Source organism: Eurytemora carolleeae, unplaced genomic scaffold, assembly GCF_000591075.1.
Source record: "Eurytemora carolleeae unplaced genomic scaffold, Eaff_2.0 scaffold84, whole genome shotgun sequence".
Taxonomy (NCBI): domain Eukaryota; kingdom Metazoa; phylum Arthropoda; class Copepoda; order Calanoida; family Temoridae; genus Eurytemora; species Eurytemora carolleeae.
The window spans coordinates 124,755-255,699 of NW_019396074.1; the positions used below are offsets into that span (position 1 = coordinate 124,755).

Consider the following 130,945-nt stretch of genomic DNA (forward strand, 5'->3'; position numbering starts at 1 on the left):
TTATTTATTTATCTATGGATATTCTTCCCAGTTCTCATACAGAATAATTTGTACACTTTGCTCACTACATATCTATCCTTACATTATTAAACCCCTTACTTTTCTTAGTGATTTCTCAAATTCTTTAGTTTCGTCACGAAATATTACTTTTTACTTTTTTATTTTATTATAAAACATTATCTATTAAAAGATGACAAGAATGCATCAAGTTTATAATTGCGGCATTTTTCGATCATGTTGAAGAATGCACTCTCAGTGCAGATCTTCAAAACTTTCAATTTTGTAGTTTTACATAATTTTAATTTTATTCTTTTCACTTAGAAGGAAGAGGGGAGGGGGATATGAAGAAAATCATTTCAGCAAGATTTCATAGAAATTTTCAAATAAAATGAATTTTTCAACAAACAATAGTTGTTAGGAATTTTATCATTTTTTAGATTTGCAGAGAAAAAAGTTGTGTTAAATAGTAGTAACTTATTTTCTTGTTTGAACTGGTTCATTGATTACTTTATGTTGTATACTTGACTCAGAAACTGTAACCAGGGGCTTTCAGTTCTTCCAGCAAAAAGAGTTGAGAGGGTTCTATGGGATCTAATCAAAGCAAGGGTTTGCTGGAGCAAAAACAACCCTGAATTCTTAGATTGACATACTTACTACAGATGTACACGATTATATGGTTCATCTAGAAAACATAAAAACTTCTTAATACATCATCCTATTCTTTAATCTTAGACATACATAGATCTATACAGTCCGTCCTATTCTTTAATATTAGACGCATATAGATCTATACAATCCGTCCTATTCTTTAATCTTAGACATATATAGATCTATTTAATCCGTCCTATTCTTTAATCTTAGAAATATAAAGATCTATACAGTCCGTCCTATTCTTTAATATTAGACGCATATAGATCTATACAATCCGTCCTATTCTTTAATCTTAGACATATATAGATCTATACAATCCTTACTATTCTTTAATCTTAGAAATATATAGATCTATACAACCCGTCCTATTCTTTAATCTTAGAGATATAGATCTATACAATCCGTCCTATTCTTTAATCTTAGACATATATAGATCTATACAATCCGTACTATTCCTTAATCTTAGACATATAGATATATACAATCCGTACTATTCTTTAATATTATAAATATATAGATCTATACAACTAAACTACAGTACCCACGACCGGGGTACTAAGTCAAGAAATACAAATAACAAAGAGCTAATATGTCTAATACTAATCCGGTTTTATATCTACTCCACTTAGCGATCGGAGCCCTTTCTGGAAGGGCCCTGACCCTGCTCCCTAAGGAGAGCTGATAAAAGGGGACAACTCCGCATTCTGCATGCAGCGATGCACACTAAATGCGATACTTTCTGAGGAATTCCGCTGGACTGGGAAACAGTATAAAATGTGAACAAATGGAGTGCTTTTTAACGAAACATTCCTGATAGTCACTCGTACAAACCCTTATCCTCATCTCCACTCTCCTCTTCCTACCATATAACCTTCTCACAAGCAGTGAAATGAGACTCTAGGACATTGCTCTGTTGGATCCTACAACAAAGTTACCTCTGAGCGGGTCACTTGATTATCCTTCGTTGAATAGCAACCCTCCTTGTACAGAAAAGTAAAAATATGCGGTTCATAGCAGGGAAGCTATTGCTCCCTGGCTGCAAATAATAACTAACTTGAAGTGCAGGAGACCTGTCACATGAAAGTAGAATGTTCAGCGCTGAGGCTGAAATTACAATTTAGCAAAACAAAAAGGGAGAGAGGGACATCAATACAATTAAGGGTGATCATGCACTGTTATATGATTTAGTCAGGCAAAGGTAAAATAAGGCATTCAGGCAGTATGCCTGAGAACTTAAGCAATAGGTATAAAATTCCCGCTTTGAGCTTAAACGGAGGGGCATGTGTTAGTTAGAAAAGTAAAAAAAATCGAACAGCCTCAAACCAATACTTTTTGAGTTATCCCCCCCTCCCCTGCCGCAATAGGGTTAAAACCCTAATCATCCTTTTTTTTCAATTGATCAGGTTTAGGGCCATTAAAGTTACCTATACTACGAAAATTTAAGACCAGTTTAATTCCACTGTTAAATGGTTCTCCCTGTATTGTATTAGAACGATAAATAATCCATAAAGCACAATTCAAACCAGAGAAATATCTATTGAAGAAAAACTAAAAAATTTCTATATCTTCATTATTTCTCAAATATCTTGTTAAAATATTAAATAAAATATAATAAGGGGGTCACCAGGGATAAAATATAATAAGGAGGTCACCAGGGATAAAATATAATAAGGAGGTCACCAGAGATAAAATATAATAAGGAGGACACCAGGTTACCAACAATAAATTAAACTTTACGACATTTCTTCTTTTTTCTTGCATACAGGGTTACCTACAAAGGATGAGACTTAAGAGACGACTGTACGGAATTTATTCTTTCTTTTTCCTTACATTTTTGAATTCCTGCAACTGCAAACTCGTTTTTTTTGTAAAATCATTAATAAAAAATGAATGACTCTAAGACATAAGATTTAATTCAACCTAGAGTATAAGATAGTTTCCTGCAACTGTGAATTTTTTTCTTTCTTTGCAAAAATTTTTTTTACAACTTTATTGAATGGGTAGAAACCCCAATTCTAACCTATGTATCGACATTTATAAAGAGTTTAACTGTAAGGTCGTCAACAAGTTTTGAAAATGTATCAAAAAAATAATTTTACTGAAATTTTTATATAATTTTAGGAACAAGTGTTTCTATAACAAGAATTTGAAATAAAGTTACTGGTAAAACTAGGTGCATTACAACCATATTGTTAGTAGACATTTTTATATAAGTAAATGCACATATATATTTATATATTTTATTTATACATATATACATATGTATAATTCATTATACAAATGAGATGAATTGATTATAGATTATCCTCTCTATAAACCTAATGAGAAGAAATAAAAAGAAAACAATTATCTCTTATTGTGTAGATACTTTGCCGAGTAGTTGATACACACATTAATAGTTTGTAAACCACCATAGACAATATTATACTCAAGACATATCATAGACCTGAACCCTTAGCCAATAGACATGTCATAACCGTGAACCCTTAGCCAATAGACATGACTTAACCCTTAGACAACAGACATATCATAGCCCTGAACCCTTAGCCAATAGACATATCAAAGCACTAAACCTTTAGACAATAGACATATCAAATTACTAAACCTTTAGACAATAGACATATCAAAACCCACCCTTAGCAAAAAAAAAAAAAATTAAATATTACGATAAAAATGTTGTCACTTAAACTGAATTCCTTTATTTTATTTAACACTTGTGATGCTCCCGTCATCTTTATAGATCTCTCTCTAATTCGTCCTTTCTCCTAGTATACATATTGTAAACAATTTGGCGCAATCAATAAATCAATAAAATTCTTACGGATCTTCAAAAATGATTTAAACTTTTAATTTTGTGTAAATGTTATGTTTGCCTTTAAACTTGAAAGAAAATACTTCTATTGACCAATTTAAAATTCAGATGTTTTAGATTGAAAATGATATTTATAATATTTATAAAAAGTAAAAAATCTTCCTTTTTTGATAAAATTTGTGGAAAATAATTTAGACCTGTATGTTCAGCTTCATATGTCCAGTATTAGAGGAACATGAGACCTGTATTGATTATACTTTTACTCCAGGTCCTCAGTTCCAGGTCTTCATATGCTCAGAGAGATGATAATTCGGAGATACAACGGAACTTATCCGGTAGAGAACCTGCAGGGAAACCAAGATTTACATCATTTGAAACCATTCCGTCCTGGTCTTAGGGTTCTTTTCTCCTTTTTCATTTTCTCTTAATTCTCTTGTCCTGTTTTTCCTTGTCTCTTTCTTTTGTGGGCTTGTGTCTTAGAATTGTTTATGTTTTTGCTTCTATTCTTGTTCCTGTTTTAGTTCTAGGTATTTTTTGTTGTTTTTATTTTCTATCTAGGTTTCTCTTTCTTTCTTTTTTGATCGTAATCAAGTTTATTTTAAAGGTTTACCTTTTTTTCCTAAATCCATGTTTATTTTATTGAATTTGTATTGAGAGTAAACTTGAACCCTGATTTAGACGAGTTCTGTCTTCATGAAACTACTCTTGACTTGAAAAAACTTCATTTTGGGAAGCAAACTTTTCTCTTTCAAACTTTTCTCAAACTTCACTATTTTCAGTGATTAGAATGGAATTTTGTCTCGGAAACAAAACTGCTCTTTTTTAAAAAATTAATAAAAAATTTTACTTTATTTGTACAAATGTGTTTAATCGATTATGACTTTATCTTAAGAGAAAATGCTTTGCTTAGTTTCTTCTAAAGACCTAAAGGAGGTAAAATTATAGTGAAACAGAATGTAATAAAATGTCTAAATCTGTTCTCATTTTTAATTAGTTGGAAATTAAAAAAATATCTAAAATAAGTCATTGTTATATTAAAGCTGAAATGCTGAACATTTTCATGAGATTTCCTGGTGTAAATCTTTAATATTATTTGATAAATTATTTGATCTAACAGAATTCATAGCATTCTCTTGAATTCAAAGTATTCTCTTGAATTCATAGTATTCTCTTGAATTCATAGTATTCTCTTGAATTCATAGTATTCTCTTGAATTCATAGTGTTCTCTTGAATTCATAGAATTCTCTTGAATTCATAGTATTCTCTTGAATTCATAGAATTCTCTTGAATTCATTGTATTCTCTTGAATTCAAGAGAATACTATGAATTCAAGAGAATATTATGAATTCAAGAGAATACTATGAATTCAAGAGAATATTATGAATTCAAGAGAATACTATGAATTCAAGAGAATATTATGAATTTTAGAGAATACTATGAATTCATAGTATTCTCTTGAATTCATAGTATTCTCTTGAATTCATAGAATTCTCTTAAATTCATAGTATTCTCTAAAATTCATAGTATTCTCTTGAATTCATAATATTCTCTTGAATTCATAGTATCTTGAACTCATAGTATTCTCTTGAATTTATAGTATTCTCTTGAATTCATAGAATTCTCCTGAATTCATAGTATTCTCTTGAATTCATAATATTCTCTTGAATTCATAGAATTCTCTTGAATTCATAGAATTCTCTTGAACTCATAGAATTCTCTTGAATTTATATTCTCTTGAATTCATAGTATTCTCTTGAATTCATAGAATTCTCTTGAATTCATAGAATTCTCTTGAATTCATAGTATTCTCTTGAACTCATAGAATTCTCTTGAATTTATAGTATTCTCTTGAATTCATAGTATTCTCTTGAATTCATAGTATTCTCTTGAATTCATAGTATTCTCTTGAATTCATAGTATTCTCTTGAATTCATAATATTCTCTTGAATCCATAATATTCTCTTGAATTCATAGTATTCTCTTGAATTCATTGTATTCTCTTGAATTTATAGTATTCTCTTGAATTCATAATATTCTCTTGAATTCATAGTGTTCTCTTGAATTCATAATGTTCTCTTGAATTCATAGTATTCTCTTGAATTCATAGTATTCTCTTGAATTCATAGTATTCTCTTGAGTCCTGTATCTCCCATTGTCTGCTAGAACAACCTAGAACTGTTTATGTGATGGTCAGTCATTCAGATTCAACTTTTTTCAGGTATTCAAATTAAGGGGGTTGAAGATCTTAAAAAGGGGGTAGGACAGCTAAACAAAACTTTTCTTACTACTTTTTTATGTGGATGCAGTTGTTCCCTAAATTATATTTAAAACGATCTTGGAACGTTGTTAGGGAATTTATCAAAGGCAATTTCCCAAGGGCGAATTCTAAAGTGACAATTTCTCCAGTGGCACCTTCCCAAATGTTCAATTTCCCAAGCGGCATCTTCCCAAAGGTTAGGTTAGGTCTTCCGAGGCACCGTAGGCTGTAGGGGGGAGGGGGCGAGCGCTGCGACTAGATTCCGAATATTCCATTAAAAGCTCACCTTTAAACTAGTTTATTTCAACTATTGCATTATGTTATGATGCATTTTTGTGAAAAAATTTGGTTAAATATGTTTTTTTTTTGCATGCAGAGCCAGTTTCAACTGTATTTGTGGTGCTTCAGATTCAGGTTTGAATACACAAACATTTTTTAAATGAGTTCAATCAAACATCAAAATCCCATTTAAAACTCGAATAATTAATCAGACCCCTTTTTAACACTCTGAGTAATCAAAGAGAGTTCGTTGGATGTACAGTGGTCAGCATATATATCAATATAGTGTCGGTCACTAATATGGTGATATGATACAATTCTAGGACCTGATAATTCATTGGTATATACAGTAACACCTCTGTATTCAGTAGTGTTTCAGAACCGGATACTGTATTGCAATACATGTCAGCCTCTGTATTTATACCACCATTTTAGTTAGCGATTTTGTATTGATATATATGGGGACATCGTTATTAAAAAAACAATGTTACGATTTTACACAGACCTTGATTAAACTTTCTCAATGGTTTAATACTAACAATAATTATTTATTTTATTTTTTAGAATTGGAGGGAAATATTCCCACAACCTCTATTTTTGAAGGGTTTTTCAATAATTTTCTCCTAAAACACTTAATTTTGTATGTTTTTGTTTTATTCAAGAATAAAAAATTACTTACTTACTTACTTAATTAATTACTTACTTACTTACTTACTTACTTACTTACTTACTTACTTACTTAGTTGAAGGAAGGTCCAAGGTTGATTTATCGGAGTGCGAGGTTCCGTGTCCTGGAGGACAATTCAAGGAACCTAAACCATATACTTTTTTTTAAATCCCACGTAAATATTTTTTTAATTTCAAAATTAGAATTTTAGATTAAATATTTAAGGAGATATTTGCTCCGGAGAAAGTAATTAAAACTCAAATAAATATTCCCTACATTGTAACTCAATGAATAATGAGAAGAATTTAACCTTCTCCTGGTAAAGGTTTAGTCCTTTCAATACAATCCTTAATCTTTCTCCGGGCTCTTTTTCTATCTTTAAACGTCCTTTTTCTGGTTTATTTCTACCATTGATTATCTTTCTCTAGGTTCTAGTTCTACCATTAATCATTCTTCTCCGGGTTTAGTTCTACCATTAATCATCCTTTACCAGGTTTAGTTCTACTATTAATAATCCTTCACCAGGTTCTAGTTCTACCATTAATCATCCTTCCCAAGGTTCTATTCTTACCATTAATAATCCTTCACCAGGTTCTAGTTCTACCTTTAATCATCCTTCGCCAGGTTCTAGTTCTACCAATAATAATCCTTCACAAGGTTCCTGTTCTACCATTAATCATCTTTCTCCAGGTTCTAGTTCTACCATTAATCATCCTTCTCCAGGTTCTAGTTCTACCATTAATCATCCTTCTCCTGGGTCTAGTTTTTTCCATTAATCATCCTTCTCCTGGTTCTAGTTCTACCATTAATAATTCTTTTCCAGGTTTTAGTTCTACCATTAATAATCTTTCTCCAGGTTCTAGTTTTACCATTTATCATCCTTTTCCAGGTTCAAGATCTACCATTAATCATCCTTCTCCTGTGTCTAGTTCTACCATTAATCATCCTTCTCCTGGTTCTAGTTCTACCATTAATCAACCTTCTCCTGGGTCTAGTTCTACCATTTATCATCCATCTTCTGGGTCTAGTTTACCATTAATCATCGTTCTCCTGGGTCTAGTTCTACCATTTATCATCCATCTTCTGGGTCTAGTTCTACCATTAATCATCCTTCTCCTGGTTCTAGTTCTACCATTTATCATCCTTCCCCAGGTTCTAGTTCTACCATTCTCCTGATTCTAGTTCTACCATGAATCTTCCTTCTCCTGGTTCTATTTCATATTAATGACCCATCTCCAGGTTCTAATCCTCCCTGTAATTCTAAACCTATCAGTCAAGTTAAAACTCTGGTTTGGGCGAAGTGTGGAGATGCAAGCAAGGATCTTCTCAGGTAGAGGTTTCATCCTGTATCCTCTATCCATGTGTTAAATCCATAATATCCCTTTATTTGCCTAAATATGCTGATAACTGACACACTCTACTGGTTCACCTTATCGAAACATTATATAAAAGTATGAATTCAAATAGTTTTAAACAAATTTTTCATTGTTCAAAATTGAAACAATTAAAAAATAATAGACTTTCATTTGTTAAAATGAAATCTATTCCCTGGTAATACTTCTACACTTCAACGGAAATCCAACCAACCTTGAAATTAGTTCGAAATTGGTTCATTGCACTATAGCTTTACAAAAATCCTACAATACCTCCCCCCCCCCTTCTAACCTCTCGTCCTCACGCTCCCGTTCCTAAATACCCCCTCCCCTTCTAACCTCTCGTCCTCACGCTCCCGTTCCTAAATACCCCCTCCCCTTCTAACCTCTCGTCCTCACGCTCCCGTTCCTATATACATATTACTTTCTAAAAATTTAAAAACGATAAGTCTTTAAAAACAAAACATTTAATCATTGTGTTGACCTGTTCATTAAAAGTTTCTCTAATGCATATTTTCTTTTCTTCTTTAAAGATCTAGTAGGTTGGGGAACTTCAAATAAAACGTAAAGACAGAAATAAAGTTAAATTATAAATTAATTCTTACTCTTTATTCGATCCTATGGTCATGTAAAAGTATAAAAAAAGCCATGAACCCTCAGCCTAATTAGGATTTTTAATCTAAGTTTTCTAAGTTTTTGGTCAAATTGTATTTACTTTGGCGACTGAAAAACATGGTTTTATTGTCATCGATTAAAAGTTAAAAACACTTGTTTTATTTTTTTCTCAGGGTGTATTGTATAAGAGAGGAGTGTGAGTATCCTAAAACAGATCTATGTGGATACAGGAAACCCTACAGCTATCATGGTTGTATCCAACCTGAGGATCTGAATTGGACCCTGGATATAAACCTTAAATCATTCAATAGGAGAGCAGCAAATTCACAGTTTTTTCCTTTTCAGAAATATTAAAATAATACATATTTTACAAATAACAATGAAAATTAAAACGTGACAAAACTTCAATTTTTATATTTTTAATGAATGACAAAATAACTTATTTCGACAAATAAGTAGATACAGGGTTAACCACAAAGGATGAGACTGTAAAGACGATCTGACACTCTGGTATAATAGGACGATCTGGATGTTAAATAGTCTTTTTCTTTTGATATATGTAGTCTTTTAATGTTTTCCTTTGATATATGTAGTCTTTTAATGTTTTCCTTTGATATATGTAGTCTTTTAATGTTTTTTTTTGATTTTCTAAAGAAAAGAAACAAGTTTACAGTGGCAGGACATCATAAATATCAGGAAACAGACAGTATAAACTCAGTAAAGTCGTCTCTGAAGTCTCATCCTTTTTTAGATAATTTCCTTAATTCATGATCCTAAACCTACGTTCTATCAATGATTTGTCGTTTATCAATGCCTGCTAAAGATCTGAGAGGTTTGAGTGTATCTGGGATTGTCAAAAATATGATAAAACAACAACTCTAGCTGTTACAAGGTAGGCATGGATTATATCCTTCCTTCCTTAATATACCTTGGAACAAATGAGTTCAGCCTTTGTCACAAACTCTGATTTTAAAATCCCTATATCCCTATAACCAAATGACGTAAACCTTTGATATTTCGAGGTATGAATTATGTTGGATCAAATAAACTAAGTTTGAAATATAAAAATTTTAAACCATCAAAGGCCGAATTTAAAGAATTTGAGTGAGCCGCGGCTTAAATTTAAGTCGCGGCTACGGTATAGTTGGTTCCACTTAAGATTGTATTCAATGTTTCAAGATTTTAGCTGGCGCTCAATTGAAACCGGTTTTTGGCGGATTTGAGACGCGACTCAAATTCATTCAATTCGGACTCAGATTTCAATTAGAAAATTTGAGATTGTGGCATTTCTTTTACTAAATTACAAAAAGTACTTTTTGGACCAATTTGAACCACTTTAATTTCAAGTTCAAGAGAAGTGGTTCAACGTAGTCTATGTAATCTAACTACTTTTTGCTACTCATTTCATTTGGTCCCTGGATTATTTTTTAAATCCTACTAAAATAATTCTTTTAAAATGAATCTCAACCTTCTAATCTCTTTTTCTGAATAATATCATTCTTATCATCCTAATCACATAACTTTCTAATTTCATTCTTTAAGTCACGTTAGTTTAATTTCATTCAAATTCAATTCTTTTAAAGTTTTTTTGATGCCAAATTTCAATCTTCAACTTCATCTTATCAATTTATAAATATACTAGGCTTTTAGGGCGCTTCGCGCGCATATTCTATTTTAAATTGTGAACATTGTGAACGTTTTTGTTTACATTTTAAAATAAAGAAGAAAAAATGTTGCGATTTAAAAAAAATCGCGGATTTTGAAGCATTTAAACTTTTATACAAAATAAAAACCTTTAAAACACGTTTTTTTTAAAATTTTTATCATTCATAAACCTTCCCTGTGGTCACGTGATGTCCAACAAAAAAATTGTGCCCGATCGGTTTAGCCGTTTATTGGATACAAACAAACAAACAGACAGACAGACAAGCTAAATTTATAAATAGATATATAAATATCAAATATGTTTAAATATAATAATAATGTTATAAAGCTGTCCACGAAATGATACTACTTCTCCAAACCTTCCCAGACCTGATATATTTGCTATATGTCGTTTGTTTACGCTAGTTTAAACTAGTCCTAGAGCTATCCTAGTACGTCATACATAGTAGAATGTAAATATACCCATATCCACTTATTCATTAGTTTTATATTCCTTGATATCGACCAGGAGAACCATTGTTTCTATTTAGATTGATCGGGAGCACTGTAACCTGTAGCTGTCTACAGAACACAACAATACAGGCAGCTTAGCATTCTCCTTGTCTTTTAGTTTCTTTTAGTTTATAGAACATTCTAGAAATTAATCTAATAAAGTCTTAGATTTGTTTATAGAGCAAATGACCTGTTTAGTAATAGAGCAAATAATGTGAAACAGCAAACATCTATAAGGATGTAGAGCAAAAGGTCAATATAGAGGAAATGTCAATAGAGCAAATGGCATTAGAGCAGGTGTTGTAGCGTCGTCTGAAATCTTTAATCCGTTCTACTGACAAATCTTCAATCCGTCCTACTGACAAATCTTAAATCCATCCTACAATTAAAAATCTTGGATCTGTCCTACTGACAAATCTTGAATCCGTCCAATAACGACAAATCTGGAATCCGTCCTACTGACAAATCTTGAATCCGTCCAATAATGACAAATCTTAAATCCATCCAACTGACAAATCTTGCATCCGTCTAGCTGACAAATTTTGAATCCGTCCTACTGCCAAATCTTGAATCCATCTTACTGACAAATCTTGAATCCGTCCAATAATGACAAATCTTGAGTCCGTCCAACTGACAAATCTTTAATCCGTCCAACTGACAAATCTTGAATCCGTCCTACTGCCAAATCTTGAATCCATCTTACTGACAAATCTTGAATCCGTCCAATAATGACAAATCTTGAGTCCGTCCAACTGACAAATCTTTAATCCGTCCAACTGACAAATCTTGAACCCTGAATGTTGAATCCTGAAGAGAGAAGATGTTATCTCCACCAAGTTCTGTTCTAACCTAGAACTAGATACAAGGAAAGTGTGATTCAAAACTTTTCTCAATTTCAGAAACTTTTTAGAATTTAGAATTTAAGTTTTGAAAGATTTTGCCAAACTTTTATTTTATCTGAGAGGAATGCTTGACAAAGTTAAATCTAAAATTAAAAATATTTTCTTTCTTCAAGTTATTACGTTCATTGTTCTGCTGATCTCAACCCTGGAGAAGGTTCGGTGTCGTGTGAAGGAGAGATGATTGGATGCATCTTTTCACATTTATTCAAATCTAATTTCAGGTAAAGAGCTCACTCAAATATTCCAAATCAAATCAAAAATCCACAAACCATATTCACAAAGTATAATTTAATTTATTCAAAGCAAAACGATAGACAATTAATAAATGTTTGTTCTATTTTATCACAAAAATCCATTAACAACAAAACGAAAACACGAAACTAAGTTTCCTTAATTTAATTTTTAAAACCGCAAATTATATGGGTGAAGGCTGCTTTTCATGCTGTCATTTTTTCTGCGTAATTGTAAAACTTAAAAATTTTGGGTCAAATCGGTTCAGCCGTTTTGACGTTTATTGGATACAACAAACAAACAGACAGACAAGCAAAAGGAATTAACTCTTCGACTCTTTTCTTGTATTCAGGGTGCCTAGTAGACCACAACTGGCTTATTTCTGTGATTATTAATTTACTCAACCATATGAGAACTTTATTGCATGCAGAAATAAAAAATCAAGCTTCAAATCGTCAAATTTGTGAAGTTTTGGTACGTCTTTGCAGTCTCATCGTTTGTGGGTGTAACTCTGTATATGTTTTTTAATGGGTTTGATAATTGTGTTCACTAATTTTTATTTAATACCCACATACATGAAAAATAACATTATGGTATTACGCATGATACACACATCACTCCAATCTAAGAGTGCATGATCCGTACCGGTACAATATGTACTGTAAATGCTTTCAACCGTACTGTTCAGTCTGTACTAACCAAAGTAAAGTCTTTGTGTATCGCAACGCTTTAGTCTTTTAATTTACCCCTTTTAACTCATGATACTTTTTTGTAGCTTTAGAACCATAAAGCACTTCAAGGTTTAAGAATTAATTGACAAAATTCTCATCCATTTTTGTGAAAGAGGTTGCAAACCTTTGGATCGCTATTCCTGTGTATAAATAACCCTCACTGCTAGCAAAGTTAAGATGTTACACCAATATAAGCCGAATTTCGGGATCTCACCTTCAACTCTCTTAGTTATACAACAATATAATAACATGATCAAAGGAAACCTAGAAATTGGTCTACAAGTCAGGTCGTAAAGGGACTGTTGAAGTAATTTAAACTGAACCCTACCCCCCATTTAAAAAGAGGCCAGCACCATTTAAACCTGCTGTGTTTGATCATCGACGGAACAGAAATCCGTGTGATTAAATAAATATTAGTCCGACATCCTTGATCAGTAAAGATTTTAAGAGAACGGTTGTGAATTTGGACACGCAACTCTACAAATGGAGGGTTACATGAAATTGCGTCTACAGTCCCTTTGAGCCTTGTGTGCAGGTGCAGCATATCCAGGATAATTCTAAATAAAAATCTTTAGGCATTAAATAGAATATTAAAATAGTGCCCACCGATGTATTATTCAATTATCGGTTATCATTATTTTAAAAAGAAATCTCTATAAAATTAGTTAAAGTAATTTTTATTACACTTTTTAGTGCTTCACTGACGGGGTTGAGTAGGATGAACCCTGAGACCTGTCAGAACTTGTGTGAGAATACCCTACCTGGAGCAAAGACTGTTGGAGTTCGTCTTAACCCAACCTCAAGATCCTTAGAGTGCAGGTTTATTAAGTTTAATTGTGATATGATTTATTGTGTCAGTCGTCAACTTCTGATCTAGACCCATACAAATCTGGAATAGAAAGACGACATTGAAGCAATCTTATGTGTCTTTGTTGTTGTTATAAAGCAAAATGTTTTACCGGTATCTAGAAAATTCATTTTTAACAGTCGTCTTCCTATTTCATAGTTTTATGGGTGTACATGTCTTAATTCGTTTTTGAGGGGAGCAGAAGGTTTTGGTGATATTCTTTAGGTTTTCTTGAATAGGAGGATTTTTATTACATATTAATGATATTTTTAGTTGTTCTACTGAATATCCATCCTCCTCGTCGCTAGGACCAAAACAATCTTGTAATCTATCATGCGGAGACAAACCTTGTGGAGGAAACTCATCCCATTCATCTTACAGGTATTCATCCTATTCATATTACAGGTATACATCCCATTCATATTACAGGTATTCATTCCATTCATTTTACAAGTATTCATTCCATTCCTCTTACAGATATTCATCAATTAACTTACATCAAACAGGTATTCATTCCATTCATCTTACAGGTATTCATCCCAATTCATCTTACAGGTATTCATCCCATTCATCTTACAGGTTGTCATTCTATTCATCTTACAGATTTTCATCCCATTCATCTTACAGGTTGTCATTCTATTCATCTTACAGGTTTTCATCCCATTCATCTTACAGGTTGTCATTTTATTCATCTTACAGGTTTTCATCCCATTCATCTTACAGGCATTCATCCCGATTCATCTTACAGGTATTCATCCCATTCCCCTTACAGTTATTTCATCCAGCTTACCTTATTCTGAAATTAAAACGTTCAATTTGTAATAAACCATATATATATTCTAGTTTATACTGTATACCTGACAGACGCAAGGAGAGTGGAATTTCTTTTCAATCCTTAACCAACCTGGAGATAGTCGTTTTAATCACCCGGAGAAACGTGAACAGTTCTTTAGTATTCCTTACTTTTATTTTTATCTTCGGTTTTGTTTTAGTCTCCGTTCATCTTTATATAAATAGGCACAATTTCTTTTATTAAGTGGAACAATTATGTTGTAAAAGATTAGTCTGTGTTTAAATGAATAATTCAAGAATAAAAGATGAGAAAAACGTTGTTTTAAATATCCCCGGCTTAGGAGGATACAAGGATCGTGTTAATTTATCACCCGGGGTTCATCCAATGTTGTGGGAAGCTTACATTTTGTAAACTGTGGGAGAAAACTGCATCATCAACATCTTGAAGATTCCGTCCGGGAATATAATTTTTAGTCACGGAGAAATAGGATCTAGGGCAACCTACTTTTCCGGTTTAAAGAGACTGTATAAACCAGTTCAAGTGATCCCACATTTAAGAGTTACATTAAAGAAGATATAGTCGTTTTTTTAAGTGAAAAAGTTTTCCGGCAACTTCATTATTTTTTCAACTTGATAAATTCTGTTTTTAAGGCCAAAATTTAGAGCGGAACACAAGTTAATGTCTTCTTAATTCTAACCCTGACTAAGTGTTAACTTGGTATCCTTCTGAATCGGACATACACTTCTTTTTTGAAAGGGAGGGTCTCATGAATCTTTGTTGACAATCTCAAGTTTATTCTTAGTTAGATTCATGAAAATGTGCTAACAAGGCTGACGGTAAACCCGGGAAAGGTTAATTTCATGTACGTGTTATACCTTTTCTCCAGTAAAATAGGATTTGACTGTAGTTTTCTAGTAAAAAAATGGAAACCTCTTAATAATTAGATACTTAGACATAATACCGGTGTACTGCATGGAGCGGGCTCAATCCCTAAAGTATCATTTTAACACACTGGTAGACATAAAAAGCCATGTTTAAACATTAAAAATTATTAGTCTACTTTTATTAAATATGCATTTAGTCCTTTAAGTATTTTGAAGGGGGTAAAGGCAAAAAAGGTTATTTCCTCATAAATGTCGTCTTCAATGTCGTCTTCCTTTCAAATCGTCAAATAATTGATATTTACTATAGACACGATAAATTTTAACGCGTTTTTCAAATAAAAAAAAATGTTTTAATTTCGGATAAAGTCATAAAGTTTTTTCTAACATAGTCTCGAATGGTTAAAACTTAAGGCGAGTCCGCCCAATGCAAGTTTCTATGCACGATACCGGATTAACATGATCTGAATTATCTTAAATTTAAATGACAAAAATCTCGTGAAACAGATTTAAAAGCTAGGAATTTTAAAATTTCTCTATACTTCCTAATCACACTAAAATAAAAGAAGTAATTAAGAATTTAGTGTATTTATAATCAAATACGGTCAAAATATGTACAATTAACATGAAAGGTACGATTAAACATAATATTCATAATAAATAATAGTCATAGAAAGCTATGCAGCGGTTAGGAGGAAATGGTTCAAATTAAACCCCAATCGGAACGTTTTTCAATATGCATTCCTTGCAGAGATCTTGAGATCCAATCCCAGATGATCGAATGATTCTCAGCCAAAACCTCTTCAGTATTCCGGCTACACTTCATTCCCAATCCGCTTTTCAGTAGATCGTTCTCAAAGAGAAGCGGGGCATCCGTGTGAACCAGGTGAACTGCTCCGTCCAGGACTCTAGCGTTGAGATCAGTACACACCTCACGAACCTTCTCCACATTACTCTTATGCAGGAAATGTTCAGTGTTCAACATGAGAACAGGAATCCGAACAATGAACTCCTGTTCTCCAACAGGAAACATCCAAGGATCGATAGCTACTGCTCCTTTGAACCTAGAATCCTGCCCGGCAGCTAGAATAGTTGTTGCTCCGCCGAAGGAATGTCCCATGACATACGGCTCCTCCACCGCTAGTTGTCCTTTGAAATGTTCGAAGCTGTATCCAGCTTCTTGTTCAATTATATTGTCGGGAGATAATCCCTCGTTGAGTTTAACCAGAATATCTAGTGCTCTTGAAACCTCAGTAGCTCTCTGTTTCACCTGTTTATTTCTAATAGTATACTCGTCTTCGCTTGGTTTCAAGAGAAGATGTGGAATCTCTTTAGTTTCTCCATCAAGCCTGTATCTTGAATGACAGGCTGACCCGTCTCTGTGCTCTACCGAGGCAACTATAACACCCTCGCTACACAGATCATAACATATCTTGGAGTACGCGTACCTATTGCAACCCATACCGTGAGAGAACACAACAACCGGCCACTTCCCCGACTGAGGGGAGGAGGCTTGGGCCTGATGAATAACTGGGATCCGGGGGTTCTTGGCCAGGACTCCCCAGCCTAGACTAAAAGCAGGGCTAAACGCCCAGGAGACTAGAGAATCAATGCTTCTTACAACTCCAAGCATATTGAACTCGGAGTCGTTAACCCAGGACGGCCAGCGCTTTATCATTGCCTAAAACAGTTAAATTTAAAAATTAACAAGACTGGGAGTGGGAGGGTGGGACTAATTGTTCTCTACAAAGGGTGTTTTAAATGAAATATGTAAAGTGTAAATTAATTCATGGTTAAGGTTGGAAAATCCTCGAACCTATTTTTAAATTAATCGCCACACGCACTCGCGCTAAGAGGTTATACAAAGATTGCCCAAATTAGCATTTTGAATTCGACTATCAAAATAGATATTTAGCCCTTCTCTCTACAGTGTACAAAAAAAGATATATAACTGTTGAGAAGAAACCGTAGACTATTTTGTCGAGGATACAATAATAGGATGTCTTTATACAGTAATACAATTATTTTAACGGTTTTTTAAACAGATCAATACTTAAGGATAATTCAGAGCGTCCAATGTAAGCAACCCCGCTGTTCAAGATTTGTTGTAAAAAACAACCAACGAAGAAAAGACAAATTAAATCGAATGCCGAGAGTGTAAATTAAACAAATCTTGATAAAAAAATAAATATTGAATAAAAAATACCTGAAGGAAATTGATGAAACCATGCTTTGTGTCGTGTTCAGTCCAGATAGGACATCTCTCCGGTAGGAACTTATGGTTCTGCTGGGTTGGATAGTAGAGCCGGAGAAAGGAAGAGTTCTCAGGTTTACCTTCAGTCATGATATCCACATACCCAACCTCGTAGGGTCCCGAGGCGGGGGGGAGGAAGGAGTTAGGGGTCAACATGTTTACAAGGCTTTGAGGAGTCTTCATTTTGTCAACAATGTGAAATATAATTCGAAAGTCAAATAAAAGTTTATCCGAAGTAGTCGGCGAGAGAGAGAGAGAGCTTCAAGGTTAATATTAGTTCTGCTCAAAGTGTAGAGCGTTGGTCAACTGGTAATTTAAGGGTAAGGTGTACAATATTGTTAGGGTTAAGGGGGGGGGCGGGGAGGAGTTGATGTTTCTATGCGAGTTCTGACAGGGGTGGGCCCATAGGTTGAGAGGGGCCAGGGAGGGCAGGGGGTTGGAGTTACGTTTTTTAAATTAAAAACTAAATCAACTATTCATTTTATCAAGTTCTCCTATAGTTGAATTTTTTTCTAAACTTTTAAAATAAGATTAAAGTACTATGTGAAGCCCCCAGAAAATAGTCCGGCAAGAGCAGGGAGGAGGGAAAGGGGGGGAGTTGGGGTTAATAGCCCGGGTCATAGAACAAGCTGTACCTTGCTGTTACTACGACTCTGAGCACTGATTTCAAAATTGAATCGCAACCTTGTTCATTAGTCTCAGGCCATAGCATTTGATATAACATCTTTTCTAGGAACAAGATTTATGTAGACCTTAGAGTACAGATAATAACTAGAATAATACAATATAGTCCCAAAAAACCTAAAAAACTAAATTGATGTTTTCCTGTGCTTCTATGTTATCAGGTAAAATATTTCCTTGAACCATGGTTAGGATTTAATGAGGGGGAGGGGGGGAGTAGCATTAAGATAAAAGTGAAATTACCTTCTGAAAACCAAATATTTTATAACTTTAAACTTATGAATGTTTTTTATGTAACATTAGCTGAAGGGCCTGGCGTTGCCCGTGATAAAAAATTTTAAAAAAAGTTTAAAAAATTATTTAGAATGTTTTTTAGCCCATTGCATTCCCCGGCCACCCCTGAGTGTCCACAAAAAATTTCCGCCCAATCGGTCCAGCCGTTTGGTCGGCTATAATCAACCTACAATATATACATGTCTTGTTTTATGAGAAAGATAATTCTTATCTATATGGAGCTCTGTCAATTGTCTCCAGTTAACTTAAACCGTCATTTTTTTAAATAAAAGTTTATTAATTTTTTGACAAAAGAATAAATCAAACAGATAAAAAGATCTTTATTTGGTTTAGGATAAGAAACAAGATTCAGCGGAGCATAAAGATAAATAAACAGATTGAATTACGACAAAAATGAGAAAAGTTAGAAGCAGAGACAATAAAATGTTACAGAAAAGATGTTCAGTGTTTACGAAATAAGTTTAACCCTATCCCTGCTGGGGTACTTGAAAACCAGGATATGCTGATTGACCCCCCCCCCTCTAAATCCCATGTTTTATGTCCAAATATGACAAATGATACATCATTAGAAAGCTCTTGTGCTCTACTTTTAGAACCTGCAAAAAAATGTGCAAATTTGCAAAAATTAAATTTTTTATCGCAAAATCCAGTTATATAGTAAAAATGTTTGCAAAAAACATTTGTCCAAAAAATGAAAAATTATACATTTTTGAAAAGCCCTTGACCATGCCATTTCAAATATGGAAAAAATTTTGCAAAATTTTAAATAACCTGATTTTTAATCAAAAAAAACTAAAAATGTGCAAATTTCCTTTGACAGGTTGTTTGCAAAAAATCTGCCATTTTTTTTTCGCATAACTTGTGCAATCAGTTTCCTTAGAGGGATAGGAGGAGGAGAAGATCGAGGGAGAGGAAGAGGAGGAGGAGAAGAGAGGGATAGGAGAAGATCGAGAGAGGGGAAGGAGGGAAGAGAGGGATAGGAGAAGGAGAAGATCGAGGGATAGGAGGAGGAGAAGAGAGGGATAGGAGGAGGAGAAGAGAGGGATAGGAGGAGGAGAAGAGAGGGATACGAGGAGAAGAGATGGATAGGAGGAGGAGAAGAGAGGGATAGGAGGAGAAGAGATGGATAGGAGGAGGAGAAGAGAGGGATAGGAGGAGGAGAAGAGAGGGATTATCGAAACTATAAAAGAAACCCATCAGTACAATGCTTAGGAAATTATATTTTTGAAAGATTTTTACCCTGGGTAAGTAAGTAATATGCAGACGGATTCTTTCAATTTCTCTTCGATATTCCATGAGGGTTATGCCCTGCACGGATAATTAAACCATAGGGATCGCCCAATTATCCTCAAATTAAAAAATTTAAATAAAAAAAACGTAGTTTTCTGCCAAAAATAGACTTGACCCCTTTTTTACATTATTTTTGATGTGGAATGATAAAATAATTAAATATTTAAGAAACAACTATCTTTAACATCATTTCTATGTAACGTTCTATCACTAAGAACATACAATTTTTCGAATATTTAATCTTAACTGCAGAGTAAAATTTTTTGCATCTTTAAAAGGGTACCTTAATATTTTTGATTTATACGATTATGAATGGTGTTCATTGAGTCTAATTTAATAATCTAATTTCTCACTTTTCCATTACAACATACAGGGTGTCCCACGAAACATGACAGTATTCAAGACGACTTGAATATCGTCTTGATTTTTGATATAATTTGCTGCATTTGTTTGTCAACCTAATTTTAGAAGTAAATTTCTAGAGATAATAATCACAAAATTCCCCTAGTCCTGCCATTTCCAAAATGTGGTCCGCATTTTTTGTGCTTTCAATATTGCCCGAGATGTGAACAATTTCGTTCAGATTTCGACAATTTTGCTTTTATTTAACAAAATTGAAATCTGAACCAAACTCTTTATATCTCCGATAATATTGAAAGCACAAAAAACGCAGACCACTTTTTGGAAATGCCAGGGCTAGCAGAATTATGTGATAATTGTTTCAAGAATCATACATGTTAAAGTCATAGATTGAAGACTAAATGTCACAAATAAATTCAAATATCAAAGACGACTTTCAAGTCGTCTTGCTATTGTCATGTTTCGTGGGACACCCTGTATGTACCAATCTAGCGACATAATCAGTGATTGCTCAGGAGAAGATTCTAATATATATATTATAATATACTGGATGTTATTGTTTAATCTTGATGCATAAATAATCTTTGGTTTGAACCCGCCAACCTTAAAGTAATTTGTAACAATGTATCTTTACATGAACCTTGTCAATATATTCATTACTGCGCCATTATTTATGAACTAATTCTCACAGGGGGATTCAGAAATACAAGCAACTAATTCTCACAGGAGGATTCAGAAATACAAGCAACTAATTCTAACAGAGGGATTCAGAAATAGAAGCAACTAATCCTTACAGATTGAGAAATACGAGCAACTAATTCTGAAATACAAGCAACTAATTCTCACAGGGGGATTCAGAAATACAAGCAACTAAATCTCACAGGGGGATTCAGAAATACAAGCAACTAATTCTAACAGGGGGATTCAGAAATACAAGTAACTAATTCTAACAGGGGGATTCAGAAATACAATCACCAGTACTATAATTGTTTTGAAGATGGTAGATGTAGGGTTTTAAATCAAATCCTTATTTTTTCTGGAACCTCTCAATATCTGTGTAAGCATATATTTATAGGTAATTTTAAATTATCGTGTAATAACTAATTTAGGGGAAACATTAACAAAACATTTTCAGGAGAATTATAAATCCTTCCATTTTCCCCAAACCACTTGGACCTACTTTCCCCCCACCCCTCTCAAACCCATGGATTCCCGTGGGTTAAGAAGCGTAGGTTTATAGACATTGATATACATATCTGAGCCCAGGGATATCCACTAAACAAGAACTCAATAAATACAAATCTGAGGTTAACTGCTCCGGTGAGCGGAAAATTGAATATCTTTACACAGCAGACGAATAATATATTTGTGCAAATATTAATATGGACCAGTTCTCGAACCAGGTTTTATTTTTCTCTTTTTTCTCAAAAATGCGATTCATTCTGTGGATTGATTCTGTTGAGGGAGAGGGAGGAAAAGTTTAGATTGGATTAGAAAGATGATAGGACGAGACGACAGAATTCAAAATCTAAGGATTGAAAACGAAAAACGGTAGAAATAGGTTGCAATTTCTTAAATCACCAAGATGTGAACACAGAAAAACATCTTTCACTAAAAAAGCGTATTCAAGAAGTCAAGGATGCAAAAATTTGGAACTAGAATGGAAGAAAGTATGTAATGTATATGTATAAAAATCATGATAAGATTCAGCAATGAGTATTGTACAAATATAACTCCTATATACATACTGAACATCTGTCTGTATGCATATATGTAGGTTATTGAACAATCAATATTATCAAGCAATATTACTTCAGACCGTAATCAAACAGAGTTCATATTCAACTAACTATATTTTTGACATAATGTACAGATTAAGATTAAACTGACCGATACTACGGTCAGGTGATTAATACGTAATATATAAATATATACAGATAGGTTAAGGTTTACATAGATATTTATTACATATACATATTTACAATTGTAACTTATCTGTAGATATAGAATATTGTACATTACTAAACATGTAAATCTTTGAATTGGGATCAATTGGTTCATCTCATTCATCAAGTATTTTCATGGTTGTCGGAAGGGAGGGCAAGAGGATGAAGAGAGGGATGGGGTGGTGAGGAGGGAAGGGGGGAGGTCTTGTTTCCAACAGTTTATCTCAGACATGCATACATTACCATACATCATATACCCATACACTCATATTCAGGGTTAAATCATTTAACAGTTTAATATATAAACCTCTTAGCATTCATGTTTTTAGACTTGTCACCAATCATATTTCATGGTGAAGCAGGCCCAGTTCAGATCTGGTCCTGGGCTGAGTATAAGAAAGAATGGTTGAGGGTAAACGCTACTAATTTCACAATATTCTCTTGTATTGTTCTCATACAGTGTTCCAGTCAATCTGGGTGAAGGATAGTTCTATACAGAGGATTCATTACTACATAACAAACAAACAAAAAACATTACAAACATTTATATAAAGGGACTGTAAGCGTAAGTTCAAGTGACCCACCATACAAAGAAAAAATGCCTGATTTCTGCACGTTTGACAGATCATCTGTGTTTTTATCTCTAAATTGGTGTTCAAATTTACCAAAAAAAACTGGAGTGTACGCTAGAGTACAGTGTGAACGCAACTCAGCTAACTTTACATGTATGTCCAACGCAGGTTTTCAAAAATGATAGAATTTTTTTTTCTGCGACTTCTGCAAAGTACATATTAATATCAATAAAGCACCTGGGAAACAAATTTATCAACATTAAAAGCGTTTCTTTAAAGAAGTCCGTCATTCTTCAAATGTTTAAATAGTACTATTGTGAATTGCACACGCCACCGACATCGTTTTCAGGGTAGTTTTTAGACATGAAGGTTAGATTAAAAGTGTTTTTATTTAAGAAAAATGTGAGTTATTAATTAAATTTTAAAATTTAAATTTTTTTATTTTACTACGCAGTTTTTCTCTGATGAAAAATGTCAACTAAAACGATTTTTCAAACGTTAAACGATTTTCTAATTGTTTTGATTAATATATCTTTGGTCAGAACAAAATTATTGCAAAATTTAATAAAAGCATACTTATCTTTATATATTTATTGATAAGACTTATTTTAACTAACTGTGACGAAGTACACCAAAAGTAAAAAATATATTTAAAAAATAAAGTTTATATTATCCAAAGAATAAATATCCACCAAGAAATATATTTAAAAAATAAAGTTTATATATCGTTATAAACTATGCAAACAAAAACAAACAAAACAAACAAATAAGGGACAAATAAAAGAAACAACAAACAACTGATTAAATAAATGTGTTCACGAAGGAAAGTGGAAAACTAAGGATAGTATCAATTTTATACGGAGAAGATTGTGGGGAACATTTTAGATTGTTTAAGCGTAAAGAATATTTATAGATGAACGACCGGGGGTAAACTTTTAGATTAAACATATGTTTAGAAGAACATGAAGAAAAACTAAAAGAAATAGAAAAAGATGAAAAGAATCAAAGACACGTAAGGAAAGTGAGAGAAAGAAAATTATCTAAAAAGAAGAAAAAGAGAAACAACCACTACAAAATTTGTATCTGGAAGAAAAAGAAAGATTAAATATGGGAAAAGGAAGAATCGATGAAAGAAAAAGAAAAAGATTAAAATAAAAAAAAATACATATGGAAAGGAAGAAAAAAATGATGTAAAGAGAAGAAAAAGAAGAAAGAGAAATAACATCTACAAAATTTAGAATTGGACATAAAAGAAAGATTGAATATGGGAAAAGGAAGAACCGATAAAAGAAAAAGAAAAAGATGAAAATAAACAAAGATACGTATGGAAAAGATGAAAAAAATGATCTAAAGAGAAGAAATAGAAACAACAAGAATTATAAAATTTAGATTTGGACGAAAAAGAAATATTTAATATGGGAGAAAGAAGAACCGATAAAAGAAAAAGATAAGAAGAACAAGAACAAGAACAAATATCTCTTAAAGGAAAAACAAGATCAGAATTTGGTAAATATATAAAAGAAAAACAAGATCAGAATTTGGTAAATATATAAAAGAAAAACAAGAATAAATATTGAAAATTGAAAAAAATTAAAACCTGTAGGCTGTAGGAAGGGAAAGAATGAATAGATATTGAAAGACCAAATAAAAAAATAAATTAGAATAAGAACCAATATATAAAAGGAGGTGATGGTAGCTGTTTAGCCTGTACACTTTTTGTCTTTTTGCCCAAAGACCAGCCACCTCTTTTAAATCTTGAGAGAAAAGGAAGGAACCAGGACAACTAGAGAAAACAAGAAAAGGAATGGGTATCAAAAGAAAAGAAACAAAAATAAAATCATTAAAGAAGATGATAGAAAAAGATGAGAAGGAATAACAAGATCAGAATTTGGTAAATATACAAAAGAAAAACAAGATCAGAATTTGGTAAATATATAAAAGAATAACAAGATCAGAATTTGTTAAATATATAAAAGAAAAACAAGATCAGAATTTGGTAAATATACAAAAGAAAAACAAGATCAGAATTTGGTAAATATATAAAAGATTAAAAAAGGGAAAGAATGAATAGATATTGAAAGACCAAATAAAAAAAAAAAAAAATTAGAATAAGAACCAATATATAAAAGGAGGTGATGGTAGCTGTTTGGCCTGTACACTTTTTGCCTTTTTGCCCAAAGACCTACCACCTCTTTTAAACCTGGAGAGAAAAGGAAGGAACCAGGACAACTAGAGAAAACAAGAAAAGGAATGGGTATCAAAAGAAAAGAAACAAAAATAAAATCATTAAAGAAGATGCCAGTCAGGGACGATATCAAATATGAAAGAACAAAAATAAACTCTGTAACAAAACGAATTTTTGAGAAATAAAAAAAATAGACAAATAAGTAATGTCTGCAAGGAGCAAAAATAAGAATTTCTAGAATGAAAAGAGAGAGAGAGAGAGAGAGAGAGAGAAAGAAGAGAAAGATTTTTTAATCAGAAAGAAATAAGTATTATATTGTAAAATACATAACATCTTAAAGAAGATAAACATACGAGAAGAAACGGATAAAATATTAGTATGTTTTGTATTTGTTTGCCGTGGGATTATACTATAACAGCTCTAGGGTGAATTAGGTTTATCTATTGATTTACAGGTTTTACGACGAGAATTAGGGATTTCTTTCCTCTGAACTTAGGTACTCGCTCACGCATCCCGGGAAATGCTCAGCAAGAGTTCAGTTCCTCTCAATACCCGGATATATTTTATATAAAAGCTAAATTATTCTTCTGAAAACGAAGATATTATAATAACGTGTGCTGTGTTATATTCAGATGTTAAAGTTGCAGGGAGGGGAGTTTTCCCTTTATCCTCGCACAAAACAAATATAATTTTCTAGATTATTCCCGGTATTTGGTTTTTATTCCGCCATTTTCATTTTATTCCTGGCGAGCTGGGGGAGAAAGTGCTAGGATTTGTCCACGAGTAGAGCACAGTGCATTTATCAATTTTTTTTTAAAGGGAGTGTAGACAGTATTTAACAATGGTACCCTTTAAAGCGTTGTTAATTCCTGATGCTCAATTATAATCCAAACTAGAAAAATGACGATATCTTCCAAATTATTAATCAGATTTCAGGTTTAAGTATTAAAGGGTAAAGTAATTATGGTGCAAACCTTGACAAAACCTAAAAATAGTTATTTTGAAGTTTTTTTTAAAAATATCTAAAAACAGTCTGTACAAAAAAGTCCCATAAACTAATTGAGCTTTGCATGAATACTATGACTATACATTTGTTTTACTGTACATATTGTATATTTTCATTTCTGGACTTGGCAAAAGCGATTTTGCATGATACAGTGCTGCAGTATTATCGCATTATAATATTAAGAGTATGGTTGAAAAAAACTGTGCAATCCCTTTAAGGACAGTGATCCATCAATTTCAAAGTTAGTTCTTTAAACAACACAGACAGAGAATCATGTGCCTGCTAAATTTGCAACAAAATGCATCATATAATTATTCTTTATTCTTTAATTAACTTTTGCATTTTTATTCCAATCCATCTTTTCTACACAGTTAAACGACATCCTTCTTTATTTTGTGAACTAGCATGGTTTGATCGGATTGTACTTTAGATATGGAATGGACCCATGAGAGATTTGTAAGAAGTTTATACGAAAATGCATAAATTAAACTTAATTATGTAAGAATGAAAATATTTCTTCAGCCTTAACCAACTCCCACTGAGAAGGCGCCTGGTGTAATGCTTAGATAATAAGCAAAATTAATTGCGGCATTTGTGCTCGCGTCCGGTTTAAGTAGACAATAAAATCCAGTAAAACAAGCGGAAAATACGTTGTACGAGTCGGACATCGCATATTTATGGTGTCACGCTAGATAAATGTATACAAAGAAAAGTATAAAAGAAAATTACACATATTATATCAAACATAAAAGCCCAGTTTCTCTGTCATATTTTCTCTTGGAATAGAAATTATAAATATAAAGAACCATTTCAGCTGTATCTTGATTTGTTAAACTTTATCTCACGAAATAAACAATTTTCCATGGAGCCTTTGATTATATTTTATTAAAAGTATTTCATTTTTTGTAATGATAGTTTACAAAGAAGAAAAGTGAAAGATTTCTACCAATCTAAGTTCTCAAGTTTCCAATACCAATTACGAAAAATAAATTGATGTGAAGAAAAGTGTTCTCAACAAGGTGGGAGAAGGGTAACAAAGTTTACCCTGATTAAACCTCAAAGTGAACCTCGGCCCGCCTCCAGAATTTTCCAATTTTGAGCAAACGAACTCTATAAAACTCTGGATATCTCAGATCAAACGAATTGGAGTCAACCTGAGTTTAAACTATCCTTAAAGTTTGTATATATATTTCTCCATGAAAGGATAAAGTTCAGAGTGGCAAACTTCCTAAACATGGATTTTCTTGCCGAAAACTTATTCCTTCTCAATAACAACCTTTTCTTTCCAGATAAAACTTAGAACCGAGAAAGTTTGAAAATTACTTTTCTGAAAATATTTCTAAATAAAATATATCAATCCAAGGATGTAATGCAAGGAAAGTTATTTCAGAAGTGTACACATCTTTTGTACTGCGGTGTACTGTCTCTGGGTGGTAATGTAAACACAAGACGGATGTCAAAGCCTGACATGGGATCCATCTTTCACATAAAAAAATCAATGAAATATTCTGGTCATAGGAAACTATTATGTGAATTATCAAAATTATCAACATTTAATGCTTTTAACCTCCTCGGATACTAAACTAACACTGATGCATCAATTCTTGTTTACAAATTCCGCCCAAAAAGAACTGGTTTCAATGTGTACGCAGAGTATACGCAACTGCAATTAACTTTCCTTGCATCATAACCTTGTATCAATCTACCGAGCTCTAACCTCAAATTACAAGGAGAGAGAATTGACAAAACTTGGATTAGTAAAAAAGGCTGTAAATGGTTAAAATGTGAATAAAATACTAGTTTAATGTTCTGGCATAAAATGACCCGACATTATTGTTTATATATATACTTGTTTACACAAATGTTATTTTTATGTAATTCAACCGAAGGCTGTGGTTTGATGGGGAAGGGGGGGGATACTCAGTAAACAAATCTTCATTTAAACTGAGTAGCCACACTTGATTTCAGTCCAAACGGGGAAAAGTGATAATTTTAATTTTCACTAAGGTATATTAGCACAGGCAATTTGGCATTGGCGAATTGAAATAAGATATGAGGCCACAAAAATAGTTACAAATAAAAAAAGAAATAAAAATAGAAATTAAAATAAGAATTTTGGGATAATTTTTTAATAATCAGAAAGATAACAATTATTTTCCCCTAGCGGCAACTTCCCAAATGTACATTATTCAAATCGGGGAAAATTTCGCTTTCCCATTTTTTGGAAAAGATAAAAGATAGTTTGTTAAAATTTTACTTGTAGTAATTTGGTTTATACTTAGTCCCGCTGATCTCACTTTCGAACCTATTTTTACCCATTAGATAAATAAAGGAACAAAAAAGACTTTTGAATTAAAAGAAATTATGGTACTTCGTTCGATTTTATATAATAACTAGCTTGGAAACCCAGCGGCTGCTAAGGGTACTCATGGTTACTCTCGCTGTTTACCCGCACTTTGTCTTAGATTACAATTTTAGCTATTTTTTCCCTATAAATGTCGTCACACTCAACTTAAAATCTCAAAACCAAGCTAAGATCATTCCCGAGGTTCTCCTGAATTCCCCATATGAGGCAAACCGGTCCAGCCGAGTTCATGAGTTATGATCGGACATTCAAGCAAACAGAGTTTACTACTTTATATAAATAGATATTAATTATTCATAAGTATATATAATTATTACAATCTTTTTGAATTCTTAGTAAAGAAGTTTTCGATTAAAAAAAATAGTATATTTTATTCATAAATATTTCATTTCGTTCGTGATAAAATTATACAAATACAATCTTTCTTCAAGAAAACTTTTTAGTTTTACTTTTTGTTTTCGATCTTGTCAATGCAAATATATCTTTATTTTATTCCCCTCTTGTTTTCTTTCATCAAAGTTTCAATTAGAAATTAATACTTTTCTGTCCAACTGGACCTCGTGTTCAGTTTTCTATTAACCTTATTTCCGGTTGTTTACCCAGAAAAAGAATATTTTTGTGATGAGAAGTAAAATAGAAATGTCTGCAAGGTCAACAAGGAAAATAAATGCCTTGTAATAAAACAGGATTAAACATTTTAGGAGAAAGTCTATTGTTTTGAGCAATAATCGAAATAATATACTAACCAAGGAACTACAAGTTAGGAACCCCCAAATCAAATGTACGCAAATTGAGTATTACTCTCTGAGCCTAAAATTTAGACAGAGTATCGTTATGAAAACCAGTTTTAGAACCCGGTGTCATGCATAGAGCGGACTCTGACATGGGGCGGACTCTTGCTAAACTTTTTATCATTTCAACACAATGTTAGACATCAAAAGCAATGTTATGACATTTCCCGATATTTATTAATATATTTCGATTTGAAAAACATGTTAAAAATTATCTATGTCTCGAGTAAATATTAATTGTTTGATGATTGGAAAGGAAGACGACCTTCAAGAGGAAATAACTTTTTTGGCTTTGCCCCCTTTAAAATACATTTAAGAACTAAATGCGTATTTAATAAATGTTAACTAATAATTTTCAATGTTTTAAGATTGCTTTTTTATGTCAAATCAAAGATTTAAACTCGTAAAGTTATAATTTTCATAATAACAGACTGGGAATTAATGAAAAAATATAGAGAAGCTTCTGTGTCTGATAAAAGAAGAAATGTCTGGGGATAAGATGAGTCTCATTGAACCTCTGATTGTATCAACCAGGCCAGGGAGTATGTATACAAACAGATCTATCAGTCTTGTTTGGCCAAGGAGTATAAATACAAAAGGATCTCTCAGTCTTCTCCGGCCAGGGAGTATAAATACAAACAGATCTCACAGTATTCACCGGCCAAGGAGAATAACCACAAACAGATCTCTTTCTATCCCAGCCAGAGAGTATATAAACAATCAGATCTTGCCAAGGAGTACAATGAAAAACAAATCTCTTAGTGTTTGGTAGCCAAGGGCTGAAAAAAAACCTACAGAGTTCTCCTTACTAGTCATAGAGTATAAAAAAATTATTAATACAATACAAAGATTTTGATTTTCCAAATATTTAAAATCAGTTAAAATACAATGTAAAAATGCGTTATGCCAGTTAAAATATTGATATCAATCGTTTTTCTTTTAAACATGTATATTCTCGGAGCGAACATTTTCTATATAGCAAAGAAGATAAAGAAACTGGTCGAGATTTGCTTTCAAGGTTCGGATAGGAGCAAGGCCAACTATCTTTACCACTTGAATTTCAAGAGCACTGTATGAATCGTTCACATTCTTTTAATAAACATTTCTTCACTTTAAATGAGGATTTCCTTTCAGAAATCATGGTTTAATTCTTCCATTTACTGAAAACACTGTTGTCTTTATACTCTCTGCTCCATGTTTTATTGGTGTTTTGTAAACTACTGGAAAAATAGATTGGAATAAACTGTATACAATACAAAATTGATGTCTACATATTGTTATATACAAACAGCTAGATATTTACAGTTTACTGAAAATGTTGGAGCATCTCATAAGACATAAAAATAGTAAGTTTTATTCATAGTTTTACACTTCACAATAGTTTTATTATCTTACTAAACACTAGATTTTATATCTTTTTATATCTTTCTATGTACATATACACTATAGTGATATCTTGCCAACCACTGGTTAAATATCTTACTAAACACTAGCATAATATCTTGCTAAACGCCAGTTTTAATATCTTACTAAACATTAGTTTAATATCTTGCTAAACGCTAGTTTTAATATCTTGCTAAACACTAGCATAATATCTTGCTAAAAACTAGTTTTAATATCTTGCTAAATACTAGTTTAATATCTTACTAAACACTAGTTTAATATCTTACTTAACACTAGTTTAATATCTTGCTAAATACTGGTTTAATATCTTACTATACACTAGTTTATTATCTTGCTAAACACTAGTTTTAATATCTTACTAAACACTAGTTTCAATATCTTACTAAACACTAGTTTAATATCTTGCTAAACACTAGTTTAATATCTTACTAAACACTATAGTTTTAATATCTTACTAAACATAGATTATATCTCGTGCTGAAGACTGAATAATATGTTACAAAACCCAGGTTTAATATTTTATTTTCCTCTTTTATTTGTTTTGTTAATAAACCAGCAACTCCTTGGTTTATATTACATGATATTTATTAATAAAGTAAATACAGTTAAAGAATCCAGAAGAAGAGAATAAAGATAAGAATATTAGAAAATATGATAGAAAAAGAATAGAAGGAAGGAGAGGATACATGACGAATAGAAAGAAGGAGAGGATACATGAAGAATAGAAAGAGGAGAGGATACATGAAGAATAGAAAGAGGATACATGAAGAATAGAAAGAAGGAGAGGATACATGAAAGATAGAAGAAATGAGAGGATACATATGAATAGAAGGAGGGAAAGGAAAGATGAAGAATAGAAGAAAGGAGAGGATAAATGAAGAATAGTAGGAAGGAGAGGCTACATGAAAGATAGAAGAGAGGATAGGATAAACGAAGAATAGAAGGAAGGAGAGGATACATGAAGAATAGAAGGATAGGAGAGGATAAATGAAGAATAGGAGGAAGGAGAGGATACATGAAGAATAGAAGGATAGGAGAGGATAAATGAAGAATAGGAGGAAGGAGAGGATACATGAAGAATAGAAGGATAGGATACATGAAGAATAGAAGGATAGGAGAGGATAAATGAAGAATAGGAGGAAGGAGAGGATACATTAAGAAAAGGAGGAAGGAACTGGGATATAGGAACAATAGGAGGAATTGGAGGTTGTATAGGATAAATGAAGGATAGAGGATAGAAGAAAAATTATTTAAAAATAATGTCAAAAATAAAATCTGTTTTCTGCACAATGACTACTGAGTAATAAACATAATAATTACAAGTAATTTTAACCTCACGACAATGCTAAAGCTGGAACAGGGAAAATATAAATCTAATTTTCTAAGAACCATCAAAATAGTTTGAAAAGTGACAGCTTCCATTTTTTCTCCAATCATTAACTAATAACTACACTGATCTAAATGAATTGTCTAGTGTTTACTTAATTCAACTGACCCTATATTTTAAGAGTGACATAAAAATTCAAACAGTTCCTTCCTTTTTTCACGGAAAATTGACAAATTGCGACCTGAGGGCAAAATTTTTATTTTGTAATAGTTTTCTCGATTTTAGGAGTTTATGTATGTGCTCAATTTATAAAGTTTGATCAGTGGAATCAGAGTTCAGTCTCTTCAACCAAGCGCTATCCTCCCATTTCTGAAGAGTTAGTCGTAAAGGAATTGAGTTTTTGCCACAAATCCCAATTTTATAATACCTAAATCTCAACAACCAGATGATGCAAACCTTTCATATTTTAAACTTATATTATTTGATCTACCAGAATTCATAGTTTGAAATATCTACGGTCTACGACATTTGGTTTTAAAGAAATTGGGATTTAAAAATCCGAGTTTGTGGCAAAGACTCAATTCCTATTGTACAGGTGAGCAAAAAAAAATGACAAGATTGATCCTATTCTAAATTTTATTTTGTGAATAATGTTTTCCATACTTTGCCATCCAGTAAGACCTGTTATTCCCTAAGAGAGTTTCTCGCCAAGCCGACTCAGAGACCGTTTCTCTTCATCTTGAGGGAAGACGGAGTCAATCAGTCCGTCCCAAGGGAGCTGAGTCCCACAATAATATACTCAGGGAATATACTGGATACAGGGGTGATCAAAATCATCTGTTACACACTTAAACAAAATAAAAAGCTTTTCTGAATTTTGGATTCAAAGTTTTCCGAGGCTGTCGTATTTTGAAGTCTTAAAGAGGTTGAATAAATGTCTTGTAATAGAGAGTGTGTTTAAACCACGTATTTTTATCTAATACATACAGGGTGAAGTAAAACTACATCTGTTTGAATGTTAGTTAAGACTGATATGTGAACCTACCAAATTCTTCCACATTATGTTTGTTTAAACACTCTTCTACATATAACTGAGAAACCCTGTATCATTTCGTATTCGAGGACAAAACATTGTTTTACCACAGCTTGCACTCCATACAGTGTTTTACCCAGGACACTATGGAACGCAATTCTTTTTTAGGTAACCCTGTACAGGAGTAATCGTTATTTACTCACCAGTTTAAAAAGGTTTTTGCTCATCATAAATTACAAATATTAAATACAGAAAATGTAAGAGCTGATGTAGAAACATGGGGAATGCAGGAGAGTTAGGAAAAATATAACAAGTTAGAGAGACGTGTTAAGGAGGGAAAGACAGGGTAAAAAGGGTTAAAATAAAATAAAGCGAGGAAAGGTGAAAGAATGAATAATGGAGGGAGGTAAGGAGAGAAGAGAGAGGAGAAATGGTCGAGGATTAGAGGGAGGAGAGAAACGGTTCGAAGGATTGGAGGGAGGAGAGAATGGTCGATTTAAGGAGAAAGGAGAGAAAATTTCGAGGCAAGGAGAAAGGAGAGAAGAACGAGAGGAAAGAATGGTCAAGATAAGCAGGAAGGAGAGAAAAGAGCGAGTTAAGGAGAAAAGAGGATGAACAAGGTTTTGAGAGAAGAGGGCAGAGAAAAGAATTATTGAAGGAGGGGAGAATGGTGAGAAAAAGAGGGAGGAGAGAAGGACGAGATGAGGAGGGAGAAGAGAAGGACAAGATAACAAAGGAAAAGTGAAAACAAGATAACGAGGAAAGAGAGAAGGACAAGATAACGAGAAAAGAGAGAAGGACAATATAACGAAGAAGGAAAGAAGGACGAGATAAGAGCGAGAGGGGAGACGGACGAGGTAAGAACCTGGAAGGAGAGAAGGACGAGATAGGGAGAGAAGCACAAAGTAAGAAGGGAGGAGAAAAGAACGAGGAAAGAAAGGAAGAGATAAGGAGGAAGGGGAGATAAAGAAGGTAAGGAGTAAAAAGAGAAGGACGAGGTAAAATCGGGAAGAGAAAGGTACGAGATAAGGAGGGGGGGGAGAAAAGAACAGGATAGGGAAGGAGGCTCTGTAAAGGGGGAGAGGGGGGGGGAGAAGTGGAGGTTGATTATGTCGTGTTCTGAAGCGGACCATTGAGCGCAATTGCAGACCAGGACATTTAAAACATTTTACAAAGCAGGAATGGCCGTTTCCACTTTTACGGTGAGATGGTCAAGCAAAGGACCGGAGAACTGGGGACAGTTTTATGTTATCTTTTACATTTAAAAGAGTATTAAAGCACGCTTTCACTAAAAACTTTCTAAATGGGGTTCTATAACAAGTTGTGGGTTTATTTACTATAAAATCAAAATTTAGTTTAAATCTGATCCGGAAGATTTACTTTAGGTTGAATTAATGATGAAAAGAGTCGGTAGAGAGTGGGTTCTGTTGCTCTTTCAGTTTTATATCCGTCCTAGTTCTTATATACGTCAGGTTTATTGTTTTCTTTCTTTTAATTGTCTAGTTTCCTTTTAGAAAACCCGGATAGTTTACACTCAATAGACTTTTTCATTTCCTGCCTGAAAGTGACGAGAGTAAAAAGTTGAAATTGGAACTATCCTCCTGGTTAATGGAACCTTCCCATTATCTTTAGGAGAAAACGGACAAAAACAACTCTCTGTCAACTAATAGGGTTTAAAGGGCCAGGATATAAAGGAAATCAGGATGAATGGGGGAAGAAGAAATGGTAACTAAGATATCTTACAGTTGTGCTCAATACAGAGGGTTACAAATAGATATTTATCTTTAAAACGTAAAATTCCAAAATAAAAAAAACAGTTAATAATGTTTGGCATCGGATTTAACTTTTAATTGTTATTTTATCGATTTTTTTTCGTGGATTTATGTAAATGTAAATGTAAATGTAAATGTTTAAGTTCTGATCATTCCTGGGCCCATGGAAGTTGCCATCCAAAATTTGGTTCCAATTGGCTCTGACGTTTATTGGATAACAAACTAGATTGACGGACAAGCGAAGTATAAATATATAGATAAAAAATAGTAGCTTCTCTAAACAGGCATGGTGTTAACAAAATTTTATTGTAACAATATTAAAACCCCAAAAAAAGGAGGGGGGGTACTCTTCTGAAGTGAGTTCATACCGTCCTGTCTTCAGTTTTTGAGACCATTTGACATTCGTCACCTGAAAGAGTTAAGTTAATTAAAGAAGTTGAGTTCTGCAGAAATTAAACTCTATCACATTCAAAAGTTAACATTTCATGTGTTTAAACAACCCTCCCTTTCTATAAATATTTTTTTTTTATAAAATCCCGGCTCGGATAGATTTGATTTAAGCGGATAGAAGCTGGAACCCGGATTTACATATTCTACATTGAATACAGAGTGTTAAGGTCTGCTAGAAGCTAAGGACGGAGAGAACACGAAGAATTATTATGTAAATGGACTTCTCTCCGCACTTGATGCAAATTCTTAAAGATTTCAGGATTGAATTCACGCGCGCACTCAGTTTAATTAAATGTAGGCTGGCATGGTTGGGTTCAGGGAGATACAGTGCGGGAGAGACATGTCAATAATATTAAATATCTACAGGGTGTTGAACATGTCAATAATATTAAATATCTACAGGGTGTAGAACATGCCAATAATATTAAATATCTACAGGGTATTGAACATGTTAATAATATTAAATATCTACAGGGTGTTGAACATGTCAATAATATTAAATATCTACAGGGTGTTGAACATGTTAGACATAATATCAAATATATAAACTATACAGGGTGTTGAACATGTCAATTATATTAAATATCTACAGGGTGTTCAACATGTCAATAATATTAAATATCACCAGGGTGTTGAACATGTCAATAATATTAAATATCTACAGGGTGTTGAACAAGTTAGACATAATACCAAATATCTACAGGGCGTTGAACATGTTAGACATAATATCAAATATCTACAGGGTGTTGAACATGTTAGACATAATATCAAATATCTACAGGGTGTTGAACAAGTTATTCATAATATCAAATATCTACAGGGTGTTGAACATGTTATTCATAATATCAAATATCTACAGGGTGTTGAACATGTTATTCATAATATCAAATATCTACAGGGTGTTGAACATGTCAATAATATCAAAAATCTACAGGGTCCTTAAGAGAGTACTCACCTATTTAAAAATACACATGATAACCATTCGTCCTCGGATGTTCCTGAGGATCAAATGATTGAGACTTTCTCTCAAAATAGAGCTGTAGCCCATTAAAAACTATTTCAAATTTAGTTTATTTTCTAAAAAAATCTTAAGTACTTTTTGAACGAAAAGATTGGGTAAGTTGGAATACGTTTTTGTGTGTTTTTTTTCGTCAGGTAACAAGCCAAAAAATCATAAAAATATAAACATACCAAGGCCTTGTAATGTTCTAAAAAACGTCTAAACTTGATCTCCTTGTGTCACCAACTCACCAATCTATTGTCAGTAAATTGTATTTATGCATATATATGTATATACATATATATAAATATATATATATATTTGGACTTTCAATTAAGCATTATCCCTGTATCAGCAATTAAGCGTATCGACTGTCAGTAATTGAGAGAGGAATATATAATTAGATTATCTCTCTCTTTTCATGGTCTTTTTCATCCTTGTGTTTTACTCTCAATGCAAATATAGCTTTGACACAAATCTTAGATAGTTTTAATACAATTAATGATTGAAATGTTCGTTCGTTGCCCATATGTTGATTATTCAATCATAGTAAATCTGAAATTATGAAAATTGGAAACATTTATATTTATACAATATATAGATATATATTTTTACCATACTGGGTGAGTCTTTTATGATTAGCGATACGTCTGGTGCAAAATTGAACTTTTTTGTGGAATTCTCCTGTATGTTATTTTTTCAATATTTGTTGGATACTCCAATTGCCCCCAAAAAAATTCACGAAACTTTTTTCTCTCTCAAAATGTAAAGTTCAGAAAAGCAAAAATGTGTATATATACAATATCAATCAAATTCTAAAATTTTGTAAATATTGAATAACAGAATCACAGAAAATTCGCAAAATTGTTTTATGAAAATTCGCAATTTTCAGTTCTGGTCTAATTTTTAAGGAAAAGTTGTTTGTTCAATGGCACCTCAGTTTTCAACTGAACAGCGTATATTTATAGCTTTACAATATACTAAGAAGAAAGGAAATAGAGGATTTAAAGAACGTTTCCTTAAAAATTAGACCAGAACTGAAAATTGTGAATTTTCTCATTACAATTTTGCTAATTTTCTGTGATTCTCCTAGTCATGAAAATGAAAGCGGGGTAAAAGAATACATATGGGTGATTTGTTTAGACAGCAATTTAATTTTACAAAAAGAAAGATGTTTACGGTTACAGGTCACAAGACACAGGACCAAACCGATTAAAACTGTAAAAATAAACATTGCAAGATTTAACCAAATCTTGTAAATATTCTCTCTAATCCCTGGTTTACTCCGGGATTGATGGAATGACTCGACAATGTCTCTAAATAAATCTCAAGATGTCATTCCTAATGCCATTAGTTTTCCTTTTTACTCTCCTAATGAATCTCTTCTGATTGACTTGGCAAAAACCTTTGCAACCCCGGGTTCCTGCTTTGTTTGCCTAGTTTTTATTCCCCCCCTTCTCTGTAATAGATAGTTGAGATACATCTCTCTCTACTCTCATATTTCATATTAACATTCTAAAGAAATATCCTTTACCTAAGGCAGAAAACTCTCATTTATTAACCAACCGTATAACCACAAGGACCAGTAGAACTGGGAAACCCAAGATTTCTTCAAGGACCTAAATAGCATTTAGAGGTATTTAAAAAAAGAAGAGCAGAGTACTATTGAGGGTACTAAATTAATTTTTTTATCAATAGCCAGGAGAACTCTGAGACGTTTGTAAATCATGATTTTACGAGCACTAGAAGAAACCTTTAGACCCAGATGGGGTTTTTAGACACAGGATGAGATGAGAACCAGGAGAAAGTTATATAAACGAAGATTTTAGGGGAAACAGAAAAAAAACATTTCTTTAACTAGGATTCTACAGGATCCAGAAGAAACCTACAGAACTAGGTTTCTAGGAGAACCATAAGAAACATACAGAACCAGGATTCTAGGAGAACCAGAAGAAACCTAAGAACCAGAAGAAACCTACAGACAGAACCAGGATTCCACAAGAACCAGAAGAAACCTTCAGAACCAGGGTTCTATACTATAACCAGAAGAAACCTTTAGAACCCTAGGATTCTAGGAGAACCAGAAGTAATCTACAGAACCAGAAGAAAACTACAGAACTAGGCTTAAAGGAGAACCAAAAGAAACCAACAGAACAGAATTCTAAGAGAACCAGAAGAAACCTACAGAACTAGAACTCTAGCGAGATCCAGAAGAAACCTACAGATCCAGGACTAGAACCAAAAAAAAGGAACCTACAGAACTAGGATTCTAGGAGAACCNAAAGATAAGTATTCTAAGAGAACCAGAGGTTACAAACACAGGATAATGGGAGAACCAGAGGTTTATTAGAAAAGGATTCTAGGAGAACCAGAGGTTTAATAGAACTATAGATTTTAAGAGAATCAGAGGTTTAAAAACACAGAATTCTAGGAGAACCAGAGGTTTATAAATAAGTATTCTTAGAGAACCAGATATTTACAAACACAGGATAATGGAAGAAATTTCATCAAAGTTCACGTAGATATACCCATAGAATACACTGATGGGACAAGAGAAGTAATCTTAGATGCTTGTAACTTCTTTGAACCCTCATTAACCTTTAAAAATTGTGCATGTAAAATGGAGATATAGCAGTACCCAGTGAGGGTGTGGGAAAAGTTGTGAGGAAAGGGTTTATCTTACACATATCTATGTCATTTCTAATCAACCAAATAGGTTTAATAATTGCAAAACATCTATGTCTATCTTTGCATTATCTGAATACCAAAGCTTAACTTGCAAATCTGTATTAGAACAAGTTCTATTGTAATACTATAGAAAGAGAAGTAGTGTAGAGGCAAGACAGCTGTTATACTATTGAAACTAAATAAATTATATTCCTTGTATTTGCTAAGCTCCTGTAACTGTATAGGGTAGGGGGGGGGGGNGGTGGGAAGAAATGTGTGTTCAAGGGTTTGGATATTTCGAATCCGTCTGATTATCTGAGAACTGATGAGAAGCCTATTTCTTCAGGTTTGTCATTATAGATAAATCTATAAATACAAACATAAAATATGCTACAAATCTTACCAACCCCTAACTAGGGTATCGGGAAGAAAGGAAAAAGGAATTGGAAAATGTTTAATTTTCTCCTCTAACCAGCGCCGCAGTCTTATCAGCGACTAATATCTAAAGGCAGGGTAAAAACTGAAGACCATGGAGACCAGATAACGCCAATTATTTCAGAAACGTCACCTTTTCACATTATTAGGTGGTCATGGAAATCATTTATTTCCATTCATCTGACGAAAGAAAATAATCTAAAAAAATATATATTTTCTTTTCATTTATACTCAGCTAATTACTGACACATTATAAACGTTTATTCTGTTGAGAACATAAAAATATAAAAAAGTTCTACAATCATTAAAAATATACAAAAAATAAAAATATGGAAATAAATTAATTTGTTCGTTACAAATTTAATTGTATAAATCACTGATAATTGAGTTCAGAATATCTAATAAAATTATGCAATTTTTTAATATAAAAATTATAATACTGTTAATATATGTTAGTATCTGAAACCTTTTTACGTAAAATCTTATTCCTTGATAGATTCATTGTAAATATAATTTCAGAAAAAAAGCATTGAAAGCAGAGATTTAAAATTTTTTAATTGCTTTAGGCGACAAATTTAGATTTTTCAAATGTAGGTCTTACTAAATTAATAAAGCCCTGATAGTGTTTTTAATGTAAATTTTCTTTCTAAATTTTAGAGAATTATTTCCTCTAACATGGACAAGTTCGCGCCGTGAATATGGAAGAATGAATAAATTAGGAGCAGTTAATTACTTTCATATTATCACTTTATATCCTTATATCTTTGGAACCTGATGACGGAGAGCTTTAATATTTCAAGCTATCTTTTATTCTGCTGGATCAAGTAGTCAAGATTTGAAATATCAACGTTTTCCACCACGAGGTTGCTAGGGATTAGAAGATAGTTGGAGGCCAATGTTCAGTTCTTTCTTCATGATTTGGTCGTAAAACTAGGCGAGAAAGGAAGAATTGTTGATTGGAAGAGCGCAGATGAGATTATGAATATAGATGGAGACGAACCCTGCCAATCCTATAGCAGTAGAGTCTGCTAGAGATGCTATACCTAGAGAGAACTCCTTTCTCCGGGTCTCAACCTCCATAGAAATCCTAGAAACACAGATTTTTCTTGGAAAATAATTTCGAAATGGGACTTCACCTTGCATGCCTTTTTACACATTTTGATGCTTCAAGAAATAAGAAATAATCTAATTCGTCAAAACATTCAAATTATTGAATTATTTCTCAAAAAATAAAATTATTTTTGGATGAATTGATATCGAATTGCGAAATGATTAAACTAACCTGTAGAACGTATTAACGTAAGCAGCTCCACCCAGTAATCCTTCCAAAAATATCAGGAGAAAAACAATCCATAGACTAGAACTCACCCAGTATATACTCTAGAATAGGAATAGTACAATCCATAGACTAGAACTCACCCAGTATATACTCTAGAATAGGACTAGTACAATCCATAGACTAGAACTCACCCAGTATATACTCTAGACTACAGAGGACTAATAGGATATATACAGTTTTGGGGTCTTAGGAGAACGGGTTCTATCAATTTCTCTGTAGAAATATATTGGATAAAAATGTGAAATAGAACGAATCAAATACTCTCTTAATGATAGAAATAATATATAGATGTGTGTTACATTATGAATTAAAGTTGATCACAGCTGTAGCTGATGTACAATGAATTATCCCTCCTACCACCATATTCTATCATATATTTATATTTATCTAATCAAAGGAAAATATTTCTCCATCAAGGATAAATAATTTATCACACGGTCAATTATTCATGTCTTAGGATTCATATTTATGCTTTCCATCCTTTCAGAACAAACCTTGATACCTAGGTTCCATTTATCAGAGTAGAGTTTACATATATTCTCTTCTCTATACTCATATATTCATATTTACTCTTTCTTCTATAGAAACTTGAAACTAGAACATATCGTTTTAATACATTTCTTTATTTGAGTTCTGTTTTTTAATTTTCCAAAAAATACGAACATTTATTTCACTCATTTCCGAAATAGAACAGCAGAAAGGAAACCTTGAATCAGAACAAAGTGAATAAATACTAAAGTGGAACAGACTACAGCAACGACGACAGGTTGGCCATAAGGTTTTATTTGGTTTGGAAATAATTGCAAAAAGATTTCTTTTGGAAAGTAAAGACTAGAAAAAATAGACTAAAGAACCATGTAAATGTCGTCTTCAGTTAAAACTTCGAAATTTTCATTATTAAAAATCATTTTTTTTTTATGTTTGTATGTACTTATAGTATGTAAATACTATATAGTCGCTTAATTAATCAATTCATTGATTTTGCCCGGCACTTCTAATTTTATAGGAATATTTCTTTAAAACTGCTTAGTTTTGTTCTTTCAAATCTCACTCCATTCCGAAACATGTTTGTAAATTTCTTAAAAACATCTATGTTATATCCTGAGGCGTATTCAGGGGGGCATTGGGGGCTCACCCCCTCTTGGATAAGTGAAAGATATATAGAGCCCCCCCCCCCCCCCAACCCAAAAGATGAAAATAAATGTAACCCATTCCTGGAAAAAAAAACCTGAATACGCCTCTCTTAATTATGTCAAGTTCTCAACCACTCATTAATCTGTCAAAATACAAAAGTGAAGACCAAGAGATATAATTGGAATTTATTTTTCGGTATCACAAATTGTGCATTCCTTGTTTTAAAGATTATGCAATGCATGCAGGCATTATTGTGCTGTCTGAAATTATTTATTGTGCAGTAAAATGGCTAAAATTCACTTCTGAAATCTTAATTTACGTTAATATACATTTAAGTTAAATACAAATTATAAGTCTGTGTTTGTAAACAAAGGGAATCCAGTTTCTGTTGTATTGTGCACTCCGTACAGACCAATTTTAAATATATATATATATATATATATATATATACACATACATTATTTTTAAATACTTGGGACATAAAATGTCGTCATCCAACTATGAGTTTGGCCCACTTTAGCATTTAATCACTTTGGAATAAGACCTGGTGAAAGGAAACCTAGATTAAGACTTAAAGAAAGGAAACTTGGAATAAAATAAGGAGAAAGGAAGCATGGAATAAAACTATAAAAATGTAACCGAGAAACGAAAGCTGGAATAGGACCAGGATCAAGAAGACATGGAACAGGAGAATAAAAACCTGAAATAGGACCAGAAGAATAGAAACCTGGAATAGGACCAGGAGAAAAGAAACATGAAATAAGACCAGGAAAATAGAAACCAGGAATAGGACCAGGAGAAAAGAAACCTGAAATAACACCAAAAGAAAAGAAACCTGGAATAAGGCCAGAAGAATAGAAACCTGGAATAGGACCAGGAGAATGGTAACCTGAAATAGGACCTGGAGAATAGTAACCTGGAATAGGACCAGGAGACTAGAAACCTGTAATAAAACCTGAAGAATGAAAACCTGGAATAGAACCAGGAGAATAGAAACCTGGAATAGGACCAGGAGAAAAGAAACCTGGAATAGGATTTGGAGAATAGAAACCTGGAATAGGACCAGGAGAATAGAAACCTGGAATAAGGCCAGAAGAATTGAAAACTGGAATAGGACTAGGAGAATAAAAACCTGAAATAAAACCTGGAGAAAAGAAACCTGCAATAGGACTAGGAGAAAAGAAATCTGAAATAAGGCCAGAAGAATAGAAACCTAGAATAGGACCAAGAGAAAGGAAACCCGGAACAGGATCAAGAGAATAGAAATCTGGAATAGGACCTGGATTATAGAAACCTGGAATAGGACCACGAGAATATAAACATGGAATAAAACCTGGAGAATAGAAACCTGGAATAGGACAAGGAGAATAGAAACCTGGAATAAGGCCAGAAGAATAGAAAACTGGAATAGGACCAGGTGAATGGTAACCTGGAATAGGACCAGGAGACTAGAAACCTGTAATAGAACCTGAAGAATAAAAACCTGGAATAGGACCAGGAGAACAGAAACCTGGAATAGGACCAGGAGAAAAGAAACCTGGAATAGGATATGGAGAATAGAAACCTGGAATAGGACCAGGAGAATAGAAACCTGGAATAAGGCCAGAAGAATAGAAAACTGGAATAGGACTAAGAGAATAAAAACCTGAAATAAAACCTGGAGAATAGAAACCTGCAATAGGACCAGGAGAAAGGAAACCCGGAACAGGATCAAGAGAATATAAATTTGGAATAGGAGCTGGATTATAGAAACCTGGAATAGGACCACGAGAATATAAACATGGAATAAAACCTGGAGAATAGAAACCTGGAATAGGACAAGGAGAATAGAAACCTGAAACAGGACCAGGAAAATAGAAACCTGGACTAAGACCTGGAGACTAGAAACCTGGAATAAAACAAGGAGAATAGAAAACTGGAATAAAACCTGGAATAGGACCAGGAGAATAGAAACCTGGAATAAAACCTGGAGAATAGAAACCTGGAACAGGACCAAGTGAATAGAAGCCTGGAATAGGATAACGCGGATAAAACCTGGAATAAAACCAGGAGAATAGAAGACTGGAATAGAATCTTGAGTATAGAAACCTGGAATAGGACCAGGAGAGAAACCTGGAATAGGACCAGGAGAACAGAAACCTGGAATAAGACCGGAGAATAGAAACCTACCTGTAAAAGGAAAATGATGAAATTAGTGAACTGCAGAAGAGCGAGCAACCCAATTTTCTCAATCTTGATCCAATGAAGAGAAGACCTGGAGACAAGAACTCCCATCTGATAATCTAACTGATACCATCTTTAAAAATTAACATTATCATATTAATTGTAGTTTATAAAAGGTGCATCCCATACCTGTACTGTTGGCTGTGAGTTAGGCCAGACTTAGGGAAGTAAAGTAACTCGAACAATCCTGTACAATATATTCATAGTAAGAGATGATAAAGGGGTGTATATTTTCTTGAAAAAGCATTCCCCCTCCCCCAAGAATTTAGGTATTTTTTAGGGTTTCATTTGATGAATTGGCAACAACAAATGATTTTTTTAGAGAAAATGTATAAATTTGTGGGTAAAAAGTGTGAAAAAACATGCCCAAAATTTCCAATTAATCAATTTCAGTAGATCTTGAAAAAACATTTCTAATTTCTTAATTTTCAAAAATATGCTCCCTTAGATATTTGATGTTATTGCAACCCTATTAATTATGAGTCAATATTTTTTTGCGACTAAAAAGAATAACTTTAATGTGCAATCAACTACTATTTTTTGAAAAAAAAACTAGTTTTTGGTTTTGTCGATTTTTTTCGCGTAAAATGTTGCAAATGGCGATTATTGTAATAATTATGATAATAATAACAAGATCTGAAAGGAAACCCGATATGGAACCCCCAGACCGCCCTCAAGGTGCAACGCATCAACATGCGATAAAACTATCCTCTTAGACCTACAAAAGATGAGAATGTAAAGACGACTTGCAAGTCTTTAAACATAATGATTAAAAATTCGCTTTCTTCACTCAATATAGTTAATTAATGTTACATTAAATAATTTGGCAAAGAAAGAAAGAACTATACAAGCTTCGGGCAACTTACAATCTAAGAAAGGCTGAATAATATCCGTTCAGTCGTCTCTGAAGTCTCATCCTTTGTGCGTAACCCTTTTAGATCCCTTTAAAAATTATATTTGATATTTACCTTGATTTATCAAATATTCAAAGAAATAAACCAATCCAAGGGGAATCATGTACCGGAGTAAACCTCGCATTGAACCTAGTTTCTCCTGAAAAGTCATCCTCGACCCGAGTTCTGTTTCCTCTTGGAGAACTAGAGGAACAGAATCCTCTGCGTGTCCCTGGGAGCTGGGCTTGATCAGGAAGAAGAAGGTGAGAAACATCCCGACAGGAACAACCAGCATCAGGAGCAAAGTAGTCCGGGGAGATAATCCTGATATTAATCATAATTATAATAATGATAATAATAATAATAATTAAAATGATGTATAATGATAATATGAGAATCTTATGAGGTGCGGCCTTCATTAAAGAATACATCAATAATGTAAAAGAAAAAGTGAGTGTGACCTGTGCATGTTGTCAGTGCAAAATAATTAAATTAATATAAATATTGATCTATATTAATAATAATAATAATAATTATTATTATTATAATAATATTAACAAACAAACTATTTGCACTGTACACGTAAATGTACATGTGCTAGTACACTGTACAAATGTAAGGATTGAAATACACATGTAAAAACTGTATTATGTAAAAATCTACCTAAATGAGTGAGAAGAGCAAAGGATCCTGCTCCAAGAACTCCAGCTCCTCCGGTTCCACTGCTCCAGGCTGAGATTACCATAGGATGGAACTGATGGCTGTAGGATAGGAATGTTACCTTTATGATATTAAGAAACTTAAATTATTAAAAACAAATATAAATACTAAAATGTTTAAAAATTTAAAGTTGCGGTTTACAACACGATAAAATGATTTCAAAGATTCTAAAGAACGAATGAAAAATGGTAAATTAATTGGAATGATTTTTAAATTTTTGACATTTCGCCAAATAAAATCCCCCCCCCCCCAAATCTAGTGACATAAAAACATTTAATTCAAAAGGTTCGTTAAGAATGAGATACATTTTATGACCATCAATGATTACGTTACAGAAGAGATGTTCACTGTACAGGAGAGAAGAAGATGATATTTAACTACCTCTCCTAACCCGGAGCTAAGGGATGCACAGATAACTCCGGTATACGTGACTAGGTTGGAGTGGGAGAAAGAAACTATGAGAAAGCTTGCTCCAGCAAGGATTGTCACAACAGAAACCTAAACAAGCACAGCGTTAATTAACTATCTATAACCCCGTTATTTTGGTTCACAGTGTTATGAACTTTTTGGACAGAAATTTTCTCTTTATCGAGAAGGTTCAAGGCGTTTTAGATTTAATTTTGTCCCGAGCTTTAGTCCAAAAACTTTTTAGTAAGTCGTGCCAAATAATAATGTTTTAGGTAATTTTATGAAACGTTTGTGTACTTGTCTTATTTCAATGACCATTCCTAGATCAAATAAGCATTGAAACAAAGCAGAAGTCAAAATATAAAATTGATTTCAATTTTAATTTCATTACAAATAAAAAAAAATATTTTGGAAATATCCTAAATTATTTGGAAAAAATCCGGGAACCAATCAAAACTATGAAGCACGCATGCTATAATGAACAGCTAATTTAACTTTATAGCACGATGATTACTTTATAGTACGTTCATTATGAAATTCACGATGAAGTGAGGAAGAATGATAAAGTACATTATAGTTTCATAAAATCAAAAGATTTATTGATACTTGTCTAATATCTTTGGCTCTCCGAAATGTAACATTAAGGTTTCAAGTTCCATTAACTTTGTTAACTTTCCTTTGCCCCTAATTTCCTTTCCTTTTCCATTTTTACTCCATTATCAAAACCCGAAATCTCCTTCAGTTCTTTCCTAAAGGTAAATTTGAGTCTTATTATAATACTATTTATCAGTTCTTCACCTTTATTCTTTTTAAAATTTGTTATGGACGTACATTTTTTGTAGTGGTGTTTTATAAAAATTATTTTTGAAGATCTGGAAAAAAATAAAAAATTGGCATGAAATGGCAAGTTTTTTCATAATTTTCATACTTTTTCCCCAAAAATTTATTTATCATTTATTTCCCCCAATTCAGGGATAAAAAAATCTGAAAAAAAAACCTAACTTCTGGGGAATAATGTATTTCAAATGAGAGCAGGGGGGATAATTTTTCAGAAAAATACACACCCCTGAAGCTTGCAAATATATACCTTCAAGCTTGCAGGTAAATATAGGAACGGAGCTACGGATTTGATGAGTATTGCAGGAAGAATATCTAACCTTGTTTTATACCTTCAAGCTTGCAGGTAAATGTAGGAATGGAGCTAAGGATTTGATGAGCATTGCTGGAAGAATATCTATCCTTGATTTTATACCTTCAACATGCAGGTAAATGTAGGAAGGGAGCTAAGGATTTGATGAGTATAGTAGGAAGAATATCTATCCTTGATTTTATACCTTAAAGCTTGCAGGTAAATGTAGAAAGGGAGCTAAGGATTTAATGAGTATTGCAGGAAGAATATCTATCCTTGAGTTTATACCTTCAAGCTTGCAGGTAAATGTAGGAACGGAGCTAAGGATTTGATGAGTATGACAGGAAGAATATCTATCCTTGGTTTTATACCTTCAAGCTTGCAGGTAAATGTAGGAACGGAGCTAAGGATTTGATGAGTATGGCAGGAAGAATATCTGCCAAAAGAATTGCTCCAGTTGAAACAGGATTACAATCTCGTCCTTAATTATATTAAATTTTAAACAATACGCATGTGATAATAATAAAGCAGAGCATCGTAAGAATATGTAATGAATTTATGTTGAATAGAGCCGGGCAATCCTTTATCTGTATCTTTATATATAAAGTACTAATCTCTGTTTGTTTGTGGTCGATTTGGCTCAAATATTGATTGGGAAACTCAGTAAAACCACGGGATTGTTTTTAATTCATGACAATGAGAATGCCCGATTCAAAATGGTATCCTTGAAACCTTGATCTGATCAATATGGAAAATAATGTCGTTATTCTAGGTTAAAAAGTGTTTAATTCTGATAACTCAATGTTTTCCAGCATACAGTAGAAATGCGCAAGTCAATTTTATAGAGAAAGCACAAATGAAAGAAGGTATCGTTGTAAATCGAAAATTGCAATTTTTGCATGGAGGTTCATTTGAAATTACGCTCACAGTCCTATTAATATACCTGTATTATTTGAATAAAGAATGGGGCTAGTTTCATTGTCTGCGCTCCCTATCTCTGGTTGAGGTTCTATTTCATCCTGGTTCGCATTCTCTCGGAGCAGATCATGAGCGGCAGAGAGCATGATGACATATGCAAAGTTGTTGAAGAGTCCGAGGAGCCAGAATCCAACAAGGTTACGTTTAATCTCCGGCACAACCTCATTTAATCCTGCACTCAGGGGAGTTGACATTGTGAATCTTATTTAAAAAACATCTTCGAGTCGTATGATATACAGGGTTAACGACAAAGGATGAGACTGAAAAGACGACTAAAAACTCTAAAAATATGACGATTGAATTTAGTCTTTCAATGATTTATGATTTGGAAAAGAAAGAAACAAGTTTAGTTTTAGGAAATCATGAATGTGATGAAAAGACAGCGTTAACTGCGTAAACTCGTCTCTGAAGTCTCATTCTTTGTGGGTAACCCTGTAGTTGGTAAATGGTTGAACCAAACCAGATTGAGAATATAACAATGACACAACATTTCAGTAATTATTTTTGTATCTCGAACGTAATGGATAATACATATGTCATCACTCTGTAGGTGGAATAGGTGTAATGGATAATACATATGTCATCACTCTGTAGGTGGAATAGGTGTAATGGATAATACATATGTCATCACTCTGTAGGTGGAATAGGTGTAATGGATAATACATGTCATCACTCTGTAGGTGGAATAGGTGTAATGGATAATACATATGTCATCACTCTGTAGGTGGAATAGGTGTAATTGATAATACATATGTCATCACTCTGTAGGTGGAATAGGTGTAATGGATAATACATATGTCATCACTCTGTAGGTGGAATAGGTGAAATGGATAATACATATGTCTTCACTCTGTAGGTGGAATAGGTGAAATGGATAATAAATGCATTTTAAATTCTTCCTAAGAAATATTGATCTAGAATTGCCAATATTTTTCCTCTTAATTTTTTTAAAAGCTAGAGCGCAAGTTTCCTGAACCATTAATTGGTAAAAATTTGGAATTTGTCGTTGGGGTAACTCCGATTTTCTAATTCCTTTACATATATTTTTTTAACCCGATGTAATCATTTGATATTTCAGCCATTAACTGTTAGGTCTAGCTAATTTCATTTATCAAATATACAGAAGACAGGATTCAAAGATATATGGATGTTACATTAGAGTTTATGACGAGTTATCAGTTCCTTTATACAATCACTTAAACTTACAAATTTCTTTTATCAGTCTCGTGTTCAACTTTACTCCCACCTCCCTCCCTTCCTCCGAATATTATTCAACTCCATATTCCTGAATCCAGATTAAACTCAATATTCTCATCTTCGGAGTCCTCAGAGTCCATTTTTAGGAGAAAAATAATCTGAAAAAATACCGTTTTTGAGTTCCTTAACAAATACTTTATTTATTTTCTGATCAATGTTTAAAAGAAATGATGATGAACTGAATAAATGTTGTTAAACGCCTTTCCTGAAGATCTGAAGTGTCCTCGACTTTCTTCAATATTTCACGTCTTTTGAAAAATGTAATTTTTTTTACAAACAATGATTATTTTTCATCAAAACTTATATTTATGAAGAGATACAACATTTTTAACTTTTTCAAAATTACGAATTCTTCAAATTCTAAAAAATTTGAAAAAAAATAAAATAATTTATAAAAACAAAGATTGGATAAAAAACAAAAAAGAACAGCAGAAATCGCTATCAAAGTATCAAAAAGTGAATTGGCTGAGAAAACGGTAAAAAAATCCCTTTTTTAGATCATGCAATATAAATAAAGTATGAATAAAAATACTGTAATATAAAATATTTAATCAGTCCAATAATACCAGTAATCAAGTTTAGTCTCAATCTAATCATGCACCAGCCTAAAAAAAAAACAATATCTTTACGGAGCAAGATAAATCAACTATTCAACATTTTTTTTAAATGTCAATTTTGGTTGTTCACCAAGATCAAGTACGTAATAACCGTATGGTGATTATGAATAAATCGATTAATTATTTTTATTTTTTTTTACTGATTTTAGTTTACAATAAATGAATATAAAACGACTAGAATTCAACAGATTTTACAGTTTCTTCACAACTTCGAATAAACATAATATTTACGGGTTAATATTGTTAATTAAATTTTGTCCCCTCCTGCGAAATAATTTTCTGAGAAATATTTTTTTAAAATTATTACGCCCAAAAAAGTATGTAAAGCAATCGACTCCAGACTTTTTTTTAGTGGGGGAGAGGAGGTCATCAATTTATACCCCTGATTGACTTACAAAGTATCTTAGAAATAATATTGATACATTTCTTGCGTTTATCATAGGTTCACGTAACAAACTATAAGAATTACTAAAAACTGGCAGAACAAATTTTAGAAACTTTATTAATTAAAAAAATAGTTAATTTTAGTCAAGTTTATATGGAAACAAGGGGTTGTCCTGACAATGCATGAGAAGGTAGAAATTAGTATTCAAAACACAACACCCGGCTACTGCCTTCCATTATTACAGTGGGAAGTGGAGGCTGATTCGATACAAAAATATAGAATAATACCAACGGTAGCATTATTTAAATAATTGTTCAACAATGAGTATGCATGAATGTAAAATTAGAGATTTTAATTAGAGAACTGGATAATTTGTAAACCTCAGTCAAATATTTAAAGAGTTTGGAAAAATAAGGAATAATAAAGGAGTTAATGATTGTTCCATGAAAAAATAACTCGAAAGCGTAAGCGGATTTACTCAACATTAACCCTTATTAACAAACTAATTTGGAGAATAAAAAATTCTTTGAGGATCTACTGAACAACAATGTTGTGTTCTGTATATTCTGAAGCATCATTCTGATGGGGCCGGTATGAAAACACACTTGAAGTCTCATGTATTTGCATTGTTTTAATGCAACCATTAGAGTACAGATGTTCACAAAAATTGTAATAACATTTTATCAATAATGCACATAAAAAAATTGAACAAGGAAATCAGACGTTTTCTTAACAATGATTGATTTTGAAGTTTGTCTAAGTAAATAAAACTTGAAAAATTATCCTGTGTCCAAGTTGAAGATGTATTTAATTGGACATTCAGGAATTCTAAGTGGCAGGTTTCAGAGCTTAGTAGGATCAGGTTCAAGGTTCAGGTCATCTCCGGAGTACGAGAAATACTGAGGCGGAGGTAAGACAGAGCGCAAGAATACCTAAAGATTTCCAAACTCGAGTTTCTAACTCATCTTCAGGTGGATATTCATCACACAAAGTCTCCTACAAAACAAAACACTATGTTCAAATTTAATTTAAATGAAATGAGAAACTAAACAATTGCAGAAAGGGAAGCGGGGTTGAATCAAAAAGAATCGTGTGATTGAACTAAATATATTTAACGATGGCATATTTTAAGATTTCCAGGTTGTCTCTGGCAAAATGTATTCTCTACATTAAGAGTGTAGTAAAATAATCCCCCTGTTAATCAATAGTGAATAATAATCTTACCCAGCCACCCTGTGCTAGTATATAAGCTGCTAAATGCTCATCAGAAAACCTCGCTAGACTCTCCGATATATCCCGGAGTAAATCCTCCATATCGTTCTCTGCACAAAACTGAGCCAACCTTGCTCCGAATGCATAGAGAGCAACAATCTTGGACCAGCTGATCTCCTCCCGGAAGAGTTCCTCCGATACCTCGATGAACCCCTGGTAGAAATCAATGTTTCTGTTGATATTTAATCTCGTCATCATCCCACCAAACACCATGGAGTGCTTCTCATGCATCCTACTGATGCATCGTCGAAGGCAGGATTCTGTTCTCGTCGAACTTCCGGAGAAGTTAGTCCTTAAATTAAAATAAGTTTCTATTTGAACTTTTTTCGCCAGTTTCTTTAATGATCTTAAGATAAAAAAAAACACCAGCATTACTGACAACATACCCAGCATACAAAAATTGAAATGTCGTCCCGACTAGGAAAATAATGAAAAAATATACCCGTCTTGCAACCAAACTATAGATAAAAATATAATTCATACCGTAAACTGAAATAAACTGCAAAGTCCACCAACTCTCTGGTTTCCTGCTTTATCCTGATCTCACTTGGAGTAGGGTGGAAGAATTCTCGAACCCGACACAGAAATGTCTCCGAGTTTTCTCCGTCCCGCGGAGTTCTCATATTATCCATTCTTCTGGAATAGGCATTGTATAAATAATACTTTAATGTTTCAACGTGTTCGTCACACTGTAACTAAATACAACAGGTTCAATTTAATATATTTACGAAAATCTAAGATCTATCTTTATCGGTCTCTGCGCTAGCACTAAGATCGATAAACAATACAAGGTTGATTATAAAAATATTCTCTTTTCATATATAACATTAATGCAGGGGTGTTTGGTGGAGGGGGGGGGGTTGTTACAAGAACATTTCTTTGACAATTTTTAGACCAATATATGTTAATGGCACAATACAATGGTAATATTCTTTTTTAGTTCAATTTCTAATGCAAGTTTTGGCAATTCTGGAATTGTAAAGAAATAGGCATTTATTTAGAATTGAAATTTAAAGAGATTCAAATCAACGTTTACTCAACGTAAAAGGAAGATACTTTCAACAAATTTACTTTTTTATAACTATAAAATGCGGGATTTGACAACATGTTCATTTTAAATACAAAAATAACTTAATACATATTTTGAATGTTTAGCTGGGAAGTCTTGAGGGCTTAAGGGTAGTTTCGAATATCTTAGTTTAAACTTTAGAAAACCTGCGATTGTACGGGAGAGAAACCTTGGCAAACTATATCTTGGAAACCAGGAGTACCTTTTTATTACCCGGAAGGACACCTTGGCGTACCAAACAACCAAAAAGCATGCCAGAATACAAAGAACCTCGGTAGAAAGGGAAAATATATCCGTAAAAGCGTGAAATCTTTAAAGAATTTAAAATACTTCTAGAACCTTCAAATTGTTTAACTTCAAGGTCACAACCACCCCCTGAGTGTAATTTTCCGATTAACACTAATCCCTTCTTCGTTTATTTGGTTTAAAGTAGAGAATGAAAACATATTTTGACTAAGATTTTGCATTTCTAGTTGGGTTGAAATATACAGGACAAGGATATCTCTGTTCAGATAAACATTCTATAAATTTATTGATAGAGCCGGCTTTAAACTTTAAATAATCATGTCTTACATATAGGAAGCTTCATGGACTGTAGTTCAAGTTTTTTTTAACAAGGTCAACGGAATAAATATGGAGGACAAAATTATTACAAGTTTAGTAAACCGATAAAAGAAAACGTAATTATGATATTTAGAGATTCTATTTTACCACATTGAACAAGACTGGTCTGGATTTACATCTTATACGAGAAACTAGAATAGCAAATCTCACTTTTGAAGCTTATGTTTATATTAAAACTTTTGACGTTAACCGTTTTTAAATCTAAGTAGTTCGGTTACTGTAATAGCAACTCGAACCGTGTGGCTTTTATTAGGTTCCATTATATCTGAGATTCCACAAATCAGATCTTCTCTTACTCCGATCCTACGACAGGCTGAGAGGAAGTTGTCAACGTTCCTCTGACATTTAGCGGCGGAGAGCTTAGGAACCGCCGGAGACGGAACGTGGATAGAATTGACAGATCTCGGAGCGACGTGGTTCGCCATGTGACATAACACAACCCCATCTGTCAGACAGGCGGGTAGATCGTCTCCTAGAGATATCTTCAACCTTTGCTCAATATTCTGTCTAAGATGATGAATATGCATATCTTGTACAGCTGATCTATCAGAGTCCCGTTTCACAGTAAACAGGGATTTCTCCTTAACTCGAGCCGGAGCAGGGGCTCTGGAGTAGGATCCAGTGCTTACACTGCTCGGACTCCGGTTTGCGGTTGGAATTGCAGTTCTTGATACTGGAGATTTACTCAACGAAGGCGGAGGCGGCGGAGAAGTTTCAGGCGGAGCCCCGGCTCTTGGCGTAGTAGTTGTTTGCATTCGCTCGTAATAGGAGCGTATCTCTACCCCGGTTTTCTGAACGTTGGAATGGCTGGTATAACTCTTCTGTTCGGTTTTGTAAACAGAGTCGGTTTGTCGGCTAAGTTTCTGCTGCTCCTTATATTGACGATAGGTTTGGAAGTTTGATGTTTTGTTTTGTTGACTGGAGAAGGCGGTGGGATTTGGGAGACCGGAGCTGTTTGGATTGGAATGATAGCTCCCAAAACTTTTGATTGAATTGGGACTAGGAAGGCCAGAAGATACAGGACTAGTAGGACTAGTCGGACTATGTCTTGGACTCAGGGTTTGGTTAGGCACAGGCAACTTTCCTGGTAGAGAAGAGTTACTGTTGGTTCGGCTAGATTTAAGAATTGATTTTTTTGCCTGATCTGCATCCGTTCCATTCCCGTTTACTGGTTTTCGATCAAGATTAGTCAGAGAAAGATCACGATTTCTATGAATTGCAGGACCTTTTGCGATAATGTTCTTAGTCCCGTTAGGTTGGAAAGGGTTTGCACCATTGAAAACCCGCTTCTCAATTTTACCGTTCGTTCTGCCGTTGGAAACTTGCACCATAGGTTCCGAGGCTACAAAACTGTTACGAGCTGGTATAACAGGTTCAGAGGGTTTCAACTGCGACGGTTGATTCCACTTAGGGTTATCACAGACATCTTTACTGTTGTCAACGGAGCTATCCAAAGTAGCTCCCATGGAGGATAGAGAAGATACTCCACTGCTCCCGGAACCGTTACTAGCCAAGGATGGATGGGAGATCTGTACAGAGAGAGAAGGTTTCGGAGATAAACTGGTCGGAGACGTTGGACCATTGGAGGAACCAAACCCTTGGGAGTTGACAGCAGGGCGGTAACTAATTGCTCTGTGTGCCAGTCTCCTGGCATCCTCTGCATGATGATCAGGTCCATCCTGGAGCTCAGTACTCCACCGTCTAGCATTGGGCTGTTCACTACCGTACCCACTATCCGCAGTGTGTCGTTTCAATCTTGCATCTGCACTGACAGCTCCGAACCTCATATCTCCGATCTGACTGGTCTTCCGATAACTTCTCCGATGTTCAGTATCCGCCAGTATTCCACGCTTCTTATCCTCCTTGATGGCAATAGTTTCAAGATATTTAAATATATGAACCCGTCCTCTACAGCACATGTTAGCAGGAGGGCAACTCAGGGGGTTCTCCTCGAGGTTCAACTCCACTAGGGTGATCATGAACCTCAGCTCCACGGGCAGGTTGCTCAGCCTGTTGGACGAGAGGTCCAAAGTGCTCAGCTGGAGGTAAGTTAGCTCAACAGGAACCTCCTGGAGATGGTTTCGTCTCAAACTCAGAGTTCTTAGGTTGGATAGATCTCCGATCTGAACTGGTAAATGGGCAATCTCGTTGCAGGAGACATCTAATTGCATTAGGTTGGTTAGTTCTCCAATCTCCTCCGGCAGAGAAACAAGTTTATTATTGTTTAAAACTAAACTCTGTAACTGTGAGAGCTGGCAAACTGCATGAGGGATGAATGAAAGCTGGTTCCTGCTCAGGTCAAGATACTGGAGGGTCTGCAAACTAGATATAGAGTCAGGGATGGATTTAATAATATTATGATAAAGGATAAGTTTCTCCAGACTAGGGAAGTAAGTGCAGTCTACCGGTAATTCCACAAGTTTGTTTCTTGATAGATCTGCTATCCGTGTATCCGTTAGGACGAAATGTTTTCCCAAACTTCGAGGGAAATCTGATAAATTGTTGCATTGTAACTTTAACTCTCCGCTTTTAACCGCTATGTCCAGTTCCGTCTCAAGGGAACGTCTTGAACTTTGATTCGGATGCATAATTATTCACTAGGGTTGCTGATCTAAATTCATGGTTTTTATTTCACAATTAAACCCTTGACTCGATAATAAATATTCTGGATTTAGTCTGAAATCTCACTGGTGTTCAGAACTGTTCTTAGTGTGCCGGACTGTTCTGTTTTACTCCATTTTCAAGCAGGATATCTGAAATGAAAACGTTGTAAATGTCGAAAATGATTACTTGCAAGTTTAAGATGGTATACTATACAAATTAGAAAACAATTGTTTTCATAATGCCAGGATAACAATTCTGTAGAATATCATCACAAAACTGTTTGAAAGAAAAAATGCAAAAATTAAAAAGGGTTCTTTATTTTGATTAAACATGAAGGTGGTTTGCTTATGTGCTTGCTTGGGTGAGTCAGTGTTGGGGTGTGGAACCTGTTTTTCACAGGTAGACTCAACCTTTCGTGAAAGTTTCTGTCAATGCCGCAACCTTCCAATCTCAGGGAGTTTAATCCTCCAGAGTAGACCCTCATAACTATGAACAGGGAGATTAATTCTCGGTACCAAAATTTGGAAGCTATTGATAATAATCCTCAATTTAAAAAAGGATATAAACAAATACCCAAAATGTTTATCTAAAAAAAATCAAACCTATTCTTGGAAAGCTGAAGCGGGTTTATAGCCCTGCCTGTTTTAAACGACGACATTTCTGATGTTCAAGTGTCGCCAGAGAGACGCCCAACCGACCCAACCTCCCCAACCCCTTACTTTGCGGTTTCACTCAGCATGAACCACCCCATCTCAGGGGTCAATATAATTCCTTTTTCAATCCCATTTGGGATTGACAAATTTGAAAGAAATGGGGGCAAATTCTTTAATTGGGGGCAAATTTTTTTTTTTGATAATTAAAAATAAAATTGGGGGCATTTTTTTTAGAAATTTTTTTAAAAATTGGGGGCAAAAAATTATTTTGGGATCGAGAAAATCAGCTTTTTTGGGAATTATATTGACCCCTGCCCCATCTTCATACCGCACACACCTGTAAAACAAGAAATATAATAAATAATTAAAGTTCTACACTTCAAGGACTTCACTCAGCATATCATATTTAATTTTCAAGGAGAGATAAATTAGCAAGAAAGGATTAAAATTAAGAGATTAAAAAAACCGGACAATTATTATAAAAAACGACATAAATAGATAATTACTCGACTAAAATTGCAGATACTCACGAATCGGAGTGAAGATAATACGTGCAGGACTATAAGGAATAGAGATATTACAGAGTAGGGACAACTATGAGCTTAGAGATATTACAGAAACAGGGGTTTAGATGGATGGACTATAGAGTAGAGTTATAGAGATATTCCAGATTAAGTCGAGTATAGATAATACAGCACTAGAAGTAAAGTTATATAGAGATATTCCAGATTAAGGAGTATAGATAATTCAGGACTAGGGTGGAGATATTACAGAGTAAGGGTAGATAATACAGGACAAGAAGTAGCAGGGGCGTACGAGGGGAGGGGGGCAAGCCCCCCTCCCCTCGCTGGGATCATGTAAGATCCCACACAAAGTTTGGGCCCGATAGGTTTAGCCGTTTTGACGCTTATTTAATACAAACAAGCAAAGTATATACAGGGTGAGTCAAAAAAGTGTGATTTGCGGCGCCTGGTGCAAAAGTGTAACTTTTTGTGCAACTCTTCTGTTTGGTGTTTTTTTAATATTTTTTGAAAATTTGTATTTTTTTGGTACTTCAATGGCCCAAAAAAAAATCCGCGAACCTTTTTTTCTTTTAAAATCAAAAGTTCAGAAAAACAAAAATGTGTAAATAAATTGTTTCTATCGAAATCTAAAATTTCCAAAATTGTAATTAGAAAATTCGCAATTTTCAGTTCTGGTGTAATTTTTGTGGAAAAATTGTTTTTCAATGGTTCTCAAGGTTTCAACTGAACAGCGTATATTTAATACTTTAGAATATACTAAGAAGAAAGGAACTAGAGAATTTAAATAACTTTTCCTTAAAATTAGCCCTGAACTGAGACTTGCGAATTTTCTTTTAACAATTTCGCCAATTTTCTGTAATTCTGTGATTCAATCTTAATAAAATTTTGGATTTGGAGAGAAATAATATGAATGCACATTTTTGCTTTTCTGAACTTTTGATTTTGATAGAAAAAAAGATTTGCGGATTTTCTTTTGGGCCATTGGAGTACCAAAAAAAATTACATATTTTCAAAAAATATTGAAAAGACACCATACAGGAAAGTTGCTTAAAAAAGGTACAATTTTGCACCAGGCGCCGCAAATCCCACTTTTTTCACGCCCATCTACCATTTCCATTAATGTGAACATGTTCTCTTTGTGTTCACTGTAGAACAATAACAAAATTTAGCGGTTTTTATAAAAAATTTCGTGGATTTTCTAAATTAGAATTTTGATGGAGGCAAATTATGGTAAATTCGATCATCCAAAACCATCCCTGGGGTCATACGAGGTCCCACAAAAAATTTGGGCCCGATCGGTTCAGCCGATTTGAAGTTTATTGGATACAAACGGACAGACAGACAGACAAGTAAAATATATAGATATAGATCATAAACATATAGATAGAAACAGGACTAAGAGTAGAGATGTTACAGAATAAGGGTCGAAAATACATAACTAGGAGTAGAGATATTAATTCATAGATGTTACAGGGCTTTAGAGTAGAGATATTACGGAATAAGGGGTAGAGATATTACAGAATAAGATAAGGGGTATAGATATTTCAGGACTAAGAGTAGAGATATTACAGAATAAGAGGTATAGATTAAACAGGACTAGGAGTAGAGATATTGTAGAATAAGTGGTATTGATAATTCAAGACAGGGACCAGGAGTAAAGGTACAGATGGTAAGAATAGAGTACAGGGGATAGGAGTAGAGAGTACAGATGATAGGAACGGAGAATACAGTTGATAGTAGTAGAGAGTACAGAGGATAGGAGAAGAGAGTGCAAATAATAGGAGTTAGGAATACAGATGATAGAAGAAAAGAAAAAAGATTCTACGAGTAGAGAGTACAGAGAATAGGAGTAGAGAGTACAGATGATAGAAGAAGAGAAAACAGATAACAGGAGTAGAGAGTACAGATGATAGAAGAGAAAACAGATAACAGGAGTAGAGAGTACAGATGATAGAAGAAGAGAAAACAGATAACAGGAGTAGAGAGACAGATGATAGAAGAGACAAATAACAGGAGTAGAGAGACAGATGATAGAAGAAGAGAAAACAGATAACAGAAGTAGAGAGACAGATGATAGAAGAAGAGAAAACAGATAACAGGAGTAGAGAGACAGATGATAGAAGAAGAGAAAACAGATAACAGGAGTGTTTCAAAAATTAAGGAAATATTCCACTACGGATATTTTAACAAAGACAGGAAATTAATTGTTTCATAATATTTCTCTTTTAGCGAATAATTTAAATGTATTTACGTTAAAATAGGTTTAGAAATCATTTAGAGCTATTTTTAAAATTTATATGCGGTAAAAACCCAAAAAATGTAATCTTTCAATTACTAATAAAGTTTGAAACAATGCGGTAGTTAAAAATATTTATGAAATGAATAAAATATATATTCTGTTTTAGATGCTGTACAATGTACATTTTAATCATGTTTCATATTCATCAATTAATTAATATTTAAAATTGTTTTCTCCATTTTCACAAATATATCGAGGGTTAAGGTCAAAATTAGAAAATCCTTAGGTTGAGTACGTATCACAATGTACATAGATGTAAATACTTGGTTAGAGGAAAAAGAGGCGCAACCAAAACTTGTCTTCGGAGGGGAGGGGGGAGATTTATTTCTGAGTGTTTGGACCTTAAAGAATCCTTGAGGGCAAAGATTATCGGCTCCCCCCCAGTTGCACCTTAGACAAGGACCAAGCTAGAGTATCCTAAAATTTTTTGTCCATTAGGTCAGGTTGGGTTCTTTGGTTAGATAAAAATGAAAAATAAGGTTGAACCTGGATGGTATTATGATTCAAATAATCATATCTGCAGTAACTAAACATTATTACTTTATAGTACAAATTTCAAAACAACATAAATACATGTTATTGTGTCCACGCCTGAGTTTGAGAAGAAGGCCAACGAGTGTGTGCATAGTGTTCAGTATATAATTTGATTAATTTATGGGCACATTTTTGCACTTTAAGGATAACAGTTAATAAAAAATCAAATTATATTACAATTTTGTGCACTAGAGTAAAAGTCAAGAATTTAACATGGATTAAATTACGGGCGTGTAAAAAGGTTGTCTTTAATGCTATTGGAAAAAATCTACTTGATACAAACTCAATGTGTTAAAATTGAGGCAGGTTGGGGATTTCCCCGCAGAATAAAAACAAAAGCAGAAGTTTGTGCATCGTAAAAAGTAAATTTTTCTGTTAATGTTTATTACATAACCCCCCCCCCCCCCGTCAGATTAGACATTTATTTCAAAAACTAGGAAGAAGAATATCATTACTGTTTAACATTTATGTGATAAATAGTGATTTCTAGGGATGGGGATACACAGTTTCCAAGTGATATATTGTTCTTCTGAGATCAGTTGACCTGATGTTTACTGTCTATATTCTCACGCAGGGTCTAGACTAGCTGTATGCGATGGCACACAATGAACTGTTCGCTAGATTAGGCTCTTCGATCACACTCTTGGCAAAAAATCTTGCTTCGGTTTGTTTTATTTTCCAATTGTTCTCTGAACCTGGATCACGAACCAGACAGAAGGCCTTTCAAATGAAAAAAATATTAAAAATGAAGAATAAAATGAGAATTTTATTTCACGGTTCAAACTAGGTGAAAAATAATCCTGATGATTTAACAACAGAAAGACGGTAAAAGAATTAGTAACTAAAATTAAAAGAATAATAATGCAGAGATTTATAATTTCCTGAATAATTTCCTTTTAAATTTAAATATGAAGGAATAAAAAAATGAAATGTTTAACCTGTTCAAAAACTCCGCAGACTGTATGTTGATTATGTAATGTTCCACAGGAGAGAACAACAACTAGACCATGAGGATCCAACCTTCCTCGTACTCCTTCATCACACAGGTTCGGATTAAACTTTAGTCCGTGTCGTCTCACCACGTCCTTGAACTTATCACATACATCACCAGCACTCTCCTCCACCAAGAAGGATTCAATTGCTTCACCGTTAACTCCGAGAAGGTTCACCTTGGCGTTAGCGTCCGGCCAGAACATGGAGGGATTGAACTCCGTGGTTATGTTGTTACAAGTGTTGAGTATCTCGTAGAACCAACTCACGAAGTTATTTGCCATCTCCTGGCATTGTGACTGAGTGAATGTATTTGAATTAATTGATTGTGTTCCAGGGAGAACTTGCTGGGAGGACTGGAACATAGGCTGGGAGCAGTTTAAAGTAGGAAGAGAGCTGTGCAGTGAGGCAGGACTTGTCTCCGTCTGATGGAGTAAACTTGATCCAAAAGTGAAAGAAGAATTGCTTGATTCATCAAAGTTCATGATAGACATACTTGATTCTGTTCTACGGAGATTAGAATCTACTTTAAATGAATTCACATTATACGAGGCTGGGAAAAGGTCAAGACTACAAAGGGAGGTGTGGGAGGCGTTCCTTGACGGAACAGGGGCAGGAGGCGGAGCGTCGTAGGAGTTATCATCGTCAATATACATTTCAACCTCGTCATTCGAACCCCAAATCTCTAAAACCTTGCGGAGAATTGTGATTTTATCCGCTGAAGCTTCGATTGAAACCTTCTTGTCATGAAGATATTTAAACAAAAAGTCCTTTTTCACTTTTCTTCGTTTTAAAAGATCCAGAGATTTGTCGGTATGAAGGATGATCGCCTAATCAGACAAACAAAAAAACTTTTTTTATGCGATTTTAATTTAAAATAAAAATCGTTTGCTTTTTTATTTGACAATAAATTATAAATGTGATCTCATTTAAAAAATTTAAATAAATTGCGCAAAATTCAAATAAAAATTTATGTTTTCTGCCTGTATTGCTTCTCCAGTAGATTCTGGTAGGATGAGACGGTTTGTGACCGTTTGTGCGAGGGAGAAAAGATCCCTGTTCTCCATCCTGGACAACAGTTCACTCATACCTCGCTTCTCTTGCTCCGTCAACATCTCAGATGTTCATATTATTGGATCACATGCCAGAGTAGAATATCTGAAATTATTACGAAAATATAGCGGTTAGCGTTTTTCTTAAACTTATTTGTGTGGAGGGGCAAATTAACTGCGAAATCTTTTATCCTCTTTATTAAAAAGTTGTAAACTTTATCTTTCATCCTGCACTAACAGCAAATTTAATTTTAACAGTGCTGCAAATATTCATTTAAATTAGCAGCAGATTATAAAAAGTTTGTCATCAAGAATTACCATTACTGCCCCCTAGCCTGTGCTAGCCACAGCACTCGTCCCCCTAGCCTGTTCTAGCCACAGCGCTCGTCACCCCTAGCCTGTCCTAGCCGCAGCGCTCGGCCCAGGACCTAACCTAAAATAATAAATAATATTTTTACTGAAAAATTAGTGGTCATGTACAAAATTAATAGGAGGGGGAGGGCCCGGGGGGGGGTCCAAAATTCGTTCATTTATCGATTCATTTATCGGTTGTGTTTCAAGAGAGAATCGACTTACTGTTAGATTTAGGCCCTCAAAAAAAACTGTTCTTAATGAATTTTCATTATGTAAAATAGTCCTATCAGCATGATATTTAATGAGAACAACTGCCGAATCGTTGACACTTCACCAAGCTTCTAATGTGTCATCGCGAAATATGTTGAGAAAATATTGGCTTAGAAACTGAAGCAACGAATAAATTGGGTTGATTTATTTAGAAGCGCATGCCACATTCTCTTCTCCGTCTCAGATATTCTACAATCTGATTGGTTGGAAGAAGATGTAAACCGGTTTATTAACCAAATACAGGATTCGTATTGGTTCTGCATTTCTGACTCTCTGAATCGTTTCGCGGCTTAGATCTTTAAACCTTTTTTGATCTTAACTTTCTCCAAATTTCAATCTGAACGATCATTGTTTAAATTTTGTTCAAGGAGCAAAGTTATATTCAAAATGAAATTTTTGTAACTTGCTAACATATAAGCTACTCGTAGCATTTGATGCCAGAGCAATGAGCTAATATTCTGAAAAAAATCGTATACTAGGACAGACCCGGGGGCTCAGTCCCCCCTGGATCAGCGAAATCTAAGATTTCAGGGGGTTTTCAGTCCCCAGGGTGCTGAGCCACCCCTTTTAAAAAGTTTTAGCTCCCCCCTCCCTCGAATACGCTGCGGTAATTTCCTAGAGAACGATTTTGGACCCGCCCCCCCGTGCCTTTACCTCCTATCAATTGTGTACATGGATCTTAAATGTAGGACATGTGGCCGCAGCGCTCGGCCGCCTAGCCTGTCCTTGCCGCAGCGCTCGGCCGCCTAGCCTGTCCTTGCCGCAGCGCTCGGCCCAGAAAGTGTCTTAACCTAACCTAACCCTAAATAAATACTAATAAAATTGAAAATTGTTAAAAAAGTGTTCATGTACATAATTGATAGGAGGAGGGGGGGGGGTCCAAAAATCGTTCTCTAAGAAATTACCGGGGCATATTCGGGGGGGGGGGCTTAAACTTTTTTCATTAAAAGTGGTGCCTCAGCACCCTTTGGGGTCTGAAAACCCCCTGAAATCTATAGATTTCACTGGTTCCGTGTTGATACGTTAACCATGTCACTGGTGCCAATAAAAACTTTTCATGTTCATGGTTGAATTTTATGTTATGTTTAAATTTGCTATTCGTTGTTTAGTGTGTATAAAATATCGTTGAAACATTTATTTCCATAGATATGATTGAAGATTTTTCAATTTGCTAAATTTGATCGGACTCGGACATTTTTTATTTACTGAAAACGATTTTTGACCCCCCCCCCCTTCAATTTTGTACATGGATCTCAAATGTATCACATGGAATTAATTGTTCATGTGGCCGGCGGCGCTCGGCCCCTTGCCTGTCCTAGCCCCAGCAATTGGCCCCCTAGCCGCAGCACTCGGCCTAGAAATTTTCCTAACCTAATCTAACCCTAAATAATACAAATAAATAATAATAATTTTGCTGAAATTTAGTGATCATGTACGAATTAGCTATGAGGGGTGTCCAAAAAACGTATACTAGGACGAACCCCGAAAGTATGTTAAAAATTAAGTTCTTCTTAATTCTCAATTTTCCCCATTTTAGAATAAAGCTGTAAAAATCATGCCCAAAAGGAAAGGACGCGTCGAATCTACTAACTGGATGAGGAAAGGACGGAGACTAGTTCGAATGGAGGATTTTGGTGTTCAAATATCAGCTGAAGTATTCATGTTCCATACAGGCAAGGTTGGGTTGCCTAATGAGATTTTGGATATTATACCACAGTCCAGCGAGACTGCATTTCATCGTGGGGTTGCTGCGTCCCAACACTCGCCCCTGCTCAACCTACCCCTAGAGGTGCTAGAAATTATTCTCCAGATGGTAACAGTTAGCGATATAGACAACCTTACCCATACCTGTATGGAGTTGGAGAGGATAATAAAATCCCGATATATTGTCCATGTAATGGTCCCATACCCACCTTCTGTTCTTGAGCACAAGAAATCTGTTCTCAAGCTGACCAGCACATATAATCTGAGAAATCTGCAAGTATCCATACCCTGCTGCTCAAGAATCTCTTATTTTTCAGCTCTTAACTTGAATAACCTCAAAGAACTGAAGATGTCTGGTCCCAACTTTAACGATTCTAACTATACCCTAGGAGAGGTGTTGTTAACCCCTGAATACAAGGAAATTGTAATCTACATTTTATCTTCTATTCCCTCCTGTGTTCTACAAAAGTTAGAAATATTGGTTGACAATACATCTTTCTGTGATGTTGTTACTCAAAACCTAACTAGGTTTGTGAATCTCAATGAACTCACTCTACGGGGCACAGGGGACGTCAATCGAGGGTTAAACATTTCTAAATTAGACTTTTTGAGAACCTTGTTATCTTATACTCAAGTTCAGATCCTCCACCTTCTAAACTTTTTCACAACAGAAGACTTTGTATTGGAGATGTCAAGCAACTCCATCAAGGAACTAACTTTTTCAGTAGACAAGAACTGTTCAAAATTTCAGTTCGATCTGCCGAATCTAGAGAAACTTTTCGTTGAAGGATGCTATTGTTGTGAGTGTCTTTTCCACACTCAGAACGGTGGATTGATAAAGAGTGTTTATGAAGGATGTAAAAATATTAAATTTTTTAACAATATTGATCTTCAAAACCTTCCTGGCTCCGACAAGTTTTCTTCATGGTTTGAAAACATTACAAGTGATAGTGATAACTTTTGCCAGTACTCGAGAAAAATCCATTACAACACCAATAGTTACAATTATATATAATTATATATCAATTCTAACATTCAACATTCGTGTTTTTCTTTATATATCTTATCTAATCTTTAATCTAATATTTATGACCCCTGTATGTTTTATATTTTAAATTTTTATTTTCAGAGTTTTGAATACAGTTTTATCATGTCCAGGAAGAAAAGAGCCTCAACGACCAAATGGATGAAAAAAGGAGGAAGACTTGATCAAATGGAGGATGAAGGTGTTCAAATATCGTCTGAAATATTCATGTTCCATGGCAGTAAGGCTGTTTTGCCGAAAGATGAGTTGGATATTATTGAACAGTCCTGTGAGACTTCAGTTCTTCCCAGAGTTGATGTATCTCAGAACTCTCCACTTCTCAACCTACCTCTAGAGATACTGGTACTTATTCTCCAGATTGTTACAGTCAGTGATATAGACAACCTCACCCATACCTGTAGGGAGTTGGAGAGGATAATAAAATCCCGATATATTGTCCATGTAATGGTCCCATACCCACCATCTGTTCTTGAGCACAAGAAACCTGTTCTCAAGCTGACCAGCACATATGATCTGAGAAATCTGAAACTATCCATACCCTGCTCAAGAATCTCGTATTTTTCAGCTCTTAACTTGAATAACCTGAAAGAACTGAAGATGTCTGGTCCCAACTTTAACGGTTTTAAGATTTCTCCTGAATACAAGGAAATTGTAACCTATATTTTATCTTCTCTTCCCTCCCGTGTTCTACAAAAGCTAGAAATACTTGTAGACAATACTACGTTTTGTGATGTTGTAACCGAGCGCCTGACTAGGTTTGTGAATCTGAATGAACTGATTCTACGGGGCACATCTTACTACCACCGAGATCAGGACAACATTTCTAAATTAGACTTTCTGAGTAGCATGGTATCTTCCATCCGAGTTAAGATCCTCCACCTTCTGAACTTTATGACAACAGAAGACTTTGTATTTGATATTTCAAGCAACACGATTCAAGAATTGGCTTTTTCAGTAGACAAGCGGTGTTCAAATTTCAAGCTTTATCTACCGAACCTTGAGAAACTGTTCGTTGAAGGGATCTATGGGTGTGATTGCCTTTTTCACGTTCAGGAAGGTGAATTGGTGAAGAGTGTTTACAAAGGATGTAAAAAAATTAGATTTTATAACGATCTTGATCTTCTCAACCTTCCTGGCTCTGACAAGTTTTCTTCTTGGTTTGAATACGTAACAAGACAGAATCGTGAATTTTGTCAATATTCGCGTACCAGAATAGCAGAAGTTTCTCCTGAATGGGCCTTGCCACTGAATATGCCTCCTTCAGAGATAGTTTTAATGTAAAACAGCGGTTTATATATTCAAGATTATCTCCTCTCCCCTTCTTTACAGCTTTGGTGAAAAACGGAAAAAATATCTTCAACTTGATAGTGTACATTGAGCTTTCGGAAAAGCAATAACTGGGCCTTAATGTGCACTTCTGAAAGTATTCAGAGGTACAGGGTGAAAAAGAGATAAAGCCAGGAGAATATGGTGTATTCGCTTCTGGAAACAAATAGAAAAGAAAATATGGAAACTACAACCAAAATTGAAGGCCTGTATTTACCTTTTAACGCTATATTATCTTGGAGAATGGAGGTTTTTTTTTACCTAAAAAACTTAATTTTTCAAAGTAAAATACCCCAATAAAAACTTCTTAATACTTGTTTTTAATGAAGTATGAAATTTTTTTTAATCTATAAAGTAATGTCTTAGTTACGACATTTTTTTTGTAAAAAGTTGTTGAGGTTTGATCAATTCGTCTTCCCAGTGTCACTTAATTGTATATATTGAAATAATGCATTTATTTAGATTTTAGACTTCTTCCAAACTTTTAGATTTAACAACTTTATTCTTTTTTATCATTATACAGTTTAACTTCATGTAAATAATAATAAACTAAAATTACACAAAATATATGATATATAGAAATATTATAGAATAGATACATATATTTTTCAGACTAACGTTTAAAACCTCAAAATGATCGGGAAAAGTAACAAGATGCAGAACTACATCAACTGCAGGATGAGGGTCATTCTTCAGGTTAGTTTAGATTTTTAAACTATCTTCAACATCATCTCTAAAAAGAGAATTTATATACGAGAGAAGTAAGATAATTCGCTACGGATAGTATAACTACTTTAGACATGACTAAGAGATCATTTTGATGAGAGTTTGGTTATTCTGGTCTCGTGTCATAAAAGTAATAATTGAAGTAGACCATTGTTGGAGTTAGTTATATTATATTATTCTATCTTATTTGGCAATATTATTACCGTTTTTTGATATTTTATTATTGATTTTCACTTTTTGTTTTTGTTCTCAAAATATTTTATTTCTAGGACTCTAGAACCTTCATCGGACAGTTCAAAGCTTTTGACAAGCACATGAACGTTATCCTAGGAGACTGTGAGGAGTTTAGAAAACTCAAACCTAAGTCTGCCAAGTCTGCAGAGAGAGAGGAGAAGCGGGTTTTGGGTCTAGTTCTGCTCCGCGGAGAGAACATTGGTCAGTCGACACAACTGAAAAAAAAGTTTTCAACATTTTAATTTTAATTATTTTACAACATTTATTTTTAAGAGGGGTCGGAGATTTTCAATAAAATTCATAATTCAATTTTAGGAAATACATGTAACTTAGAAAGCAGTATTTAAACCTGAGAATTAAAAACATAAATATTTTTCAGTGTCCATGACTGTTGAGGGACCTCCTCCTCAGGATGAAGGTATGCCCCGTGTTCCTGTTCCTGGAGGTGGAGGACCAGGCATGGGCCGAGCAGCAGGACGTGGTATCGGTGGTCCAGGAGGATCCCAGCCAGGACTCTCAGGTCCAGTCAGAGGAGTTGGTGGACCTTCACCTCAAATGATGGCACCAGGAGCTCATGCCTCCGCGCCTCCGATGCGCGGAGCTCCCCCCGGAGGTTTCGGAGGACGAGGAGGATTTTAAATCAAATAAATATCTACACTTGCTGAAACATCTTTTAATTAATCTTAAGATCTCCGTATTGTAATTCCTTTTTTTCAGATGAAATTTAATCCATGGACTTACTGTATAATTATCTGGAGCTGTGATGGAATAAGGAAGCCCTCTATCTCTAACGGTGGTTGGGAAACCTATCCTTCAGATATATCCGTCCCTCCCGGACCTTGTAATATACCCATACGAGACAATACACTCAGCCAAGAGGAGTTCTTGGAAAAGTTTGCGTTCACTGAACCCTTGATAGTGCGGGACGGAGCTAACAATGATTTGTTTAGAGCTCTTACTGGAAAGTAAGTTTTGTTTTTCTTGTATTTTAACCAGAAACATAAATAAAACCAAGTTTTTTATTGGATTAATTAAGTTTTAATTTGTATCTTCTTTTTTAAACAACATACAAATTCTTTAGAAACACTTGGAAATGATTTTTGAAGATGGGGGGGGGGGTCTTAAAAAGAAATATTTAAAGCTTTAAGTTTAGGTCTGAACTGTTGAGTGAGTACGGTGACTCCGTGGTTAGATTGAGCTCTGCTAACACACACAGCTACGAGAAGAAGGATATTACTTTCTCAGACTACTGTCAGCACCATCTGTCTCCGCAGAACTTAAACACATACGGAAATGGTAAGAAAAATGTGGATATTACGGCGTTTCTAAATGAATGAATGAAAGAATGATTGATAGATTGGTCGGTCGGTTGATTGATTGATTTGCTTTCTTTTTATCGTAATGTTTAGAAACCTTCTATATGTTCGGGGACAATGATTTTATTGAATGGAAAGAACTATTAGACGAGTATTCACAACCTCCATATACTTTACCGAGGTAACATTTTTATCATTTTAAACAAAAATAAATTTAATTAATTTAAGTTGATTTTTTTCGCAAGATAAAAGTTTCGGAAGGGCTATATTTTCTTGACAAAATATTTCCTAGAAGCGTAAAATGGCCCCCCCCCAAGAAAAAAAAAAGGCAACTTTTTAAATTAAAGGTCGCTAGAAATTATAACGACAGTCAGGTTAAACCTATCCTTTCCTCGTGAACACATTTTTTCTATTCAGCCGGATGAGAGACCTGAGTTCCATCCTAACAAGACAACTTTACAATGGTTTCATCAAGACTATCCTAGGGTTCGGAGAGAGGTTTGTACATTTACGGATTTTATTAAAATAAGAAAGGTTTTATGTTTAGGAGGAGATTTCGGATTTTTTTCATTTTTGCCATTATGCCTTATCTCGAGTTAGATGTTGGATCATTTCATGCTGATCTTTAGCCGACCGTAATATAATCCTGACCTCACAGCTCTAGTCTTAGCTCAGCTCGGAGAATACTTTTGTAAACAGTTCCCTTGTCTAATATACTCAGTGCTCCCTCCTACAATATTCCCTTGTTAAAGGGAGCTTTTATGAAAAAGGAGAGGGGACAGGAGATGAACTAGAATTCTGCATTGATTTATAATCTAGAAAATATAAATATTGCTGATTGATTCTAAATTCATCCCATCCCATTTAGTTTTTCACAAACCATCTCTTTTAGAAGTTAATTAAATCCACCTTTGTTCAGGTAAAAATGTATGAATGTACAATACGACCTGGAGAAGTGATTTATTTCCCGGATAAGTGGTGGCATGCAACTTTAAACTTGGATACAGCCGTGTTCATCTCAACCTTCCTCAGTCCGTAGAAACCTTTTAGTATTCTTAACAAATTTACATTCTGCATTTAGTTCAATTATTTTTATTTATTTTATGGTTTTCAAGAATTATTATTCAACCTACAGTTAAAGTATGATGTCCTGCAGCCTATGTTACTGCTATTTTTAGGAAAGTTATATGTACATTGTACGTGATGTCACGTAAAGAAAATTGAAAATATTATTTTGTATTTTTTACAAAAGATCTCAATCTCACTTTTTACTTTTTATGTGCAATATTTAATATCGTTATCAACTGAAAATATTAAGTTTGTGATAAAGTAGTTTTCATGTATCTGTTTTTTGTGTTTTAAGTTTTATTTTTTATTTTTAGAGAAAATGTCCGGAGGGTGGAGGGAGGATATTTTGTTCAAGGTTTGTTCATACTTCAGATTATTAACATTAAGAACAATATCCCACATTAGCATACAATTTTGTGGTTTAATCGTCCTGTATTATATGAACGTATTCCTGATTCAATTGATTGGATTATGCAAGAAATGCCAAATACGTTTTATAAATAAAAATGATAAATGAGATAAATGCGATTTTGCCATCTTCCCAAAAATAAAATCGCCATTTTACCCATGACGTCTGTTCAATGAGTAGAAATTAAAAACATTTTTATCTCTGCTTTATTTGTCTAGTTGAAGCGGAGAACGAATGAGCAGGTTTCTCCGTTTCAGAACTTAATCCTTATCCAAACTAAACTAATAGAACGAAATTCCATCCTGGAGGAGGAGAACACCTCACTCAGTACTCTAGCAGAGAATCTCAAGCTGGAGAACCGACAACTAGAAGCTTCTATTCATAGTAGAGCTGCAGTATCTCAAGCAGCTGATAGTGTCACAGTTAACGAGCTTCATCAGAAACTGTTTCGTCTACAAGAAGAGCTTACAGAGATGCACAGGTTAAAAATAATTGGCTCTGTTTTTTTAAATCCAAGGTTTTGAGTGTCCTCTCTTAATCTGATAAGCTCAAACTATGTCAAACAAATCATGCGATTTTGAAATTCGTTTCAAAAGTCTTCTACCAAAGTGAATAAAAACAAATATTTCTTGTGAGGCCTCTTCAAAATCAAAATCAACCTTAAATGATTAAATTATATAAAAAAGTTATTTCAAAGTATTTTTCAATGATATCCCATCCTTAAAAAAAATAATAATTTAGTTAGGAAACTTTATTTAGACGGAAAGGAGAAAATGCGCAGCAGGTAATTGACCTCTCCGCGGCCTTAAAACTCTCAGATAAGGAGATTTCAACGAAAAATTTAGCAATAGAATCCTTAGAAGCCGAGATGATGATACTAAAACAAGATTTAACCAACTTCCAATCTAGTCTGCAGGAATTAGAAAGTACAAACCAGTTGTTAAAGGTAAAGCCAACTTAAATAGGTATAAACCAAAACAGTTATAAACAACTTAATTAGATATAAAAGATTTTACTGTATGTATACAATTGAAACGTTTCAGTTTTGTCATTACTAACTAGCTTTAAATGATCATCTGTCTCTTTAACAACTTCTTTACTTTGTACTTTATTAACATAATTTACATACGGGACCCTCTGATCTCACCCTGCTGTTGATTATCCGACATTTCGCTGCAGTCGCCCTTAATATGTCATTTTGTGTATTCATCCATACATCTCATTTGTGTCCTGCCTTTAAATAGAGCGAGGTTCTCCGCTCCCGTAAAGATATACTGATCTATTCCCGTTAGGATGTATAATTCAAAATAAGTAGTTCTCAGGGATGGTGGGAGGAGTGAATTACTTTGTACATGATAGATATATATAAATAGTTGAAGAAAGATATGTCATATGAAAATGTTTTACACCTCTTAAACTTTACAGGACGAGTATCAAGCGTTGCAGTTGGCGTTAACAACAGCAGAGACTAGTCTCAGCTCGGTTAAGAGAGAAAACGATACCTTGGTCGTTCAACTTATGGCTCTTAAGGTTTTTTTTTATAGCATGAGTTTGGGGTATATTTCGCGGGGAGGGGCCGGGGGTCCTCTGTGGGAAAAAGGACAAATTGAACAAAAAAGGCAAGTCTTTCAACTTTTTTTGATACTTAAAAGGGAAAATTCTGATAAATATTCACACACGTTTTATACTAATTACACAAAAGTTCTAATATTTTGCCCTAAAACTATTTGTTTTCCCCAGTTCAGCAAACAAAACCATAAAAATACAAAAAAAAATTTAAAAGGGCTGGGCGGGGGGAATTATCTACAGTCTACATCGTCTACACTCTACACCCCTGTTTTATAATCTATTTTCAAAATGACTTTTGGATTTCGATATTTAAACTGATTTTTTAGGCAAAGGACGCGGATCGGATGAATCTAGAGAACGATTTATTTATGTTGAAAAAGCAGCAATTAATGCAGTTGGAACTAGCAGAGGCAGCTAGTGAGTTCAGACATATACCGGAGACGGCGAATCAGGGAATTACAACATTTCGAACAGGTATTACAGCTGGGTTTGCTTTTGTTCGCGGATAAGTAAAGTTTTTTTTTGGTTAAGGGGCATATTCGATCCACAACGGTACCCAACCTTTGTCTGATCAACGATGAATGAGATAATCTTCCCGGTTTTCCTGAAAAATTATTATTTTTAATTTTGGTTTCTCTTAAATGAGTCTTTTGGGTGTATGCTGCAGAGTGCAGACACAATGATGGAAATTGTTAGAATTCAACACGTTTTAAGAAAAACGGCGGCACCTTTTTATTGTTACTAAAAAGAGGTTAAAAGGGTACTATTGTAAATCGGATATATGACACTCTTTAAACGGAAAGTCACTTAAACGTTTTTGTTTGTTTAATCCTTATTTTTATAGTTACTGGAGTGACTGTTCCAACTAAAGCAGCGTTTAAGTTTGAAGCCCATGAGGGTGAAGTGATGTGTGTTCAGTGGGACTTCGGGGGCAGATACTTCGCTACTGCAGGAACAGATCGGAAAATCAAGGTTTGGGAGATAGAGAGGTTACAACAAGCGGAGTGTAAAGCCATCCTTACTGGTAGTAATGCAGCTGTTATGGGAGTAGATTTTGATCTCAACGGAACTATGGTACTTGGAGCTAGTAATGATTATGCCACTAGAGTTTGGACGATCGACGATTGCCGTCTTAGACACACGTTGACTGGACACTCGAACAAAGTTTTATCCGCCAAATTTTTCGGCGACGCTACACGTGTTGTGAGTGGAAGCCATGATAGAACATTAAAGATCTGGGATTTGCGAAGTAAAGCTTGCATCTCAACTAAATTTGCAGGATCGTCGTGCAACGACGTCGTGACGACAGAAATGTCTGTGATCAGCGGTCATTTTGACAAGAAAGTCAGATTTTGGGACATACGGTCTTCCTCCGAACCCTTGCATGAAGTTATTGTCGGTGGGAAAGTGACAAGTCTAGATCTCACTAAGGATAAAAACTATCTGGGGATCTGCTCCCGAGATGATAAGCTGAGTATAGTAGATCTCCGAACCAACGGTGTGGTCGGAACGTATAGTGGAGAGGAGTTCCATGTTGGTTGCGACTGGAGCAGAATTAGTTTTAGTCCTGACGGACAATATATCTCTGCTGGAACAGGTAGAAACTAGACTAAGTTAGGGTTTTTATTTTCAATTATCACCAGAGTGTGGGGGGGGGGCTAGCAATCATTTTCTAAACTTTGGGGTAAAAATTAAACGTAGGTAGTTTGATCAACTTAAGATACCAGGTTAAATTTATTTTCTTACAGTAAAGAAAATTTTAAAATCCAATTTTAAGTGTCCTCATTTTACTGTCAACTTGTTTATGTTCTTATTCCGAGGGTTGAACAGATTCGGGATTTGATAATTAATATTCCCATGTGTAGATTTACACACACTTCTCCAGATTTGATAAGGTTAAAATATAAAGATAGATAGATAGTCACTGAGGTTGCTTTTTTATTTCAGGTGAAGGAAACCTTTATGTTTGGAACGTGTGTACGGGCGTTGTGGAGAAGGTTCTACGCGGACATTCTTCAGGAATCTACGCAGTTTCTTGGCACCCGACTGGACTAAATATTCTTTCCGTAGATAAATCTAAAACATGCTATGTTTGGTCAGATATGTAAACTTTTCAAATTAATCAATGCTTCCTTGGATGTACTTAGAATTTCAATCTACGTGTTAACAAAATAATATTGATATTCTTTTACAGTAAAGCTTAGTGTTAAATATTTTTAGAAGAAGAAAAACGGCAGGAAATAAAAAAAATGTATTTACATCATTCATTTATATCACGTTTGTATCACACGCTCTAATTTTCAGCCATGATTTATAATGCTTATTAATCAAAAGAATACAGCTCTTTAAATGAAATATCAAAATAATCTATAAAAGGAGTTCTAGTCCCGCTTATTCTGTGATATTCCTTAGTTTCAGCGCGCAAACCCTTATTTACTTAGGTTTTCGGACCTAAACATAATTTCATAGTTTTTTTCATATGTATGGTAAACATCTTGGATTGAGATTTGCTCAATTTTTTCGAATATTCCATCACATTTATTCTAAATTCATTAAAAATGGATTTTATGTGAATTTTGAGAAGCTATGGCGAGAAATTGTGATATTTTAATTATATTTTGTTGGTTGCTAAAGTAAAATAATCTATGTTTTAATTTGTTATTGTTTTCACAACTAATAATAGACTATAATATCAGGTCTAATAAAATTATTATTGATCATTGCGTTCTTTAAGTGACCTCCATGCAAAGATTACAATGCCGGATTCACACAACCTTACCGTTTGATAATTTTATGGTTTAAAATTGTTTTATTTCAGATAATTTCTACAAGCTTCTTGCAGTAGAAATGCGTAAGTCACTTTATGGTGTAAAATTGTTTTATTTCAGATAATTTCTACAAGTTTCTTGCAGTAGAAATGCGTAAGTCACTTTTGTAAAGAAATCGCATTTGTAAATTATTCGTTGTAAAGTTATAAACATTGACATCTGATTCATACTTCATCATACAAAGCTTTTAAGTAAGTTTGTAAATCGGATATTGCCATCTTTTTTATGGAGGGTCCCTTGAAATTACGCTTACAGTCCCTTGATTTCGCATGCCTATTTATTCTTTACAAATCACGGTGATATCGAAATAAAAACTACGTGATTAAAGTTAAATGTTTTCAGTTTACAAAAGGGACGAGAAATTTTATTCGAAAAATAATCTAGTAAATCTAAATTGTATTCTTTAAAAAACGAATAAGCGATTTTTCCTTTCCCTTCAAATTAGGAAATCAAAGTTTTTGTTAAAATGAAATAATCATGTAACTTTCTGAAGTCTTCGATTGCTTTGTGGTCCTGTGGAGCATATATTTATCTTTGAAAAATATGACTTTTATTTTTTCCTGTTCAAGTTTTATTAGTTGATAATTTTTGTTTTAATATGATATAAAAATAAATGTTTTCCTTATTGCAATGTTCAACCTGTAGCAAAAGACTGACTGTTAAGAAAATATTTTCTCATCTATGTTTGTAGTAAATACATAATATATACATTTGGCTTGTTTGTTTGTATACAATAAACGTTAAAACGGTTGGACCCAACCTAACCTGACCTGAGGGAATTGGTCAAGTTTAGATCAGTTAAGTAATACGACGAAACAAGACCTAAGGGGACTGGTCATGTTCAGACCAGTTAGGTAATCCGACGTAACAAGACCTAAGTGGACTGGTCATGTTCAGACCAGTTAGGTAATCCGACGTAACAAGACCTAAGTGGACTGGTCATGTTCAGACCAGTTAAGTAATCTAACGTAACGAGACCTAAGGGGACTGATCATGTTCTGACCAGTTAGGTAATCCGACGTAACCCGACCTAATTTGACCTAGAGGACTGGTCATATTCCGACCAGTTAGGTAAACCGACGTAACCACAACCACGGCCTGATGGGACTGGTCGCGCGACGTCGCTGGTTGCTAGGGCATTCTTTCTTTATTATATTCTTGATTCCCATCCTCCTATCATTATTTCTTTATTATATTCCTTGATTCCCATACTCCAAACAATTCATATTCTATTATATTCCTTGATTCCCATCCTTTCTAACCATTCATCCTTTTTTATAATCCTTGATTTCCATCCTCCTAACCATTCATCCTATATTATATTCATTGATTCCCATCCTCCTAACCATTCATTCTTTAGTGTAATCCTTGATTCTCATCCTCCAAACCATTCATACTCTATTATATTCCCTGATTCCCATCCTTATAACCATTCATCCTATATTCCTTGATTTCCTCCTCCTAACCATTCATTCTTTTGACTAATCCTTGATTCCCATCCTTCTAACCATTCATCCTTTATTATATTCCTTGATTCTCATCCTTCTAATTATTCATCCTTTATTATATTCCTTGATTCTCATCCTCCTAATTATTCATCCTTTATTATATTTCTTAATTCCCATCCTCCTAACCATTCATTCTTTAGTATAATCCTTGATTCCCATCCTTCTAAACATTCATTCTTTATTATATTCCTTGATTCCCATCCTCCTAACCATTCATTTTCTATTATATTCCTTGATTCCCATCCTTCTAACCATTCATCCTTTATTATAATCCTTGATTCCCATCCTCCCAACCATTCATTCTTTAATATATTCCTTGATTCCCATCATCTTAACCATTCATATTCAATTATATTCCTTGATTCCCATCCTTCTCACCACTAATCCTTTATTACATTCATTAATTCCCATCCTCCTAACCATTCATCATCTATTCTATTCCTTCATTCCCATCCTCCTAAGCATTCATGGGGCGTGGTAGGGTCGCTCCGAGTGGGAGGTGGGGGTGCATAAGAGGAGTAGTAACGGAGCTCCAAAAGAGGAGTAGTAACGGAGCTCCGAGAGATATAGTAACGGAGCTCCAAAAGAGAAGTAGAAATGGTGCACCGCAAATCACTCCGTTCGGTGCACCTTAATCGCATCCGTACAGGATACCTCCGTTTTCGAACTCCGCGACATGATTAACGGTGCACCTTTTCTCCTCCGTTCTTTGTATTTTTTCTTTCTGGGTTATCATTGAAGTGAATTAATGAAGGAATGAAATAACTATGTATAAAGTTTTAGATCTAGACTCTCTAGACATGCGAAAACGGAACAAAGTGTGCTTATGGAATGGATTCAAAATTACTTTATTTCTATTTCTCAAATTACTCCGAAACTTGAAACCGAACCCTGTTGATAGATTGATTGGTCAGAGTTAAGAACTGCACCCGGCATTTCCCTTAAGTGCACCGCAAATCACTCTGTTCGGTGCACCTTAATCGCATCCGTACAGGATACCTCCGAACCTCCGTTTTTTGAGAATCGGAGTTCCGTTTTCGAACTCCGCGACATGATTAACGGTGCACCTTTTCTCCTCCGTTCTTTGTATTTTTTCTTGCTGGGTTATCATTGAAGTGAATTAATGAAGGAATGAAATAACTATGTATAAGGTTGAAGATCAAGACTCTCTAGACATGCTAAAACGGAACAAAGTGTGCTTATGAAATGGATTCAAAACTTATTCTATTTCTATTTCTCAAATTACTCCGAAACTTGAAACCGAACCCTGTTGATAGATTGATTGGTCAGAGTTAAGAACTGCACCCGGCATTTCCCTTACAGTAGTTGGGTTAAGCGTCGGTTCTCCTGTCACAACATACAAATTTAAATCGCTAAATTTTTCTCGTTTTCCGGTTTTTATCGAATATATTAGTAGTTAAAGTGAATCAGCAACAAATTTATTTAATTTTATGCTAAATACTTGGAACATTTTTCTGATTTTTAAGAGATCTGAAATTGACTTAGTCTGTCACGTCCCCCTATAGTTAACAGAGCATCCCGTATCATATTAAATTATCTCCAAACTTTAACGCCAAAATACCCACATAACCTAGTATTTTCTACATGCAAATCTTTATAATAGCTATAAAATTTTTTTAAATTTTCTGTTTAGTCCTGGCAATCCCATTTATAAGCTTTAACACGATCTAATATTATGTGGGACATCTTGTACTTACGGACGTATACAGTGCAATAGTTTCTAGAGGAAAGGTGTTACTTTCCCTGCTGTTATTATACGAAGTCGCAGTAGTAAGTTTGAAAAAACAATGTGGTTTATTGGAGGAATTGGCGGCGGACGTTGGAAAGGGGGGGGGCTAAACTCAACCTTTGTACAGTCGGAAATTGTTTGTTCCGGTCGTAAGAGCCTCTGATCATGGGTAGGATTAGGATTAACGGAGGGGAACTTGGATCTTTCCGGTCATTGATAGTGGGAGTGCTTCTCGTTTTATCAAATCCACAGTAATTCTAGATCCTCCGGCCTGGTAAATCTAGCCCAAAAGCTGTATAGACTAGAAACCGCTAAATCTGTGTATTGCAATGGAAGTAGATCAAATCTAAGTAGTCATTGATAAAGAGGGATGAGTGTAATTTCAGATCCTCCAGTCTGATTATTGAGTCTAATTTCAGATCCTCCAGTCTGATTATTAAGTCTTATTTCAGATTCTCCAGTCCGATTTTTGAGTCTAATTTCAGATCCTCCAGTCTGATTATTTAGTCTAATTTCAGATTCTCCAGTCCGATTTTTGAGACTAATTTCAGATCCTCCAGTCTGATTATTGAGTTCAATTTCAGATCAACTAGTCTGATTATTAAGTCTATTTTCAGATCCTCCAGTCTGATTATTGAGACTAATTTCAGATCCTCCAGTCATATTATTGAGACTAATTTCAGATCCTCCAGTCTTAATATTGAGTCTTTTTCAGATCCTCCAGTCTGATTATTGAGACTAATTTCAAATCCTCCAGTCTGATTATTTAGTCTAATTTCAGATCCTCCAGTCTTATTATTGAGACTAATTTCAGATCCTCCAGTCTGATTATTGAGTTTAATTTCAGATCATCTAGTCTGATTATTAAGTCTAATTTCAGATTCTCCTGTCTGATTATTGAGTCTAATTTCAGATCCTCCAGTCTGATAATTAAGTCTAATTTCAGATCCTCCAGTCTGATTATTGAATCTTACTTCAAATCCTCCAGTCTGATTATTGAGTCTAATTTCAGATTCTCTAGTCTGATTATTGAGACCAATTTCAGATCCTCTAGTCTGATAATTAAGTCTAATTTCAGATCCTCCAGTCTGATTATTGAATCTAACTTCAAATTCTCCAGTCTGATTATTGAATCTAACTTCAAATCCTCCAGTCTGATTATTAAGTCTAATTTCAGATTCTCCAGTCTGATTATTGAATCTAATTTCAAATCCTCCAGTCTGATTATTGAGTCTAATTTCAGATTCTCCAGTCTGATTATTAAGTTTAATTTCAGATTCTCCAGTCTGATTATTGAGACTAATTTCAGATCCTCCAGTCTGATTATTAAGTCTAATTTCAGATCCTCCAGTCTGATTATTGAATCTAATTTCAAGTCCTCCAGTCTGATTATTGAGTCTGCCAAGATGATGTCATCGAGGTCCGGGAGGGCTGAGACCAGGCAGAGCAGGAAGGAGGACATTAAACGTGTCATGCACAACGTGGAGAAGGTATTCTTTCGGAAATATTAAAGAAATTTCTCCACAGTATTAAGCATTTTATTTTTTCGTTGTACTATAGAAGAGAAAGTTATAAAATTTAATATCTTAATTTGTCTAATTTTCGACGTTTGTTGTAAACAAAGAAAGAGCTAAAAATATAAATTAATAAATGTTAAAAAAATGGGCTTTCAAAAAATGTTTTTGTTTGTTTTTAGGTTCGTCATTGGGATAAGCAATGGGTAACCATCAGTGACACAACAATGAAGATGTACAAGTGGGTTCCTGTCTGCCACCTTGTCAAGAACACCAGGGATCTCAACAGACGGAGGCTGTTCGACGAGGATAGCCGGGCCAGCCTTGGTATGGACGAGGACAGCAATATGTCTGTAAATAGCGGTGCCAGCGATAGTAACGATGGTTCACAGACTCCTCAAGCGGAGAAAGACAAGACTGAGAAGGATGGTGAGTAAAAAGAAATTTTAATTGTTTTGTAATTTTATTCAATGCTGATTGTGATCTTTATTATTATCATTGCGAATTTTATTGTCAAGTGAACGTTATTGTTTTTTTCTATTGCATTGTTATTGTTTTGTTCAGTTTCATTTGTTTTTTAATTTTGTTGAGGATTTTACAAACCAAAAAAACGGTTTTTAGTTTTTCTGATATTTTAATTTTTAGGGGCTAAACGTATGACCCTCGTATCTGACGATGGAGCAAAGTATACTGGAGAAACTGGAGAATCAGGGAAGCGTGAAGGGCGAGGGGAGTATATTTGGTTAAACGGAGACAGATATCTCGGAGATTTCACCGCCGGACTTAAGAACGGAAATGGTATTCTCTATTTCTCCAACGGAGATAAAAGGGTCGGAGTTTGGAAGGACGATAAACTCCACGGTCCAGCAACCTACTACTACTCGCATGGACGAATTGACGAAGAGACCTGGTCGGACGACAACAAAATCTCCGAGAAGAGGAGAAAATGAAGCTTTGGGTCAGCGCAATCTTCGTGTACAAATAATTAATGTATCGTATTGTATTTTATATTACAGAGACTGAAAATGGTGTTGGCCAAACCAAGCAGAACTTCCGTAACAAGTGTTAAGAAAAACATCAGGAAGGTAAGTTTTTCTTATTGATCTAAATCCCGACTTTTTTTTGAAAGTCACATCAAATTGAATTCAAAATTCCGAAGTTGCATTTTTTCCTTTCTGAACAAAAATAATCTCGAAAATGATCATCTTATAAACTTGAATTGCAGGATACAACAATTATTATTAAAATTTAAACTATTAAACTGCAGAATTTATTTTTAAGATTATAACTACGATAATTTTCTAACTTTTTGTCCACGAAGCAGCATTTTTAAATAATATTTTTTAGCAATCCGAGGATGAGGAGGAAATCCTGCTTCTGGCTGGAGTAGATGAGGTTGTAGCAATGGAATTCCTACAGAGCCTGTTTCTCAAGAAGGTGGCAACCAAGAGTAATCAACTTGCCTTTCAGGTTTCTTATTAATTTTATCAAAATTTAATAAACTAGACAAATATCCCTGCTTTAAGATATAAATCCTAAAATTAAAGAAGAAATATGATCAACTTTTTTTAAGCTTTGGTTCGTTTAAGGTCTCAAAAAAATATTGGACCGAAATTGGTTCAAATCTGTTTTAGTTTCTATTTTTGGTACACAAAGAGTCAAAAAAAAGATTACAGAAAAAGAAAATAGTTTCAAAAATGTGCTTGCCAGCCGGATCGCTTCACTTACGAGGGTGCTAGAGCGTCGGTAAGCCAGCAGGTCGCGGGGTGCAATTTGAATTACCCTTAAAGCCAAATTTTAAAAAATGTCGAAAGAAAAAAAAATGATGGGAAAAAATCGACCAAAGACCAAAATTGTCCTGTTTTTCAAAGGGGATGGTGGAGTTGACACATTTGATGTAGGGGACTAGGAACCCAGGAAATATAGTAGCAGCAATGAATCCAGTGTTTGATCATCTAATGTCCTAAAATGACCTCCAAAATGAAAATGTTTGTACATGTATGTATGTAAATCAAAAGCTAGGAACCCAGGGAATACAGAAGCATCAAAAAAAGAAGAATCTGGGTGTTGTCAAATGAATAGGGTCAAAAATAATGGCTCACCCCCCCCCAATTTTCTATTCTGTTTTATATGTTTCTACTTCAAGGAGATTTTATTCACAACAAGGTTGATATGCATAGAAACATATAAAACAGAAAAAGAAAGAAAATTGGGCTGTCAAATGAACATAAGGGAAAAGAACTCAGATTATGAGATGGATAAAAGATAATTTGCAAATATTCACTTTAAAAAAAATGTTTTAAGGCATTATTATTCCTTGAGATTGTTTCTGTCACAAAGATTAAAAACAAACTGTTTAGATATATGTGTACAAAGTGGGGGTAGGGGTCGATCTAATTAACGAACTTTTACGTAAATCGGGGGGAGGGGGAGGGGGGAGCGCGGCTTGTTTAAGGAGGGGTATTTAAACCTTTTACTCTTTTTTTTCAAACATACTGAATTACAGTTTACAATTAAATAAAAACTATTTTTTCTGTTCATTCCTCTGAGTTTAGTCATACATGAACATGAAAATGAACAAAATATTTTGTCTTAATCTATTATTTATTTAGGGAAGGAAGAATACAGTTGACAGAAACATAATGATTTCCTCTGCATCTTATTCTCTCATGAAATACTCGATTAAAGAAGATTCTGAAGAATAGACTTAACAAAACCAATGGACACCGAGATACCTGAAACCAAGTCAAAAAATTTTCTGTTAACAATGTTTAATGTATTTTAAAGAATTTTTGTAACAAATTAAGATTTTCAGAACTATGATTAAAAATGAAAAGTTGCCAACCTTAAACCCGTAATGGGGAAGAAGGATAATGAGGATGATGAGAGGAAAGCCGGGTTTGGCTGCGATCTTGCGCCTAAAATTGAAGAAGGGAATCTTCAAACCTATAAAAAAAATTTTTTTTGCAAAATTCTTTTTTTTATTAATTTTTCTTAAAATTTAATTAAAATCCAATAGGTTTGAATGATTTAGGTGTCGTAATCACCGATGTTCGGAATAAAAAATGGATCCTCGGGAAACCGATTGGATCTGGAGCTTTCGGTGATGTATATCTGGCGTGTGACGGAGATGTATTTAAGAAGGAGAAAGCAAATTTTGTTGTTAAACTTGAACCCCACGCCAATGGACCACTTTTCACAGAGATGCATTTTTTCGCTAGGGTTGGAATGCCTTCTCAGAGGTAATTTTTTTAAAACTTTGTAATTTTAAAAAAATCCTAATATTCCAGTAAAAAATATTGCATTTTTAATTCATTTCAAAACCCTATATTTTAACAATTTTAATAAAATCTTTTTAATTTTCCAAAGGATCGGATGGAAAACCTTGAAGGAGGATACGGAAGGATATGTCGGGATGCCGTGCTGTCACGGATTCGGTTCTTTTATGTACGAAGACAAGAAACTTCGGTTCATCGTGATTGATAAACTTGGTTCCGACCTGGAGAAACATTTCAAGAGCGGAGAGAAACCGTTCCCCCTGGTTACAGTTCTCCGGGTAGGGCTGGAGGTCCTCGATTCACTGGAGTTTCTACACTCCAAGAGTTATGTACACAATGATATCAAGGCGCAGAATCTTCTAGTTGGAGCACTGCCTGAGAATGCTGATAATATATTTCTCGTGGATTTTGGTCTTGCTTGTAAATACAGGTATTAATTTCGGTTAACTAAAAAAAGATTTTATCGCTAGGATATTCAAATTTAGAAATTAAGTTAATTATTTGTTAATATTTTATTATGTTGATGTCTGTTTTTTAATTTTCATATCTTTATAATTCAATATTTTGGTTTATCAATTGATTACTTTTTCTCTTTTATTTCTAATTTGTCATTATACAATTTTTAGTTTCTTTAAAACATGATTTTTTTTCTGTAAACGGTAATAATTGTGAAATCATAAATTGAAATTTCAATCATAATATTTTGAGACTTAACATTATGATCATAACCAAAATTAAAACATTATGTTAAAATTGTTGTTGATGAGATAGTTTTGTTGTTTAAAGGAATGGATACGGGTTTCATAAACCCTGTGAGGCAGATGAGAGGAGGGCACACGACGGAACCCTGGAGTACACCAGTAGGGACGCTCACATCGGGGCGCACTCCCGTAGAGGAGATTTTGAAACCCTTGGATACAACCTGGTTCACTGGTGCTCCGGAACCCTACCCTGGATCCAGGATATGGATCCTGATACTCCGGAGAATGTTGAGAACCAGAAAAAGTTCTACATGTCCAACAGGGTTGGATTCTTGGCCAAGTGTTTCCAACCGGAGGAGTATCCTAAAGTTCTCGAAGAGTTCTTGGATTACGTCTCCGATATGGATTTCGACACTGATCCAGACTATGCTAAAATTAGGGAGATGTTTAATGCTGCTATTAAAACCCAGAGCCGGGGTGCGGAAGGAAAGCTCATTTTCTCTAAACCTGCTCCGCCTAAGCGTAAAATAGGAAAGAGAGCGAAGAAACTGCTCCAGGATGATAATGCAATGAGTGGGTTTGATGAGGAGCTGAGTAGAGGAATTGAAGATTTTAACATTGATGAATCTAGTAGAGGTAAATATTCATTTAAATCATTATTTTAAATGAAAAAGGCACAAAACACTGGGGCGGGGTGTTTACTTTTGAGAATTAGGAAGGTTGTGGGGGGGGGGAGAAAAATTAAACACAAATGCAAGTTTTTCAAAAAAAAAATCCCACTTTTCACTTTAAAATTATTTATTTTCTTCAAATCAGTGAATTAAACCCTAAAAAATGTTATAGATATAACTTCTGGGAGAAAAAATTATTTTTAAAAGAGGAGGGGGGGTGAATGATTTTTCAGGAAAATATACACCCCTGACAAACACAACAAGCAATGTGTGCCAGTTTTTCAGTGATAAAATGAATTGTATAGTATGATGGATAGAGATGTGGACGAAAATTATCACATTAAGCAATTTTATTGAACCAGACATCTAAAATGAGATTGAATCTGAACTTAAACTTGACTAAGCCTTCGCAATTAAAGCTTAGTTTATCAATATTGCAGTTTAACTCAATACTTGATATATATAATATAGGTGGAGATGATTCTACTTCTACTCGAAGAACCCGGAGTAAGATTGAAGAAGGAACTCACGGTTCCTGGAACTGGGAGGAAGTTCTCAAACAGAACCCGGAGACGGTTGCTCGGAACAACAGAGATGAGAAGGACGAGGAGGAACAGAAGGTGAGGGAGGAAGAGATCCGTCGGAGACAATTAGAAATCCTGAAGAACCCAACTCCGGAGATGTGTAGGATTATGGCAGCGCTGAAGGATTTACAGGATAAGAAGAGAGAAATGTCCTTGAAGGATCAGTTGGTTGAGTTTAACAAGCAAAGGAAAGCTGAACTGCAGGCAAGGTTTCTCTCACAGGAACTCACCACTGCAGAGAATACTCCAGCTATGGAAGAGGTAAGAATTCTTAAAAAAAGCAACAACTTTTTTTAGAACCCATGAATTTTTTTATTTTTAATAAAATAATCTTAAATTTTATTCTATTACAGGTGATTTTAAAACGAGCAGAAAGATTGTCGAAAAATGTTCAGTCTCCTGAAAATTCTGAATCTTCCGAAACCGCCGTCGACTTTACTCAAGTAAGTCCCTGTTTCATTTAAAGGGACTGTAAGCGTAGTTTTAAGGGACCATCAATACTAATTTGACACTGTCTGATCCTTCAACCCTTTATTAGTTAAAAAATGTGGCATATTCTGTCGTTTTAGGTTTATAAGTGTTTAATTATTATATGTTTCCTGCAGTAGAACCCACAGTGGAAAATAATCAGTTTTTAAGATTAAAAACATTGATATCTAATTTATACCTGAAGGGTTCAAGGGTGCCATTGTGAATCGAGCACGGTCATCTTTGCATGTAGGGCCATTTGAAATTACGCTTACAGTCCCTTTATGTCATGTTTAAGGCTATTTTAAAAAACGAAGTAAAATTTTTTACGATAAGTCAAATGTGACATACATCATACTACAGGGTGTCCCACGAAACATGACAATAGGAAGACGACTTGAAAGTCGTCTTTGGTATTTGAATTTATTTGTGACATTTAGTCTTCTGTCTACTTTAACATGTATGATTCTTGAAATAATTATCACATAATTCTCCTAGCCCTGGCATTTCCAAAAAGTGGTCTGCGTTTTTTGTGCTTTCAATATTACCTGAGATATAAAGAGTTTGGTTCAGATTTCAATTTTGTTAAATAAAAGCAAAATTGTCGAAATCTGAACGAAATTCTTCATATCTCGGGCAATATTGAAAGCACAAAAAAGGCAGACCACATTTTGGAAATGGCAGGACAAGGGAAATTTTGTGATTATTATCTCTAGAAATTTACTTCTAAAATTAGGTTGACAAATAAACGCAGCAAATTATATCAAAAATCAAGACGACATTCAAGTCGTCCTGCATACTGTCATGTTTCGTGGGACACCCTGTATATACATGTTTGTTTTAACTAATTTGTCAATATTTAGGAGGAGAAAGAACTGCGTAAAAAAGCTATGCTTTATCTCCAGAGATTGAAACGCAACCTTGAGAAAACGAAAACCGGAACGGAAAAACCTGTAACAAAACCCAAAGTGAAAACAAAAAAGAAAATATTTGTTAAAACCAACGTTAAGAAGAAAGTTACAGAAGAAGCAAAGATTGAGAAAGCTGAAGAGAAGGGCAAGGACGAAGAGAAGGCTGAAGATACCGGTATAGAGAAGGGCGAGGACGAAGAGAAGGCTGAAGATACCGGTGTAGAGAAGATTGCTAGTTCAATATCAAAAGTTTCCATATCTACTAGAGCTAGTGCTAGATTACACAGACCTTCTCCTACCATGGAGAAATCTAAGAAATTAATAAAGAAAGCTGTCGCTAAATCTAAACAACTTAAAACTAAAATTACACCGAAAGTTCTACGACGACTGCGTCCTAGAAAAACAGCAGTTGAAGAGAAATTAGAAAGCAAGGAAGAACCGAAACCTGAAGAAGAAACTAAGTCTGAAGAAATGGAAACGGATGAGAAAGAAACAAAAAATATGGACCCAGATAAACCTGTAATGACCACGCCTATTGTGGCAATTAAATCCAAACCTAGATTTCAAGATTCAGAAAATGGAGTTGGTGTTCAACCTCAACCTTCCGAGGATAAAACAGGTGTTGAAACCAAGGGTTCTGAAGATATCTGTGGTGAGTCCAATATTCCTGCAGAATCAGAACCAAGTGGTTCGTCTGATGCCCCGATCCCTTCGAATACAGAGCCTGTGAACCCATTAAATGATCCCATAATCGCATCTTCCCAACTAAATACTTCAACAAATGAAGATGAGATTCTGTTAAATAAGCCAACCATCCAACTGCTAGAGTCTACTAAACCCTCTCTGCCAATACTAGAACTCTCTGTGCATGAACCAACTCCGGAGAGAATCAGTCCTGTAATTGAGAAGGCCGCTGTAACTCCTCAAATCTGTCCTAAAACTCCTGAACCTACAGTTTCTGAAAAACCCATCAGCCCTTTTCCGGCTCTCACAAATCTTGAACCTAACCTTGAAGATATCGCTGAGAAGGATGGAGAACAGGATACAAGCTCTGATAATCTTAAACTACCCAGTGATCAAGAGAGTAGTCCTATTAAGCCCAAGGTTAAAAATCTTGAGCTTGAAGAAACCATAAATTCGTATGCTGCAACTAAGAATTTACTTTTTGACTCACTTCTCTCAGAACCTGCAAAACAGAAACTTTCTCCTTCGATTTCCTCATCTCAGCAACAAAAAGAAAATGTATTTAAAAGTTCAAAGAAACCTGAGGTTCGGGATGAACCTGCTCCAAGTGTGGTGACACCTTCAACTTCAATAGTCTCTTCCATAGAACCTTTGACCGTTAATACCAGCGTAGTTGTAGCTGAACAACCGATGTTCTCTCCTGATGAAGACGATTTTTCAGTCCAAGGAATTTTTATTTAAATGTCATGATATATTTTTAAACTTTCTTTTCATATTAACTTCCTTTGTTATAGACTGTAAGAACTAAAAACATAGGATTTTTGAACTTTTATTTTATAAAAAAATGTTTCTTTTTTGCTAAATGTTTTTGACAAACACTGTGTGAAACTCGTTGGTCATGACAATTAAATTAATTAATCTAGGTGGTCTAAACTTCGATTCGGAGCCTAACTCGCCAGATTTCGATCATACCGCGCTGGATAGAATTTTATCGGTTCTCTCTCCGGAAACTACAGAACCGGAAACTGGTCTGGCATTAAACCCTTCGTCCTTTGGTATTGGAATCAATCCTTTAGGATTATCCGGTTCATTTAATTCTACCCCTCCAGCACTAGGAGTTTATCCTTCTACTCCTTCGCATTTTCTTCCCACCGGACCAAGTTTTCCATCCAACCCAGCGTTTAATTCTCCTTTCTCCAACCTTTCCTTAATTTCGACTCCGTTTAAAAGCGTGAACCCTGCAATCAATCCTTCCCATGGTTTGCCCGATCCAAACCTTAGAGTTCCTGTCCCAGACTTTAATTTAACTACACCCGTCTCTCCTGCAGTGATACCTGCAACAGCAAGCACTCCTGAACCTACTCCTCCTGTTCAAAATTTGAATCCGCCTGTACCGGACGTTAATCCGACAGACCCGGAGAAATTAGGATCTAGTGGGAACCTTGAGCCACTAACGTCTGTGAACCCTGACTCCAAGCCCAGTCAATTGTATATAAACCAAGTACCTGATCAGTTAGTTAAAAGTTTGCCGACGCATCCCAGTTTACAACTTTCATCTGTATCACCATCATTAACATCATCTCCAGCTCTTAGTTCTGCTTCAACACCACTACTGCCCGCTTTAAAGATAGCATCGCTAGCACCAAATATCAAGGATTTGATGCCTCAAGATCAATCCTTGTCTAAATCCAAGAATGAATCTTTGAATATGATCCCCTTGAAACTTGCTAAAGGAGGTGGGAAGCGCGGAAGAAAAAAGAAAACTCCAGCCCCCCGGGAAGTAGTAAAAGAACCCTCACAATGTGACCATTTCTCTGAAGAGGAGAACCAGGAGAAGTTTGACGATTATAAATCTTTGTCACGAAGCTTCTCCAGTATAAAACAGAGACTTAAAACCCTGGCCAAAGATATGTGTACTCCAGTTAGTAAAGTCAAGGCTAAGGAAGAGAATAAGTTTGCATCCCCACTGACAATGAAAATAATGAGAAGTTCGGATGGAGGTTGGGTCGCAGATCCAAGTCCAGTCGGAAAGTTAGTCCTTAAAATCTCCAACAGCGGACGAAACAGAACTCCGAAACTGAAGATTAAAACCCTGGCACGAAACTGCAAGACGGAGAAGCCATGCCGGATAAAGATTTCCTTAAAGAGAAACCAGGAAAAGTCAAGTAAATTCGAAGGAGTTGAATATACTCCTAAAACAAGATATGTTCCGGAAGGTTGGGTTAGTTTTGAGGAGGTTCAGAGTAAGCTTGATAAACCCGAACCTTGTAAAGATGAAATTAAGATTATTCAAGAAAGCAATGTTAAATCTCCTGCTACAATAAAGAAAACACCAACTAGAGAGAATAAAGATGTAAATATAAAAGATGAGAAAATAGAAGTTAAACCTCAAAGTCCATTAATTTCTCTTGTATCTTGTCCTAGTTCTGGTACTAAGCCCAAAATATCTCTAAGAACCGATCTATTTGCTGTCAAGGAAGAGAAACCAACTCCGAACCCTGAGAGCTCAATTCTTTTAAATAAGTTGAGTCTAGGGCGCAGAAACCTAATGGATACAATTGACTCTTTGTCTGATAAGAAAGGGTCGGAAAACAAGTTAGTAGTTCTCAACCCCGTTACAGAGGACCTTGACGACATTATTGAGGTCGGCAGGCAATCTAATCATATCAACGATGACATAATCGATGTTTCTGATCTTCCTGACGATGACACGGACGATATTGTAGAAATCTGTAGTAAACTTGCAGGGGAAGATGATGATATTATAATAGAGACAAGGACGGAATCAAGACCAAACAATCCGGTTCAAGAGAAAATTCCATTTTCATGTTTCTGTTGTCCAACCATTGAATGCAGGAATAAACCTGCCATTCCTGTTCCGCGTCCTGAGCTCCCTGCACCAGTAGCTCCATTAGAACCTGTTGTTGATGAACCTGAAAATCCAGTTTCTCAGCTGGATCAGGCCATTGCATCCATCTCAAACCGGAACCTTTCGATGGTTAACCACAGCACCAACCTGCAGGAGAAGGTTGCGAGTATCCAGGGAGGAGTTGGATTCGTGGAGTTAGATCAAGCAATTGCATCTATTGCTGAACTTCAGACTTCTCTACTTGGATCCAGGGAATCAGATTTTGACCAGCAGGGGTCTCCATTCTTCCAGTATGACCTGGAGGAACAGGGGAACTCATTTGAGGAAATCTTCTGTCCAAATCAAGATAAAGGTAATACAATTTTGAAAAATTAGTTAAAGGGACTGTGGACGTTATTTCAGGTGGCCCTTGATTTACAGAGTGGCATTTCCGATTGACAACGTTACCTTTAGAGCTTTGTTTGATCTAGATTTAGGGGTTTTATTTTGTTTTAATGGTGGTTTATTCATGATAGTGAACTAAACTTCAAATTAGAAAAAATTTGCTATACAGCACAATATTGATAAGACCCTTAAGACCGCAGGGTTCAAATAATATGTTGTACTAATTGGGTGGAATGTACATTGGACATGTTATATTTTGACTCTTAATAAGACTTTTACTGTTTGGCCTTTAATGTATGAAAAACAAATTCAAGCGATTAATTGTTGCAAATAAATTTTCAAGTTATGTAAATATTTAAAAGCAGAAATTAAATTACTTGTGCTTTTTTATAAATGGATTGGAAATTTAAAGGTCCAAAATATTCTTCATTAAATGTTTTTATTTTTAGGACATGTTTCACAATCATTGGATTCTCCCTTATCTAACACCGACCCACAGCCTTCTGCTCATGTACCATCCGTATTCCTGGAAAGGTTAGATCCTGATCCATCAGTAAACCTAGATGGTCCAGTAATTCAGCCAACCTCAAATCACCAACCTGCTCCACTAATACCAATCCTAGAAGAACTGTCCCAGTCCATATCCTCAGATCTGACTGCTCCAGTAATCCCAAATCAGTCCATTTCTGCAGATCTGCCTGTTTCTACAGTCCCCTCTCAACCCTCCTCTGCTGAAGTCCCTGTTTCAGCAGTCCCCTCCCAACCCTCCTCTGCTGAGGTCCCGGTTTCAACAGTACCCTCCCAACCCTCCTTTGCTGAAGTCCCTGTTTCATCAGTATTCTCCTCTGCTGAAGTCCCTGTTTCAGCAGTCCCCTCCCAACCCTCCTCTGCTGAGGTCCCGGTTTCAACAGTACCCTCCCAACCCTCCTTTGCTGAAGTCCCTGTTTCATCAGTATTCTCGTCTGCTGAAGTCCCTGTTTCAGAAGTCCCCTCCCAAGTCCCTGTTTCAGCAGTCCCCTCCCAAGTCTCTGTTTCAGCAGTCGCCTCCCAACCCTCCTCTGCTGAAGTCCCTGTTTCAGCAGTCCCATACCACCCCTGCTCTGCTGAAGTCCATGTTTCAGCAGTCTCCTACCAATCCTCCTCTGCTGAAGTCCCTGTTTCAGCAGTCCCCTCCCAACATTCCTCTGCTGAAGTCCCTGTTTCAGCAGTCCCCTCCCAATCCTCCTCTGCGGATATCCCTATTTCAGTAGTACCCTCCCAACCCTCCTCTACTGAAGTCTCTGTTTCAGCAGTCCCCTTCCAACCCTCCTCTGCTGAAGTCCCTGTTTCAGCAGTCCCCTTCCAACCCTCCTCTGCTGAAGTACATGTTTCAGCAGTCCCCTTCCAACCCTCCTCTGGTGATATCACTGTTTCAGCAGTTCCCTCCCAATCCTTCTCTGCTGACATCCCTGTTTCAGCAGTCCCCTCTCAACCCTCCTCTGCTAACGTCCCTGCTTCAGCAGTCCCCACAGAGCAACGTCTTCCTGTTTCAGCAGTTCCGTTAGAGCAAATCTCTGATGTTACATCTGTTTCAGCAGTCCCAACAGAGCACATCTCTGCTGATTTTCCTCTATCAGCAGTTCCAAAAGAGCAAATCCCTCCTATTTTATCTGGTTCGGCAGAGAAAATCTCTGCTAAATTACGAGTTTCAGCAGTCCTGAATGATCAAATTTCTACTTTTCTACCTGGTTCAGCAGATCCTCCAAGACCATCCGAGATTATTACTAAAGTTTGTGAATCTGCATCAACCCCGTCTCAACACTTGCTACCAGTTGCTGTAACTTCAGACCTTCCAGCGGTTTCAACAGCAGATGATTCTCTTCTTCCATCAGTTAATGACGAACCTTCTTTGTCTGCATTTTCTTCAGTAGAGTTAACCACACCTGCTCTGTTAACTTCTTCTTTAGAACTCGTTCCTGGTTCTTCTTCTCAAGCTCTTGAACCAGTCGTTTCTAAACCTTCTTTGCTATCAGCTAGTGCAGAACCCATTTCATCTCCACCAGTCACTACTGAAGATTTACACAAACAAACCCCGCCAGTAACTAAAGAATCTTCTCCACTATTTACAACGTCTGAAATCCATGCCGCAACTGAGTTTCTTGAATCTTCTACAAGTGACCCTTCTTATACAACTTCTCCATCATCAACTTTAGCAATACTTCCTCCAGCTCATGAAGCCGACATTATGAAACCTTCCTTAATACATTCTACAAACAGTACTCACCCTTCCCTTTCAACAGCATTTAAAGAAGTGTCTGAAACACAAAAAAGGAAAAATTCGATAGAAAATCTTTTGAGTGAATTATCCCCACCTGATCCTGTTACTGAATCTGATACACCCTCTCTTCCAGTAGATTCCATCTCAGGAGTATCTCAGAGTAGTTCTTTAGAAAGGACCGTGTTGAAGAATAAAGCGTCTGTACCTGCTTTATTAGTTTCTAGTCCAGTAAATGCTTCTAATCTTGTACCTGAACAATTTGTATCTAAATATGCACAGCATGAACCAACCTGCAGCCAACAAAGATCTATTTTTGAGATTGATTTCGAGGAGGAGGGAAACGAAGTAAATGTTTCTAGTCAGATTTCTGCAGCTAGTTTAGATGAAATAAAAACAATTAGTGATAACCCGTCCTTGACCCCAGCTCCAAGTTTGGTGAGTGAAGAATTGGTTTCTGGGTCAACCCTACTAAATGTAGGGGACAAGAAAGAAACCGACGATTCCAACATACACGAGAGCGAAAAGGAAACAAAAAGTAGAAACCTAAAAAATCCTATGGTTAAAGTTTGTTCTAAAACTGAGTTAAGTGAATCCTTAGATTCTTTTTCTTCTTCATTGATTCTTGAAGAAGAAAAAGAAAAGGAGCGGAGCAAATCAGTTTTGCTTCTTGAAGAAGAAAAAGAGCAGGAAAAATCTGTTTTGCTTCTTGAAGTAGAAAAAGAGCAAGACAAATCTGTTTTACTTCTTGAAGAAGAAAAAGAGCAGGAAAAATCTGTTCTGCTTCTTGAAGAAGAAAAAGAGCAGGACAAATCTGTTTTGCTTCTTGAAGAAAAAGAAAAAGAGCAGGACAAATCTGTTTTGATTCTTGAAGAAGAAGAAAAAGAGCAAGACCAATCTGTTTTGATTCTTAAAGGAGAAAAAGAACAGGAAAAATCTGTTTTGATTCTAGAAGAAGAAAATGAGCAGGACAAATCTGATTTTATTCTTGAAGAAGAAAATGAGCAGGACAAATCTGTTTTGCATAATGCACAAGATGAACAAGACATTAGTCCTGAGAAGCAAGGTATACTTCAATCTTTAGAAGAAGAGAAAGATAGAGGCCAAAACTTGGAGAATATTGAAGATTTGACAGAGAATTTGAGCAAAGAATTATTCACTAATGTCGATCAGAACTTAGAAAGAACAACAGAAAAGAAAACTGTAGAAAATGATTCTGTGAAAAAGCAAAGTAAAACATTTCTATACCAAACTGCAATCAAGGTCAAAGATCGTGATTTGAATAAAATCTGTGCGCAAACATATGTTGACAATCATAATCCAGAACTTGAAAAGGAAGAGAATGTGGATGAGAAGGTGGGTGAAAACGAACCTAAGAGGGTTGTAGACCAAGAACAGACAAAGGTTTTGGAAAAAGAACAGGTTAATGTTCATCATCAAGAAGAATATAACACTTCTTACAGTGAACAGGAAAATGTTCTTAAACATGAAAAAGAAAATCTTCCTAGTAAAGATGAAGTGAAGGTTGTTGAACCTGAACCAGAACAAATAAAGGTTGTTGAACAAGAACAAGAGAAAGTTGCTGAGCAAGAACAAGAGAAGGTTGCTGAACAAAATCAAGAGAAGGTTGCTGAGCAAGAACAAAGGAAGGTTGTTAAACAAGAACAAGAGAAGGTTGCTGAGCAAGAACAAGAGGAGGTTGTTGAACAAGATGAGCAAGAACAAAGGAAGGTTGTTAAACAAGAACAAGAGAAGGTTGCTGAGCAAGAACAAGAGGAGGTTGTTGAACAAGAACAAGAGAAGGTTGCTAAGCAAGAACAAGAGAAGGTTGCTGAGCAAGAACAAGATAAAATTGTTGAACAAGAACAAGATAAGATTGTTGAACAACAACAAGAGAAGATTGTTGAGCAAGAACAAGAGAAGATTGTTGAGCAAGAACAAAAGAAGGTTTTCGAACAAGAACAAGAGAAATTTGTTGATCGAGAAAATCAGAAGGTTCCTGAACAAGAACAAGAAAAGGTTGCTGAACAAGAGCATGAAAAGGTTGCTGAACAAGAGCATGAAAAGGTTGCTGAACAAAAGAAGGTTTATAAACATAAACAAGAAAAGGTTGTTGAACAAGAACAAAAGAAGGTTTTTGAAGAAAAACAAGAGAAGGTTGTTGAACAAGAACAAGACAAGGTTCCTGAACAAGAACAGGTTGAGGTTACTGAAGTTGACCAAGATAGGGTTCGTGAACAAGAAGAGGAAAAGGTTGTTGAACAACAACATGAAAAGCTTGTTGAAACACAACATAAGAAGGTTCCTAAACAAGAACAAGATACTGTTATTGAACAAGAACAAGGAAAGGTTCCAGATCAAAAACAAGTTACGGTTGTTGAACAAGATAAGGTTCCTGAACAAGAAACAAAGGTTGACGAACTGACACCAGAAGAGAATAGAGCAGAAAAACGGGAAGAAAAAGAAGATGACACAGTGAAAGAAGATGTAACAGTTAATGTAATAGAAGTCGAACAAACTTTAGGGAAAATTAAAAACCAAGGAGAAGATAAGGAATTGGATAATATTGAGATTGAAAGAAAAGTTTCAATAGAAGATCTTAAAATGGTTTCTGTGAAGGAGTCAACAAAGCTCTGGGTCGAAGAATCTAAAGTTAGATTAGTTCAAGAGCAGTCTCTGAAACAAACAGGGAATTTGGAGAAGAACAATCGGAGTAAGCTAGATACGAACCAAGAGAAGTCTCCTGAACCTCGGGATTATAATCCAGTTTCACCTTCGAGAACCCAGAATGAATCTTCGTCTAAACAATCCACGGATAGTAAATCGGAAACTTCTCCTGATAAAAGGATTAAAAGAAAGTCTACGGATCCGTCCGAGGACGAATCTCCCAAGAAGAAGAGGAAGATGGAGAACTCTCCGAGCAAGGTTCCTGGTGTGAGAGCTAGGAAACCGAGTAGTGTGGATTTCGTAGCTGATGATGATGTAACTACTCATATTCAGGGACAAACTAACATTGTTTTTTCTTTTTTTCTTTTAACAAATCTCAAGTAACTGAAGTTTTGTCTATTCTTTAAATGTTAAAAATTTGATGTGGGGGGGGGTAGAGTATTGATCATGAAATTGTTACATTTAATTCGATATTGGTGAGATTGTTAACTCGATGCCGATCAAGATGAGGTGGGGGGTCATTTTTTGGAGAAAAATATCATGATTTTAGTCTAAACTTCGTTTTTTTTTAAATGTTTTCAAAATGATAAGAACTGGGGGGGAGGGGCTAACTTATAATCGTAAATTATTTTTCCTTGGGTTTCTTAATGTCAATGTTTTGTCCATAGGATAAGGTGGGATTAGATTCTGATACATTGAATCCTGACCAAACCAATCCAGAACAGGTTGAGGATGTTCCGGCACCGGGTAGGAGACGGAAAGGTGTGACTAAGCAAATTTCTCCAGAAAAGAGTAAGAGAGTCAAGGTCGACGCTGAACCTGGAGAGAAAGGAAACCCTGAACCGTGTTTAGACCAAATTCTCAGGGATGAGATAGATATTGTCGATGATCTCTCAATCTCTAGTCCAGTAAAGAAGTCTGTGAGAATCAAGAAACCATCTCCGAAGAAAGCTGAAACAATGGAACTAGAAGAAACAGTAAAATCTAAGCGAAGTGTCGAGGACAATATTACAATTAAGAAAAGAAAATCTGATGACATGAAACCTGTGATGCCAGTTGAAGATAATAAAACAACATCTAGTGAACCTTCAAGTAAAAGAAAATTAAAAACGAAAGTTTCTAAACCATGTTCCCTAAACCAAAACCCCCCAGGCAAGACAGAAGTGCTGAAAAAGAAAAAAGGAAACCTTAAACCTAAAGTTACTACTGAAGATCCCTCTTCTAAGAGAAAACCTGTCTCGGAAGAGGTTTCAATCCCAGAGTCAGATCGTTCTCCGTTCAAGAAACCATTATTATCAGGTGCTGCTGTAGAGAGGAGGGAAAGCTCTGAGTCTCGGATATCAGTTGATACTTTGAAAATATCTGGCCGACCTCGGAAAAGAAGAGATAGTAATTCAAGCAGTGTTTCAAACTCATCAGATACATCTACACGATCTGTCAGGTCTAGACACGGGAGCTCCTCTAGCAACACATCAGATACCAGCAAGAAGGAGAAGTCTAAACCAACAAAAATGCCGGACAATCTCCCTGTTGTTCCGCTTCTAAGTAGACGAAAAGGCAGAAAGGTAAGTCGGTTATCAGCTGCTGACGGCTCGGGTCCAGTTAAAACCTTGAAAAAGAAAGTTTTGAAGAAGTCTTTAAGTTCTACGGCTTCCAAGAAACCTGAAGAAACGGAGTCTACTAAGACTACAGTTGTTGCAAAAAAGAAAAAGACTGTGACTGCTAAGGATGATTGTAAAAGTAATGAAGCATCCTCATCAGCTTCTAAACCTTCCCAAGCTCAATCTGTTAAATCAGATTCATCTCCGACTAAGGAAGAACCTAAACCAGTCAAGGTGAAAAGCAAAAATTCTGCAGGCCAAGAAAAGCAGGAGAATCCAAAAGCCAAAAACTCCGTTGTAAAATCTCCTATTAAGGGATCCAAAGCAAACAAAGAAGGTCCATCAATGGGATTAAAGAAAAAGAAGAAAGTTGTAAAGAAGGCTGCTCCTGTTAAACCTGTTCCTGATAATGATGATGACGATACAGATGTTGAAGATGGAATGACATTAGTTCATGTAGATGATGAAATCACACTTAACATCTCAGATGAAAGTCTTATTCAACTTCAAAAGATGAAAACCTTCTCTAATCCTAAATCCTCGCAAACCAATGAAGAGGCTGGTAGTTCCAAAAGTTTAGAAATTAAAAAACCCGTTGGACGGAAGAAAAAACTTGCTAAAACTGAAACTGTTACGGATAAAGAAAGTTCTCAAGCAGACACTAAAAATAAAAACAAAGCAGATGGTTTGAGTAAATCTGCAGCTAAGGCAGACGTTAAAGCAATAGAAGGAGTTTTGAAGAAAAAAAAATTAGAAACCAGCGAAGGCGTAAACATTAAAAAGAAAAAGATGGAAGATGGCGGCGTAAAGAAAGCGGCGATTGTAAATGAAGCTGGAGTAATTAAAAAAAATAAGAAGAAGCGAATCCTTGAAGAAGACGGAGTCCTAAAAAAGAAGATGGTTGGAGGAGTAGTGAAGAAGAAAACTGGGATTGCCGGAGGAAAGAGAAAAGGAAGAAGTGGAGCTAACACTAGAAGCGTGAACCTGCACTTATAGCGTCCTGCCCGAAGCCTAGTAAATAATGTATTATTCTCGTGCTACACGTTTCTTTCACAATCCTTTCCCAGCATTTTCTCCCAACATGATTTTTAACCTTATTTATAGATTTGTGTATTCATTGGCGTAATTTAACGCGGGCAGTTTTATTACAGTTTTATGTTAAAAAATGTGATGCTGGGTTCATATTATTTAGTTAGTTATCGTAACAAATTGCCTTTTTTAGGATAAGTGTGAGATATGTGTTTCTAGTTTATCAAGTATATAAATGAATTTGTTGATTTGTTAAATTATTATAAAAGACTGAGAGTTGAATTAAACTTAATATGTTTCAGACCTGAAATGCCGCAACCTCGAAATAAATCACTAGGTAAGATTTTCCTCGTTAACTTGTAATTATGATATAATGTGAAAGTCATTTTGGAAAGTTTAAGATACTAGGCTTTTAGGGCGCTTCCCGCCCATCTTCTATTTAAATTGTGAACATGTTCTTTTTGTTTACACTTTAAAACACAGAAGAAAAAAATTTTGCGGAGTTATAAAAAAAATCGCGGATTTTCAAGAATTTTTATTTTTTTACAAAATTAAAAACCTTGAACCCTTTTTTATATCATTCATAAACCTTCCCTGTGGTCACGTGATGTCCCACAAAAAATTTGGACCCGATCGGTTCAGCCGTTTTGACGTTTATTGGATACAAACAAACAGACAGACACCCAAACAGACAGACAAGCCAAATTTATATATAGATATAGATTATATCGTATTTTTACATGAACCAAGAAAAAAATATTAGAGTAGCTAAAATATTTATTAATGGAAAAATCAAAAATGATCGGTATGAAGTAAAGAAAATTATGTATAATGAGTTAATGAGAAAATAAAAGATCACAGATACACATATATATTCCTTGAAAAATCATTCCGCTCTTTGTTAGACTTTTAGGGTTTAGGCGTTGAATTGGGAAAATTAATTCATTTTATTGTTGAAAGGTATTTAAAAGGGTGAAATTTCCATTTTTTCCCCAGAACATTCATCGTGAAATATTTCAAATCATGTAAGTACAGAATATATTTAATAATGCCGTAGTGAATTTATTCGATCATTTGGATAAATTTAATGACCGTGTTTAAAATATCAGGTTTTTATGGCGCTTCGCGCCCATTTTCTATTTCAACTTTTAATTGTGGCTTTATCTGTGAGCATGTTTTCTTAGTACAGTATAAATAAAAAGATTGCGGATTTCATAATATTTTTTCGCGCATTTTCAAAATTTTACAAAAATAAAAAACTTTAAAACACAAATTTTTGATATTTTTATCATTCATAAACCTTTCCTGGGGTAACGTGTGGTCCCACACAAAATTTGGGCCAGAACGGATTTAGCCGTGGTGTTTTTTGGATACAAACAGACAGACAAGCAAGGTATATATATAGATATTTGGATGACCGTTCAAGGGGCCCATTCTGTCCTTTTAAAGACCTACGAATCTAAATCAAGTCGTAACTTTCGAGTGTCGTTAATCACGAACGGTAGATCTTGCAGTTCAATGTGAGCTTTTTTATTTTGAGGATCAATGCTAAACTCCTCAATTAACGTTTATCCACCACGAGATCTGGTAGATCTGCATAAGCTGGAGATCAATGTTTGATCCCGAGATTGACAACACAAAAATTCCTACATTAGGTCGCTTGTTGGGACGGTGGTTTATGGCGTCCTAAATGCAGTTTGGGGGTCCTACTGCAGGCTCCATATTTGTATTTAATTTGATAAATGTATTTTCTAAACTGGAGTATTTTGTAGAAAGTAGAAATCTGCACGAATACCTGAAAACACTGCCACAAGAAGTTCTTGACAATCTTTACAATCATCCAGCAACATGCCTTGCAGTCTTCAGGTTCACGTCATTCAGATTAAATATAATTTTCTATTTTAAATTTAATATCATACTCGTTCAGATATTTCTTTTTTTGTTAAGATAAATTCACAAATAGACGCCAGCAACAAATAAATTCTTCTAAATATATTATTATAGGTATTAGTTTTAAGAAGTCGGTTAAAAATTATTTAAATGAACCATTTTTGTAATATCTACAAAAAGGGCTGGTTTTAGTGGTTGAAACGCATCGTTTGATATCTTTTCTACATGTTTTGACGAAATTGAAATTGAATTGTTGTTTTATAAACTTTTGTATTTGTTAATTACCGACTGATTTTTATCTCTTTGATTTCCTTAATTTAAGTTTTAGATTGGTGAATAATTCTAAGTTTTAAGATCTTTGCTTGTTTTGCTCGTTATAATTTTATATTAATTTATTTAGAGAGCTCCCAGCCTTGGCCAAACAGTTGATTACACGGTTGATATATATAGAGCAGGAAACCAATATGTTAATTAGACTTAATTTATTTTTTTCTTCACTTTTTTTAATAAAAACTGATTTATCTCAGAGAAAAGTAAATCACTTTCTTAAGAGAATCCTAACAAGTAACTCCCTATTAATATTTTTTATTAATATGATTATATCTTGATATGGGTTCCTTGTTATGATTATACACAACTTATTAAAGTCTTAATTTTTCATATTTTTGGCCTTATGAAAAATAACTAGACTATTATTAGTTTATCTACGATATTATTTTTGGGTAAACATAGTTCAGATTTAATATTGGTTTGTGTATCCAGGCAATACCTCAAGCAGTAGTTTCATCTTGGGTTACTCATCACTACCAGGAGCAGAATAAACTAGCTCAGGATACACTCACTAGTTTACGGGTTAGTATATATATAATATACAGGCGGGTGAGTCAAAAAAAAGGGTGAATAACAAGATCTCCCATACAATAAGCACTTTTTTTAGTAATCTCATTTTTGAACTTTTTTGAGAGGCAATCTTATCCTAAAAAAATCCGCGAAACTTTTTTACCCAAAATTAGATGAGTAGAAAAACAAAAGTGCTGGAATATATTATTTCTATCACATCTTAAAATCTTTAACAGGTCACGTAGAAAATGCGCGAAATTAAGTTAAGAAAATCCGCAATCAACATATTTTCATAATGTACCTTTTATGCGTATCTTCCCAATTAGTCTGATTTAGACATTTTAACCTATCTCAAAAATTCATGCTATAAAAATAATTTAGAAAGTATAAAAAACATCAAAATGATTTTTTTCTAAATTTAATTTCGCGCATTTTCTCCAGAACTACTCTGCTGATTTTGTTAAACATTTAAGGTGTGATAGAAATAATTTATTTCCGCACTTTTGTTTTACTATTCAGCTAATTTTGAGTAAAAAATAGTTTCGTAGATACTTTTAAAGGGTCTATCATATTGCCAATCAAAAACTAAAATTCAAAAATTTCATACATATTTGTTAACAATATGATTATCAAAAAAAATGCTTTATTACATGCAAGATCTCGCTATTCAACCTTTTGTTTTGACTCAGTCTGTATATAATTTTTAAAAAATAATTAAATGGAGTAAACACAGGGATGAATTTGATATTATAAGGTTCGTTTAATTTTTTACCAGAATTGATGTTTTCAAACATTATTGGATGATTATTTTTACCGCAATTTTTCTTGTATTTTTAAATTGTGTTTTAAACTTTTTTTACTAAAAGAGACTATGGCGTAACAGTACCCGTTAAAACCTTGACTGATCAAGGGTGACAGACATACCTTGTTTATCTACCTAAAACGCTAGGTTTGCAAGCAATTTTTTAAAGAAATATCAATATTTACTATCTGGAAGTCGCAGAAAAAAAAATATTGAAATGCGGATCTTTTGAATATAGTGTTGAACATGAAATATTCGGGATGTTATGTCAGGTATGTTGATTTTCCATCGTACGCTAGCTTACACTCCAGTTTTGCGGCAATTTAAACACCATTTTAGAGATAAATTCACGGAGTTCTCTACCCTCGTTGACCAGCCAAGGGTTTAAAAGGTACCGTTGTAAATCGGCCATTCTTCTTTGTATGGAGGGTCACTTGAGATAACGCTTACGGTTCTTTTAATAATTAATTGGTTTAATTGGTCTGTTAATTTTTATATATTCCGGGTGTGATAATTTAAAACATATCTTTTCTATCTATATCTATATCATTCCACTTATTGACAACTCTTGCACAAGTTTCTTCGTATTTCGGTGTGCACAACAGTGAAATACAGTTTTTAAATGATTTAATTTCTTATAATTAAAGTTACAATCTAGGTTGATTGATAATATGCGGAAACATTTTGGGTTAGAAACCATAAATTATGATTTTACACGTGAGGAAGGATTTACACTTCACAGTTTGGGAGAATGAACAATATAAATCTAGGTTTGGAAAGAAACCTCGATGTCTGGTGGGTTAAGATCCTGGTTGCTCAACCCTACCTTCAGATCTAATCTTAAAATGGCATTAACAGGTTGGTTATAACTTACAATACTAATGCAGAGGTCAAATAATTCCATTCTTTGGCAACAGTAATAGTTTTACATTAATTACGAAGTGAGTTTATTTTAGCTTTTCTTATTTTTTAAATCAATTTTATTTCTAAAAAATATAAATTTAACAAAAGAAAAATTTAATTTTCTAAAATCAAAATAACAATAATAACAAGAAAAACAAGAAAAACAAGAAAAACAGATTAGAATCATTACCATTATAGCTATGAAAACAATTTTAAACATTGAAAAAATTGAAAGACAATGAAAACCAATGAAAACCAATGAAAACTAATGAAAACCAAAGATACCCAATGAAAACCAATGAAACCCAATGATAACCATGATAATAATTATACCATTCTTAACCAATGATAACCATTTAAAACCAATGAAAATCAATAAAAACCAATGAAAACCAATGAAAATCAATGAAAACCAATGAAAACCAAAGATACCCAATGAAAACCAATGAAACCCAATTATAACCATGATAATAATGATAATTATTAAGGTGGAGGGCAGCCCTGGACGATGTCAGCCTATCTTGAAGCTGACCCTCACAGTAGAGATATTGTATTCCTGGATAGTTATGCATCTGAACGATGGGAGACTGTTCTCCACTATATGGTAGCTAGCAGTCAACAGGCCGGGATATCACAGGACGCAGTACATACACTCCTACAGGTAAAACATAATAAAAATTAGATATAGAAAATTCATCTCACCCCCTTCTCTCTATTTCCTGGAACCCCCACCCCTTTGTGTCTAATCATACTGCTCCGTATTCATTTTAATTAATATTCCGTCACTGAGTTTGTACAAAACTGAGAGAAAACAGGTTTCTACGTGCTTTCTTTCAGACTTCATGCTAGCGCCAACTTGTGTGAGAAATATTTTTAAAATCTATATCTACTTGAATCCGAGTGTACTTCAGTACACCTATACTCTATCTTTATTAACTCTATGGGTAGAACTTGCAGAATAGTTGGCAATTCAAAAGAATTTTTCATCTATTTAAATGAGGGACATATTCCATATTCTGTTGGAGGATGTTTCACTAGATCAGAATGATTGATACTTTCTGTCATTGTAAGTCTAGCGATTTTACACGTTAAATGATGATTTACAAGTTCTCTCGGCGTTTTACACGAGTTAAGCTTTATCCGATCAACCATAAATTAGATATTAATGTTTATGATTTTGAAAACTGATTTTTTTATTATCGTTTCTTTACAAAAGTGACTTACGCATTCTTACTACAGGAAAAAATGCGGGAACTTTCCGAAAAAAACACTCATATTCAAAAAACGGAAATATCCAACAAATTGATCAGATAAAGGTTTCAAGGTTATTACCGTTTTGAATCAGGGATTGCCAGCTTTGCATAGAGGTTCTCTTAAACTAACGCTTACAGAACTTGCAGACTTGATATTATCGTATGTTGCTCTGCAGGCAGGACTCATGTCTCGGGATGAAACTCAGAACAATGCTCCGGTAATCACAAGATCCGGGTTCCAGTTCCTACTCATGGAGAGAAGCAGTCAGGTCGGGGATAGCATAATTTCAAGAAATTTTCACATTGTTGGTTTCATATATCCTAAACTATATAATTGTTGGTTTCATATATCCTAAGCTATGTAATTGTTGGTTTCATATATCCTAAGCTATGTAATTGTTGGTTTCATATATCCTAAACTATATAATTGTTGGTTTCATATATCCTAAACTATATAATTGTTGGTTTCATATATCCTAAACTATGTAATTGTTGGTTTCATATATCCTAAACTATATAATTGTTGGTTTCATATATCCTAAACTATATAATTGTTGGTTTCATATATCCTAAACTATATAATTGTTGGTTTCATGTATCCTAAACTATATAATTGTTGGTTTCATATATCCTAAACTATATAATTGTTGGTTTCATATATCCTAAACTATATAATTGTTTTCACATTGTTGGTTTCATATATCCTAAACTATATAATTGTTTTCACATTGTTGGTTTCATATATCCTAAACTATATAATTGATGGGGTATCATATTATTGAAATTTATACAAATCCTAGATAAGAAGATTTTTTTTAATTTAGTTTTGTTTTACATTTTTTAATTTTTTATCTTTCTCTGAAAACCAAGATTTAAATTTTCCAGATGAGTCTTATTATTTTTAAATATTTAATTAAACGTGTTTAGGTTTGGTACTTTATCCTGCAGTATTTAAACTCTGTGAGTGCGCGAGGGATGAGTTTAGTTGAATGTTTATCCTTTCTCTTCCAACTATCATTCTCGCAACTTGGCAAGGTTGGTTTGGTTGGGTTTATTTTCATGGGACGGAGTTAACCTAGTTATTTTTGTCTTCGGACGGACTTTAGAAGAGAAAAAAACGGGTACTGATGGTTATTATGGTAATGATGATAATCATGATAATCATGATAATCATGATAATCATGATAATCATGATAATAATGATAATTATGATAATTATGATAATAATGATTTAGATAATGATATCAAAACTTAGATGGGAAAACAATTATATCTTCATCCACGAGCAGGATTTATCCCTAAACCTAAATAGATTGGATTATCTAAATTGTTAAATGATATTCAACGGTCTCCTGTAATAAATAGTTCTTTAACCCCGGTTCCCTGAACTCCATCTTAGCTTAACGCTTCTTTGTTAAAAGAGTACAATAGATCTTTTTAGTCTTTATAAATTACGGTTTTCAAGAATTTAATTAATATATTTTATAAGCTTAACAGGGCTGAGCTTGGAACTTTTGAATGGTGGATATCGAGATCAATGCTTGATCCTCTCTTTTTCTAAAACTCCAGATTAAATAATGCTTGTTCTCCTCTTGTTCTTAATCTCCAGATTAATTAATGCTTGTTCTCCTCTTTTTCTTAATCTCCAGATTAAATAATGCTTGTTCTCCTCTTGTTCTTAATCTCCAGATTAATTAACCTATTGGGATTAAGGATATCCTATTCTAAAGTCTTCAGCGCTGGGAACTTTAGAATTGGATACTATAAATCCCGACTGTTTAATCCAAATATCCAATGTGAACACTTTTAATGTCGTGCTTAATCAACTCTTTTTAGGATATAGTACAGAAAATCAAAAACCGGTTTTTTAAAAATTATAGAGTCCCTCCCGTTTCTGTATATTGATCTCAAATGGCGCGCAAAATTTCAAATCTCTCGGCATCTGATTCTCTAACCTATTTCCCATTATTTTTACGAAAATGTACTTACAAGCCCTATTTCTTCCCATAGCCCAAACATATTGGTTGAATTTTATACGCTTTTTAGAATACAAGTACAAGATTAGGTTAGTCTCGATATTAAGAAAAAGAGAGGATCAAGCATTGATCTCGAAATCCACCATTCTAAAGTTCCCAGCTCAGTTTTCTTCTCATTTTTTTTTCCTGGAAGTCAATTTATAAATCTAAAACAAAGTTTAGAGATGCGTGATTTTTTTCCACTAGTTTTGGAAACCAGTTTAAAAAATTAAATATAAAAAAGTTTGTATTTATCAAAACCTACATTTAGTGGTCCTTAAGATAAGCATTTAGCCATCCTAAATTGATCAAAAAATATATTCAGAGTTGAAAACTTTAGAATGGGATATCCTTAATACCAATCGGTTAATTAATCTGGACATTAATAACAAGAGGAAAACAAGCATTATTTAGCCTGGAGAGAGGATCAAGCATTGATCTCGATATCCACCATTCTAAAGTTTCAAAAGTTTTCGGCTCTGTATTGTCTTGAATTAAGTTTACAAAAACAAAAGATGCTCTGGCCTGGCTAAAATAACTACATTTTGGTTAATAATTCTAAAGACATCTATGTTTTATCGAAACTTTATAATGCACCATTGTGCCATTGTATTGGATCATTGTACCTTTGTATCATTGTATGTACCTTTGTACCATTGTGCTGTATATATATATATATATATATATATATAGACCAATGCAAGTGGTAAAGTTCAATCCTGTTTTCATCTTATCATAACATATCTATAGGTTGATTGTAAATAAAAAAAATATTATATTGCAGGGGGAATAAAATACTTTTTTCAGAAAATTATTAATTAAAATTTCTCTAGTTGAAATCAGATTCGGTTTTGGTTTCCTCAAGTAAAGGAACAAAAATCATATTTTCTACTTACTATATCTTTGCAACCTGATGGTGGAAACCTAATTCATCTGACACATTTCATAGTTTGAAATATCAAAGGTTACGACAATAGGTTGCAAAGATAAAAGGATTAGATAACTAGAGTTTGATAAAAGTTCTCAGTTTTCCAAGTTCATTTGCTAAAGAGATTGGAGAAACAAATGATTCGTTTGTTAGTAAACTGTGTAAAGTTCATTTATATATTTCTATTGATGTTAGGTTCTTTCCCAAACGGCTACTTCCCAAAGTGGCAAGTTCCCAAATGTTAAATTTCCCAAGCTGCAACTTCCCAAGTCTGAACTAACCGCAACACTCGGCTCGGAAATTGTAACTTGGGAAGTCTTTCTTGGGAAAATACCCAACATCTCTCTATTTTCCTGTATTTCAGGATTATAGTACGGACGGAATGAGTCAAGGTTTATTAACGTTTCTTCAGCATCTCAGAGAATTTGGTCTGGTTTACCAAAGAAGGGTAAGTCTAATGTTTATTATTTATGAATTACCCCATACATTCTAGGGTTATGAAGTTTTTTTGAGAGAAGATTATGATATAAGTAACCAGCTGTGGCACCCGGCGTTGTCAAGGTTTTTATTATCATTATTATTAACTTTTTTATTATAATTTCCACATTTTTTAGCCTATGTTACCACCGGGATTCCCTTATAAAAATTCAACCAATTTAGTCCAGCCGTTTGGCCACCTAAAGCTAACATATATATATATATATCATGAGCGAAGAGCTTCATAATATAGATAAGATAAGAAATCATTATTTTTAGACATGGTTTTTTTTACAAGGTGTACTTAATTTATTTTTTCTTTAGAAACTGTTTTATCTAACTATTCTAGTTCTACTCTAGATTCTATCCAACTATTCTAGTTCTAAATATCCTATTCTAGATTCTATCCAACTATTTTAGTTCTAAATATTCTATTCTAGATTCTATCCAACTATTCTAGTTCTAAATATCCTATTCTAGATTCTATCCAACTATTCTAGTTCTAAATATCCTATTCTAGATTCTATCCAACTATTCTAGTTCTAAATATCCTATTCTAGATTCTATCCAACATTCTATCTATAAATATCCTGTTCTAGAGAACGTCTGGTAGATTCTATCCAACTATTCTATCTATAAATATTCTGTTCTAGATTCTATCCAACCATTCTAGTTCTAAATATTCTGTTCTAGATTCTATCCAACTATTCTAGTTCTAAATATGCTGTTCTATATTCTATCTATAAATATCCTGTTCTAGAGAACCCCTGCCCCCACTCCGCTTTTGATTGAGATTAGTATAAGCCTTGATGGTTTTCTAATGAAATATATTAAACAAAAAGTTTTTACTAATGGATGTTAATTGGGAACAGGGGTATATACATAAATGTGTTCCAAGGGGTGACTGAGGATCTGTGACCTCCCCCCCCCCCGTAAACGTCTCTAATCGGGAATGTTTATAAACACAGTAACAGTTGTCATCAGTAACCACTTGATTTGATAAATGTAGGATTAAACGCAATAAGAATTTAAATCTCAAAAAAAGCTATAGGATCATTTTCCCCCTCTTTTGATACAAACAAATTATTTTTCAAAATATGGGTTTCTACAGTCATATTTTAAAAGAAGCTGAATTTCTAAACAATTAAATAGAAGACTTAGAAATTGTCTAATTTTTTATCTAATTTGAGCAAAATTGTTGATAAAACATTGTTCAGGGTAGTCATGACTTTCTAAATTGTGGTCTGCCATTTTCTTGCTTTCATAGTTAATTACCGAAGATATGAATTCATTTACAATTAGAAAATTTTGGTAATTTTGACATTACGACAATGGCAGACCACATTTTAGAAATGGCAGGACTAGGGACTGTTTTTTCAAGAATTATACTTTTAGAATTTGTTTGACAAATAAATGCTGCAAATGATTTCAAAGATCAAAGACGATTTCCAAGTCTGCTCTCAATGGTTAAGAAATTCCGTTTATTTAAGAATATCACTGTGTTCTTGGAAATACAATAGAATATATGTTTTCAGGTATATAGTAGTAGAAACCAACTACAGGGTATACGCCTATACAGACTCTAGTCTACAGCTGGCCTTACTCGGACTTTTCTCAGAAATGATGTACAGGTAATAATATAAACTAGAAGAACTTATTTCTTTCCGCCAAATCACTTAATAATACCCTTGAAATATTTTTCCGTCATAAATAGAAATTTTTGTAAAAAAAAATTTGGGGGGGGGGAATTTTTAGTGGTTTCAGACATATCTGTATGTTATAACAATTCTTTCACTGCTTTTTTTATTTTAACGAGTTACATTTTAGAATTTTTTCATTTAGGAGAAATTTTTAAAGATTGATTTTATTTGGGTAAATACTATTTGTTTGTCTTGACAAAAAGCATGGAATTGAAATTTGAAAAAGAAATAAAAATTCTACATTCTATTTTTCTATTATATTTAATTTATCTTACAGGTTTCCGAACCTGTGTGTTGCTGTGATAACTCGTAAATCTGCTAGACAAGCATTCCGTGGAGGAATAACTGCTTCACAGATCATCAGGTTCCTTAATATGCACGCTCATCCTAAGGTTGGTTGTTATTTGTATATTTTATCCACGATTTCTGGGTTTCCTTTGTTATATTTAGTTATCCATCCTGTTCTCCTCATCTTATCCATCCTGTTATCCTCATCTTATCCATCCTGTTCTCCTCATTTTATTCATCCTGTTCTCCTCATTTTTATTCATCCTGTTCACCTTATTTTCTTCATCCTGTTCTCATTTTATTCATCCTGTTCTCATCATCTTATCCATCCTGTTTACCTCATCTTATCCATCCTGTTCTCCTCATTTTATTCATCCTGTTCCCATCATCTTATCCATCCTGTTCCCATCATCTTATCCATCCTGTTCCCATCATCTTATCCATCCTGTTCCCATCATCTTATCCATCCTGTTTAACTCATCTTTTCCATCCTCTTATTATTCTGGTCTTGTCTTCGTTCTCCCGAATTCTGTTCTCACAGTACTTTTAATATTCTTGTTTAGATGATGAAGAGTGGACAATCTCAGATGCCTCCGACTGTCTCCGATCAGATCCGATTATGGGAGCAGGAGCGGGATAAGTTTATATTTACGGAGGGTGTTTTATACAATCAGTTCCTATCTCAAGCAGATTATGAGATGGTTAGAAGCTATGCTGAACAATCAGGTGCGGAGGAATTGGCTGGGAACTGAACACTTGTCTTAAATTTAACTTTTCTAATCATCATCTTTGCTGTTTGTTTCATAATGTGCCTTAAACTATGAATTCTGCTGGATCAAATCGTCAAAGTTTAAAAAGTTTGCATTAAGTTTCAAAGATATAGGAATTAGTAAATTAGGGTTGTAGAGAAGACCTTCATCTAATGTGCATGAATTTTCAAAAAAAAAAAGTTAGCCTAATTCAAACAAACAAATTTTCAATTAATAGCTTAACTGATTCAGGAAGATTTTGTGGTGTTAAGCGCCAAATTTGTAAAGTTTCCCAAACATCCCGTCCTGGATTCGAGTTCGATTCTGCATAAAGTCGAGCATTATTATTAAACATGATTCATATCGTGGCGTATGGATAATTAACAATTATTTTTCCAAACCTTCAGTTTTTAATCTCTAAATCAGTCCTATCCTGTGTTTAGTTGAGATCCTGACCAATATTTGAATATTGTCTAGGATGTGTGGTGTGGAGCAGTGAACAAAGAAGAACCTTAGTTGTCACGCAGGACGGACACAACTCAGTGCGTAAATTCTGGAAGCAAAACAGTAAAAGATAGCAATCAGCCGGCCTCGAATCCGAGGCCGAACCATCTTCAATCGAGGTCGTCGATATAGAGTAGAAGACAATCATACAGCAGCAAATACAGCTTGGTTTTCAAAATCTCGATCTGTGATAAACTTTGTTTCTTGAAATAAAATTTCTCTTTTTCAGTCTCTCGTGGTTTTATTTTAAGAAGTACATGTATACATATTTTAGCTATAAACAACTGTGAAGATATCTTTATCTTTCAATCTGAAAAATGATATTCTGTCGCTGCAGCATTTCTAGCAAGCGCCCTGTGAATTAGTATTTGGAATACGAGCCGGAAATATCTCAAGAAAAACTACATTCAACAGATTTAGAGCTAGATTATCTCAAGTTATTTCACAAAAATATCCTTTAAACCTTTATCTGAGTAAAAATGAGAAATATATCGTTGATTTTCTATATTGAAAAAAGTTTAGTTCTGTCAATTTTTGTTCTTATTTCTATCATGATCATGATTGTGAACCATTTTTTATAAAATTTTGCCAATTAAGAATAAAATACCAACATTTTTCTTAAGCGCTTCGCGCATCATTTCTAATAGAATTTCTGACTATTTTCTCGTTTTCGAGTTAAAGAAAGTCAGTCAATCTGAATTTATCCTTTTAAAAAAAACCTTTATTTTGTTACTTGAGTATTATAATACATATACCATTTAAGGTTAAACCAAACCTGAAAATCTAAGAAGAAATATGATAAGGATTATATCGGACTATTAGGACTTTAGAAGACTATAAGAGGAAAACGGGCCACTTACTACTATAAAGGGACTTTGATTAAGGGACTATATATAGTGGACAAATTACGACTAGATGAATTACAGAAAACTGCTGTAGATAGTGTTTAGAGATTTTATATATGTACATAGTGAATATGTCTAAGCCAGGGACTAACTGACACTAACGAAATACATGAAAGACACTAGAAGAACAGATTTTTTTGGTGCTTCGCGCACATGGTTAATTGATTTTCTCATGTCGTTCATTTTAAAGTTGTTGGAAGTATATTTTTTCAAATTCAATGCATGAATATTAAAAGAATTTTGTACATTATTAAGAGCACAGAGCCAACCCTTCAACAATTAAAAAATGCTGTTTCTTTACTTCAGATCCTAAAAACAGCGCTGTCTTTTCGAAAAAAATTTGGTCCCCCCCCCCCTCTCAGCCCCTCGAAATAAAATTTCGCCCCCTCTCTCTAAAGTGCTAGTTGCGCCACTGCTTATTTCTGCTGCAAAAATTCACTGAATTCATTGAATAATATTTTAAAAACCGATTCTCAAAGTCATCCCTCTGAAATGGACAAACTATGAGGATATTAAAGATTGAATTTGCGTTCATGCTGAACAAGTTTGCACCATGAAAACGTTTTATATGTCTCAAATGAATCCTAAGAAAATTCTCCACAGTACTACATTCTCAGTTCAACTACCATACATTGCCGGTCACTCTAGTCACTCCCTTTAATAGAAAAACAGCAAGTTTACTGAGACAAAGTTTGAACGTTTAAGGTCGTGAGTCGGATATATTTAAATTTCAAATTGGAAGTTTATTTGAAATTAAGTGTTCAGTCCCTTTATTAAAGAGTTAATTAAATTTATTTACCAAGATTTTTCAGTTCTTGATTTCATGAACTTCGTTAATAATTTTTATTGTATCAGCTGTTTAAATCAGAACAATTTTTAGACCCAGCTAGATCTAGAGTTATGAACCTGAAATTCAAGTTTATTCTCAAAACTTTGCTAAATATTGTAATCCTGGGTTTAAAATAAGTTTTATATATCGGACAGTTATTGACAGTTAGTTGCGGAAAGGTTTAGGGAGGAGGTGCAGGGACGCCATGAGCCCCACGAATTGGTCTCCAAGCCTCTGGATTCGAAGATGAGTATGTTTTTTGGATATTCAAAAAAAACACGGCATAAATATATTAAGATTATATATTTTCTTTAAAAGGTTATTTATTACTTCTTTAATATCTATTCAAACGTTTCGGGGTAGCGCCAGGTATCTTAAATACTCATCTGCGATAACGGAGGATTGGAGACCATTGTGCAGTGTAAACAGACCCATTTCATTAAATTAGGGATTTAATAAGTATCCAGTAAAAATATTAGCTCTTTAATAACATTCAATTTTTTTTTAAATTGTAAATGGTTGCGAAAAATTCTTGTCGACTCACCTTTAACAGTAGTAACAAAAATGAAAGAAAAAGTTTAAAAGCGAAGAAAAAATGAGATATGGGACGAATGAGGAGAAGAGTAAACATAAAAGGGAAAAATGTGAAGAAATTTAAATACAAAAGAATTTGTCAAAGGCAAGGCGGGAAGAGAGAGCGGAGAAAGGTGCTTGAAATCCAAGGTGAAATGTGATATCTTGTAATAAAAACTACCTCAACCTACTTCAAGTCCAGGTTTATCATAAAAATTTAACCATCAAAATATTTTCTGTGGAGCCCAAGACCATGATTTGTTTCTGTACGATAAGAGGGTTTAATATTATAATATAAATACAGAGTGATATTAGTCATATTCAGCATTATCGAGGTGTCCCCCTATACACTACAGCTAAAATTAGTCACCATAGGATGCATCAAATTATAACAAAATTTCAAAATTCTATGATTTAGAAAGATTTCTTTCTATTAAGGGCAAAATTTCATATGTCTGGTTTAAGTATATGTAAAAAAATTGTATTCCATAAAATCCGCGAGATAGAAGATCAAATTTGATTTTTTAAGTAACTAAGTCAAATGCTTATCAAAATTAGGATTTAAAAAGAAAGACTAAGAATAAAAATGACTGGGTACAGACTATCAGATATTGTTTGAACCCGATGAATCAGTTCTTTCTCCTATCACTACCCTAGTCCCTAAACTCTACACTTTAGTTTTAATATCCTTAGTTCCAGTTCAACACAGTATGTAGTGTATAGCGTCAAGTGTAGAGATTAATAACACTGTTATCTTAAACTAGACACAAACAAACTAGAACTTGTTAATTTTCATAAATCTTAAAACTTGACAATTTTAATTATTTATGAAAATAATATCTCAAATACAAATCAATTCATTTTCAAACCGTAGGTTTTAACAGTAAAAAACCTTAAAAACTCATCAAAATGCTACAATTTTATTCTATTCTAATTTCTTTCTTGGTGTTTTTAAGAAACATTTCTGAATGCCTTGTTTTTTAGTTCGATTAAAAATGCAGTAGGAGTATTTCTGTTTTGATGTTAGAATGCAATTTATTACAGTAATTTATAGATCTATGGTGAAACATGCGCAAACATGCTTATACATGCTTATGCATGCAATGCATGCTAATTCAGACTAATAAATGCTGATGTATGCTTATACATGTTAATACATGCTTATAAATACTGATACATGCTAAAACATGCTGATATATAACTGAGTTATACTGAGTTATACATGCTAAAACATGCTGATATATGACTGCGTTATACTGAGTTATACATGCTAAAACATGCTGATATATGACTGAGCTATACTGAGTTATACATGCCAAAACATGCTGATATATGAGTGAGTTATACTGAGTTATACATGCTAATACATGCTAATAAATGACTGAGTTATACTGAGTTATACATGCTAAAACATGCTGATATATGACTGAGTTATACTGAGTTATACATGCTAATTACATGCTGATATATGACTAAGTTATGACGACCATAAACGTGCAGCCATGGATCCAGAATATTAAGTGTTGACCTGACCCGCCACTTCAATCTTGCATGATGCAGGACCTTGGCGGAGAAACTATCAACGTATCAATGTATAACACATGCTATTATAAAGTTAATAAATGCTAATACATGCTATTATAAAGTTAATAAATGCTAATACATGCTATTATAAAGTTAATAAATGCTAATACATGCTATTATAAAGTTAATAAATGCTAATACATGCTATTATAAAGTTAATAAATGCTAATACATGCTATTATAAAGTTAATAAATGCTAATACATGCTATTATAAAGTTAATAAATGCTAATACATGCTATTATAAAGTTAATAAATGCTAATACATGCTATTATAAAGTTAATAAATGCTAATACATGCTATTATAAAGTTAATAAATGCTAATACATGCTATTATAAAGTTAATAAATGCTAATACATGCTATTATAAAGTTAATAAATGCTAATACATGCTATTATAAAGTTAATAAATGCTAATACATGCTATTATAAAGTTAATAAATGCTAATACATGCTATTATAAAGTTAATAAATGCTAATACATGCTATTATAAAGTTAATAAATGCTAATACATGCTATTATAAAGTTAATAAATGCTAATACATGCTATTATAAAGTTAATAAATGCTAATACATGCTATTATAAAGTTAATAAATGCTAATACATGCTATTATAAAGTTAATAAATGCTAATACATNAACTAAAGTATAAGTGAGTTAGTGAGTTAGAGAGGTATATTCCAATACCAAGGCGTAGTAAAATCAACTAAAGTATAAGTGAGTTAGTGAGTTAGAGAGGTATATTCCAATACCAAGGCGTAGTAAAATCAACTAAGTTTTGAAAATTGATGTGTCTTTTCATAGCTGTCTGGAGATTTGTGTGAAAAGTGAGCGTTTACTTTAGAGCCCATTTTCATCCCTTGAATGTAGATTTTTCAGACTGTCATATTATAATCACTTGATGTAAATGTTAAAGTTTATCAAGTCTTCAACGCTAATTTGATCTTGTATTCAATTTTGACTTGATATGCTATTAGGATGTACTTTGGTCTTTGGGGGTAGAGTTATCACACTGAAATAAAATTTAAAAATGTAGAAGGTTTAAATCCATATCTCATGTTATGTTTATTATTATTGCCATGTGAATTTTTTCATAACCACTGAATTTAATATAATACTGAGACGTCATTTGGTCGCAAAGTTGTATAACTCTGGACCAAATAAGTTACTGTATATTTTACTGAGTTTGGTATATATACATATATATATATACATACATACATATATATATATATAACTATATAACTATATACCTGTAGAATAAACAATCAGGTTTAATATATCCAGTCTATTCTGTTTATTTAACAGAATATATTAGAGGGTTATTTCATTAAATCTATTCTTCCATATTATGTTATTCCACTCGGTGTTCGGGCACAAATACAGTCTTCTTTTCTCTCATTTTCTTTCCGTGGTGGTAAAGAGATGGGAGTGAGGGGCGGATGGCAAAAGGTATCTTTTTGCGTTTTTTCCTGTGTTCTAAGCCTGTTACATCATAATTTTTTCGTGTAATAAGCATAGATATTTATTTATCTATGGTAATAAGTGATCAAAATTGAATTTGTAAACTTTAAGAATTTTTGAAATATGTAAGACTTCTCGAATTTTGTTGCGCCTTTTTGAAATATCCTAAAATCTTTATCTTTTATCTGTTAAATCGTTAGTTTTATGTAGTTCAAAAGGTAAACACCAATTTGAAGCTTGAATTTAGATTAATATTGTTCCGGACTATTTAGATGAAATGAATTCAGATGACAATTACGATTATATTTTCAAGGTGAGGATTTTAAGAAATAATTGCTCTTCATTTCATTTCTTAAACTCTTATTCTTCTCCAGGATATTTCTTAAACTATTCTACTCCAGGTTTATTTCTTAAACTATTCTACTCCAGGTTTATATCTGAAACTATTCTACTCCAGGTTTATTTCTTAAACTATTCTACTCCATGAACTCCAGGTTTATATCTTAAACTTTTCTACTCCAGGTTTACTTCTTAAACTATTTTACTCCAGGTTTATTACTTAAACTATTCTACTCCAGGTTTATTTCTTAAACTATTCTACTCCAGGTTTATTTCTTAAACTATTCTTCTCCAGGTTTATTTCTTAAACTATTCTACTCCAGGTTTATTTCTCAAACTATTCTTCTCCAGGTTTATTTCTTAAACTATTCTACTCCAGGTTTATTTCTTAAACTATTCTTCTCCAGGATATTTCTTAAACTATTCTACTCCAGGTTTATATCTGAAACTATTCTACTCCAGGTTTATTTCTTAAACTATTCTACTCCATGAACTCCAGGTTTATATCTTAAACTTTTCTACTCCAGGTTTACTTCTTAAACTATTTTACTCCAGGTTTATTTCTTAAACTATTCTACTCCAGTTTTATTTCTTATACTATTTTACTCCAGGTTGTGCTAGTTGGGGACTCAGGGGTTGGAAAGTCTAGTTTACTGAAACAGTTCTCCAGTAGGGAGTTTAAACAGGAGATGAAAGCAACCATAGGTATTTCAGGAATACTTAAAGGGGTTCAAAGAATTCAGAAGGAGTCGGCTTTTCACATTATTTTAAGTCATCAAACATTAAAAAAGTGCTATCAAAGATTCATAGCAGGATCTTAAACCTTTTTCTAAATCTGTTTTTTTTTTGTTGCTTAACTCAGAATTTTTCACTAATTTCTTAACAAAGTTTTAAAGAGGAAACCTCCGTGATTTGTTGTTTACAATTTAATAAATAATTATTCGGAATAAACTCTTACAAAAGCTAATATATCCGTTTTTACTCCGAGAAAAAGTTTTATTTCCTTTCCTGTTTACCATTTAGAATGTAAATAATTTAATCAGTGTTCTCTTGAAAACAAAGTTTATTCACAAATAAGTTTTAGAAACAAACCTAAACTTGCATTAAAACTTTTATTTATATTTTTACTTTATATAACCTGCGCAAACATACTTCTTTATGTAAACATTTTTATTTTTTTTGCGAACCATGGAAAAAGAACATGAATATAAAGATGAAAAACATATAGAAACAAAATGATAAATCGATAAATTCCTATGTAACGTAGATACAAAGATGTAGAAATTCAAGATATTGAGTGAAATTATATTTGTTTTATTCTGGGGTAAAAAATGATTTTTTTGATGTCGGAAATATCATAAAGTGCAATTTGAAGTTCCAAATTTTTTATTGAAATTATAAATCCTGTTTAAAATTAGATTGTGTTCTATTTTAGGAGTGGAGTTCTCAATTCACAACCTGGAGATAGATGGGAAGAAGGTTCGAACCCAGATCTGGGATACAGCAGGACAAGAAAGATACAGAGCAATAACTAACCTTTACTATAGGTAAACAAGGAGAAACCCAAGGTTCTGAAAAGTTGAAATTTCTCAAAATATTATTTTTTTCTAGGAAGGCGACAGGGGTCCTTCTAGTCTACGATATTACAGGGATGTTAATAGTGATATTACTCTCCAACCTATCCTCTACTCCCCAACCTATCCTCTACTCTCCAACCTATCCTCTACTCCCCAAAGTAACCTCTACTCTCCAACCTATCCTCTACTCCCCAAAGTATCCTCTACTCCCCAACCTATCCTCTACTCTCCAACCTATCCTCTGCTCCCCAAAGTATCCTCTACTCTCCAACATATCCTCTACTCTCCAACCTATCCTCTACTCCCCAACATATCCTCTTCTCCCCAACCTATCCTCTACTCTCCAACCTATCCTCTACTCCCCAAAGTATCCTCTTCCTCTTCTCTCTACCCTATCCCCTATGATTATCCCTTATATTTACGAATACAGAAGAAAAGCACTATTTATATCATAGCACACTCGTCCTTCCGGAGTTTAAGTAGATGGCTTAGGAATCATATATTTGCATACTATCATAACGTCTTTTAACAAGAAAGCATTTAAGGATTATATGTTTTAGTGCGATGTTAATCAATTTTCCGTTTTAAGTAAGTTTCGCAAAGGTAATTCAAAAATCGTACGAAACCTAAAAATGTTACTTACTTTGAGGTCAGAACTTTTATGTTGTGAATCTGAGGATCAAGAATTGATCTTTATCTTATGAAAACGGATTAATTTAATTCTTCTCGGATATCCCGCATTGTGATTGGTGACAGTACCATGCAGGGAGTACTAAAATTTAGAGATCAAGCACTTATGTTTAATTTTAAAAGTTGTCAATGTTCAAATCAAATGCTGTAGATTTGCCCAAGTTCATGAACAGTTTTGGCTTCTGGTTTCCCGTGATCATTAAAGCGCCCACGCAAAGAAAAAGGAAAATTTGCTCAGATTTTCTACACAAACGAAAATAATTGAGAAAAATCTTAAAACTTGATACTCTCATTAAATTTATTATAAATCATAAATTTATCCATCTACAGGGTGTCCCAATAAACACGGGAATTGATAGAGGACTTTTAAGTCGTCTTTGATTTCTGATATTTAATGCATGACAAAGAAATAATAAAAATGGGGCTGTACGTCTTACGAGCTTTTCATAAAGTGGTCTACCTTTCTTGACGAAGATAATAGATAATTAGCCCTTGTTTCATTTATTAAATAAATTGAAATTTGTACAAATTTTGCAATATCACTGTCAATTTTGAAGATACAAAAATGGTAGACCTCATTTTGAAAATCTCAAGACCAGGCGTTTCCGATATTGATGTGTAAAGTGGAATACTGCAATTAAAAGTCTTCACTTAATTCCCATGGGTTTTTAATACCCTGTATTCATTTAAATATGATTGATTAATTGGTAGTGAGGCACGGAGCTATGCTGAACCTGACGCCTGCGTCACAATGGTTGGAAACAAATCTGATTTGCGTCATCTTAGAACAGTGACTAGATTGGAGGCAGAAGATTTTGCCAAGGTATCAGTAAATTCACAACATCCGGTATCCTTTAGCTCCTTTAGCTCCTTTAGCTCCTTTAGCTCCTTTAGCTCCTTTAGCCCTTTGTTGCGATTAACGCTGAGAAAAATATCGTCGTTTTTCTGTCCTTTAAAATTATCTAAAATCTCTTCCTTTGTCTTAGCTTCTCAAATCTCAAATCACTTTTTTAAAACCAAATATTTGAAATAATTAATTTTTAGAGGATAACTCCACTATTTTTGATAAAAAAACTGTTAGTGTTCTTAATCTGAAAACAAAAGTTTCTTACTTCCTTGCACCCACTCGGTGAGGTTGACGAAAAAAAAACAAAATACAAATTTTGGATTTTTAGTTTAAAACACTTTGCCAAGCAAGGGAGGAGGTGCAGAGGCGCCATGAGCCCCGTAAAAATGACCTCTGAGCCTCCAGATTTGCAGAATGACTTCCATGGCCCCGGGAAACCGTCTCCGTGCCTCTTGCCATTCTGTCTCCACTCCCTGCATTTTGGTCTCCAATAAAAAATATTTGGCTTTTACATCCACCAAAAACCTTTTTTTTATGAAAAATCTCATTATGATAAAATAGTTTACACTGAAACATTAACAAAGATATTAAAGTTGTTTATAACGGTCGTCTTTTATGCATACCAGCTTTATGTAAACTTTTTACAAAAAAAAATCAATTGAATGAATTAATATTTCAAATTTGTCGATTAAACTATTGCCGAGTCTACTTTGAAGAGATAAATTTTGACTTTTGGTTGGTCAAGCCGTTGTGTAAGCTCAGAGACCTAGCAAGAGGCACGGAGCCTGTTTCGTGGGGCCTAGAGGTCATTCTGCAAATCTGGAGACTTGGAGGTCATTTTTGCGGGGCTCATGGCGCCTCTGCACCCCCTCCCTCTCTTGGCAAAGTGTTTTAAACTAAATTTCCAAAATTTGTATTTTGATATTTTTTCGTCAACCTTATACATACAAATATCTATTCGTTTCTAAAACCTTTGGCTCCGACTAGAAAGAATTTCTCCTCTATTCATTAATCTTTAATAGTTGAGTCTTTTCCGTGCTCTTGAAACCTCATTCGTTATGCCAGTGCGATTAGTTATTTATATATTAGAAGAGACTGAACATTAAACAAATGTGAAAATAAGCCTACTTAAGAAACGAATAAATTAAATATGTAGGACAAAATTAATATTTCAAATCCTTACTTTAATATCAGAATTGTTTCAAGGAAAATATAAAATCATGCTTTTTAAATATTTCTTAAATTTAAAACTACGTATTAGGATAGGTTGAGACTAGGAACAACATTTAAGGATTATATTAGGACCTGATAAAAATATAATTGGACCCGGAGAAAGAGTTCAGGATCAGGTGGGGGCCAGGAGAAACAGTTTAGGATGAGATTAGAACCTGGTTAAGATGAGGTTGGAAACAGAAGAAACAGTTTCTGATTAGATGGATATAGATGTTAATGATATTTTGTACCAAAAGAAAGATTTTAGGATAAGATTAGGATCTAATTAAGATAAGATTTGGACCAGAAGAACAGGATTAGATTAGGTCCTGGTTAGGATCAGGTTGGAACCAGGAGAAACTGTTTAGGATTATATAAGGATATGGTTAGGTCCGGTTGGGGCCATGATTACAGAAGGGAACGATAGGTTAGATTATGTAAGGTGGGTCAAGAACATGAACTATTAGTGTCATTAAAACTATGTCAGACCAAAAAAAATGACATTATTTCAGAAAATAAACCCAGAAGCGTATTCAGGGAGGGGGGCTATGGGGGCTAAGCCCCCCCTGGACCAGTTAAATCTATTGATTTCAGGGGGTTTTCAGGCCCCAACGAGTGCTGAGCCCCCCCCCCTGGACAAATTCCTGAATAGGCCCCTGAATAAACCCCTATTCCCTGAGAGGATTATAAACAGTAATTTATTATTATTTATAGTTTGTGAACAGTTTGGTAAAATTTTAATTCAGCATCATTAACGAATGTATTTAGAAGAATGATGTTAGCTTCTTGGAAACCTCTGCACTCGATACCAGTAATGTGGAGTATGCTTTCGAAACCCTGATCTCCGACATGTATCATTCCGTTCTCTTCCGGGGTTCGGAGTCAGATTCTAGGATAGCAGATGAGTCTAGCCGTAGTGTTAATATTGATAAAAGTGGATCAAGCAGCAGCTGCTGTTTAACAAACTAGAATATAAATGTGATGAATTATAATTTACAGTGAACCCCAATAAATAAATAAATAAAAGTCTTTTCTCCAGACGTCAAAAAAAATGTTACGATGCTATGGAAACAGAATGGTGCCTTACCTAATTATCAACTATATATATATTTCTTAAAATATTTTTGTTCGGGGATTGAAATATAAACAGGGTTATCCATTATATGATAGTACTTCAGAGATGATCCTGTATTGAATTATTCAGACTTTTCCTTACAATTGTTGTTTTTCATTTTTTTTTTAGCAAAAATCACCTAGTTTTCATGATAAGGCAATATTTAATTAGCCAAAGATCGAGCTTATGATCGTTAATGCTAATCGTTTCCAACAAGTTTATTTAATAGTCAAATAATTTTATTTTATAACTTTTCAGTTTTTAACAAAAAGAAACAAAAAAGAAACAACGAGTAACAAAAAGCAACAAAAAGTAACAAAAAGTAACAAAAAGTAACATAAAGTAACAAAAAGCAACAAAAAGTAACAAAAAGTAACAAAAAGTAACAAAAAGCAACAAAAAGTAACAAAAAGTAACAAAAAGTAACAAAAAGCAACAAAAAGTAACAAAAAGCAACAAAAAGCAACAAAAAGTAACAAAAAGTAACAAACAGTAACAAAAAGTAACAAAAAGCAACAAAAAGCAACAAAAAGTAACAAAAAGCAACCAAAAGCAACAAAAAGCAACAAAAAGTAACAAAAAGTAACAAAAAGTAACAATTCATATCTGCCTATCCTATCCTTTCGTAGAAATAGCAGAGATACTGAAAAGGAATTGAGTCTTTGTCACAAATTATAGATTAATAATCCCAATATCTTTGTATCCTGAATTCGTAAACCTTAGATATTTCAAACTGTATTGTCAGAGAAAAATAAGCTAAGTTTAAAATATCAAAGGTTTACACCATTAGATTACAAATCAGGTTTTGTGGCAAAGACTCGATTCCTTTAGAGTGCTTTATAACAAATATTAATCTAGATTTCTCTCTGAGGTATAATAAAGATAAAAACAATTTTGAAATCCAAGATTTTTTTTCAGATATATTTCGGCTGAAACATTTCATTTAGATATTTTATATATATTTCGGCTGTAACATTTCATTTAGATATATTTTATATATATTTCGGCTGAAAAATTTACCTAATATTTTGAAAAGTGGAATTCTAGATTAGCTGCAGATGGCTAGCATTGTGAAATTAAATATTAAAACCAAAAAATGAAGAACAGTGCATTTGCAGTAATTGCAGTTTACTGCAGTTTACACCACTGTATAAAAGTAGGTATTTACATTACACAGTCATAGAAACTTTAATTTTAGTTTAAAACCAATTATAAATTCAGAAAATTTTTTTTCTTAAATATTTTTTTTGTTAATTTGTCCAATCTTTCAAGTCATTTAAAATAAGTTCTTTTACTTATTAAGTTTCGGCTCTTGAGGACTAAGGATATAGCTATACAGTGGCGTTTACAAGAATTTGGGATGAACCCGAAATGTATGAAACTTTATTTGTTCAATTTGTCTGTTTGTTCATGAAGTCTTTAACCAAGGGCGGCTTACGATATTTTCCAGGGGTGGGATTTTTTAAATATTGCTTGTTCTCCACTCATTTTTAATCTCCAGATTAATTATCCGATCAGGATTAAGGATATCCCATTCTAAAGTTTTCAGCTCAGGTCGACTTTAAAGTAAGTGTCACAACATCTTGGCCTCTTTTATTTTACCAAACTAACTGACTAACATTTTTTGTAGCACTAGACATATACAGTTTAAAGCACTTAATTGTTGCTACAGTTTTAACAAGTAATGGGCAAACTTCTAATCAATTTTTGATGTGAAAGCATGCAATTTTGAAACACTGTTCACTTTAAACTAATACTTGAAATTATGCATTGAATTTAATTTTTAACTATTCTGAACTGCACTTAAAAGAGTTATTTGATGTTTTGGTTTATCACGCAACAGAAGTCAATTAAAAAGTTAATATCAACAGGCATTGCCAAAATTTAAGATTAGAAGTCAATTAAAAAGTTAATATTAACAGGCAGCGCCAAAATTCAAGATTCTGAGCTAATTTGGCGGGGCTCAGAGCTAGTTTTGAGGGGTTCGGCGGGTTGGAGTCAATTTCGCGGGGGTTCATAGGATTTAATTTAGGCGGGATTAGAAAGTGTAGGTATGCCCCCCCCCTAGGATGCCCCCAAAAACATCCCGTATACGCCTTTTTGATATCGCTCTGCCCCAACGATGCAAAGTACATTTGTGTGAAAATATTTATTTATGATAATTTCTTTATATTTACGATATGTTTTCCTGGAGATACCCTTTACATATCTAGTTGTTGTTTAAACCTTCTTACAAATATTTTTAGGTGACACAAATATATTCCTTGATAAATATAACATTGTGTTCAGTATTTGTCTAGTTCTTGCTAAACCAATCATATTTCCTAATCCCTACCGGAACATTTGTGTTGAAGAACAAAAATAGAATTTAGTTTACAGTCAAAATGTTTTTAAATTTCTTTATATTGTAATCATTGAACTTTATTTAAACCCTCACATGGACTGCAAACATCCAGAATTCCTTTTTTTATATATATTTTTGATATAGGAGTTAATACGTAAAGAGTTTCTTAGTTTATCCTACATTTACCGTCAATAAATTGTAATTAATACAGATAACATAACTTTCTTGATGATAAAGTCACGACAGACTAGAAGTAGAACGTAAGATTAAAAACGTAAATAATAACTCCTCTTCTTGAAGAGCTATTGAGAATAACAAAACTGTTTTGAGTACGTTTCTATAATATGTAACCCAAAGTACTTGGTAATATTACTATTAGGACTATCTTTGATGTAACTAAATAAAGGAATTGAGTCTTTGACACAAACCCTGATTTTCTAATCCCTATATTCTTGCTAGTCATAGACCTGAGATATTTCAAGCTATCACTTATATTTATTTAAGATCAAATAATCTAAGTTTGAAATATCCAAGGTCTACACCATTAGGTGGCACAGATACAGGGATTAGAAAATTTGGGTTTGCTTTTCTGATCCTTAATAGAGGAGCTACGTGGTCACAATATCGTACCAGTAACATTGCATAAATTTGACCTTCTCCATCTGTCTAGCATGGGGAATGGGGATGCGTTGGAAATCCCACATACAGGGTTACTCACAAAGAATGAGAAGCTGTAAAGACGACCTGAAACTCTTTAAATTTTAACGATTCAGAGGTTAAATTAAGTTTTCTGCCTTGGATATAATTTTTAGGCTTATTTAATTATTAGACAAAAACAATTTTAAAGTGGCTGAAAATCATAAGTATCAGGAAACAGACAGTAAAAATTTTGTAAAATCGTCTCTGAATTCTCATCCTACGTGGGAAACCCTGTATTATACAGCATTTTGTCCATTATTTACTTGTATTGATTGCGTGTTTTTACGCTAATATTTTTGTTCTATAACAATATGAAGATAAGGATTTATGTGATATAAAGATAGCAAAACTAATATTGTTCTTTAAATATTATGTTTTTATAATTAGAGTTATTCTTCATTATAGAACACCAGAGGAGGTATTTCCAGCAGATTTTAATAAGTTTTTCAGAATCTTCTCAATAATTTTCACAGCTACTGTATAAACTTTAAAGGGAAATATTTTCTTGTCTTGAGATATATATATATATATATATATCAGCAAAATTGATGAATTTCACGAAATTTGAAAATATTAATTTTAATGCAATTTGTGTTGATACTTATTTTACTACAGTGATAACCAGAAAACTCTGGACTAGGAAGTCAATGTACTTCAATATTGCTTTAATGTCGTCTTCCTATTGTAGAGTTTTCTGGTTATCACTATAGTTTTATTGCCATTAATCAATTATTGGATGTTTTTATGGGTTAAGAAATAGTTTGCCGAATCTGAAGAGTTGAAGAACCATTTTGCTGAATCTGGAGAGTTGAAGAAATAGTTTGCTGTATCTGGAGAGTTAAAGAACCGGTTTGCTGAATCTGAAGAGTTAAAGAACCGGCGACAGAATCGGGTTGTCGAATCTAGCAAAGAGTTTAAAAGATGTTATAATCCAAGATGGAAACTCAGGATGATGGGTGTAAAACACTCAGGTAAAATAATCACAATTTAAAATAAAAACTTGTCCACCTGACCCTTCATATATTTGTCAGGTTATCTGTCTGAAAATCCGTTGGTTTGGCTGGAAAAGATATATTTGGTGCTAGTGATCCATATGTCGTGATAAGCATAGGACATATTAGGGGGGGACATGGATACTGGTAGGCTTAACTGCTATCCGACAAGAACCTATTTATCAAAATTAATAGGTTAATTATGAAATAAACACTTTTTTACCCCTATATCCCTGGTTTATCCCATATATCCTTGGTTTACCCCATATATCCAATTATGAAATAAACACTTTTTTACCCCTATATCCCTGGTTTATCCCATATATCCTTGGTTTACCCCATATATCCCTGGTTTACCCCATATATCCCTGCTTTACCCCATAAATCCCTGGATTACCCTATATATCCTTAGTTTACCCCATATATCCTTGGTTTACCCCATATATCCTTTGTTTATCCCAAATATCCTTGGTTTACCACATATATCCCTGGTTTACCCCATATATCCTTGGTTTACCCAACATTTATCCTTGGTTTACCCAATAAATCCTTGGTTTACCCCATATATCCTTGTGTTACCCCATATATCCGTGGTTTACCCCATATATATCCCTGGTTTACCCCATATATCCCTGGTTTACCCCATATATCCCTGGTTTACCCCAAATATCACTGGTTTACCCCATATATCCCTGGTTTACTCCATATCCTTGGTTTACTTCATACATCCCTGGTTTACACCATATATCCTTGGTTTACTCCATAAATCCTTGGTTTACTCCATATATCCTTGGTTTGCCCCATATATCCTTGGTTTATTCCATATATCCTTGGTTTACTCCATATATCCTTGGTTTACTCCATATCCTTGGTTTACTCAATATACCACTGGTTTGCCCCTTATATCCCTGGTTTAGATCTTATACCACTCACTGGTTTACACCATTTATATCCTTGGTTTACCCCATATATCCTTGTTTTACCCCATATATCCTTGGTTTACCCCATATATCCTTGGTTTACCAAATATACCACTGGTTTACCCCATATATATATATCCCTGGTTTACCCCATATATCCCTGGTTTACCCCATATACCACTATTTTTCCCATATATCCCTGGTTTACCCCATATATCCTTGGGTTACCCCATATATCCTTGGTTTACCCCATATATCCTTGGTTTACCCCATATATCCTTGGTTTACTCCATATATCCTTGGTTTACCCCATATATCCCTGGTTTACCAAACATATATCCCTGGTTTACCCCATATATCCTTGGTTTACCCCATATATCCCTGGTTTACCCCATATATCCTTGGGTTACCCCATATATCCCTGGTTTACCCCATATATCCTTGGTGTACCCCATATATCCCTGGCTTACCAAACATAATATCCCTGGTTTACCCCATATATCCCTGGTTTGCCCCATATATCCTTGGTTTACCCCATATATCCTTGGTTTACCCCATATATCCTTGGTTTACCCCATATACCACTGGTTTACCCCATATATCCTTGGTTTGTCCCATATATCCCTGGTTTGTCCCATATACCACTATTTTTCCCATATATCCCTGGTTTACCCCATATATCCCTGGTTTACCCCATATATCCCTGGTTTACCCCATATATCCCTGGTTTGCCATATATATCCTTGGTTTACCCCATATATCCCTGGTTTTTCCCATATATCCCTGGTTTGTCATATATATCCCTGGTTTACCCCATATATTCCTGGTTTGCAATATATATCCTTGGTTTACACCATATATCCCAGGTTNCAGGAATATAGAGTACATCAGGAATATAGAGTACATACCAGGAATATAGAGTACATATCCTTGGTTTACCCCATATATCTCTGGTTTACCCCATATATCCCTGGCTTACCAAACATAATATCCCTGGTTTACCCCATATATCCTTAGTTTATCCCATATATCCCTGGTTTACCCCATATATCCGTGGTTTACCCCATATACCACTGGTTTACTCCATATATATCCCTGGTTTACCCCAAATATCCTTGGTTTACCCCATATACCACTGATTTACTCCATATATATCCCTGGTTTACCCCATATATCCTTGGTTTACCCCATATATCCTTGGTTTACCCCATATAACACTGGTTTGCCCAATATATCCCTGGTTTGCCCTATATATCCTTGGTTTGCCCCATTAATCCCTGGTTTACCCCATATACCACTGGATTGCCCCATATATCCCTGGTCTACACCATTTATCCTTGTTTTACCCCATAAACCACTGGATTGCCCCATATATCCTTGGTTTACCCCATATACCACTGGATTGCCCCATATACCCCTGGTCTACACCATATATCCTTGTTTTACCCCAAAAACCACTGGATTGCCCCATATACCAACTGGTTTACTCCCTATATCCCTGGTTTATCCCATATATCCCTGGTTTACCCAACATATATCCCTGGTTTACCCAACATATATCCCTGGTTTACCGAACATATATCCCTACGTCATATATCCCTGGTATAACTGTAAGTATGACCAAAATAAATTTAACAATGTACAGAACATAAGAATTTTTTATATCGGTTATCTAGGCTAATATCAACGAGCCAAACATATCTGGATAGTGTCCGATATTCTTTTTCTAATGGCAGTGTATGCAAGGCATCCACTTCGAACCTATGAATACTTAAAGAAGAATGTGAAGAGAACGTTCGTCAAGAAAAAGACCTGTCCTGGCTGGAATGAAACCTTTGAGTTTTCTATACCATCCGGAGCTGGGCTTATCATTCTGGACATGTTTGATTAAAACAGAATTACAAAGACGGGACGAGCTGTCATAGATCTGTCCCAAATATAACCTGGAAAGACGCTCAAAACCGTAAAAAAAAAACTTTTCCAAAGATCTGAAAAATCTAACGTATCAGGAAAAACAAAAATATTGTAACAACCTTTTTTAAATTGTTTGCCATTTTTTAAATACTCTATAATGCCTAGTTAGTTTATACTTTATCTACGGTTTCATTTTGTACAAATCTGTGAATGAATTCAAGGTTTATCAGAACATTCTGGAGATTCCTCGCCACTACCAGGACACTAGAAATTTGGAGAACAAGGTTTTTACCTGGATGTTTCAAGGAAGAAGAGATTTCCTTCATGCAATAACAAATTTATCTTTCTCCGTAATAGGGAATAGGAGGATATAGCAGAAACTATAGGTAGACCCTTCCATGAGATAGCTAGGATGAACGTTAGAGCTTTGTTCAAAACATCGGAAGAAATATTGGAACCTAATCTGGAACCTAATCTGGAACCTAATCTGGAACCTAATCTGGAACCTAATCTGGAACCTAATCTGGAACCTAATCTGGAACCTTATCTGGAACCTAATCTGGAACCTTATCTGGAACCTAATCTGGAACCTAATCTGGAACCTAATCTGGAACCTAATCTGGAACCTAATCTGGAACCTAATCTGGAACCTAATCTGGAACCTAATCTGGAACCTAATCTGGAACCTTATCTGGAACCTAATCTGGAACCTAATCTGGAACCTTATCTGGAACCTAATCTGGAACCTAATCTGGAACCTTATCTGGAACCTAATCTGGAAAAAACTCCGATATTTGTTGAATTTAGCAACACTATTCTTGTCTAAAGCTATATTAGTATAAATAATCTTCAGGCTGATTTGTCTCGGTGGTTTGGTATCATGAATGCCACCTTGAGCTCCGAGGTGGGTGGTAGGCAGGAGGAAACCTGGTCTCACCAGGTTATTAATGAATACAACTTAAGAACTAAGATCAAAAATTTAGTTGGAGAAACTCCTTCCATTGAGAGGTGCACACATTCATCAGAAGTACAATTTGGAGATGGAGTAATAATTCTTCCAGTGTACTCAGATTACGGCAAACTACGAGATGACATAGTTTCAAACTTATTAGGGACTGTAACCCTAAAAAGAGAAAGAAAGTGCACTCAAATTCTAAAATCTTAAATGCTTTAGAAAGTATGATAGGAGAAGATCAGACAGGTTTAAGACATCTTGTACAGTTAGAGAATTTTATTCCATTCAATCAAACCTGATGAGGTTCAATTTATTTCAAAATCTCAAAAATAAGACATTCCCGTGGCTCTTCCTAGTTCCCCAATCAAAATTTGAGACAAATCAATCCAGGGATTCCTAAGTTATTATCGGACAAACAAACAGACAAACAGAGATTACAACTTTATATTTATAGATATTCAAGGTTTACAGAGTACATACTAGGAATATAGAGTACATCATGAATATAGATTACATACTAGGAATATATAGTATAGATATTCAAGGTTTACAGAGTACATACTAGGAATATAGAGTACATCAGGAATATAGATTACATACTAGGAATATATAGTACATCAGGAATATGGAGTACTTACCAGGAATATAGAATACATCAGGAATATAGAGTACATCAGGAATATAGAATACATACCAGGAATATAGAGTACATACCAGGAATATAGAATACATACAAGGAATTTAGAGTACATCAGGAATATAGAGTACATCTGGAATATAGAGTACATCAGGAATATAGAGTCCATACCAGAAATATAGAGTATAACAGGAATTTAGAATACATCAGGAATATAGAATACATACCAGGAATATAGAATACATACCAGGAATTTAGAGTACATCAGGAATATAGAGTACATCAGGAATATAGAGTACATCAGGAATATAGAGTCCATATTACATCAGGAATATAGAGTACATCAGGAATATAGAATACATACCAGGAATATAGAATACATACCAGGAATTTAGAGTACATCAGGAATATAGAGTACATCTGGAATATAGAGTACATCAGGAATATAGAGTCCATACCAGAAATATAGGGTATAACAGGAATTTAGAGTACATCAGGAATATAGAATACAAACCAGGAATATAGAATACATACCAGGAATATAGAATACATACCAGGAATTTAGAGTACATCAGGAATATAGAGTACATCAGGAATATAGAGTACATATCAGGAATATAGAGTACATACCAGGAATATAAAATAAATCAGCAATATAGAGTACATACCAGGAATATAGAGTACATCAGGAATATAGAATACATACCAGGAATATAGAGTACATCAGGAATATAGAATACATACCAGGAATATAAAATAAATCAGCAATATAGAGTACATACCAGGAATATAGAGTACATCAGGAATATAGAGTACATCAGGAATATAGAGTTCATATCAGGATTATAAAATACATCAGCAATATAGAATGCATACCAGGAATATAGAGTACATCAATTCATAGAATACATACCAGGATTTTAGAGTACATCAGGAATATAGAGTACATCAGGAATATAGAGTACATCAGGAATATAGAGTTCATACCAGAAATATAGAGTATAACAGGAATTTAGAGTACATCAGGAATATAGAATACATACCAAGAATATAGAGTACTTCAGGAATATAGAGTCCATACCAGAAATATAGAGTATAACAGGAATTTAGAGTACATCAGGAATATAGAATACATACCAGGAATTTAGAGTACATCAGGAATATAGAGTACATCAGGAATATAGAGTACATACCAGGATTATAAAATACATCAGCAATATAGAATGCATACCAGGAATATAGAGTACATCAATTCATAGAATACATACCAGGAATTTAGAGTACATCAGGAATATAGAGTACATCAGGAATATAGAGTTCATCAGGAATATAGAGTTCATACCAGAAATATAGAGTATTACAGGAATTTAGAGTATATCAGGAATATAGAATACATACCAAGAATATAGAGTACATCAGGAATATAGAGTCCATACCAGAAATATAGAGTATAACAGGAATTTAGAGTACATCAGGAATATAGAATACATACCAGGAATATAGAGTACATACCAGGAATTTAGAGTACATCAGGAATATAGAGTA

General features: G+C 34.2%; 12 protein-coding genes across 29 annotated transcripts; 7 read left to right on the forward strand and 5 right to left on the reverse strand.

Annotated features, from left to right (window-relative positions):
- Nucleotides 1-3,699: 3,699 nt before the first annotated feature.
- LOC111713792 (uncharacterized) lies at nt 3,700-14,630 on the forward strand. Its single transcript, XM_023488733.1, has 15 exons — nt 3,700-3,798; nt 4,142-4,192; nt 4,374-4,396; nt 5,591-5,682; nt 6,098-6,135; nt 6,744-6,808; nt 7,969-7,997; nt 8,829-8,966; nt 9,479-9,547; nt 10,851-10,902; nt 11,626-11,678; nt 11,828-11,935; nt 13,370-13,495; nt 13,797-13,904; nt 14,367-14,630. Exons 4-15 carry the CDS (start codon nt 5,651-5,653, stop codon nt 14,557-14,559), a joined length of 1,011 nt encoding a protein of 336 aa, XP_023344501.1. The 5' UTR covers nt 3,700-3,798; nt 4,142-4,192; nt 4,374-4,396; nt 5,591-5,650; the 3' UTR covers nt 14,560-14,630.
- A 1,139-nt stretch (nt 14,631-15,769) lies between these two features.
- Nucleotides 15,770-17,770, reverse strand: LOC111714038 (platelet-activating factor acetylhydrolase homolog 2). The gene is made up of 2 exons (XM_023489041.1): nt 17,404-17,770; nt 15,770-16,878 (listed from the first exon to the last, which is right to left on the reverse strand). The coding sequence occupies exons 1-2, from the start codon at nt 17,632-17,634 to the stop codon at nt 15,901-15,903; spliced, it is 1,209 nt and encodes a 402-aa protein (XP_023344809.1). The 5' UTR covers nt 17,635-17,770; the 3' UTR covers nt 15,770-15,900.
- A 21,498-nt stretch (nt 17,771-39,268) lies between these two features.
- On the reverse strand, nt 39,269-49,431 carry LOC111713840 (battenin). Of its 4 annotated transcripts, XM_023488806.1 has the most exons (11): nt 49,139-49,429; nt 47,819-48,025; nt 47,287-47,356; nt 47,164-47,203; nt 45,720-45,836; nt 45,282-45,399; nt 44,694-44,942; nt 43,855-43,912; nt 43,672-43,798; nt 40,312-40,409; nt 39,269-40,116 (listed from the first exon to the last, which is right to left on the reverse strand). In XM_023488806.1, exons 1-11 carry the CDS (start codon nt 49,188-49,190, stop codon nt 39,960-39,962), a joined length of 1,293 nt encoding a protein of 430 aa, XP_023344574.1. In that variant the 5' UTR covers nt 49,191-49,429; the 3' UTR covers nt 39,269-39,959. The 4 variants fall into 4 exon arrangements, with proteins under 4 accessions (XP_023344574.1, XP_023344567.1, XP_023344582.1 ...); XM_023488799.1 differs by lacking the exon at nt 47,164-47,203 and having other exon boundaries at nt 47,247-47,356; nt 49,139-49,428; XM_023488814.1 differs by lacking the exon at nt 47,164-47,203 and having other exon boundaries at nt 47,247-47,356; nt 49,104-49,179.
- Nucleotides 49,432-49,502: 71 nt separating this feature from the next.
- Nucleotides 49,503-52,025, reverse strand: LOC111713886 (bcl-2-like protein 1). 3 transcript variants are annotated; one of them, XM_023488871.1, is made up of 4 exons: nt 51,868-52,025; nt 51,337-51,676; nt 51,045-51,108; nt 49,503-49,715 (listed from the first exon to the last, which is right to left on the reverse strand). In XM_023488871.1, the coding sequence occupies exons 1-4, from the start codon at nt 52,014-52,016 to the stop codon at nt 49,609-49,611; spliced, it is 660 nt and encodes a 219-aa protein (XP_023344639.1). In that variant the 5' UTR covers nt 52,017-52,025; the 3' UTR covers nt 49,503-49,608. The 3 variants fall into 3 exon arrangements, 2 of the variants coding, with proteins under 2 accessions (XP_023344639.1, XP_023344648.1); XR_002767828.1 differs by lacking the exon at nt 49,503-49,715 and adding an exon at nt 49,836-49,935 and having other exon boundaries at nt 50,602-51,108; XM_023488880.1 differs by lacking the exon at nt 49,503-49,715 and having other exon boundaries at nt 49,840-51,108.
- Nucleotides 52,019-56,348, reverse strand: LOC111713863 (leucine-rich repeat and calponin homology domain-containing protein 1). 9 transcript variants are annotated; one of them, XR_002767825.1, is made up of 4 exons: nt 56,284-56,348; nt 53,107-56,167; nt 52,972-53,005; nt 52,019-52,514 (listed from the first exon to the last, which is right to left on the reverse strand). XR_002767825.1 is itself a non-coding variant. In XM_023488831.1 (2 exons), the coding sequence occupies exon 2, from the start codon at nt 55,663-55,665 to the stop codon at nt 53,263-53,265; it is 2,403 nt and encodes an 800-aa protein (XP_023344599.1). In that variant the 5' UTR covers nt 55,666-56,167; nt 56,284-56,348; the 3' UTR covers nt 52,019-53,262. The 9 variants fall into 9 exon arrangements, 1 of the variants encoding a protein (XP_023344599.1); XR_002767824.1 differs by having other exon boundaries at nt 52,019-52,539; XR_002767822.1 differs by having other exon boundaries at nt 52,019-52,974; nt 53,120-56,167.
- Nucleotides 56,349-59,632: 3,284 nt separating this feature from the next.
- On the reverse strand, nt 59,633-69,612 carry LOC111713912 (uncharacterized protein C3orf38 homolog). 2 transcript variants are annotated; one of them, XM_023488913.1, is made up of 5 exons: nt 69,592-69,612; nt 61,665-61,839; nt 60,630-61,511; nt 60,147-60,411; nt 59,633-59,945 (listed from the first exon to the last, which is right to left on the reverse strand). In XM_023488913.1, exons 2-4 carry the CDS (start codon nt 61,794-61,796, stop codon nt 60,274-60,276), a joined length of 1,152 nt encoding a protein of 383 aa, XP_023344681.1. In that variant the 5' UTR covers nt 61,797-61,839; nt 69,592-69,612; the 3' UTR covers nt 59,633-59,945; nt 60,147-60,273. The 2 variants fall into 2 exon arrangements, with proteins under 2 accessions (XP_023344681.1, XP_023344673.1); XM_023488905.1 differs by having other exon boundaries at nt 60,126-60,411.
- LOC111713930 (small nuclear ribonucleoprotein-associated protein B-like) lies at nt 67,020-68,110 on the forward strand. Its single transcript, XM_023488923.1, has 3 exons — nt 67,020-67,128; nt 67,428-67,593; nt 67,772-68,110. Exons 1-3 carry the CDS (start codon nt 67,066-67,068, stop codon nt 68,029-68,031), a joined length of 489 nt encoding a protein of 162 aa, XP_023344691.1. The 5' UTR covers nt 67,020-67,065; the 3' UTR covers nt 68,032-68,110.
- Nucleotides 68,096-68,915, forward strand: LOC111713937 (jmjC domain-containing protein 8-like). Its single transcript, XM_023488935.1, has 3 exons — nt 68,096-68,357; nt 68,546-68,688; nt 68,802-68,915. Exons 1-3 carry the CDS (start codon nt 68,110-68,112, stop codon nt 68,891-68,893), a joined length of 483 nt encoding a protein of 160 aa, XP_023344703.1. The 5' UTR covers nt 68,096-68,109; the 3' UTR covers nt 68,894-68,915.
- On the forward strand, nt 69,120-74,408 carry LOC111713901 (autophagy-related protein 16-1). Its single transcript, XM_023488895.1, has 8 exons — nt 69,120-69,206; nt 69,628-70,131; nt 70,404-70,666; nt 70,945-71,131; nt 71,611-71,715; nt 72,081-72,228; nt 72,599-73,351; nt 73,702-74,408. Exons 2-8 carry the CDS (start codon nt 70,096-70,098, stop codon nt 73,860-73,862), a joined length of 1,653 nt encoding a protein of 550 aa, XP_023344663.1. The 5' UTR covers nt 69,120-69,206; nt 69,628-70,095; the 3' UTR covers nt 73,863-74,408.
- Nucleotides 74,409-80,310: 5,902 nt separating this feature from the next.
- LOC111713948 (titin homolog) lies at nt 80,311-97,758 on the forward strand. Of its 4 annotated transcripts, none has more exons than XM_023488948.1 (14): nt 80,311-80,439; nt 80,702-80,824; nt 81,967-82,287; nt 82,389-82,596; nt 82,724-83,062; nt 83,419-83,969; nt 84,476-84,849; nt 84,942-85,031; nt 85,920-87,378; nt 87,575-89,872; nt 90,354-90,668; nt 90,744-93,856; nt 93,890-95,158; nt 95,494-97,758. In XM_023488948.1, exons 3-14 carry the CDS (start codon nt 82,212-82,214, stop codon nt 97,420-97,422), a joined length of 12,021 nt encoding a protein of 4,006 aa, XP_023344716.1. In that variant the 5' UTR covers nt 80,311-80,439; nt 80,702-80,824; nt 81,967-82,211; the 3' UTR covers nt 97,423-97,758. The 4 variants fall into 4 exon arrangements, with proteins under 4 accessions (XP_023344716.1, XP_023344728.1, XP_023344735.1 ...); XM_023488960.1 differs by having other exon boundaries at nt 93,938-95,158; XM_023488967.1 differs by having other exon boundaries at nt 90,744-93,804; nt 93,886-95,158.
- LOC111713823 (general transcription factor IIH subunit 4) lies at nt 97,712-110,035 on the forward strand. Its single transcript, XM_023488777.1, has 15 exons — nt 97,712-97,792; nt 99,228-99,321; nt 99,746-99,800; nt 100,108-100,197; nt 101,758-101,845; nt 102,379-102,551; nt 103,320-103,412; nt 104,071-104,178; nt 106,451-106,534; nt 107,163-107,209; nt 107,754-107,781; nt 107,998-108,194; nt 108,541-108,655; nt 109,115-109,277; nt 109,778-110,035. Exons 1-15 carry the CDS (start codon nt 97,765-97,767, stop codon nt 109,876-109,878), a joined length of 1,464 nt encoding a protein of 487 aa, XP_023344545.1. The 5' UTR covers nt 97,712-97,764; the 3' UTR covers nt 109,879-110,035.
- A 5,286-nt stretch (nt 110,036-115,321) lies between these two features.
- On the forward strand, nt 115,322-120,865 carry LOC111714031 (GTP-binding protein ypt3). The gene is made up of 7 exons (XM_023489034.1): nt 115,322-115,473; nt 116,111-116,204; nt 116,935-117,046; nt 117,111-117,148; nt 117,532-117,568; nt 118,478-118,589; nt 120,594-120,865. The coding sequence occupies exons 1-7, from the start codon at nt 115,438-115,440 to the stop codon at nt 120,792-120,794; spliced, it is 630 nt and encodes a 209-aa protein (XP_023344802.1). The 5' UTR covers nt 115,322-115,437; the 3' UTR covers nt 120,795-120,865.
- The last annotated feature ends 10,080 nt before the right edge of the window (nt 120,866-130,945 follow it).

Coding starts and splice junctions, on each gene's coding strand:
- LOC111713792 (XM_023488733.1), top strand. CDS start 5,651: ATGGTCAGTCATTCAGATTCAACTTTTTTCAG. Junction 7,998..8,828: donor GCAAGCAAGGATCTTCTCAG/GTAGAGGTTTCA, acceptor TTTTTTTCTCAG/GGTGTATTGTATAAGAGAGG. Junction 11,679..11,827: donor AACCTAGAACTAGATACAAG/GAAAGTGTGATT, acceptor TCTTTCTTCAAG/TTATTACGTTCATTGTTCTG.
- LOC111714038 (XM_023489041.1), bottom strand. CDS start 17,634: ATGAAGACTCCTCAAAGCCTTGTAAACATGTTGACCCCTAACTCCTTC. Junction 16,879..17,403: donor GTTTCATCAATTTCCTTCAG/GTATTTTTTATT, acceptor TAACTGTTTTAG/GCAATGATAAAGCGCTGGCC.
- LOC111713840 (XM_023488806.1), bottom strand. CDS start 49,190: ATGGACTCTGAGGACTCCGAAGATGAGAATATTGAGTTTAATCTGGAT. Junction 44,943..45,281: donor TGCTCTTCTCACTCATTTAG/GTAGATTTTTAC, acceptor GATTAATATCAG/GATTATCTCCCCGGACTACT. Junction 43,913..44,693: donor TGAATATTTGATAAATCAAG/GTAAATATCAAA, acceptor TATATTGTACAG/GATTGTTCGAGTTACTTTAC.
- LOC111713886 (XM_023488871.1), bottom strand. CDS start 52,016: ATGGATAATATGAGAACTCCGCGGGACGGAGAAAACTCGGAGACATTT. Junction 51,677..51,867: donor GCAGTTTATTTCAGTTTACG/GTATGAATTATA, acceptor TTTTAATTTAAG/GACTAACTTCTCCGGAAGTT. Junction 49,716..51,044: donor TCGAGTTTGGAAATCTTTAG/GTATTCTTGCGC, acceptor TTTTTTTTTTAG/GCTGGTGCATGATTAGATTG.
- LOC111713863 (XM_023488831.1), bottom strand. CDS start 55,665: ATGCATCCGAATCAAAGTTCAAGACGTTCCCTTGAGACGGAACTGGAC.
- LOC111713912 (XM_023488913.1), bottom strand. CDS start 61,796: ATGTTGACGGAGCAAGAGAAGCGAGGTATGAGTGAACTGTTGTCCAGG. Junction 61,512..61,664: donor CTACTGGAGAAGCAATACAG/GCAGAAAACATA, acceptor TTGTCTGATTAG/GCGATCATCCTTCATACCGA. Junction 60,412..60,629: donor TCTGCGGAGTTTTTGAACAG/GTTAAACATTTC, acceptor TTCATTTGAAAG/GCCTTCTGTCTGGTTCGTGA.
- LOC111713930 (XM_023488923.1), top strand. CDS start 67,066: ATGATCGGGAAAAGTAACAAGATGCAGAACTACATCAACTGCAGGATG. Junction 67,129..67,427: donor GGATGAGGGTCATTCTTCAG/GTTAGTTTAGAT, acceptor TTTTATTTCTAG/GACTCTAGAACCTTCATCGG. Junction 67,594..67,771: donor GCTCCGCGGAGAGAACATTG/GTCAGTCGACAC, acceptor AATATTTTTCAG/TGTCCATGACTGTTGAGGGA.
- LOC111713937 (XM_023488935.1), top strand. CDS start 68,110: ATGAAATTTAATCCATGGACTTACTGTATAATTATCTGGAGCTGTGAT. Junction 68,358..68,545: donor TTTAGAGCTCTTACTGGAAA/GTAAGTTTTGTT, acceptor CTTTAAGTTTAG/GTCTGAACTGTTGAGTGAGT. Junction 68,689..68,801: donor CTTAAACACATACGGAAATG/GTAAGAAAAATG, acceptor CGTAATGTTTAG/AAACCTTCTATATGTTCGGG.
- LOC111713901 (XM_023488895.1), top strand. CDS start 70,096: ATGTCCGGAGGGTGGAGGGAGGATATTTTGTTCAAG. Junction 70,667..70,944: donor GAGCTTACAGAGATGCACAG/GTTAAAAATAAT, acceptor AACTTTATTTAG/ACGGAAAGGAGAAAATGCGC. Junction 71,716..72,080: donor TTCAACTTATGGCTCTTAAG/GTTTTTTTTTAT, acceptor CTGATTTTTTAG/GCAAAGGACGCGGATCGGAT.
- LOC111713948 (XM_023488948.1), top strand. CDS start 82,212: ATGGGGAAGAAGGATAATGAGGATGATGAGAGGAAAGCCGGGTTTGGC. Junction 83,063..83,418: donor GGTCTTGCTTGTAAATACAG/GTATTAATTTCG, acceptor TGTTGTTTAAAG/GAATGGATACGGGTTTCATA. Junction 89,873..90,353: donor CTGTCCAAATCAAGATAAAG/GTAATACAATTT, acceptor TTTTATTTTTAG/GACATGTTTCACAATCATTG.
- LOC111713823 (XM_023488777.1), top strand. CDS start 97,765: ATGCCGCAACCTCGAAATAAATCACTAG. Junction 99,322..99,745: donor ACATGCCTTGCAGTCTTCAG/GTTCACGTCATT, acceptor TAATTTATTTAG/AGAGCTCCCAGCCTTGGCCA. Junction 108,195..108,540: donor TTCTCAGAAATGATGTACAG/GTAATAATATAA, acceptor TTTATCTTACAG/GTTTCCGAACCTGTGTGTTG.
- LOC111714031 (XM_023489034.1), top strand. CDS start 115,438: ATGAATTCAGATGACAATTACGATTATATTTTCAAG. Junction 117,149..117,531: donor TCTAGTCTACGATATTACAG/GGATGTTAATAG, acceptor TTTATATCATAG/CACACTCGTCCTTCCGGAGT. Junction 117,569..118,477: donor AGTTTAAGTAGATGGCTTAG/GAATCATATATT, acceptor ATTAATTGGTAG/TGAGGCACGGAGCTATGCTG.